The sequence below is a fragment of the Diorhabda sublineata genome, chromosome 11 (genome assembly GCF_026230105.1).
Source record: "Diorhabda sublineata isolate icDioSubl1.1 chromosome 11, icDioSubl1.1, whole genome shotgun sequence".
Classification (NCBI taxonomy): Eukaryota; Metazoa; Arthropoda; class Insecta; order Coleoptera; family Chrysomelidae; genus Diorhabda; species Diorhabda sublineata.
In genome coordinates, this window is record NC_079484.1 from 5,606,910 (window position 1) to 5,751,088 (window position 144,179).

The window sequence follows — 144,179 nt, forward strand, 5'->3', positions numbered from 1 at the left end:
AATGCGGTTTCTATATCTCTTTCTTCTATATCAGCTACTTCGTTAGTTGTGATTTCTGGAGTATCTGGTATGCTCTCTGTATCTTATTTTTTATACAATTCTTTAAGATATTGTTTCTTTTTTTATGTAATTTGAGCTAATATATTCATTTGGTTCTTTTCTCTGAGTTCTGATGAATCTCCACGTCTGTTTGTGGAGGTCATAAAGGTCATTTTCAATTTTTTAAAATGCTTCCCAATATTGTTCTTTTTTTTGCCTTACTAGTGTATTGATGTCATTTCTTACCCTCTTATAGTCATCGTAGTCTTCCGGCGTTTTTGTTGTCATGTGTTTTAGATAAACCTTTCTTATACGGATACATTGCTGCAGAACCATGGGGGTTTTATTGGGTCCGTATTTTTGTTGTTTTATGTTTCAGGTGCCAAGGGTTTCTGTTGCAGCTTCTATTATGTTCCCTTTTAGTTTTTTCCAGCTTTCATTCACTCCTTCTGCTCCGCATCATCAAACAGTTTATTAAATTAATGGATAAAGACGGAAACTACTGAAACACTATGGAAAAGAAAGAAGAAAATCCGATATTTTTCGACGCTCCCAAATTAGATTACTCACGAAAGATACCGAATTTAGACATTATATGATTTTGTTAGAACTAAAGAAGCTTGCACTGTTTCCGTTTCTGTTATGCAGAATCTTCTCGGAAACGAAAAATCTCAAAATTATATTGAATTTCCATTTCCAAATATATTGAAACTCCACTTCCCAAGAGTAAGGAAAGCTTATGCACCAGGAGCTATGCGACATGAAAAATCATTCAAATTAAGTTTTTAAGCATGAATTTTTCTTAATTAGTCAGCAAAAGCTAAACTTTCTTCGGCAACAAATCTACTTTGAACAAGTGCTAGGAATAAAATACTCAAATTATATCAATAAACAAAAACAACATTTATTGATGCTCATTCTTCACACATACATTTATTAACAGGTTTAATGAGTACAATATTATAAAGACGAAACTTCACTTAACTAACAGTCTTAATTTTAAAGTGGAGTGACATTTCAAACATTATTTTCATATATGATTTTCGTGCATTTTGAGTCCATTCAATCACAAATACTTTCAATTTTTTAAGTTAATGAGTGTTATTGAAACATTTCATAAATGCGAAGTATATAACTCATAAATTAATGAATAAACATAATTAAGATTTGCTACCAAGCCTGCGAAATCAGACTGATGGAATTATTGTGGTATACTTAGGCATAATGACATTGAAATATTACTGGTGACAATTTGCACCTCAAATAAAACTAGCAATGATAACGTTAAGGCTTAGCCATAAATCTAATCGATTATTATATAACGTGGAAAGTAAACGATAACGTAGAAAATATTTAATAATTTCTGTTCAAAAAAAAAAACACAGAAAGATACCAGAAGACAACGTGAACATAACAGGAAAAGAAATACCTGAAAGTCATCCTATACGGAGGACCAACGTTCAAGGATACAAGATGACTGGTAGTACTCATCTAAAGACGAATGATCCAAGCTGGAGGTGACCTTATCAGGATCACGATTATTCTCATCAAGCTGTATGTATCTACAGCGTATGAAATAAACTGTCAAGAATAATCACAAAAAACTCACAAGCCCTACAAAACATCGGTCTAAGGTAAGAGCTGAGCTCCCCTTGATGCAGCAGGATCCAGCAGATCTTAGTAAATTTGGGCTACCTCAATATTAAGATAACGGAATACACCAGGGAAGATTACGGAATCTAGAACCGAGGAAACATCGGAACTACGACAAGCAGTAAGGATACATATGAAGAAACAACAGAAAAAAGTACTACTAGAGGAACCGCTAATTCGTAAAAATTGATAGCTAGTGGTTCGTAACTTCCACAAGAAATTTGCGCTTTCAAGAATCAGCGAAAAGCATTTGGAGTTAAATCTATGGAACTACATGTGATAAAAACACGGAAAATAATTAATCGGACACTTTTACTAAATCCATTGAAATATAATAAGCAGCGAGCAGTCGTAGATTTGGTTAGGTTGGTAGGAAGATCTTCCCGGGTTTGGACTAGTATGAGGTCATCATAGGAATCCCTGAGTTTATGACATGAAGGACCCAGTTGTTCGGACTTATTTACAGTATATAATTTATTCAAGTATGTTTTCGGAATACACAAATCAATAAGCTTGAATAACTACTGGCGATAGTTATTGAAAGAAAATAGAAATATGGCATTTGATAAAAAACATTTAACTTGAGAACAAATTGGATATAAAGTAAGTAAAGTCGGAACGTTTTAAAAGATAAAATTGATTTGAGATGAAAGTTATTGAATTGTCTGCGGAAACTTGGAAAACTGCAAATAAAAATTACCTCGACATCGATCAACTGATTACTGGTATCGGAATAAAATTCTGTAGACAAGAATTATTATCAAGGCAATCAAAGGTGGGTGAGAATTTTTTATCTGTTAAATGAGTTTTCAAATCCAAAATTTCGTGTTTGGTGCTATTGAGACTGAAAAAGTTATAGTATATCTATATACAAAACTTTTCGTAAGTAAAAGTAATAAACTTTTAATTGGTATTTCAATAACCACATATCATAAAAAAATTAAGTGCTTATAAATTTTACAGAATTTGATTGAGTTTTCGTTCCATTTCTGTCGAAAACATATCAAAAAGTTTATTGAGATTGAGACTCAATGTTTATAATGAACAACTCATTTTAATAGTTGATAGATTTTACAAAAACAAAATCCAAGTAGAACCATAATGTACACTCTATTCGTAATCACAAATTTTCCACGTAGATATTAAAATTTCCGTATGATAGATGTAAGGTAATCTTGATATGTGTTTTTTATTTTCCACTAAAATGCATATTGGTTAAAATAGTATGCGCGGGTCGCTTTCTGCTGCAAAATTCTACAGGAGATCCTTTGTATCCGTTGTATCGAGTATCGTGTAGAGCTACTAATAATCGATGAATTTCCGATTTTGACGGGTAGCATACAAAGGGATTTTCAGGATCATATCTGTAACAAAGAAAATATCATATCAGAATTATTAAATTGAAACACGAGGATGGTCCCAGAAGTACCTGGCATGACCTAGAGATGGCGGTTGTTGCTTGATAAATACCACTGTATTGAAAAGAACACGATTTATACAGTATATATTTCAAGTTTAAAGATGATACGTTGTTTGGTATTTGTTTGACAGCCATCAATAGTGAACGTTTGAATTTGTAAACATGGAAAAAATTGGTCATAGTTATATGATACAATACTTTTATTAGGAATGCCTTAGCTCAACCAATATAAAAGCTGAACTAGATTCTACTCTGAGCGGGACTGCTCCTTCGTTATCGACAGTAAACTATTTGTTAGCAGTGTCTAAATGAGGCAGTACGACCTACGAATACCAGCATCGACTAAATAAGGTGAAGACTCCAGAAATGTTGAAGAAAATCCACAAAGCGGTACTGGATGATCGTCGACTGAAAGTGCGCGAGCTAGCAGACATAGTAAACATTTAAAAAAGTGCGGTACATCGCAAATTAATTGGGAATTTCGACACGAGAAAGCTGTACGCAAGATGGGTGCCGCGTTTGCTTACAATGGAACAAAAACACCATGTTTGGCGTTTTATAGAAATAAAGCCGTTTGACAACCATTGATGGAACGTGGGTCCATTATTTCATCCCAACATTCAAAAAAATGGATTGAAAAAGAAGAACCAGCTAAAAGGAGTTACGTTGAAAATACAGTGACCATCTTTGTATGATATTAGTAATGAATATACAGTGCACAGAATTCGAGAAAGTTTTATAGAAATAAACGGCTTAAAACTTTGTGTTATAAAATACAACTTGGAATGTCATGGCGAAAAATTGAAATAAAATTTATTTCATATATATTGATTCACATTACAGAAAATAGATGAAAAGTGCATTGATTTTTCATTTCATTTTGAATTGCCATTACATAAAAAAAACGTATCAGTAAAAATGTGAAATCATATAGGATATTATTAGAATATTTCGCTAAACCAAAATCTAGAGCAACAAAAAATAGAAGTTATATTATTTATAAGGTTCCTTGTTCTGTTGTAAGACATACATCTCAATATTTATAAAATAGATTATGAAGTCATCAACATAAAAACTTCATTTACATATGGAAAAATTATTTATTTAATAATAATCCAACTACAAAAAAATTTTCAAATTCAACTTTTGATGAAGAGAACTTATCGCAAATCTTCAAACCAAAGAAATATCATCATTTGAAACGATGAAAGCAGATTTGAAGTATGAGTAGTGTCAACTACATAGAATGTTTCAGAATGAATAGCTTTAGAAGACAATTGAGTATCTGGCTTTTATTATTATTTGGGGATACATTTGAGCTAGTGAAATGAGAACTTCTTGTACTTTGTTACATTTTACACAAGGTTTCATTTGTTATTTAATATCAAGTATACCTTGAAAAGAGATGTCTTAATTGAATTGAGTGGCAATGTGGGTAAAGTTTACACCATTTCGAGTTTTGTCTATGAGTTTATACAACTTTATAACTCTCAATTTTTTTGGGGCATTGTAAATGATAAGTTTCTTTTAATGTGGTACAAGAATCGAGATCTTTATGCCAGAATAAGATAGAAAATTAGCACTTTTGAACTAAAACGAGTAGGACCAAAAAAATTGTCTCTTCATTATTCTTGTACAGAATATATACAGAATGTTGACCAACCCTGTAGTAAATATTATATTATGAATTTTCTAACAACAAAATCCACTAAGAATTTATACGATTTTTGTTGAAACTATATGTTTACTGAGTCAGTATCTATAAATTCACTGCTTTAGAATGAAATAACTTGATGTATATCGCATCATATCCCTCGAGATAAACGATATATAAAATTTAGATACAAATTCAATATTTACCCCATATTTTCCCTTTTCCATGGATATTTTCTATAATATCTCATCCTCTTCGATGGGGTAGGCCCTATACCATCGCCGTCTTCTCCAATAATATCAGGTATATTGGTATTTTCGTTATATATTGGTTTCCTTGGACTTTCAATATATATAAAAGGGCTTTCACCACTGGGCCATGGGAGAATCAACAGTTTACTTAGAACTCGCATCGCTTCTTCTAATCTCTCATCCTCCATTTTCCTTGGCCTTATTGCGTATTGATATTCTAGAAATGAAAATATAATAATCAATGTAACTTACCAGACGATGAATTATAATCTATGTAAAAAAAAACAGAAATCAGTTAATAGATTATATTTTACATAAGGTTCCTTGCTCCGTTGTAGGACATACATCTCAATATTTATAAAATAGATTTTGTAGTCATCAGCATAAAAACTTCATTGACAAGTAATATGTAAAACTTATTCATTTAAAAATAATTTAACAACAGCATATTTTCAAGTTTAAAGACACATTTGATATTATTTTCAGCAACATTAAAAAAACTGTATTTAAGTAGATAAATAGTAGATAAAACGACGGTAAATATTAAGAGTACTAATTATTACAAAAATATTGAGTTTGACGTGTTTGACACTCACGACGCTTTGTTACCAAACAGCGTTGGCTCAAATAATAAATGTCATTTTCATACACTGGAACGAAAACAGAAAACAATTAATTATGAATCTGCTATCTTTAATTTAGGATACAGAAGAGAATATTTGTGCAATTATGTACGTAGTTCAAGAGTCAGATTTTGTTTACAATCCCACCAAAATACGTTTTATGGAGGTTTTCAGGAAAGGCTCAGTCTTTATATCCTTACACATTCAGATTTATCACCACGACTTTCTACTTCCATATCCATATTGGATATCAGTTTCTCCATCTTATTCTTTCTAACTTCGTCCCTACCTCATCTAACCATCTCGACATTCGTATTTCTTTTCTACTATGCTTCTAGTACCTTATCATTCTTATATCAGCGTCTGTACTAGCTCTCTACCACATAGTCTCCCTCTAGAAATTCGTCTATTTTCTTATTTATTTTTCTTTTGTAAACGTTTTTTTGTTGGTTTTACAATAGAACCCTAAATTCGCCCTATTTTCAACACGCTTGTATTAGCTTCACCTGAATGTGGGTTTGTTTTTTTGTAACTTGCCTTTAGACTAAGTGTAAGGAACTTATTGTTCAGTTCGACAGAGGATTCGAACCTCCGATCTTCTGAAAACTAGCCAACTACGAAAGTTTCGACGAGATGCAGGTATATAAGCAGGGAAGCCATTGTACGAAGGTGGTATCAATTGAATAAATATAGTTTAAAAAACCATGCTTTTGTAACGCATCAAACTAAAAAGTGAAAAGTAAGTATAAATTAAAAAAAAAACTAAAGCACATTGAACTGAAAATAGTTACAGCTGTAGTTTAATTGTTTCATTAAATAAACATAACGGAAAGACTTTATAACTATTTGGAAATTAATAAAGTAACAAAGATGTATTTTTTATCATTTGTTCACTTTTGAAAAGATAAACATAACATAGATTCATAGAGGGTTACCTACTCCGTTTCCTCTGAAAATTATTAAATAAATTAATGATTAATTATTATGAGAAGCAGTTTTCAAACTAAATATAATAAAGTGATCTGAAAAGTGTACTTTTTTTGATTAAAATTAAAATGTTTGTGTATTGTTTTGAAAATTATATTTGGTACTTCCCCTCATTTCATTTGGCAAATTTATCATTTTCTCAAATTTTAGTACTATTTCGTTTATGTAAGAAAATTTAGTAAACATAACTTATAATAATATTCAACGTGAATATCTAATTATTAACACCAAGTTGAATGTGTCCTCAATGTCGATAAAAGTTTTTTCTACGACCGTGCGTTTTAACCCACTTTCCGCCACGCTTTTTGGTTTTGAAAGTGTCACTTTCCCGCACTAATTATACAAATTTTGACCTTATTAGATAGTTTTTTACTTCTGAGATTATAACTATTGTTACTACAGGTAAATAAATATTTACGAAATAGCCCATCAAATAAAATTTAAACCTTTTCTAGCTTTTTGTAGCATTTTTAATTTTTTGAAAATATGAAATAATACAGATATTTTTTATATAACCATGCAAATGTTACTAAAACGTCAAAGTTGTTCAAAACGTCTTGGAAGTGACCGAATCTTCTTCTAAATTAAACTACATTAAACCGAATCCGATACAATAATATTAATGGATTCATCCGACGAAGAACTTCCCGAAGCCATTTTGAAGGCTGCAAATGAAACTAATTCCGAGCTGTTACCTGCCAAATGACTTAAAACCGTTGCCGTCATCGTCATTTTTATGCGACCTGCAACCCATGCCATCCTCATCGACATCAATTACCTTCCAGTTGAAACCAAATAACTCCACTGAACCGGCAATTCTTACTAGTCTACAGAATGCAACAAGTTGTGTTTTCAATATTAATATTTATTATAATTAGTAGTTTTTAGTTAAAGTTTTGTATATTATTATGTTTGTTGGAATAAAATAATTTTAGAAAAATGGGTTACTATACTTTTTGTATATACGGTCGTAGAAAATAATGTTCCTAACTCATGCGTAAAGTGTCTTTCCCGCACTTGTTAGGAAAATAACTATTTAATTTTTATATTCATTTGCTACATATCTCGACAGTAATTTTTGATAATCCTAATGAACGAGTTTAAACTTCTTTAGCATATCTACTTTTCAAAAAAATATTATTTATATGTTTGTATAATGAACTGGACCTCAATTGTGTGAAAATTAAAAAAATCATTAAAGAAATATGACCTAATTACGTATTCTCTGAAAATTCCATTCCAAATATCCATAAATTAATTAGTTTTGTTGAAGTAATATTGAAAATCATGCGTGTTCACTATTCAATTTTCGTGGAAAACACACAAATCGTTTGTTGTGTCCTCTTGTAAAAAGCTAACCTATGAAGATAATCTAGTTGGGATGCACTTTATACACGTGGAGGGTATTCACGACCTACTTCTGACTAATGCGTTGGAGTGATATTTCACGCATACTAATGTGGAGATCTCAGTAACGGTTAGCAGAATATTATGACATAATTTTTCTCCTTTCTAACACAAACATCCATTAATTTTCACTTGGGTATTCATCGTTTGTTGTTTTTTGAAAAAAATATGTTTAAAACAAAACAATAACTTCTATATTTGATGTGACAGATATCATTAATAAACGAAAATATTATTATCATGATATAAACTGATGATTTCTAGTTTCAACAAATATATTTATACAGGGCGTCCCACGATGAGTTAAAACTATCTGTATATGGCGATATACTTATAGTAAAATCATGAAAATTCTTACGTTTGGGTTTTCGGAGACAATCTTTATAATTAAAATATTTTCAAAAACCGTATTGTTGGGGATTCTTCAAATAGTACGCGAGTTTGGTCGTGGTCTATCTGGATAACAAAAAATTGAAACTTGTTAAATAAATATTTCGGGAACGACTAGTTGGAATGGGATTAGTAAATAGAATTTGATTTGATTTTTTTACAGACCTTGACAAGTTAAAGTAAAATACTTTTTTATTTCTTAGTGCTTGTATCAACGGGTTGAAATAAAATTTAGACCACACCTGCATTTCTAAAAATTTATATAAAACATTTAATATCTGGATAACGGTAAGGTTTAGGTATAGAAAATTACATGAATTTGCCTTATTTTTATCCCCTGAATGCATTAAAATAGAAAAAACCGGGTAGTTCTATTTAAAAAAATAAAGAAATTTGATATTTATGAAGTTAAACTTTGAACACTTTTTATACACACCATGTATGAAATGAAAAATTTTTCAACATAGAATCAAATACGTCTGACCTTGCTAAAAGCAACCGAATAGAAACCATTTTCATATCTTTAAGGGTATCCTCGTAAAAAAATAATTTATAAGGGCCTGCAATGGTGAAATTTTTTACAAAAAAATCAATAACTCAAGAGTATGCATTTTTCGAAAAAAGTTCTTAAACAAAAAATACAGTCGACTTCCAGTAGAGCCGGACAGATTATCAGATCGTATAGCAGGTGTTCACCGACAGCATATGTGGAAGTTTGATCCTGATTTGTATTTGCTTTAATATTGGGACTCGTGGGAGATGGTCTAGACTAGACATTTCCTATGCGTGTATTATAAACTAACTATATAAGGTGTAGCCTTTATCGACTGGAAAATAGCAAAACAGTCTGTACTATGTTGAATTATTGGACCGATTTGACTACAAATTGGAGGAAAACCGTTCTATTGAATAAAGAAAAATTTAATGTATTACCATGATAACGTACCGGATCAAATTCTTGTCTTCACCACGACCAAATTTGGTTACCAACCGTTGCCACGTTCGCTACATACCTGTCAACGTGTTATTACTTTCCGTTTTAAACTCGCAGAACAAAAATTTGGGAGGAGATCATAGTGGCCACGTTTCCAAAATTCTTGTTTTTCTTCCGAACGCTAAGTAACCCTTTTTTTTGTATGTCACAATTTCTTCATTAGAATGAAAGTTTTGTAATATTTTATTGTTTTCATCAGATTTTCATTCTCTGTGTGTCTGTTTTTCCACACTGAATAATTGTTTAAACGATGACATTCTATTTTCAAAACGACTAATTTTAACCTTATTTTGTTAGATTTTAGTGGGTATTCGAAAATTGGGACACTATGTAATGTATTAACAATTTTTAAAAATAAAATTCGTCGAATTCATAACTGGCAAATTTATATTTTTAACCAAACGGAAATTATATTTGGCGTAGTAAATCGACTAAATAATTTTCCAAATAGATTTTTACTCTTTATTAGAAGTTAACCTATTTTTGAAGCAAATTCCGATTATTATGTTTATGTGTGAGTGTGAGTAATCGAGTTACTTTTTATTTCATTCTATTCAATGAAAATGTAGTCGGATTTCTTCTGTCATAATATAATTATAAATGATTGTCTCCAGCTTTTCACACAAAAGTCTCACTTTAGATCGTATTATCTTCTTGAATCCAGATTCATCCTGTTGTGCCAACGATCACGTATCTATAAAAAAAACTATTTTTTCTATATATTTCATTGTAGTAAAGAGTTATACTTCTTCAATTTCTTTCTAAATTGTTTTGATAGTTTCCACTCGTTACGAAAATTAAATATATCTAGTTCTTCCAAATTTATAGCTAGTTTTTTGATGAATGGTCACATATTTATGTCAATTCTTCCTCAAGAATTTCCAGATATCTAGTACCAGGAATCTGTTCACAGCTACGGTTCATTATAGATCTGACTATTTAATAACTTTTGTCGTTCACAAAGCATGATTTCTTGTAGAATAAAGATTTTATCATTTGATATACTCTCCCTGGAATTCATTGCACTGGTTCAAGTATTCTAAATGCTTACACGACTCTTATTGTCTCTTTGTATCATAGATATGGTTCTACATGCATTTCTTGGTATATGAGAACAGCTAGAAATCAGAAGGAGACAACTAGCGATTAGGATTGATCTGGCAACAGTTCGTAATATTTTTTGAGATGTATAAGAGGATATAACCTCAATAAATATGTACAGTAATCGAAAGTCGTACAAATTCTTTTTTATCTTTTCTGAAACCCTCCAAATGCAACATCAACTTTGCAAAGATAATTGTAATTTAAGATACTGCGTAATAAAATACCAATAACTTATCTCTCTTCCTTGATAGATGATTTTGTATAATTATATCAGGTAATTTTACTAATTATTTTGATGTTGTTGCACTTTTTGACCGTCCTCCACGTGAATAATTTCAAAATTTTTATACTGTTATGAATTAAAAGTATATAATCCTTGTTTATTTTCAACAATCTTTCGTGAATATGTTTTGGTACTATATTTTCCAAAATTAATTATTTCTTATAAAAGTTATCCCAGTTTTCACATTTTACGATATAAAATAGAGCGCTGCATCGACTGCTGCATGTTTATATATACATATGTATTCAGGAAGACCGATAACTGAAAAGGATATCGACTGCTGCATGTTTATATAACTGAAAAGGATAATTCAGAGGACACAATCCGGTAGAAATAGATAACTAATAGTATCAAAGAATGGGGTGATAAAAATAACTTCATGGAGATGATAATAAATCAAATTTTTGGGACACTATCGCCTCAACAAACATCTAGAGACGCTAGACCTAGCAGGTAATGCGAGGTGAAGATTTTGTTGCACAGAGGACGAAACATCTATCTACATTCTCTAGAAGTGTGAACACTGAGTAACTCCGTAGTACTATACCTCTGAGTGCATGAAAGACGAAGGTCTTGGCAATTAAAACCATCCCACATTCCAGACAATTAACATTTAATTAATGAATCGTTACTAAGTTATGTATTTAGTAAGAAATTTTCGTGTTGCGATATAATTTAATTTGCATTTTCCTCCAAGATTTAAACGTCAAAACTTGTGTAACACTCTATTTTGGGATTCAAAATCTGAAATAAAATTAAATTTGTGTAATTTGGAAGCAATTATAGCAGTTTCAGTAAGGCGTTAGTGCTGACAACAGATACTTACATAATCAATATTCGTTAAAATTAAAAAAAATAATTATTTAAAACGGGTCTCATAATAATTTTCAAAAATACTGTGTAACTGAAACTAAGCTTGAAACAATGCTTTTAGTGCTCTACGGAAGCTTGCAAATATAGTTTTTGGCAAAGAAGTATCAATCTTGTTAACGTAAATGCTATCATAGAAGAAGCTGAAGTTTTTTTAGTGCAATTATACCTAATTTCTTTAATTTCCTATTTCTTAGACCTTTTAATATGTTTATGTTTCTAAATTTCCTTGATTATACGTGTCTTCTGTTTCAAAATTAGTTTGTTTATTAATTTTCGAAAGGCCGATAAAAATTTACGTTTATGAAATCATGAGTTATTCTGGCTTGAAATTTTCTGCATTTTTCCCCAGTTGACGTTAAAAAAAGGAAGATAATTTTAACTAATTCCCTTTATTGATTGAGTTATTAATTTTTATATTTACCGCTAAATTCGTTGAAATATGTCAAAAGTATATTTTCTTTGTTCGATTGAATAATGTTCTCACTGCAACACATATCTTAAAAATTTTTGTATACAATTTCATATTTGGTTTTGGATTTTCCGGAAATACATTCTGTACGGTAACATTAGCCATCGAAAGCTTCATTTCTCTTCTTCAGCTTCTCCTCGATCTTTCTTTCTGTTTCTCAGTTCGTGCTTCCTATATCTTCTGTATCAATCTTTATTTTTCCTATTTTCCATTATTTACCTTATCAGTTCTTGTTTTTTCTAGTTTTATCTTATGTATCTTCTAGTTTCATCTTATTATCATCGTCTTAGTATTTTTTATCAAGTTTTTCCATCTTTCTTTTGCCATTATAAAGTGTAGTTTCTTCGAAATTCAAAATTTGTGGTTAATATTACCGTCTTTTCAACATAAGGGAAGCGGAGTGTTAATTCAGAAATGCAGATCACTCAGAAATATTTTTGCTACCGGATGGAAACTAATGTTTCATCCTCTTTTATAATATGAAACATCCTCGTATAGCATCCACTCTAGTCAGTTTAAATCACTCCTCTTCTTCATTTTTGACATTTGTATATTTCTCCTTAAATGCATTTGTAGAACCTAATTTTTCATTGATGACAAGTATTTAGATTCATGATTGTTTATTAGTTATTTTGGGGCCACTTTCAACTCTTAACAATAGAATACAAATACAGAACAATTTGATCTCAAAATTAACTTGAAAAGTAAGAGATTGTCTTGGTAAGGACAATTGTACAAAATGATTTAATTTTTATTTTATGAAAAGTCTTTTCAACGTTTCTAGATGTTCAAAAATTTAATTTTCATCGGTTGCCAATCTTTATATATATATACTTCTACTGTACGTGTGTTTGTCACTGAATTCCTTACGGCTGGACCGATTTGGTCAAATTTTTTTGTATGCGTTTGGTTGGCGGTGCCCTGGATGTTTTAGATTCACAAATCAACCCGGCAGATGGTCTTGCAGTCGGTATTTAAGTTAATTATTCATACTGCAACTAAATGACTGGATGGACTTGAATGAATTTTGGTGTATGCATCCAAGTGGGAGTATGTATCATGCGTGGCTTCTTGAACGAGTTATTATAGCCGCAAGAAATATCGATGTTGACGCTATTAACTTCAAAACACAACAGTCATTGCCCGGCAATGATATATTGTTCAAATTGATGGATACTGCTACCGACCCTGAAGAAACAGTCAAAAATGCTGTAGCATTTTTGAATTGGCTGGATTATTCATAAAAAATTGTGCGAAATGTTATTGAACTATACCGATACCTTCAGACTCACCCGTTACATTCAGACGTCTGAAATTTCCAATTTGGCCTATTATACATGGCTTTAAAAAACCGTCAAGTTTATTCATTTACACTCTTCAGGAGTTGACTAGAAATATTGTTCATCAACTCGCATTAAGATAAAATTGAACAAACATTATTGACTAGCTTTTAGCCGCGGCTTCACTCGCATTGAAGCCATTAAATAAGTATCAAAGATAATTAAAATAGAAATGAATCAATATGTTAATTATATTTTATGGTTTGGCAATAACAATGATAAATAATTTAAAATTTTAATAATTAAAAAGATATGAATGCAGAGAATATTTTTGTGACTATATTATGAGTTTTTCCGTCGGGTGCAAATATATAATAAGGTATTAAAAAGGAAATAGAAATAAAACCTTCATAAGATCGTACGATCCAGCAAATAGTCTCATCGAAATTTATTTAGAATATTTCGTAAGTAAGAGTCAACGTAGACATAAATTCTTTCAACAAAATTAGTAACCACATTATAAAGAAAAGTAATTTCCTGTCTAAACTACCAAGAGAATGAGAGTTTTTTATTTCATTTCTTCTTTGTCGTTCTTGGAAAACGGTCTACTCCAACAATATTCTATTCCTCGTACGAAACATAAAACTGGGAACTATAATTTTTATACAACTACCAATTTGATTAAAGTGACTTATATGAAGAAAGTTTAACGTTGTCGATGAAGTTATAAATGTCATAGTATATAAATATTTATGTGTCAATAAATATTGTTACTACCATAACATATTTTCTGATAGTTTTCCTGCTTGAAAAATTATAAGAAAAACAATTTAAAAAGTCGTGGGACTCGTCGTGAGAGCATATCCCGCATTTTTTACCGATAGCAAACAATAAATATCAACAAAAATCTTAATTTATGTAACCAAAATTGCATGGAAAATAAAATAAAACAGATATCAATAATTCCATTCATTTAATAATTTCTTGACAATTCTGATAATTGGTTTGATTTGATGTTTATCCATGTCTTAAGGCCGATTCATAAACTTGACTCTCCGTTTGCCGTTTGGAAACTATGGAAAATACCGAATAGTTTTATTTATTAGGAGCAAAAATGTATTCACAAAATTGTTCAAACTATCTGACAGGCAAAGTAGACCTGATTTACAAAGTTTTCGATCATCTGCGAAGTTATAAGAGTCATTTTAAGAGTAAGTAAATAATGGTATACATATTTTCTTTATTATTTGAATCTGTATATACTGCAATTAGATCCGGAAGCACTGTTAGATGAAGATATTCCAAATATCGCTCAGCTGTTGAATTCCTGCGGAAGAAATGAAGACCAATAGATCTTCTCTTGACAATTCCTACTTGAATTTCGAGGTTTTGCGGGCACTATTGAGAAAATTTGGATTTTCACAATGCCACATGAAGATTTTACGAAATTCTAAAAGTCTGTCGGGATCATCTCCTGAGAGATAGTCATCAATTTCGTATGAGTTAAGTTTTTCTTTCATCAAAAACTTTACTACAAACCACTGATTAACATTTTGTTGTCAAGCAATTTCTGTTGTAGTTGCGTGAAGATTGACTTTTACTGACTAGAAAATATCTTACTTTGCATCGTCGCTCATCCCTGGTCTTCCAGATGTTGTAGCAGCCCTTACGTTTCGCGATTGGAAGTCTTCCAAATTGTGTTTCGTTAAATAAAGTAGATGCTCCTTCATGACTTCGAATTCTATCTCTGTAACCTACCATCATTGGAATTTCTTCCCTTTCTTTTCGGCTAAACGGACCATAGTGATGAAAATGGTATGACCCTAATCTAACTTTACTTTTTTGTTTCATAGATTTTATCTTATTAATTATCTCAGTTTTTTTGGTGACGTGTTTTGCATTTTTTTCAATATTGGATTTCAAAAACTACCAACTGCACAGTAAATCTGGTTTAAATAATAGGGAATCTAATTTTAAATTCATCTTGAATGCGGAAGAACGTGACGGTTTATCTTTTTGTTGATATAGATATCTTTTCGGATGAGACGTAATTCAATATTCGTTGCGGCATTAGCCGGGATAGTATTTGCTTTCTTCTTCAAGGAGAAGGAGAAAAAAATATCGGATCTGGAAATTATACTTTCTCCCCCCGTATAAATGGGTTTATATTACGACTACGTCTTGATTCACTTGACTAATGGTGCTTAATTATGGTTGGTGTTAGAAAGCGTCTACTGGAGAATGTTTAGCCACATGAATCAAATAGCTATAAGTATGGCGTGGTTTTCAGTTCGGATAGGAGACTCCAAACAAACGAGAGATAATAGTGGGCCGCTCTAAAGAGGTGCAATAACATAGAAACTGGTCAACGGGTTACGCCTCTCTTCTATTTTTAGAGCCATTAGCGATGTCTATATCTTCAAAAAGGTCTATAGATCTGACGGTCTCCTCAGAGTTAATGTTAACACATTCGACAGTGTTTTCGAATCATTAACATTCAAAAAAAATGCGGAATATACAACTTCTTAAATATTTTCATCATCTACAATCTAGTAACGAGAAAATATTTGATGAGAGATGGGCAAAATTTTTATATTATAAAACAATGCATAATCTAAATGATGGCTGCTACCTATTTTCGAGATAAAATCAGGGCGGTTTAACAGTAAAAAATATATTGGTCGCACCTCACGTATTAACGGCAACTACGGTTTAATTTTATTTCATATATTCATGTTGTAGGCGAAAAAATTCAGCATGTCTAACTAAAATTTTAAGCTTATGTTAGACGAGAATGTTGACGCATTTCCAGACATGCCCTATCGTTGGAATCCACTTGAATATTAATGTAGGTTGTTCAAATTTGATTGAACGTTCTTTAAAAAAAACTGTCAGTCCTTAGATGAACTCTTGGTGTTACTGACCATGCTTTGAATTCTAAACAACGTAATCATTTAGTTCATATGTCTGGAAAGTATTCAATTATACGTTGTCTTGAATATTGTGCAGATGTGAATTATACAAGACGTCTTAGCAATAACTAATTATGAATAAAATTAAATTTAAATTGTAATTTTCCACCTTTATCAACTCTTCCACTTTTAAATATTACTGGAACCATAGATTAATAGGAAAACTTCGAAGCCACCACACGAAATAATATGTTCTTAATATCTTGGAATGATTTCGAATTTTATTAGAAAAATTTCATAAAAACATTCAAAAAACAACAAGTAGTATTTATAAAACAATGTTTCTGCAAATATACAAAAAGATACATTCTTAGAGTAATAAAACATTTATTGAGGGACTGTCCTTGAGCTTTCACTTTATATATTATACAGCAGCAACAAAACATTGTACAGATTTAATATACGAGTTTATCAAACAATAAAAAAAAAAAGAAATTAACTGGAACTCAATCTTTCCAATAAAACAACAGACGTTCTTGAAAGTATACTACATACTTTATGTATTTTTTACAATATTTATATTTACTATGAGAAAAAATTGTTTATAATTGGAAAATATTGGTACAATTGAACTTTAAGAATATTTTGAATAATAGATGTTGTTGATTGTGAAGTTGGAGAAGTACTAGAGGTAGCTAAGATTTTAGAACAACTGGTTTTCACTAAAACAGTTTGATCTATACATTGATTATGCACCGTCGGACATGTTTTTGTAGCTATTCTTAATAGTATATACTACATGCGTCGAAAATTCAACTTTTGAACCGTGTAGTGTATACTACAAGGGCCAAAAGTTGTATTTTCGGCCTTGCGGGTCATGATACCTGAGGCGAAGAGTAAATGTTAAACTTTCGGCCCTGCTTTTAGGGACGAAAATATGTAATTTCATATATTTTGTATTATTTTTAAATATTTGTGGTGTTGATTCATACCAATCTGAATTAGTAACAACTTTTTGTATATTAACAATACATTATTATTATTTATAGATATAAAGTACATATTTACCTTCAATAGTATTCCGATCTAGATGATTTTCATCGTCATAGTTTTCAGGATATCTGTTAAAGAGGCTAAGACTGGCAGCTAATCTTGTATAGTATCCTAACGCCAACAAAATCACAAAAGGTATAGAGGTGTTTAGCCATCTCATCGTTTTTCAAAAGATTTCACTGCAAATAAAAAAAAATAATAGATAAAAAAACAAATAGCCAACAAAAAATTATAGGTACAAAATTCGCATCAATCGTATGTAATTAGCTCTGATCTCCAATATCTTAAGATTAAAGCTGGTTTGGGAATGCCTGGACAAATTAAATGGGCTGATAATGAAATAGCAGACAGATTTGCTAGAGTAGGGGCGGATAAAACCTTTAAAGGACCCAAACCCTTCTGTGGAATCGGCTATATGACATTCAACAAAACACTAGAGATAAGAATGCAGATTAGAAAACTATCATTTTCTTGCAGGAGTTGAAAGATACGAGGATGGTTCCAGAAGTACCTGTACTGACCTAGAGATGGCGGTAGTTGCTTGGAAAATTCCACTTTATTAGAAAGTACTCAATTCATACAACATATGTTTCCAGTGTGAAGACGCTCCGTTGTTTGGAAGCCATCAATAGCGAACGTTTTCAATGAATTTATAAACATGGAAAAAATTGGTCATCGTTATGAGATAAAAGACTTTTATTTGAAATTAGTCCAACCAATATACAAGCTGAACTAGATGGATGAGACTGTTTCTTCGTTATCAACAGTGAAATATTGGTTAGCAGTGTCTAAATGAGGCAGTACAACCTGTGAATACCAGCATAGCTGTGGTCGACCAAATGGGGTGACGACTCCAGAAAGAAAATCCATAAAACGGTGCTGCAGGACCTTCGACTGGAAGTGCGCGAGCTAGCAGACAAAATTTGGACATGAGAAAGCTATGTGCAAGATAGGTACCACGTTTGCAATCAATGGAGCAAAAACAGCGACGTGAAGATGTTTCCATCGAGTGATTGGCGATGTTGCACAGAAATAAATCCGTTTCATAATCATGGTTGAGACGTGGGACGTGGGTCCATCACTTCACACCCGAACTAAAAGAACAATCAAAACAATGGGCTGAAAAGGAAGAACTGATTCCTAAGAAGACAATGACGTTCCATCTGGTTCTTTAGGATGTGAATAAGATAATTTTCATTAACAGTGAGTATTATGCGAACTTATTGCAACGTTTGAGCCAATAAATCAAGCAGTAACGGCCAAAGAAAATGTTGTCAATGCACCAGGTCACACATGCATTATTACAACGGCCAAAATTAATGAATCAAAGTTTGAATTGGTACATCATGTACCCTATTCGCCAGATTCAGACCCCTCCGATTATTTTCTGTTTCCAGACTTGAAAAAATGGCTTGATGGTAAAAGATTTTCCAACAATGATGAGGTGATATCGTTAGTTAATAGATATTTTGAGGAGATTGGCGATTGTTATTATAAAAAGTTTATTCATACAATATAAAATCTATCAACTCAAATACGAACATTAAAAGGGATCTTAGGGGAGAATTGGCGTCCTCAAAAATACCTAAAGACGATAAGTTAAGTGGAGAATGCAATATGTAGATTTTGGTTCGTAGAAGCAATACATACATACAAGCTATCAGCTTTATTTTAGCAGCAACTACCACTCTATTAATTATCATCCTTTTTCTTCCCATCGAGATTCTTAATTCCAATATTTTCAGGATTCCGCTCGTTTTATTATTTGGAGAATCGAGTATATAAGAATCTTATTGTGGATTATTGTAATTATTAATTCTTTTTGAATAACAATAAAAGCTGAAGTATCTCAAGAAATTTAATTTACTGGGATATATTTCAGAATTATAAATTCATTTTGAATGTTTTCTTCGGAGGAGTCTTGTAAGAGACAAAACTAGAGGAAAAATGAAGAAATGATATTAACACTGAACAATTTTATCGAAATTATAATTTGGAATTTAATGTAATATTGAAACAGATTCGCGGTTATTAAATAATATTCAATTGTTGAAGATAATTATTTTAGAACCTTTGGAAGCCTTGTCTGAATTTTGTACTTCCTGGTTGTTGAAGTTTATGGAAAAAGTTTGTTAGCAATTGAATATATAAATGCTATTAATCAAAATTCGAACATGTGCGTGGGATGTACGCTGATATTGGGTAGGAGAATATTTGAAGCAATTGTAAATTTCATTTAAGAATAGGAGATTAACGAAGTAACTAAATTTACATTTTTATAGCAAATTAAAACTTTCACATATAACATATAAAATCTTGTTGGAATTTCGAGATTTATTTTAAAGTAGTTGATAAACGAACGTGTTCAAAATTGAATATAAATTTGATGGAAATATTATGTTACTTGACATAAATTCGTGCAAATTCAATGGACAAAAATTCAGATACCTGGGCGTAATGTTTCAGCAATAAGGGAAAAATAAAAATACCGAGCATACCAAACAAAAATAATAAAAAGCAAAATTATGACTAAATAAGCAAAGATGGGCATACAAAAAACAATGTATGTATCAAAATAATATTTATAACAAAAATGAAAAAAGGGAACTTAAGAATAAAGAACGGAAATTAATAATAAAAATTTTGTGTTCAGTGTAAATCGGAAAGTAGTTGAACTAATTCAGAGAAATTAATTTAGAGCATAATATAATGGAAAAAACTACTACTATGGAGGCGACCAAACAGGAATTTATAATATAGAAATAGTTAGTAGAGGTGGAAGAGCTACATAGAAGGAGAAAGCAAGAAATAGGAAGAAATTCTGACGAATTACGAAACAAGTAGAATGAAAAATCGATGATCAGATCCACCATATTGAATGAATGTGTCTAATGTATATAAGGGCATTGCAATTAGTCAATCTGCAACATCTGAAGTTAAGATATTATTCACATTGAAAAACGAGAAGAGAGTTTTTACGACAAAGTCTGGTAATTGAAATAAAATTTTCAAAGAAAAATGATTCATTGTGCAAAATCCTTGATTGACTTTGTTAGATTTTCTTAAAACGAGAAACAAAAGAGGATGCTTCTTTTTATTATATGTATTCAGGAAGCTGTATGAACATATAAAAATTAAGCATATTCGTATCCGATGCAGAATTGTAATATAGAGGTGGATATAAGTCGGCAGCACCCTGTGGTTTTTTTCTGTGGAGCCTTCTCAAGGACCGGACGAAATCGCAATTGAAGAAAAATTTGAAATTCTTCGCTGACATCTTGATATGCTTCGCAGGACCTGCCTCTTCGTTGACTTGACTTATGTTGACCTCTTTTCAGCAAGATAATTACAAGTTTGTATTTGGGATATTAATTCAGCAGATAACGAAATATGTACTTATAATTATTTATTACTTTATAATGATAATAAATGAGTTGACCATCCAAAAAATCCAATACACGACATGCACTTTCTCACTGTTTTTGCATTAACTATTCTCCATTTTTAGTATAAGTGAGTGTATCAATTTGAAGTTCACCTTTAGTCTCTGAAGACGATAACTTGGTAATCGAAACGCGCGTCAGACGGTGTAATCGTAAATATTAGTGTAGTGGTTGTGTAAACAGTGTATTCAGTATAAATCTCGCAAACGGTTCCAGAAATTCCAACTTAATTCGAAGTAACAATTATTGGGAATGCCTGCCATGGTAGAGGAATAATTGAAGATTAGCTTCGTTCTCATAGACAGTCAACGTTTTCCAAAATAATTCCACCTGCATGGTTGCTGGGTAGAATAAGTAGCTCAGTAGTCATGCTGCCAGTCCCAAGCCCGGATAAAGGAGGAGGGTTCCCAGGTTAGGTTAGCACCCTGCCTGAAGTCAAAAAAACTCATATGCTCATAGAACCGACAGCCTAACAAAAGATGACGATACACGCGAGAAAAGGACACAGAGATGGAAAATGTACTAAGATTTGCAGCATGAAACATCAGATCCCTCAGCACCAGAGAACAGGGGATAACAAAGGAACTAAATTATCACAACATCGACATTTGCGCCCTACAGGAAACTAAAAAGAAAGGTGAAGGCCAAAAACAATACGAAGAATACCTAATGATATTAGGGGTCGTATATGGGTCGAAAAATAGGAAAAGGCCAAGGAAGAAGTAGCCTTGCTGATAAAAATAATATTGCTAGCGAAAAGACTGTTAAGGCACTATATTCTAACAAAATATCAACATACTATCATCTATATAAAAGGAAAATGAAACTAACAACTACTGGTGTTGAAAATGTAAGCTTTACTCTAATACAAAGCTCTTCATTTTGATATTTTTCTGATTCATTTGTCTGAATGATGTCCATAGACTTAATAACTGGAACTCTAGCAGACCATGGGTCCAATCTTACCAATCCGATTATCAAATCTGCGCTATAATGAACATGACAACCATCATTTTAAAAAATAATTTGTCTGTCTCTCTCTAAAAATGTTATTTGAACAATGTTTAGCAGTATAGAAAATGTTTGACATAGGACATACCTTCCACAAACTAGGTTATATATTTTCTGCTTTCTTTTTTAACAAAATAGCTCCATTCGTAACGTATAAACAATATCCAAGATCTATTTTGGACAATTTGCTTTAGGAAATATCTTAATTACTTCTCTAAATCTTCACAAACAAAGACAGATCTTAATGGTATTATCAAAGTCGTAGTAATCTGTCTCAACAGCAATTGTATTTTATACTTCTGTATAAACAATATAAAGTCAATTCTGTTGTAGTCAGCATCTTGATAAGTTTGTATAGACTAAATTAAGCATTATAGCTTGAGGTAGATAGATACAACACATTTACAAAGGGTAGATATGATATGTAAAACGATATTTAAGGTTCCTTTGATAAACTCTCTCAACCAATTGGTTTATCTGAGTAAGTCTTTCCAAAAACGATTCAGGAGATTAATGCAGAACGTCCTAAATACTAATAGTCCAGTCAAATAGATCATAATTAAGAAGAAACTTGGCAATTTGGTTATCATATATTGTCTCAGAAGTTTCGTATCCGCAACTTGAGATATTTTAGATCAACATTCATGAAAATCCATTCTATTTAGAATATCAGAAGTTGAAGGCTGTAGAATGAATTTTTGGAACCGATAAGATTACCGCCTACTCTAGATGACTTTCAGTACAATACTCGAATGGATGTGATTCACAATATTGACGTAGTACTTTTCAGTTTGTGATCAAAGTAATTGGATTCAATGCTTCACCATATAGAAAGATATGAATTTCAATTATAGAGAATTCTATGGAGAACGGCATTACGAAGTAAGAAAATTATTCAAACCAACGTTGTGTCTCAATTGATGGTATTTAGAATATACTGTTAGATTATAGGAACAGGTGATATTATTTGATCATATAATCTTTCGAAGAGATTTTCGAAACGTCCTTTACTTGTGATTTTCTTCTGCAAAATTTAAATATGTATATAGGATAGATCCAAAAATCATATATTGAGGTGATATATAACAAAAAATAAAAAACTAACGTAACGCATTGAAAGTGGTAACTTCAGAATGGAACACCAAAGCACTTATTTGCGGAATCCTCGACAGACACTTTCAAATCTCTGTGGTTTTAAACAATCTATCACATACATAAGAAAACAAATAGAACAGAAGTATAAAAATATAATCAAACTAAAAGTAAGAGCGCAAATTTGAAGCCATAGAAACTTTACTATGACAATTTTAACATTTGGACTGCGAAGTAATCAAACACAAATTTAAATTTAAGTGAGTTTTTTTAAATAAAAATATATCTTGGATTATTAAGAATATTATTAAATGTCATCTAGAAATTGATACAAGTTATTCATAATTATGAATTTCTATGGGTTTGTAGACTTCATAAATGAAAAAATAATTGAGAAAATGGCAAAAATGTTAATATTAATATCATAATAATTGTAACTCCGATAATGGAATGTATGCATAAAATCAGTTTTTCTACACATCATTGCATATTTAATAGTTGCAGAATTTGTTATTTCAGTAAACATTTAGTACGCAAATATTCAACATTTCACGATCTTGAAACAATAATTGTTACCGTTATATCATGAACCTGATCACAAACTGTCTCTTGTTCATTTTCAATTTGATTGACTCGCTGAAATTCATCCTGGCTTACAAAACGAACCATGTGAAACATCCCTGAGCAACATCAAGTTAATTAGCGGAAGAGGGTTGTGAATGTTTGACCTGTTATTCAAAATAGAATCAAAGTTAAATGTGAAGTTTAAAAAAAATTGTCATATTTGCTAGAAAGTGCTGGATTTTAAGCACAAAACATCTCAGTCGATTACAAGTAGCAGCAAAATAGGAGAGAACAACCCATTAAGAAATATATCAAAAATATCAAAAAAAGATTAGATTTTTGATAAAGTAAGAATTTTCACATGGTCTATATTCTGACTGGTTTCGCTAAACCCCTTTTAGTACATATATTGATATATGTCATTCTAATCATAAGTCACGGGTATTGTGGAGAAACTTGTTATGGGAGATAGCTCACTTATTATTCATGATACGTTGCCAAATTGCATAAAATTACCAAAACTGCAATTTGGAGGATTGAGTAGCTTGGTATTATCAGTTCCATTATCATCGAATCATCCTTTGTTGATGGAGATTTGAATGGAACAAAGTATTTAGAATTGCTGAAAATTAGAGCATGAGAGAATGCAGTTAGAAATAACATTTGGTTTCAATAGAATAGTGAATCAAGACACGTACGCGCTGCTGTTCGAAATTATTCCAATAAACTATTGTGAAGTAGATGGATTGGGAGCTATAAAATAGTTTGATCAGCTAAAACCTACGAATTATCACTTTTAGACTGTGTTTTCTGAAGGTAACTATTTTGTTCAAAACAAAACTTGATAAGGAGTGTACCGAGAAACAGAATATTTAAAACAACTCGTCTAAGAACAAATAAGAAATTACGTTTAATAATGGATACTGTCGAAAAGAAGAACATAGTGGAATTCAATAATAGTTAAAACTCTATCAGCAGTTACTATAGTGGAAATTGATAGAAAAGAATTGTGAGAGACGTCCAATTATCCATAAATTCCATTTTTGTCCTCTTATTTTACCATCTTCTGCTCTATTAGAATTTTTTTACTTTCCATATACGCCTGTATCCAGCATTCAAACTCAATTTGAATTATTATCTGATCGAATATCAAAATTTCTTCGACTCAATCAATTTCTTCTTTTTCTGTTCAATCATTATGAGCATGCATATTTTATACCCATTAATAAATTTGATGATAAAATTGATGGTGTTGAATACAGGGAATTTCCTCAGAAAATATTTTGTTTCTACTATTTTTAAATTTTACTGTACAAATGACAGATGAAAAGCAACTTTTCTTAAAACGTTGGTAGAATATGATAGTTTAAAGCCAATAGTAGATCTGGAAATTTGATTTTTATAATAGCATCTCGATGTTATTGTCGTTAGTAGCAGTAAAACTAAATAAATAATGGTATAATGTGGAATAGCATTTTTTGCCATCTCCATTCCTTAAAGAGATATAAATCTGATATTTCCCTTATAAATTAATATTTAGAAATGTTACAAATATCAACTGACACTTAGAAACGTTTTATTAAAATATTCAGACTACTCACAAATCAGTAATAGATTCATTAGAGATCATGATGAGCTAAAAATCAGAAATCCCGTTAGCTGCGCCAATTTTCAGATTAAAATTGAATTAAAAGTTTCAAAAGCTTTCTTATAAGTTACAATAATTATCAATCATTCATTACATTTAAAAATGTATTTAAAATAATTTTTGTTATACTTATTCACTGCTTTTGTTATAATTATTGTATGATAGTATTATACTTACAACAAAATCTTTTGTTCTTGACAAACTTTCTAATCAAATCACAAGAGTAGCGTTGATTTATATCAAAACCACAAGCACTTACCGGAACTTCAAGTCAACGTTTCGAACTTGTAGAATTGTCCTCGTTTGACGCGAAGTTTTGCCGACAATCGGTTCCGTAGATTTTAACTCGCTTTTATATAGGTATCCTCGATGCGCGCCACTCATTCCAGATGTGGGAGTATTGTGCCACAAGTGGTTCCAGTAAATGAATAAACAGCAACAAGTTTAGTTTGAAGTTTCACATTATTAATGAAATTGCGTGTTTATCGTTGATTTATTTGATAATATTAGAAAATTTAATAATATTTTTACTGAGTAATATCGCGTAGACAAAAATCATTGATGAAATAAGTATACAGCGTGGTTAGAAACTAAACACAAACATTCATAAAACTGGTAGAAATAGTACATTGATATGTATATAGACAGACATTCGTCTGTAATAATTTGATCCCGACCTTTTTTGTTATTAATTTAATTGTTATGAAATTTGTATTCTTCTAATCTCTGGAGTAAATTCAATTGGATTGTCAGTAACAATTTTTTTTCAAATCATCATTTGTATCCTTGTCAGGTATTTTGTTTTGAAAATAAACAGAATGGACTCAAGGAGTCACTTGAAGAGAGAGAATTTTCGTTTTTTCATTTTTTTCATTCAACCAGGTGAAGATGATAATATTCAAGTATAGTTGAGTCAGTCATGGAACAGAGACTCACTACATCTATTAATAAAAAGTATATAAGGCGTGAATGAGAGAAAAAGTAATAATCAAGTGAATCATAGATAGTTTGTATAGATGTAGTAATTTAGAGAGGAGATCTGTTTCAAATAATAAATAAAAAGTGAGAAACTTTTATTCGACAAGACATTCATGTAAAGAAATTGTGCTTATGTCATTATTATTAAAGGAATATGGAGAATATTCAATGAAGTTTAGAAAATGTCCATAGTCCCTGAGGATTCGAAGATGAAAGCTGTGGTCTCGAAACTTCAGAAGAAGGGGAAACCACGATATGCAAAAATTATATAAGCATCACTTTATCAAACATTGTAAACCAAATCATACTAGAGGAAAAGCTAAAGACGTTAGTTGAGAGGGATTAAGAAAGGAGACAAGGTACAAGATCATCTATATATTTAAAAGAGGATGTCCTGACTGACTGACTGACTGATTCATTCACTCATCAACGCCCAGCCAAGGCTATTAAAGATAGAGACATATGTCAGGGCATTTGTACCGGTTTAGAGGTGCGCTAAGTAAGGATTTTGCAAAATTTCGATTTTAAATTGAGATATTGACTTTGTTTTTGCACTGAAACATTCTCCGTACAAATACTTAAAAACTAATTTCTGCGATTTTCAAAATTCGACTTGGAAAGGGTTCAAAGAATTTTTATTACGGAACCATATATTTAGCAATTCTTCTTAACGAAATGAGATATTAAAGCGATTACTTCTTAGAAATGGGTCCCGTGTGAATATCTAAAAACTAATTGCTCCTTTTTTGGAAATTTCTTTTTGATTTCTTTAAAAAGGGTTCAATTCATTTGATAGAGAATGCATGGAGTTTCGATCTATAGATTCTGAGTTACAAGTTGATAATGCTGTGCAATACCCATCAGAGTTCCTAAACACGCTCAATCCTCCAGGTTTCCCGGGAACTTATTCTAAAGGTTGGAATACTGATAATGTTGTTACGAAATCTCAATCCTCCTAAACTGTGCAACGGTACGAGACTACGTATGAACGCTCTTCAGAAAAACGTAATCGAGGCTACAATTATAACCGGATGTGCCAGAGGGAAATCAGTCTTTATACAACGCATATCCCTTATACCTTCAGACTACCCTTTTCAATTTAAAAGAATGCAATTCCCTATTAGAGTCTGTTTTGTTATGACAATAAATCACAAGGTCAATCTTTGAAAGTGGCAGGAATCGATTTGATCTTTTCCTTATAATTCATAATTGATTAATGGATTGAAGAAAACAGAAATATACATCATCTTCTTAAGCCTTCAAAAAATATCTAAATAGTAAAATTACATCTTCGAGTACTGTATACTAATAACATGTTTAAAAACTTCGATAGTTCGAAATGTACCCTCAGTTTTTATAATAAGTTAAATTTTTTTATCGTTTAAGCTGAAAGGGGTGGCAAGTTGTTTGAAATTAATGTTCTAGGTAAACATTGGTACCTTTATTCGAGTAGATATACGCAGCTTTCACTATTAAGTACTGGTTCAAATATTATTATTTTTTATTTTTTCCCAGAAAATTTCTTAATATTCTCTATATTTTCATAATAAAGTTCAATTGCCCCACTAAATCATGTTGATGAACTTTAATACCTGCTCTCATATTAATAATTATGTTTCAATTACTATTAATTTTTAGCAAACAATACTGAATCATTGGTAAAAACACAGCCAGAGATTCTAATAATTACGCTGACAAACAAATACCAAACAACGTGGTATCTTAAAAATCTTAAAACTTGAAATATACACTGTGTAAATTGTATACTTTTCAATACATAGTTATTTTTCTAGCAATTACCGCATCTCTAGGTCAGGCCAGGTACTTCTGGTAAAGTAAAGGCGGATTCACACCAACGGGCACAATCAGATAAGGTCACGGTCAGAGACAGTCACGTCAAGATCGCTGCCTTGGGATCTCAATGAGAGTGTTCTCACTGGCGGGCACGGTACGGGCGGTGCCTGTTGGTGTGAATCCGCCTTAACATCTAATCATCTTGGTGGTTAGTGTGTCAGTTGGTTCGCCAACTGTAAGTAATTCCCAACAAAAGATTTTTCACGTAACATGATTCTATAAATATTCTAACTATCTTTCTAACAATTACCCAATGAAGCACTTTTAGTATAAGCTCCAACGTGTTTCATATGAATCGTTTGTTAAGATTTATTCCCAGATGTTTCAGATTTTCTACTCAATATTTAGTTATTTGGAATAATACTATGAAGTAAAATTTCAGTTGGGATATTTGTGTCATTATACCTTCTTGGAATGATCTAATTCAGTTTCTATTTGTACTGCTGATTTTCTGGTTCGTTCTAATTTGGAATCTCAGAAATCGGTCTTCAAAGAAACGTTGATTATTATTTGTACTTGTTATATATTGAATATGGTAATAGATCGAATAATCGGTACTTCGATTATTTGCAAAATAATTTATTGTGAGAATCCCAATGGTTTATAAACAAATTTCCACGATAAAACACGAAAATAGAACAAATAATATCACATTTAGGGTAATGCAATGGAACATGTGAACTATCAATTTGTGAAAAGGTAATTATGCAAATATATAATTACCTACATGAGTGACGACGACGGGGCACAAAATGGTTGCTTACTTTCCACTTATCATCCAAACTTAATTAAGGATTGGTTATATTCCGAAATGTAATTGAAATATATTTCGCATTATGATCAATATTCTTTATTTTTGTTCACTGTTGTTGTAATTACATATTTTACAAACTTCGAATCATATTGTACAAAAATTAAGCTGGAAATTGAACAAAAACTATTATATTTCGATATTTGTATGGGGAAATAACACAAGGAAAAGTAGGAAAATGAGATAATACACTGCTTTTTTAATTTTCAATTATCCAAGTACACTTAGAACTAAATATCAATCCCTTCAAAGTAATTCTACTCCCTATAGAATTGCTAGAACTCTGATATCGGTCAGTTTTATAATGACCCAAAATTACGTTTTCCAATACTTCAATTTAGGAAAGTGTAAAAATCAGGAGAACTCGCATCAGATGAACAAGAACGTTGAGAAGCCTCAACCCTTTGTTGAAGGTGCTGTGTGACAAGGCGCATTACCAAATTTGAACATACAATAGTTCTTGATGTTTAGTCTCACGGAAATGACCTTAAACTGTTTCTTAATCATTTTAATAGTCAACCGACGAACTGAACTGAAAAATTTTCAAATTCTGTGAGCTTTTCATCATCTTTTACAGTCCAATGCCTTTCTTTGCGGGATTCTCCGTCTTTCTGAAACCACGAAATCACCTTATCATAATCATCATAATCATAAACTTCTCATTATTAACATTATTCTATTAGTTTGGCGTGTATGTATTCAGAATTTGCTGGTTCCATTCATAAGAGATGTTCAGATGACGAAAATACAATTATGAAGCGCGATTCCATCAACTTTTTTGAAGCTATCGACGAGAAAAGATTGAGTATCAAGGATCGATGACAATGAATTAATTTCATGAATTTGAATCAGAATGCAACGAAATATATGGATTCGATCCGATCAGAAACTTTCCGACAACTGATAGTAATTTACTAATGATACAGTATTTATCAAATTTATCGAGATTGAATACCCTTTTGGACCTTCTAAATATACCATACATAGCCATACAAAATCATTAGGTAAGATCTGTAAAAGTTAACCGAGATTCAAGCCAAATGTCGACTAGAGGTATGAAAACAGCTCTTTGCCTGCCAAAAGATGATTATTTTATTAGACGCATTGTTAATTCCGTTGACTAATGTATATATTTGAAACTTTCGTTGTTAGATAAAGGACAATAACTGGAACATGTCGCAAGGAGAGGTCCATTCGAGCGAAAAATCTTGTTGTGTTTTGGGGAGAACTATTGTGGTTTATTGTACTTCGAATACATAGGTTTAGGTAACCAGTTCTCTTACAAGTCAATAATTAACCACATACTGCGAAAATTATGCTGACTAGTTCGAAGAGTTTGGTGATACTGAACCTCAACTACATCCAGCATTCAGTCAAGATATTGCACCGTCTGATTACTATTTATCCAGAATTATGACAAAATTCTTGAGTGAGGAGAATTTTTGATGAGATGTCTAATAGCTTGCCAAAAGTTGGGTTGAAGATTGAGACTTTCTTTTTGGATTATTATTTAAAGAAAAAAGTGATCATTTGATCATATATATTTCGGAGACACTTACCATTTCAGCAGGGAGAATAAATCAGCAATTCAGTGCCACAGGATGTTGTTATTTACAAAAATGCATAGAATAATTGAAAATTATCATTCTGAGCTAGGCATCGATTGTCCACAAGATGTATGCTGTAGTTTATTTTTATTTTATTCAGGTTATCAACCGTTTGTTACCAGTCAAGCTCTACCAGTAGCTCAATGATAATGTTCCATAAGCGTAGAGCGCTTTACGACTCATGTTTCAATCTTTGAAAATTTGTAACAATGAATTTTGATTATTCTACGTTCTTAGAACAGTAATACTGTTTTTTGACCATGATATTGTAAATTCTGTAGAAATTTCAGACAGCTAAGAGCAAATCCGTTATTATGGTTATCTTTTGTAAAAGTGTTCGTCGATGATGTGATTTTATACTCTTAAATCGTTTTGTGTGCACATTGAACTTATCGATAATAAAGTTCGTAGACGTTCAATACACAAATTTGATTCATTATAGAGTGAACTCAATGTTTGTGTAGTATGGATTCTTATTTCACTTTTTATAAGAAATATATATGATAGATACGGGAGGGATTTTGTTGATATTTGGGAAAAATTAGAAAAAGCTGCTAATTTCATTCTTATAGTTTCACCGCCCGATCAAATTGATTACTTTTTGTATTAATTGAGCAGTATTCTCACTTAATTATATTCCTAGATTTTTGAGCTATGATTTTAGTGTTTTCCCAACAGTGGTTCTGTCTGCAGCATTTAATTTAACAAATGGTTATCATGGGTCTATTATCAAATTCCGATTTTGATGTCAATCACTACATCAGTGATTTCCAGGGGTCCACAGAAGACTCGACGAAGATCTACGTAGAGCGTGACAAAAAATGGGGGTCCACAATCGTAAGCTGTGGTCCATGAAAATTTATTTGGTTTCGATAGTGAAGAACTATCAATGTAGTGAAACCTTTGAAGATGAACAGTAGAGGTGAATCAATATTCAAAGTCCTGGAGAATTTTTTTAAGACAAAAATTATTCCAATCACAAATGTTTTTTTGGTGGTAACAGAAGGAGCTCCTGTCATGCTCGGGCGATATTTATATCTGTTTATAAGCCATATTAAGAGAATTATACCAGAAGTAAAAATTAACTGTATCACTGTATTCACTGACAACATCTGGGAGCGAAAAATTTGAGTGATAGATTGCATCAATCCAATTATTCATTAATGCAGTTAAGAAAATAAGAAACAATGCATTGAATATAAGATTATTTACACAATTGTGCGATGAAAATGACAAAGATACTGCTGTTACATACCGAAGTACGCTGGTTGTTGAAAGGTACATGTTTATCAAGATTTTTTTAACTTATTAACGTGGTTTTAGAGTTTCTGGAGGGTGAAGATACTGATTTAGAAGAAAACCTGATAAATTTTAAAGCAGATATCGAGGTTTTTACAGATTTGTTCAAAAATTTTAATGACCTCAATCAAATGATGTAATTTCAGCTTTTCTTGGTAAAATGAAATTTATGAAGTAACATATTGGTCAGCGCAAATTTTCAACTTCCAAACTTGTTGCAAGTAGAATTCCTTGATGAAGATATTCAGACATACGTGTTAAACATTTGATTGCTCTGCATGATGATTTTGAAATCAAATTTGAAGATATTCTGCTGGCTGCAGGTAGATCTGATCGCGCGTTTCCCTCGTCATATCTTGTCTAAACTTATTAACAAACTGAATATCACATAACGGGAGGATTGCCCTTATTCCTTAGTTCATATTATCATCAAAAAATTAACCCTATCAAGCGATAAATTCTAGTTTTTGAAAACTGTTAATTCGTCTTTGAATTTGAGCCATAACGCAAGTTTTCTTATATAAATCTAATCTTCACTTGGTAGTGATGTAACTGCAGGGATCCACAGGATCTAGCAAAATTTTGAAAATGATCTATGAAACAAAAAAATTTGGGAACCAATCTACTATACCATTATACCGTTATTGGTTATTGTGTCTGTAGTGATGTGAATAATTCACATAACGTGGAAAAAAACAGAAAACATAATAAAATTGATATTTTGAAAGCACTTTTAGATTTATATAAAAGTACTTACTTCCAAAATTAGTTCGAGCAATGTTTAACTGATATTCTATTGAGTTACATCCTGTAGGTCCTGTATTGTATTTGAAATGTAAACGAAAAAGGTATACGTGCAAGAGAAAAGGTTTTAATGAAATTTCGTAGAATAATTTATCACATCAACCATCTCGGTAATTGGAAAGTTAATAGCTTTACATTACTTCGCAACTGGAGACCCTGTTAGGAACTAATTAATTTTTATAGCCGTAATTATTTTTTTCATAATAACCCTTCCTTGTGTTAAAAGAGACAAACGTACTCAATATATTATGGTAGGTAATATATAAAATGAATATGTAATATTTTATTATGCGGTTCGCATTACTCGGCTTAGAGCCAGTATCATTTACCTATTCAGCGTACGTATCAAAATAATTAAGCTCAATTCAAGTCGACGGAGGTCTTTGGAATCCCAGTTTAGCGATGCTCCAGCACAACGCCGGTTGTTGACATAAGAACTACGACGATTTCCACATCTGTTAAATCTCAATTTTGTGATCCGCGTACTTGAAATATTTTGGGTATTGATAAGAACGAGCTTGTTGGCCTATTTGTTTGTTGCACAATTCATTACACTGGTTTAGATAGTTAGTATTAGCTAATACACAACACGCATATGTTATATAATATCTGATATTTGTCGACACTATATGGATTTGTTGGATTGAATTATTCATCACAAACTTCTTGTAGTTGTTAGTGTTGATAACTTGATCCTGGATATCCTTATGAAGATTTCGGTTTCTGGAAAGAGAGTTCTACCTCAAAGCCATTTTTTGAACCTTCTTTGTCAATCTTATTGAAGAAAAGATTGTATTTTAGTTATTGGATAAGAAGAGAGAAGATTATTTGGAAGATTCGATACAGTGTTAAAGTTGAAGATAATCCACTGTTAGCATTTAACAAAATTAGACCATCCATAAGGGTCTATAAAAGAAGTTAGTGATTACGGATCACGGAAGTATTAGCGACCGTTTTTGGATCGTTTTACGAATAACATTGATTGATCAACTTTTTGGTATGTTACGAAAAATATCGGTAGATTTCATATAGACAATTGCTAATCATACGAACACATTATTTACCATATCAGTCTCATTTCCACTACGAATTAATTTTAAAAATTGAAGAAATACATATGTTGTCAAAAGTGCCAAAAAGATTCCAAATTGTGAGTGCCACTTGTGAATTTCTATTTCCTAGTCAGCTTGAGTGAAAATATATTTTATTTGCTTAGATCTCCAATGCGGTTTGCGATCTTGATAATAAATTAATTGTCCTCGAATACCTATATGTACACTTTTATTGAGACTCCAAGAACTAGTCTTCGGGAATCAGCCCGTTCTGGGGATTATTTCTGACTACAGGATCATTTACATGCAATTTTTGTGGTCAAAACAACTTTGAAACAAAAAAAATAACAAACTAACTCACAAAACAAACTTCTAAGCTTAAATTAAAACTAAATAAAAAACAATATCTCTCCATATTCTAATATTTTTTAAAGGTAAATTATTCTTGTCCATATTAGCAGTAATATCATTAGGTTAGGTTAGGTTAACAGGGTGATCTCCACTTTTCAGCCGAGATCCACTCGGAGGCCTTAGGCCCATTGTGATGCCTTTGCTGACTTTTCAATCAGCACCATTTCACTACCCTTCCCTATCTCTTCCGTTGCCAGGCCCTTGCTCCCTTCTCCGGTTTGCAATGAAGTGATTCAGGTCCGCTGTTTCTTCTAGACATTCCAATGTTTCACTCCCCATGCATTGTAGTCGTTTCGACGCCAATGCTGTGCAGTGACACATTAGGTGTTCTATTACCTCTTCCTCTTCAATGCATTCTGCACAGAGATCGTTGGTTCTGATACCCATTTTCCTAAGTCTAGAGCCTACTGTGCAGTGACCAGTAATCACTGCTACGACCCTTCGGATCGAGGCTTTCCCATAGCCTAGCAGTTCTGTTGTCTTCTTCTTCTGTAACACCGGCCACAAGGAGCGTGAGATAACACAGTCATCTCTATTACTCCATCTCTTGCCAAGCTCTCCCTCTAATGTTCTATCTATCGCGTCTCTCAGCAATTTGATCGGTGGTAGTGGCAAGCCCACCGCTTTGTCCCCGCTCCTGGTCGTTCCTAATTTGGCTAGTTTGTCTGCCAATTGTTTCCCTTCTACATTGCTGTGTCCAGGTATCCAGCAAAGTCTAACCTTTCGGTCACGAATCCATGACAGGGCTTTGTTACAGCTCACCACTGACCTAGATCTCACTGTCGTAGACGATAGTAATATCAGAATCGCTTGGCTATTCGTGTAGATTGTGATGTCACGCACCGCTTCATCTCTGCATCGGATTAGATCCGCGGCTCGTTCTATTGCCCGCAGCTCGGCCTGCAGTATGTTGCAGCCATTTCTAAGCCTCAAGGATTCCCTTATTCCCAGAACTTCAGAGTATATTCCCGTCCTTCGTCCTTTACGGACCCGTCCGTAAGATCCCGTCGTAAGATCGAGTTACTTACTGTTCCTGGGTTCTCTTCCCAGTCTTCTCTCGTTGGTATGAGGATGTTCAAGTCTATATCAAAAGTCAGTTTGGCGGTAGTGTAGTCGGTGCATTGTTCCAACACACCTTTGTCTACTGTATCCGCCATATTCTCTATCTCCCTTAGTATCCTGGTGTGCCCATAGTTGGATTGTTTCCACAGCCCAGTTTCCCTCAGTCTGAGGGCACTTTTAGCTGCTAATCCTTTTATGTGCAGATCCAGTGGTTTCAGATTCAGCAGTACATCCTGTGCGGCCTGGGTTGTGCTTCTTTGTGCTCCCGTTATGCCTATGGCTGCTAGCCTTTGCACCTTGGCAAGTTTTTCCGCTAGTAATATCATTTTTGGTATTAGAAATATTTGCCTTCATATTATGAGATATATTGAACTTCATAAAAATAGTCCTGGATGAAATCCGTCACTTTACAGTATTTCTACTATTTCACTCTTCTTACCGAACGTTTTCATCTCGCGATTGTCAAATTCTGCTTTCAGTTCCGTCATTTTCGAGTCGCCTAGTCTATTAGTCATTTCTACCCAACCATTTATTTTTATAACCTAACACTTGATACCAATGTAATGTTCGTTTTGTATATTATCATTCTTTCCAGAATCGTCGATTTTCAGGAAATCACTAGCTTCACGTAAACAAACAAATTCTTCTTAGAAAATTCTCCTTTCACAATAGTCAGAAAAGCAAGTTGATTTTCCCAAACAAAAAATACCCGTTGCATCCACCAAACTTTAGATCGATTAATATATTAGAATAGAACCGGCTTCACGGTCTATATTAGTGTACGAGTTCGTAACAATATATTCTTCCAGGTGGAAGGGATAACATTATAAGTGCTAAAATACTATTTATCGATTATTCATAAGGCTGATTATTCTATTACAATAAAGACATTTAGCTGTATAATAATATTTGCTTGCGATCCTAAATGCTAAATACTAAAGTGCTTTTGTAGGTATTGTCCGTTTCCACTAAGGACAGGTCTATGCTATGACGGTTGTAAAGAAAGCTAAATTTGTTATAATATTGCTTCTTATATTTTTCGTGGCATTTTACTATGTTTTTGGTTTTTACTGTTAATTTCATTTTGTTTATCTAATCATTTTCAACTTCTCTGAATGTATTCAATATTATTAATAGTTTTCCTTCACTATATCGTCGTACAATTCCGTCCCATTCAAACCAATCGTGAGCATGGAAAACAAGTTTAACTGAAGTTCGTGCAGCTTTGCGAGAAACTCAATCACTGGATGGCCACGCACTTGGCATTATGGACGTTGAAGTGACAGTTGCTGCTGCTTATAATTCGAAAAATTCGAAAATTTCCAAAGAAGAGACCTCAATACTCAAATAAGTTACACATTTAATAGGAGCAAACTGAGGGGAGTCGATTAGTGCAGTCACACGCTTCGTGTTTGAACTTCGTTTCATTTCGAGTGTTTTGACTCGAGATCAAAATTCGATTATGATAAGAATTTTAACTTAGGATCGATCTTGTCAAACCACGCTGAAGCATCGTACTTCGCCATGAAAATAGAGTAGAATATGAAAAAAATGTCTTTCCATGAAGATACATCCAAAAAAAGTTTTGAAACATAATTTGCTTTTTCGAAATTCTGAATTATAAAGTGAGGTAGTACCAGATCAGAACTAAGAGTACTTTCACTAACGCAAACAATAGTAAAGAGCACCGGTTTATGAAGGGGTTAAAAAGGGTTATATTTTTACTCAAATTAGACAATTGTTTGTAGGATCATGTGTTATAATAATTACTCAAAACTAACTGAATATCCTTTTTAATGCATTATTTAAAATTAATTTTCACAAGAAATAGCCTTTAAATCGAATATATCAACCACATCTGCCTCCTCCTCCTCCTCCTCCTCCGTAATTACCGCCGGAGCTCCTTAAACAAATAGTGTCTATTAATTACAGACATTTCTGTTAATCATCTCATTTCAATATAGGAATATATCTCATTATCATTATGCAACTAAAAAGAGCCAAACTAATTCATTAGATATGACACGTAAAACTACTGGAAGTAAGAATTGTCAAATACAAAAGTGGAGTTGGTATCTTTCATCATGGACATTTTTATGATATGTATTAATGTCAAACTTAAGAAAAAATAAACTCTTTTTTTGAAGAAAATAGTTTAGTTTTATCACGAAAACACACCTGCCCATTCGTACGCTATAGGCAACCGATTTAGATCCCTTCGATTACTTTCTATTACCAATATAAAAAAAGTGACCTAGTGGAAAGTGATTTAAGAAAAATGAGAAGGTAAAGATGAAGATAAACGCGTGGTTTGCATAACTTCCTAAATATGAATTTTTGAACAACTTTATTTCACAATAAAGTAACTTTATCATTGAATAGTCAGTTTCTCATCGTAGATTAAGAAATTTCAAGCAATCACAATAAATTCTAAAATATGAAATTATGATCAAATATCTGAGAATAACGAATTCATAATCTTACTTTTTGGTAAAGCTAGCTTCGTAATCCACATGTCTTTTTTCAATTATGTGACGTATCGGATTTTGAATTGATTTCACATTTTCCGTCGAAGATCCCTCCGCTGTATCTTGCCCACCTGTGAAAAATTGCATTTTAAATATACACTACCAGTCAAAAGTTTTTGCCGACCCTATAATTTGGCAATTTTGGCGTTATTTATAACAATTTGGAAAAATCGTCTTCTTTTCCTTATCTCAGTTCCAAAAACCTCAAATTTTGATTCCATAAAACTCTTATAATGTTCTTTAGCCCTCTGCAACATCTTAATTTTATTTTGACGTCTCCTTTTCATTGTAGAAGTATTCAAAGGCAGATCATTAGATTCATTGATCTGAGATGCAATCTCTGGGCCCGTGAGTCGTCGATCACGTTTTTCAGGATAATGCAAAGATGTGAAGTGGGAGGAGGACTCTCCTTTCTAACACAACAGCTCAATTAGGTTGAAACATGTATTCCTTCAAATTCTCTTTGCAACGCTTCAAGGAATTTATATCATATCTCCATTCAAACTTTCTCCGAAAAATCCCTAAATCATCACCGATCCTCCGCCGGGTTTTATAGTCGGAACTAAACATGGATCTAGCAAATTTCATATTCTTTACCCAATGCAATCTCTTAATTTCATTTTAATGTCTTAAAAGAGGTTGCTTCAAACTTTTCCAAAAAGGCTAGTTTTTCTCAATATCCTTTCCACTGCAGGAGTATTCAAAGACAGATTCCTTGATTCATTGATCTAAGCTGCTATCTCTGGGCACCTGAATCGTTGGTCACGTTTTTCAGGATATTTCAAAGATGTGAAGTGGGAGAAGGACCAACACAACAGCTCAATTAGGTTGAAACAGGTATTCCTTCAAATTATCTTTGAAACGCTTCAAGGAATTTATATAATATCTCCATTCAAACTTTCTCCGAAAAATCCCTAAATCATCACCGAACCTCCGCCGGGTTTTATAGTCCGAACTAAACATGGATCTAGCAAATTTCATATTCTTTACCCAATGCAATCTCTTAATTTCATTTTAATGTCTTAAAAGAGGTTGCTTCACTGATACCTTTCCAAAAAAGTTAGTTTCTTTCAATATCCTTTCCACTGCATGAGTACTTGAAGACAGACATTTTCTAGTCCACCCTGAACATTTTCTAGCTCTTGGTGGATAAATTTTTTTTTACATTGTAGTCCACGGTACGTCTAGATATTTTTAATGTTATGAATACTTTTACCTGGATTATAAAGACTTGCGACTGATGCACGAGTTTCAAATGATAGTTTCTTGGTTTCAACCATTTTAAAACTTTTTGAGAATAAAAACAATTCTTATATGCACAACTCAAAAAAATATTTTGAACTCAAAGTATAAATCACATTACGTTTTTGCGTTTTACAGGGATAAATAGGACTAAACCACAATCATAAACACAGAAATCATTCACAGCTGGAAAATAATAAGTAAATCAGTCGATACTTACAAGTTTTAGCTTGTCACACTCATCGACAAAATATGAACATGGCTCGTATAAGATAAATAAATAACGGACACTATTATTTCGCTTAACAGTATGAAAAGAAAATTGTTGAAGCGGATTTATTATCTTGAAATTTATTGAATTGATTATGGAGTGGGCACAAACTTTTGACGGATAATATATGAATTCAAAATATAAAAAATCGTAGTTAATATAAACGTAACAACACTGATAATATTTTATAGTGTCTTTATTTTGAAATAAGAAAGTTATATTGTCCACTGTTACATAGGAATTTTTTGTTATGAGAAATTTAACACTCACCCTCAATTGTTGTCACCAACACAGCGTAAAACAATATAGCAAACAGAATTTGTAGAATCTTCATGTTTGAACAATGAGATTCATAGAATCTTTCCATTTTATATATTCGAGTTAATTAATCAATTATTGTCATGGTTATACATTGTTATTAAGATATTTTCATGCAATAAATCGGAAGCGAATCATTCAAATTCACATTTTCTCTGAAACGATTAGGTATTATATAATTTTGATTACTTGTATTTTGCGTCAATTTGTCTTACTTTAATTTGTTTGTGGAAATTGAGATTATTTTTGTATCTAAAGTATTATTAAAATATTTTCAAAGAATTTTAAAATCATTTACATATTGTTGAATGTTATTATTATAATTATAACTATAATCGTTCTTTTTGTTTCGTATAATTTAAAATACAAACCTAATATTGTGTGATACAGAAAATTCGGAACAAGGAAAGAGAAAATCAATTTTAGTTTTATTATGTTCCGGCACCAACGTCCTGAGGGATGTTAATCAGTGTCATCGACCTTCTATACTCTGGTAAAATGATCATTAATCTTAATAAATGCCATCCTAAAGAAAATTATCGAAAACTAAAAATTGTTATGGCATCAAATTACTGAAATTAGATTTTTTTTTTAAATTGGACATATTGTTTTTCTACGGATGTTATAAAACTTCTCTCATCGGTTCCATACTTTCAAAATGGAAAATTCCATATGCAGAATATAATGAGAAATAATTTCCATCATTTTTCCAAACAATAATTGTTTAGAACAACATTATTCTCACAGGTATTTTTGGGAAAGAATCGACTCCAGTATTAAGCGATTTTTGGTAATATTCTGTTGTAGGTTGGTGTCCCTGAATGACAGTTTCATTTTGACAACTGACTTTACTTGACGGTGCAGACATATATGCGTCTGTCTCACTTATTATATGTTCAGTCTATTGCACATGTCGTAAATGGATTATGCGTAAACAAAATTCATTACATGTATGTAAAGTAACCTTTTCTCGTCGAATATGAATATTGAGTCGAAAAAAGGTCTTTATACACAAATTATAATCTTTTATCTTTTGCTTTAAACAGAGTTGGCATCGTGGTAAAAGATATTACGAAATATTTGAATAAGGAATTATATGTAGGTAGTTGTTTCTGACAAATTAAGATAATCCAATGCTGCTGAAAATCTTATCAATAACTCAATTGGTAACAAAATATCAAAAAGAGTAATAGGATACAGCAATGTACGGCATACGGGAATGTGACATAGTTTTCCCTGAATTAATTTTTTGGCGATCGGGAAAATTATGTTCTATGTATAATACGTGTTTCCCTTCTTCCATGTATTAAATAATAGCAATAATTATGATATTTCCTCAGATATACTTTACCGAATTGACTATTTCAATGAAGTTAATATTTGGTAATTAGAGTGGTCAATACATAGGTGACAACCTAATTTATAAAATGTGCCACATGTTGAATTTACAAATTATTGGTAACTGCTGGAAAGGTAATCCATTATGTCAATAAATAGGGTGTTTCAAAAAAGATTATCCCATTTTTAGGATAGATAGAAAACTGATAATATTTAAGGTTTGCTCAGTAAAAACATTTCGTAACGTCATTCAAAATAAAGAGCGTTAAAGAAAACAAAATATACACATTTTTTTCCGCAACTACTGGTAATATAGTATTAAATCTTTATATGAACATTTTTTGGAAGATAATACATCCAATGAATTTGTTTTTATGTCCGAATCTCATAGATGGCTCTAGTTACACGGTTCGTACCAAGTAGTATTGAATATAACTTTCAAAATATTAGATTTATCAAGCAAAATTTCAAATGAACTTGAACAGCATTTAATTCTACACCATACTTTTGATAAAACTCGGCACTGTGTACTGTTTTCGGAAAATTTTGAAAATTAAAAAGTAATAACCGATGCTGGTATTAAGTAATGATAAAGTTATTAGTTATTATTATTATTAATTAGTAAGCATTATGTGAATTGAAAATTTTTTGTCGCGTAAACTAGACCCCATCGTAGTTGCGGGAAAATCGTGAAAAATGTGTTGATATTTTTTTCCTTTAACGCCCTTTATACAGTGTGTACAATTACCTCCTAACCAACCTAATTTTTCAAAGCAGTTTTGTCAATAAATTTGAATTTTGTGCGTGCAAGAGTAAAGTATATAATTATTATGCATTCATTACGTATGTAAATAGCAAAATTGTTCAAAAACAGTAATAAATAGAAAGGTTATCATATATTTTTAACAGGTAAGAGGGATAAATTGTATCCAGCCAGAATAATTAGAACGGAATGATTAGTAAATAATCACAAAACCTGAATTTTCGAAATAAATGGCTGCAATTGCATATTTGAATATAACTTTTAATTCAAAACAACATTTTTCTGAATTGTGAAAAGTATCTTCCACAAAATTCAAATTTTTCTTATAAACCTCGTATACTACTTTAAAAAATTGATATATGATGGCTGCATTTCAACTTTTGGGCCATGCAGATCTTTTATCAGGAACAACTTTTTTCATAAAACCACTAATAACAAAGTTATGGTTCCAACTTAAGTAGACACACTGTAATACATCACTTATATATGAACAAATTTTGAAATCGACTTAGATTCAATATATTCCTCTATAAAGAAGTGCCAGTTTCCAAATAATCCGAAATGCAGTGCTTAGAACATCGTTGATGCACCCTGGTAGTGATCTCTATCGGATCCTGACGATAGGACAGTATAAGGTAGGTAACAACTGAATTTGCCCTGAGTCAAAAATATCAAAATATGTAAATATCGAGGCAATTCTGCTCCCAGACAACACCAACCTAAAGAGAAGCTTCAAGAGAACGATAGTTTCTTATTTAGTTATTTAATTCCATAGTGTAAAAGCAGGATAAAGTTTTAGGTATTTGTGTTAATTTTATATTGTGATACAATGGATCCTTGTTCAGCTAAATGATAAGGAAATCTGGAAAAAGTATTATTTATGTTTGTTAAGTAATATTTTCTCCTCGGGAATTCATAACAACCTAAATACTTCTTGGTATTGTTATGGTAGTTATATTGCCTGAATCAACGCAATAAGCTCAACCAAATTGTTTCCAGTGTATCTTATGGATAATAGATGCTCAGGAATGGAAGAGAATCAATTCTTATTGACAATACCGATTTCTTAATATTCATTCACGATCTTAGCACGGTGGAGATATGTTCTTTATACATTCTTCTCCACAATACGTGGACTATTCCTATTATCATTCAATAAAATTGTTATACAATGAATGACCAATACCAATACAATAGAAATGAGGGTCGAATAATTATGTCATTAATTTCATTATCCCTGTCCTTCAATTCTTCGCGTGAATATTTACTCTTTCAAATAATTTCCATGAATATCAATGATTGAATATATTTGTAAGCAAACAGAAAACTGAACATAATCTTTTCTGAACCATTGTTTGATTATTTTGACGGGGTTAGTGAGGAAAGACGAAAGATATCACGTGTGGTGACAAAGTATACGTGGTTTTTATCCAGTATCATCTGATTTTCTGCTCAACTTTTCATTTCGAATATCTATACATAGGCCTCATTCACTTACATTCCTCATTTTCTACTATTTTTAATTTTTCTACATTCAAGAGAAACGTTGACCACGTCAAAGTTCAATATTTACTAATGCTGAAATGCTGGTAAGGACGTTATGCCTTAGAAATTGGGCGCTATATGCCCCGCAGTATAAAAATGATAATAATAATTGTAGTAAAGAAGGAACCAAACCAACAATGTACCCAATGTGTCCCAGAAGTATCAACGTAATCTCCTTCTGGCTCTATACACACTTTCCAGCGATTTTCACTTTCTTCCTATCCAAATGCTTGATTTCTTCGCTGAAACGTTGCAATAAGTTAGCATAATACTCGCCGTTCTTAGTTTTTCCTTTTTCAAGATAGTCAATGAAAGTTATTCCACACGCATCCCAAAAAAGCGACACGATGACCTTGCCTCAAGATGAAACGATCTTTGCTTTCTTTGGAGCCGGTTCTCCCTTTTCAGTCCATTGTTTTCATTGTTCTTTAGTCTCGGATGTGAAGTGATGACAAACAATATGGAATATGTATCGTATAAAAGACTATTAAATTAAGCAATATCCTGGTCAGAATACCCTTCTCACCTCTTTAGACGACTCATTTCCTAAAAACGCGAAAAATTATCTAGGATTTTTTATTTTTCTCACAGACAATCAGATGGATTTCTGTAATGTTTTGCCATTATTACAAACATTTTTTCCTACAACATTTATTGTGATAAATAGGTGTGCTTCTTGATTCAATGTCAACAAATTATCTTTCATCCCATCATAATTGATTTCGCCCACTGTTTATTGCTCTATAGCTAATGTTGCTTGCCCAGATAATCTCTCTTGATGCATATTTGATTGAAAACCTTTTTTTCCTTAGAAAAATTTCCTGGAATATTCATTTTTCGTCTAATTTTCATACCTTGCTTGCAATTGTGTGTACTCCGATAATTATTTGTCAAAAACATTGTTTTTGGGTAGTATCTCTTCTCTGGACATTCCTTGGCGTCTCTCTTCAACTGTCTGCCATTGAACCCACATTTCACATACTTTATTGTTCAAACAAACTTCACAGCTCACAACTAACTATTGACTGTGAACCGGAAATTCTACTAAAAGTACTTACTAGATGATTATAGAAAAAATATTTCGAATTATGAATAATACCCTATAAACGTTAATATTTTCTCAATATTATTCGATTCAGCAACGGGTCCACTAAGGAATTCCAATGGATCAATTTTTTGTGTTATGTTGTTGTTTATCTATACTTTCAAATGATTCATTTATTCTGAAAATTAGATATTGTAATGCAAACCTGGACAAATCTCTTATCTCTTTTTGTAAAGATAAGACTTTCACTGTTTGATGGCTGGTATTAGACTTACTTTCATCAGGCTACAAAGAAAATCAGTATATACCCCACAGGCAGAAGTTTTCGAGCTAATTAGTAGTGTAATATACTATTAAACGTGGTTTTGGTATTTTCAGTTGCTTCGTCTCAATAAAAACCTCTGATTCGTATTTTCAGATTTATTGATTGCTGAAAAATGTTGCTCTACCCCAAAATAGCGATTAATTTTTGAATTCTTGAATTCTTCATAGTTTTGACATACATTAATATCGATTGCTATACTTTACATTATTTTGCTCACAGTATAAATCTGAAATTAATCATTTTGTCAAATTATTTTTATATATTTTTCTCTAAATTTTTTGCACCACCTTTAGTTTGGTGCTCATTTTTGGGGTGGCACCCGTATGCTTCATAAGCCTTGTACGCTCGATTACTAGAGGCCTTCTAAAGATACCCCTACGTATTAAATGTTTGTTTATTCTTATTATTAAAAAAAAATAGTTAATAGAAAGCAAAAGCACCGCCAGAAGCCGTAGAGCTGAAAGTGAGAGCTTGTTTTTGTCAAAATCCATTTATATAAGTTAATTATCTCATCAGTATTTTACATTGGTTAAGTCCATTTCTTTTTTTTTGGTTCATTAAATATTATTTTCAACATTTTATGATTTTCAAGTTACTATATTTGTTTCTTTTGCTTTGACTTCTTTTCCACTAACTAGTCAAATAACCATTGAAAACTTATGCCATTTGTTTCGACAGTTTCAAGATAGAAAAGCAAAAGACCGTGGTAAAAGCTTTACTAAGATCTATAATTAAGCAAAGATAGGAATTTTCTGTTATAGCTACTAACTAATTTTGAAAATTTTACTAATGGACGCGGTTTATGTTATGATTTCAATAGGATATGATATCAAATAGATTTATAATATTTGACCTAATCGACAAATTCTATTTCGTTTGGTGTAATTTATTAAAAATAATATATAGTCTAGTTATCATCAATTTATTAATTGGAAATAATAACAATACATGTCATAGTTCATCTAACAATATTAATTCTTAAATGATAAGAGTAGGAAATATTCATCTAGTTGATAATGTTGACAGGTTGTCTTGTTCGTCATCTATCCTTGATACCTCTTCCGGTTTCAAAGATCCTGTTATTTCTTCAGCCAATTCGTAAATTTCTTCCACGCTCTATGAATTAAAACAAATAGTTACTTTGTCTTCATGATAATTGTTTGATTGAGATCATTTGAAATACCAGAGCGAAATTTGCAAGGTTAAAACAAGTTTCAATTATATTTTCCCCCATCATTCTTTAAACATATATACTGCGTGGACCAAATAATAACAAGAATAATTGAGACGATATGTCAAAATAGGACAGTTATACAGACAACTTTCTATGATACTTTAAATAGAAGAAAATTTCATTTTGTACAATTGCTGAAGTCGTTTTGCTCTTTTCCTAAACGTTTTATATCATAACATAGAATTTCACTTATATCGTAAATATCTATTCTAGTATATTTTATATTATTTGTATTATTTCATCTTGAAATTATTTCCCTTTTTGTATTAATAATACTGCTTTGAAATGATAACTATCACCCTTACTTACTCCTACGTGATACATTTTACCTAACAATTTTATTAATAAAATGAATCGTTGCATATACAAAAAATTGTTAAATGAAAATAGATTTATATAAGAGAAGGTTGAAAAAATCGATTTTCAAAAAATTTCACGTGAAACCTTCAAATATTAATTTCGTAAAACATAAAGTGCAATGTTTCCTCAGGTATCCGACAACGAACGATATTGCCAATAGATATTTCGAACTGATTTATAAATGTCATTCACACGAGAGCAAAGCTTGAACAATCACTTTCCAAGATTTATTTATTTTTATCAGCGTCGAAAGGTCACCGTGTATTGGCTAAAATTGTCCGATTCGAAAGAATTATGGCTAATAATTCCATCCGAACAAGCAAATACCTACACAATATTATTTAAAATTGAACAATTCTTTATAATGTTTGTTTTAAGAGACAAAAATAGAAATTATTGTAATACGATACATCGAAATAATGTAAAGATCATAGATAAAGTAAAAGAATCGCTAGGTATTTTCGAATAACAAATTATAGTGATAATAAAACGATCAAAATCCCAAGTCAGAACAGAAATCCATCTGAGTAATCCTCCCGACAACAATAGCAAGCAATCTAGCTTATACCTATACTTTTCATCATCTTTCTTCACTTCACTATGAAGCAAACGGAGCAGAGAGAGACAATCTTATTACAAATCAACAAAAAGTCACTCTTTAAGTGACAATATTGAGTTTATGATAAGTATAATGACAAAGTTTCAGAAAGAGATCAAAGAAGAAGAAAAAAGAGGACAGCTAACCCACTACAATGCATTTTGGATCTTTCAGAATATCCATAACGCCACGTGGACTACCAAGTCGCGTAGTAGCTGTTTTCAAATAGTCTACGCAACACAATGACTTTGATCACAAATATATTTAATTTTTGAAAACACATTGAATACGAGGTCGAGAAGACCAACAAATAGTCAGCGTAACTCCGGACACTGATGCCTTTGGGGGTCCTGGGTATTGCAAACGTAAAGTATTGTGTTAGGTGATACACATCATCCTCCTGTATGCGTGGCCAGTCTGACGAGAAGCCATAATGGCGGAAGTACATAAAGAATGACAACTTGCGACACAAAAAAGAGGTTTGTTAATGGTTACCGCGGCCTATAGAACCGTATCGGCTGAGGCAGTCCACGTGATGCAGGATTTCTTCCCATAGATCTTATGGTAGTTGAGAGATGTTTTCTATATAAAATAGGAGGCAGACTGGCCGGCAACAGAAGGATAGCAAGAGAAAGAACGTGGACTAAAACACTAAGCACATAACTACCTCTTACTACATTACGTAGGTTCTCACAGGGCATGGATAGTTTGGTTCCTTCACGAAAAAAATCCACACAACAACTGATGTTCTATGCGCTACATGCGATCAATGGAATGAACCGATTCATATCCTGTACGAATGTGTACGCAGGAGTGAGGAACGACTGTGCTTGAAGACAAAATAGAGAAATGTCTCTGAGATTATAGATCCTATCGTATATAGCAAGAAAATCTGGAAAGCGGTAACGAAATTTATTACCGACGTAATGATTAAAGAAGAAAAAGAGAATTGAGATGCTTATGGTTAAATGGATAGAAGAATAAGAGAAAGTGGGAGATACGCCGTTGATATGACAATTTATTGTTTGAGGAGGGTGGTTTAGTGACGTGAAAATCCCACCCGATCTCGCAGATTTGCACTGCCCGCTGCGAGGAAGGCGTAAGTTCCTCCCTACCTCTCGGGCAAAAAAAAAGATTAGATTAGGATAGCCTAAGTTAGCTAATATTTAATTCCAATTTTAATTCATATAAGTCGTGTAATGACTTTCTCACAATAGCTACAAAGGATTCTGGCAAATATTAAACGCTCAGAAAGCGTTGTGGCTCTTTTATAACGCCCACGACGCGACGTGGTGTTCCACGTAAAGTTGGTGGCGTACTGAGAGATCTACAAAGCGAAGTGGCTGTTCGAAACGGTTATATATTAATCAATAATAAAAATGAATATGTATAAAGATGTCATTTAACCAATATCAGTGAAACATAGGATTTTTCGGAAACTATCATCATGATCTGAATATTCGGAAGCCAACCAGGATTATGTTCATTGTTGTTCGGAAACTGACGGAAAGTTAATCGTGTCGTAGCTATATGATAAGAGCAGTGGGTAAATGTGAACAGCTGACGGATTGTTTTGTTCTCTTATATTTTCATAAACTTTGAAAATTATTAATTTCCCTTGAATAGTTGTCTATTATTAGTTCTCATGAGCATCGCAATTGATGGTTATTGAAAGATTATTAAGGCTTGAAGTTTTTACTCGTTTTAGCATTTCAACATGATAATAGCTCAATAGCTCAATGGTATAATGGGGTAAAATTCATATATTCAAATTGACACCCCAATCACTAAGCTTATTCGGAAACAATAATCGTAATAATCTTCCTACTTACCTCACATTCCAATAGCCTTCTTACTAATGGATTAATATAGATAATTTTATCATATTCTTCTTGTGGCATGCTATATTTCTCTTCATGTTCTTCGGAATAGTTCAGGAACCTATCTGCAGAAAGGCATAATCTTTCTTCTGGGCCTCTAAAAACGTGACCTTTCTGTATGGTTAATCCTGATTCCGGATCAGGTGTATCATCCCAATACAAGAATGTGGGAATCTTCACTTTTGGTATTTTGATCTGAAAATTTCACAAAACACTAGATTCCTATTTGATCACTAGAAATGATACTGATCATTTAAGAAGCTCGTTTAAAAGGAATGTCAAAGATTCTTTCTATGGCTTTTGGGGTTTTATTAAAGTTGAATGTATGTATGAACAAAAAATCTCGAAGCTTTCATTGTTAATGATATTTTATACGATGGCGATATATTAACTATATCAATAATGCGTTCAAATACATATACAGTGGATTCAAACGTTGACCAGCATGTGCTACAATGATCTGATACAGTACGTTAAAGCAAGTGAAGATCGTCTACTAATATAAATTTAACAATTCATGAAAAAACTGTGCCACAATTTGAAAAATCAGAAGGAAAATTTAATAATTTGCTTAATCACGCATCATATTCTATAGATATGGCTTCCAGATTCCCTCAGAACCAAAATATACATCAATTGAAGGGAGCATTGCTGAGAAAGACGTCTATTTGGTAATTGTTCCATATTTGTATAACTTTTGTGAATGTAAAGTAGACTAGATTCTTGATATTATGACTATGTCTACAACGTTGTCAAAAATATAAAAAATAATGAGATTATAGTCCTCATACAAAGTGATTTTTATATATTTATCTACTTTTATTCATAGACTTACCTTCGCTCTTCTTTCGGCTATTAGTTTGTTACAAATAGCATCTATCAACATAACAGGATGATCGGCCATTTCGGGAGGAGCTTGACTTAATGGAATAGTGCCGTTTAATACAAGATTCTTCACCCGTTCCAATTCTTCAGCCTAAAAGTAATTCGTAATATATTTTGATGTACTACAAAATATGAAACAAATAAATAGATAGAAATAAATAAATAGAAAGTATCCACCTCTCTAGTTTTAATCCGTTTATCCATTTTTTCGGCATAGTCTTCCAATATTCTTATTTGCAGCCGTGTCATATAATCCCTGTCTGTCAGACTACATACGTTAGTACCCATTAGTTTTTCTAGCCTCAGCCGTATTAAGGGATGGAAAAATCTGTTAAAACGAAACAATTAAGCTGCATATCATATACACTCTGGTAATAACGTTAAATAACGTATAGAAGCCAATCAAACAGTTTTTGCTACTTAGAAATATATTTTCTTATACAGAAAACGCTACTAACATTGATCATTTTTTCAAGAAAACACACAAGTAGTGTATTTTTTTTGTTATTACAATATTATCGTGAAGGTCAATAAGCAAGTTTTATAACCTAACTGGAATAATGTGGAAATTCTTAAATCCTACTTAGTATACGAGGTCTGGCTATTAAATAACGAGCCCGCGCGCCTAGAGAACGCCCTAGACGGTTGTTTTTGAGTGGTGTAGGCGCTTAAGTGCTTCAACTCCGGAAACAGTGACCAAAATCAACCAAATTTTGAGTGCAGAACATCGAATGAACATCCGAATGATTTCCGAGGCTGTAAACGCCGATAACGAAAAGATTAGAAAAATTTTACACGAGGAATTATACATGATAAAAGTCTGCAAAGTTGGTGCCAAAAAATCTGACTTATGACCAAAAGCTCTAACGTCAACGGGTCTGCTGAGATTGCCTTGAAAGGTTAGAAAGTTTAGAAAAAGATCTGATCGCGATTTGAGTCGATATAAGCGGTAAAGCAAAAAACGGCTGAGCTCCTAAAGGCACTTACCAAAGAAGACTCCCAGCACTACTTCGTTCAATGGAAAAAACGTATGGAAAGTTGTGTGGTGAGGGTAGGGGAGTATATTGAAGGGGAGCATTCGTATGTAGAATAATTTTTATAATAAAACCCTTTTTCGTAACCAGTCTCGTTATTTAATAACCAGACCTCGTATAACTAAATCAAAAGGCTTGAGCCTCACTAAATTGGCATTGTCGAGGGTTGGTTAACCTCAACATTCTCATATTGTAGTATCCGTGTTCATGTCAGCTAGCGAATTTAGCTATAGTCTGGACAACAGTTTATGTACATGAAACAATATTATTTATTATTTTCCAAATGCAAAGCTTAGTGACTGAATTGTAGTTGTAGCGTTGAAAAAATACTTCATGCATAAAAGTTTCTGTTCTTAGTAGTTTATCATTGTTCAAGAAGTGTTTACCACTGCAGGGACTTCTTTAAATTTAAATTTGAGGGCACATTTACTGAAAATTGCCTTCTACTCTGTTTTAATAATAATATTTAAGTCCGGTAATGCTGCCTACTGGTTTAATGTTTGCTATGTACTTATGTACTAATTATTATCTATTACTATAAGCTATAATTTTGTTACTCATTGTGGTTTTCTTAAATTTTTTTTTATTTGTATCTTTATTTAGTTATTTCCACGTTGGTTTTTCAGTTTTTACAAGCTTTTGTCTTTGTTTACAAATTATAACAGTTTTTTGACAATAAAACAGTTCTCTTTCGCATTGCATAGTTTACACCTGTGTTTCTCAACCTATTTTGTGCTATACCTCACTAAATATACATAATTTTCTATATTGAAAGACTATAAAACACATTCAGTACACTGCCATTACAAAATAATATATTTTATAACCTGACGAAATTTTTCGGAAAATTATGCTTAAAGTAAATATAATACTACATTCTCACCAATTGAAACTGTACAACCTATATATTTATTTAATCAATAAGCCTTTACATCACTTTTTACTACAGAAGTTGCGATGGGCCATTCGGGTTGTTAGCGAGATTCTAAATAGTTCGGGATTCCCCGCGGAGCCCTTCATCTACCGGAGGGAAGTTTACTTGACGAAACCAAATACCCAGCTGGTCTCGTCAAGCCAAATAATACCTAATAATTAAATTTGCATTTGAATGGTCTGAAACGAAACGGAGTTAAACTCGTGTCGAGTTCTATTTTCTATATAGATTTGGGGTCTCGAATTCACTGCGATCCGAAGGATCTATTGTGTCCCCTTTTTGCTGCGAAACTGAAAATCCCATACCTTTTAAAAAGTCTAGAATGTGGGGTGGCCTCAATTGCCAGAGAGTAGTGTAAGCTGTAGTGCTCTGGAGTTCCTTAATGTTTCATACTTCGAAAGAATGTGGGTTGAAGTTCCGTCTTCTGTGCAACAAAATCTGTAAGGTCTTGAGTCTTCAGGCCACAGTACTCCGGTAGAACTTCTGTTAGTATTCGTAGATTGTTCTTACTTAGGTTGATATATTCAGCAGATCTACTTTGGTTATAGTTTCCAAAGGCTGCTTCAGCCTGAGTAGGTTGTCCCAATATTTGGTTTTGTTCATATCTACCTTATCTTCCAGTGATTCTTCTGCTCCGCTTTAGCTAGCTTATCAGCTATTTTCATTCCCTCCACTCCTTTATGTCCCGGAATCCATAGTAAAAGTTTTTTTCTTTTTTCTTTCTAGATCGTTTAATTTTTCTAAGCAATCCCAAACGAGTTTAGATTCTATGATATTGGAGATTAGAGCTTTAATGGCTGCTTAACTATCCTACAGAATGATGATCTTGACTCTGATTGAGTTTTCTCTCTAGATTGAAATGGACACATTTTTTAATTTCATAGATTTCTGCTTGAAAAATGCTTGGTGCGCTGCCCAGGCTCTCAGAGTGCGGTTCTGGGCCCGTAAACTCCTATTCCAGTCCCGTCTGCTCTTTTTGATCCATCCATATACATTTCTATTCATTTTTTGTATCGTATTTTGATCCCTTACAGTTTATTATTGAGGTGAAGTTTTTCTCAAAGCTAAAATTTTTCGATGCAACATTCTGAGTCCCAGGGCTGTTCATCTTCTTTTTCCCTTAACCCTCAAATTACCTCGCAGTGGGAGCGTGGGCTTCGCGTTGGTAAACGACTCAAACAATAAAAAAAAATCTTCATATTCATTACACTCTTTATTAAAACATTAACTACCACCATCAACTTCAGTTACGTAAACTGCTACTTTTCTTATTCAACATAGGACTAGTAGTAATCCTTGAAAATAATTTTTCAAAAATTGATTTTTTTTCATATATTCCCATTTTTGCATTGCAATTATTAAAATAGATTTAGGAATTAAAAGAATCAATTTTGATTCTTCTGAAACAATTTAAATTATATTCTGGACTTGTAGAAAAATCGAAAACTATTTGAGACCAATAAAAGCCTTATTCTGAATTTTAAATGTATCTATTGATTTCCGAATCACGTGACGATTATTAGAACAAGTTGTATACAAACTCCTGTGGATATCACGAAACTTATATCGACTTTTTTTTCTGGATCAAGGAGAAGCGCCTGGTGTGACAAGTTTAAATGTAAATAGAGCGGTTGGATTTGGCGTCAGGCGAATTTCATTTATTGAAAATGATATTATCATAGTACACTTTCGACCTATATAATTCAAAATTGATCTTATAAATTGATGAACACCTCAAAAGCGAATTTGAGGTTACTGAATTGTTAATGGAAGTTTCTTTGAAGCGTCCTAAATAAATTTATCAAGAATTTCGTGAAATTATCTACAGTAGCAGAATTTTCAAATCAAAGCTGTACAATTTTTAATTTTACATCTTATACATAGAAAATTATAAATAGTAATATCATTGGTTTTTATTATTTATAACCAATTTATAAAAATTTGAAAATTATATTTTTAACCACCGGGTTTGATGAACAAACTTTTTTAATCAATTGTTGTTTTTACAAATTTGTGAAAAAATTCCTCTGAAATTTAATAAAGTAAAATTGAAACATCCACCACTCTGATTTGATTTTCGAACTTTTACCGTTTTTCCAATTTCCACTTCAGTTAATTCTAATATTGGTACTTCTCATTTAAATATAAAGTAGATTACTTTAGAATGACATAGTTATACAGTAAAATTCATATATTCCCTCCAATATGTCCCAGTTTAGAGATACTAAGACATCGTTAATTTCTTGAATAGCAATTTTTTATGTGGCAAGTAAATTACATAACAGCTGAATATCATTTTTTAATTTTTTCTTACCAACTACGTGATGATACAAAGTGACAAAAGTATGAAAAATGAGTAAAGAAATGATGAATTCAATTATTTAAATCAAGCAATTGCTTTAACTGCCATAGAAATCCTCTAGAATAAATAGTAGGTATTTCATTTACTGTCTTTACTTGGAGCTATTGGTCGTTAATTATTTTTTTCAAATTCCCTTTACCACTATATTTTTTTTATCTAAAATAGAAGGGAGAAAAACTTTCATTTCCAACATAAATTCCTTCTTATACTTAACCGAGCGAGTTTCAAATTTTTTAACAATCAAATAACTCAAATTATCTTCAATAAATATTATTTAGTACATTTGGTAACGAGTTAGCTAATCAAGTTACCTAATACTAGCCAGTTACCGTTTTCATTTTTTCAAATTACCATACATATCGCAATAAAATGTGCCCTTGAACTTATTTTCGAAAAAAAAAACGGTTTTTTTGTGTTTTAGCACGTTTCTTATTTTTCCCAAGTGCCTTGTAATAATTGTGACGTCTACATAGGGCAGACATCTCAGTATTTATAAAATAGACTAAAAGGTCATCAATACGTTAAGAACAATAAAACTGTATTAACGAACCACGAAATATCAAAAAATCATAGATTCAATTATAGAGATTTGAAAATTTTTGGATCGAAATCTAATACAAGAAAAAGAAATCGTTCACATTCATAAGAACGAAAAAGACCTAAGAAATTTAAGTAAAACTTATAGCTCTATTTTGTAAATTCTAATACAACTAAAAATAATTTAATTGATGACTATATACTTTTTAGATGAAACACTAAGTAAAAAATAAATTTCTATTTTATTTTAATATTCATGATGTATAAATAATAAAATTTTTAGTGTCATATTTTCATAAAGACTAAATGTAGTCGAAACGTCAAAATTTTTATTTATCTTATTTAAAGAATTTGAGAATTAATTTTATAACAGAAGAGACCTAAAACCAAGACGATTTAAAAACATAAATATATATAAAATGTCTAAAAAATTAAATATATTTATGACTTTTCCTCGATTTTTTTTGAGAGTTTTTCACCTGAATTAGAATTGATTCAATTATATCAAAATGAATAGAACAAATATAATATTCTAAGTTACTAAGAATTGGGATGATGTAAAAAATCATTTTTCAAATGTAAATGGTGTAAAATATCATTTGTATTGGTTAGTATATTGTTAACTAACTTTTTTGTTTATCAGGGTGTTTAGTTTCTATGTCTCAATTGCATGAAACACATTCTCTTAAACTTTAGCGGAAATTAGTCACCGTATCAAAATATCGGAAAAATATTTAATGCCAATGTTTTGACTCATGTCCAGGTGGATATGGCAATGTTACTGTGGCTTAAGTTTTAGCGCGGCTGTAGATAACCCCTTAATGGACCTCTACTACAAGACATGCAAAATTTCATGAATGTTCCATGAATTGAATAAAGCATTTTAGAGTGAAACATTATAGTCAGTGGTAAAATTTCTGGCGAGTCGCAATTCACAGGTGGTAAAATTTTTAATGTTTCACAAATTAACCCCGGAATAGATGTTGAATTTAACTGTGATGGAGGCACAATAATAAAAACTTCTCGTAATCCAAAAATATCAACGTTCCAATATTTTAAAAATCTATTTACCGGGGAATATATGAGGGCAATCGAAGAGCGTGGATTATTGCTGGTATTCTAAACAAAGGAATACGCGCACGGAATCGAGAACTTACAAAAAATAACAAAAAAAATTTACTGTTAGTTGACAATTGTCCTCCACACCCCCATACTAAAGATTGAGAAACATAACCCTGGTATTTCAGCCCCCAAACACGATAGAAGTATTGCCATTGAAATCTAGAATGTATCGTAACTTGAAACTCAGATTTTCTTAACAAAAAAAAACGACGTACCGTTGAGAATATAGGCGAGAGCTAACGATAAAAATCAGTTACCCATAACAAACGAAGACTTAACAATACGCGTGTTAAGATGTCACCAGAGTGAAGAATTGTTCGATAAAAATATTTTGGAAAATATCATGGCCAACGACGGTGATGGTTACTAGCCAAAGAAGATTCATTCAGCCTTAAGTGTGACTGATGCTCTGAAAGCTGCTTAATGTTTTTGTTCAACTTAACTTTAATGATGATCACTGTTGTACGAAGTCTTTATCCGTTAGAAACACAATTTTCGTGTATTGTAGTTTTATCTCTTTGTTTAACAGTGCATCATGTTTATGATTTGAGATGTTTAAGAACCATGAAATTAAAGGAAATGTGAGTTCTATAAGTAAAAAACCTGCAATTGGTTATCCAAGAATCAATACACACCATTATCCAATTTAATTTTAATTCCAGTTGGCGAGGAATAAGAGTTTGAACTTTGACAGTTACCCACAATTTCAATAACGTTTCCATATAAAAAACAGTGTTGATTTTTAATAAAATCAACTATAACTTGTTTTATTTAAATTGGAACATCCTATATACACTATCATTGTACGTGAAAAATTGCTGTTGGTAATATTATTCGATAAAATTTATTTCGAATTATCTAAATCTATGGAATGCATGAATTTATCTAAAAATGAATGATAGAGCCGTGAAAAAGATGTGCGAAGCTTTTTGAATATGTGGAATTTATTTTAAGATACCTGGAACAACACCGTTCTCTGATTTTTAAAATATTTTCTTTCGCCGTCGACTAATACCTTGGAATGGTGGATAATTCGGTAGAAATTGCGCGTGCGGTCGACAAGACGCTTTTCCGGAAAATGACAAAGTCCCACACAACTACACAAATCACCGCGGTGGCACATTAAGGGTGGGAACACATTTGGAGTTCCGAGAAACCACCACGTGTTTTAATCAGATCTAGATGACAATAGGCCAATAGATGAACTTAGAGTGAAGGTAATATTAGGTTCGGTGAGACAAATTTGCGTAATATATTCATAGAATCTACTATACAATCCCATGTTCACCTAATCCCCATAACAATTTTTTGTTACTAGAATCAACTACTAACTGATGAAGCGATATATGTAAAAATATAGGAAAGGGAAAGCTGATTTATACAACAGTAGCAATGAAATGATAGTTGAGTTTCGCGTGATTGATACTTTCGTATATGGTTCAAATTTTCCCATAACTTTGAAATTTTGTTTGTATAATTGAACGTCAAAACTACTCTTAAAATCCCGGATAATTTTTCACAACAACAATGAAAATTATATCTAATTACGAAGTGTTTACGTGAAACAGGAATGTCTTTACCTATCCACAAAGCAATTTGTGAGTCAAATATATTTTATTGAGATTGGTAATTGAACTCTCTCTTAAAACATATCCAAGTACAAGAACAAGATTTTTCTCCACTATTTACGAAGTAGTTCTAATAAATTAACATCCTGAACGTTCAGTGACGTAAATTGAAATCTAAACAGTGTAAAATTTTACCAGATGACGAAGCTTAATAATTGTTAATGTCTAAGAAGTCACTATTACGTCAAATAGTGCTTATTCATGAGAATACACTTTCAAAACTATACCAGCTATTGATAATTTAATGAGCAAACTAAATCATTACAACTACCATTTGTTGTTTTATTCCAATGAACCCACTAATTAATGAGATAGTCCCATTCCGTACTAAATGTCTCACAGTTATTTCCAAAAATGTATTGGAAAGCATCAGTTGGATCTGTAGATATTGCAGTAAATGTTTCCAGCGATGAATTCCACATTCTTTAACAAGCTCTGTGATATTTTTCATACCTATCAAGTAAAGCTAATCATCATTCGTAAATTAAAGGAATATGTATATTGTTAAAAATCGCCATTTTTTTTAATCGATAGATTTGACGTCTGAAATAACTTTCAATTTTGTAAAAATACTTTCAACAAACAACTTTAAGTTGAGGAAAGGACTTTTCATATTTTTAGTTGAAATATTTTTAAAAATTACAGTGCTACTAAAATCGTCGTTATAGTCATTAAAAAATCATGAAATTCAATTTACCGCACTGCCAATGATACACCTTCTTTTGAGAGTTGATATATTTTTATTTAAGCATACATAACCTCACGTAATTAAATAGAAAACAATCGATGAAAGGATTAATTTCGCAGTATTTTTTAACTTTGTTCTCCATTTTCTATACATTCGAGTATAAAATGGGTTACTCTGAATTTGGTCTAGCATTTTCCAAAAAATAATCAGTTTTTTTATGCTCAAATTCGTAGACGATTTATAGTAACTTCTTATAGTTTTTTTATAGGAAATCTGACGCTGTTACTCAAATAGAAATTTTTTACAAGAATTTATCTTGTATACCATATAAAACTAACATTCTCTGATCTTTTTATCTCGGTTTACAACGTTCTCAGGTATTCTCTTGCCTGACATTCTTTGTACATGACCATACCAGATTAGTTTATAAGTTTTGATGTCATTGATTAATGTATGTCTGACCTTCATTACCTCTCTTATTGTGTCACTTCTTATCCTGTTCCTCCTGGATTTGTTGTTATCACCATTTTTTCCATAGATTGTCTGACCCGCTATATTTAATTCCCATATATTATAATTCTGCTATATTCGTTGTTTGTTGGCTTTTGATCTTGTTTGATACTTTATCAAGGATATACCTGTTTTGAACTGTATATTTCTCTCACATGTTTCTGAGCAGCTTTTATCTATTTGTTCTATCGTTTCTCATAACTTGCTAAGTCGTTCACTGTCATATGCCCTCTGCAGATCCACATATAATGAATGAATTTGTTCTCCTAATGCAGTTTTTTTATGATCACTTGTATAATTAAGGGAAGGTGGTATGCTGTGGATCTACTGGCTCTGAAACCAGCCTATTTTCCGCCTCATGGTCCTTATAATCTTTTTTTATAGTGGCTGACAGTTTTTCTTCCTTAGCTCATTTTTCCTCTGGACTATTTACTTTTTACTATAGCTTGAGCTTCTAATATTTTCTCATGATCAACTAATTTTGAAGTTCAAGGTTATTAGTTGTGAATATTGAATTATGAATGGAATTTGTACCAATAAAACATTTTTATTCAATTATAGCCCACCAAAACATACCCATATTTCGTCTTCGAATAAGTTTCTTGCTCCTAAGAATTGATTAAATTCAATTTGTATAGAGAACGTGGTTAAAACGCCCTGTATTGTTTTTGAAAGTTTATTTGCCTATTTGTATATTCACGATTTCGCATTTTATTCTCTATCATCTGGTTATTGACATCTCCCAAAGTCACCCCTATTTTATTAGGTAACATGTTAATAAAGGTGTCTAAATTCTCTCAACCAATCTTGAAAGTTATTTTTTGTCATTGCCTTCAGCGCAATCCGTGCATTAGCCTCAACTATTTCTATGGTATTGAGCCGGAGTCCTTTGAGCGGCATTTTTAATGTATTCGAAAACTAGAGAAGCTGTATGATATGATGGTTTCTCAAATATTGCTTCAAAAAGTTTAATGAATATGCAGGTATATTGTCTTGGTGACATTCACCGCTCGTTCAAAACTGTGGCTGGTTTATCTCTGATTACGACATGGAATATTTACTTCCTTCAACATAGTATTCTTTGGTACATCTTAGAGTGGACAACATCTTCATAATAGAAGGAAACTTTGTATAATTTGGTTCCTTTTTCATCCTAATGATCAGATTTTTGTTTCTGAATAATAATCATCACCAATAAGAATCTGGTCAATGAAAGTAGACTCGATACTTCTGAAATGAACTTCAAATACATATTCGGGGGAAATCGAACGAATAAGACACACAAATACAAACATATTTTGTAATAAGATTCACGTCGAAAATATTTTGTATTCTGGACTAAATTCGCTGTAAATTCAGTTTCCATGAGATTTCGGGGATAGACCTGGTAAAATCCTTCAACAAATATGTATTCATAGTATTGTGCTGTAAATACCGACTATAATGATAATTTTGTGTGGGCGTAATTGTTTTTGTGCTTTAGTTCACGAAAACTGGAAATTATGATTTCGAAACCCATCACGCCTACTAAATAAGGCACGATTCGAATTTTAAGAAGTCAGTTATATATCTAGAAGGACCATACTATGCTATGATATTAACAAATTCATACTGAATTGATCAAAAATTGTTTATATGTTTGTTATTATTATTTTAGGATACTTTCAATCTATCCAAGTTAATATATTAGTACATATGGCCATTTCTTTTCGACAGAAGGCTTCTAAGATACAAAGAGTTAATGGAAATATGAAAATTCCTTCAATATTTGTCTGCTGATAATTTTGATAGATTTGAACAGTTTCCTAAATGAAAATTGACGTACAGTACTAAACTATGAACAACACTCACTTAATTTACTGGAATGATAGGTTATTTCATTCAAGAACATTGGTATGGTATGAATTTATTGTAAAAAATGATTGGTAGGATTATCTCCAAATCCTAGTAAGTTCCTGATAACAATATTTGTTGGATGGATTGGTAGTTGTGGTTTTAGGGAAATCGCCCAACATTCCTTTGGTTAAGAATCGTAAGACTGGTTGTATTGAAGTAAAAATTTCAAGCATTTGTTGTAACCTGCTTTATTTTATTTTTTAGTGTTGTTAATTTTCTATTTACTCAAATATCACACTTCAATAACTATAATATAAATATCTAAAGATTTGTCTTCATTTGTAATGTGTTTCTACTTCTGTACTCTTGGTAGCAATACAATATATGAGAGAGATTTTTTTAAAAATTTATTATGAAAGAGCATGAAACTCCACAAGAAAAATAAAATATAGAGCAGGGAAAAAGCTTCAAATATCTTGGTATGATACTAGCACAAGAAGAAATACTAAAAGAAGAGATGAATGAGAAAACTGGAGCCATTGGAAGAGAGAACACGGAGAGAATAAAACAAAATTCGAAGAAATAAGGAAAACAATAAGAGAAAATCTCAAATCGAAATCAATTCAAAATAAAATCAAGGAAGGATAATTAAGATGGTTCGGCCATGTCATGAGAAAATAAGGATTAATAAGGGAGATATATAAATCACAAAAAGACAAAAAGAAGATGGTAGGGGAGAAACGAGGAATAAGATGACAGTAAATAAACCAAAAAAACGTAGGTAAGGAAAGGATAGAAAGAGTTGTTGAAAAGGAAGATCATATAATGACTCAACTCCAATAAGCCTCGCATCTGTAAAAATAGGAAGGCGTCGGGATTAAAAAAATGAGTATTAAATTACACAATGAAGCACTAGAAAATGTAAAAAGAGAAGAAATTGATGCGTTGGAATATATTTTTATCATGAAAATGAAACTGTTTCCATAAAAAATTACTAAATATGAAATACAAGCCGTGAAAAAATGATCGAAATTACCATACCAACAAAATCGTTGAGATATTTACACATGAGCCAAACTTGAATAACATTTTGATGAAATTGAAATTGTAAATAGCCAATTACTGCTGCCAAAAACAAAAGGACAAAGATACGCATCGATATAAAATAACAAAAATAAGATGTTTTGATGAATATATAATTGAATGTCTACCAATTTTGATGAGTGCGACGCTATTTGAAATATTTATTTAATACTCCGCAGGGCGTCTTGCACAAATAAACTCATTTATGTTTTAAACGCATAGAGGTTTTTTTCTAAAATATTTATTTTTAAAAATCGATCCGATTCTGAGAATTACATCCCCATAATTTATTTATAAATATAATTATTCGTCCAGTTTTGCAGACGTATGTTTGTTCAAACAACTGTAGTTTCCCCTGTAGGCCTACTCGACTAACTGTCTTAATAATTTTAGGATGATTTAAGGAAAGAAAATTATTGCTTTGATATTATAATAAGATTCCTAATCTTGAAAGTCTTCTACAACAGTCATGTCTTCTTCGATTTCTTCTCCTTCCTCTTTCTCTTGCCCGATGTTCATTATTCATTTATGTCTTCATTAAAATCACAGGAATCTTCCCTTATTGTACTCAACTGTAAATTGGAGCAAGACCGACCTTGGCTCTTGGTACACCGCTTAGTACACGACTTTTTTCCAGCCACATTTGGCACTACACCCTTTTTTGCGATTGCAAAAAATAGTGTTGAGGAGATTTCCTGGAGCAGTAAAGTTTTAATCGGTTCCAGAGTATTATCTATCAATTTCCAACCCCAGTATACTGGGTTCAGTTGATTTTCTAACCATGTTTGAACTTGATTTTGAACTTGTTAGTATACATACAAGTGTTGAATAGCAGATGCCGATGTTGGAGGAAGACATGATAGTTGTACTTGTTTTTTGTTTCACGTATTTTTTACAAAAGTTAAGTATCAGTATTTACCGATGCATGTAATTTTTTTGGAGCTCCAAAATCCGCAAGAAGAAAGCGAAAACCTTCCATAATTATTGTTTGAGGTGTGGAATCAATTTACACAACCACTACACCAACACTCACGATTACACTATCCGACGCGCGTTTCGATAACCATGTTATCGTCTTCAGAGACTGAAGGTAAACTTGTACTCTTAGAATCACGATATCCCAGGAATGGAAAAAAAACACGGGAACCATTTTTGTCGGAAATAAGATTTTTTGTACTACCGTTTTCGAGAAAACCCCCAACACCTCAAAATATGACATTCGACCCCGAATATGTCTAAATTGACCGGACTATAAGTTTTAATTATTATATGGGAATATGAATTATATCAATTTTATATATCTCATACTGGGAAATGGTTAAATTTCTGGAATTCTATGGATTACTTGCAACGTTGCGAACCTTAACTAGCATATATACAGAGAAATAGGTCAGTTGCCATGACATTTAGTGTTCCAAGGATTCAAATCTAAAATAGCAGCTCATCAGTAAACAGCATTTGAAATTGTCCTTCTAGAAGGATGACCACTGTTGTAATTTTATTATAGAATAATTAAATGATAAAAAAAATATCCTTTATTTCATGACGTGCTTCTGAATCTAGTAATTACTCTATATAATTCAGGGATATTGTGAATGAATGAATTATACAAGTGAATGTCAGCTCCTCATAACAATAAACCACAATTTTCAATGGTGTAAAATAGGTTCATAATCTGGATAATGTACTACAGGGTTTTCCTGGGCTTGATGCAAAAAATTCTGGTGGATGACCTTAAAATAATGTTGTGACATAAAAAAACTTTCGTACACAACCCCTCATATCTGATTTATAGAGATTCATAATTACGAAATCAGAGCTAAATTATACATTCGAATATAACTAATTCTTTTTGGATGATTAGGTATGTCCATTTAGTGTATTTGACGGAAAGCCCAATGGTTAACAATCCGTAACTATTATACGGACAACCTGTAGAATACAAAGATAGCTTTTCAATGGATTTTTTTAACAAAGAGGTATTCTTTGTTTAACTCAATAAAAGTTATGGTTGAGGAGATATGTAGATGTTTAGACCGTTGTACAAAGGAAACCATTCGCTATAAAGGGACATTCTGACAAAAATTATCATAAATTGTACTTATTCATCGTAAATACTTACAGGAGAGATTGAAACATAATCAATCGTTTCTAATTAGACTGCATACTGTCGAACATCGTGTGACTTACATAAGGAAAAAATTAAATTGTAAACAAATTTACTTGGTTAGCCTATAACTTATCAAATAAAACAAAACAAAAAAAACTATAATAAATGTTGGGCGCCTAACACTCCTACATATTTCCGCACTCTACGGACGATATTTCTTTGAAATTGGAAGAGCATTCGAAGATTCAGCTTTATAGTGACACAATGGAAGTTTATTCTATCGATCATTTCGTTTCTCGTGTTTACGGATGTTGCATATCCCCAAAAAAATGAATCTTTTGTATTTAATTCAGAGCAATGTGGTGGCCATGTGACGTATTGGAGAAAATATTATTAAAATAATTTCTTCTATCATTTAGGAAGTTAGAAGTGACTCCAAATTCTGAGTATTCTGTATTCTATAATTATAATTTATGATAATTTTCTTCAGAATGTCTCTTTATGACGAATGGTTTCTTTGGTATATACAATGATCTCAAAATCGAGTTAAAAATGCATTTTGTCATCTTCAGATTGAACTGAAAAGTTACGGATCGTCAATAATTGTACAGATTGTCCCTGTAAAAGTTACGGATTGTTAACCTTTGGGCGTGGACATACATAATCATCCATTGAAAATTAATCATATTGGAATGTACAATTTAGAAAATATAAGTTCTGATTTAGCAACTTCAAACGCCTATAACTCAGAAATAACTCAGAAACGAGTTGTCGTTGTCAATATTTTAACCTAAAAATTGATCGATTTTCTACGAGCTACGATGATCTGGGACTCGAAATAGGGGTAGTTATTTGAAAAATATTAACATACAAAGCACGTTTTGAGTTTGAAGACTCAACGTTGTTGAGAATTTGTTTACCAGCAATTAATAATGTAAAGTTTTCAGAAAATTTGTGTGAAAAGTGAAAATCATAGATATGTGATGCAATATTTTTATTTGGAGGCTTAACCAATAAAAAACTGAAAGGCAATACTGAGTTATTTTCAACTAAAAGTACGTTGTTGTTTTCTAAAAAGTGTGCTTTATAACTTGGATATTAGAGGGCTGTACGAAAGATGATTATCACATCGTTATGTTTTGAGTGTTAAAAATAATTTGTCAGTAACCAACAGAGAGAGAGAGAGCGATATAGAGTTTGTTGGGTTGTAAGTAAATGATATGGACATAGTTCGTATGGGGTGGAGAAGTTTGTCTATGATATAAGAAAATTTTTATCTGTTTAGAGCTACTGTGAACTGAAAAGGAACGAGAAGAGCAAAAAAAGAAAAAGAAAGACGCTCGGTGAAACAAATGCTTTTTAAAAAGTGTAATAGATCTTTTTTTTGTTTATGTAAGCCGGTAGAGGGCTGCGTCTATTTGGCTAGTGAACCGGTTCAACAGATTACAAGAAAACCGCAACAGCGACGATCGATTGAGTGAAATATCCTAATGGCTAATTTTCAAGAAGGTCTTTGTAAGCCGTTCTTAGTAGCTGCCTGGGGGTTAGGGGAGTTTCTTCTTGGGCTTTGAGGGAAAGGGGCGTTTAAGGCCCATTTCGCACCAAGCCAGTCCATTCCATTCGCGTCTAGTCAAGTTTTGTCCAGTGAAGCCACGTCAAAATTTGCTTTCGCAATGAATATGTTGCTTGTTGAGTCTGAGTCGGTCAATGTTGTGAAGAAATCGTGACAAGATGGATGCTCTTCTGCAAGCCATAATTTTACTCTGATTATACAGAAGAAGGAAGATGAAGAAAAGATGAAATTTCTGTTGGGTTCATCCCATACTTTTAAGAAGACCAGTGTTCGGTTCTTTCAATCACATCTCTCCGGACCTACTCCCCAAAAAAATTTAATGGCTATTTTCGCATGAGCCCAGATTTGTTTCTTCGAGTAAGAAATTTGATTGCTGAACTTATTCGAAAAGAAAATACCAACTACAGAACTGCAATTTCACCGGAGGAAAGACTAGCTGTTTGCATTAGGTAAGAAAATCATTTCCTATAATACCTACCTCTTTCTCTTGCACTAATGCAATTAGATTTACACATTCTCTTTGTTTTAATGGTAAATTAATATTTCCAATTCAAAAGCGTCCAACTTCCGACTGGACGCGAATGGACTAGACTGGATTGGTGCGAAATGGGCCTAATAGCGACCCAAGAAGTATTTTGGCAAAGGAGTTATTTGATTCAATGGTGCGAATTACATATCGGGTTTGTAGTTAATTACGACGGCTCGGAATGCACTTAACTATTTATTTAACGTCCTCAAATGATACCAAAATTGTTTATTTTTTTGAACAGTGTGAAATTACTCATTTGGTTTATTGCAATATTTACCTGTTCCTTTTCCATTTTTAAAAAAAACGTGATTTCAAAATTACGCGAGTTAAATTTTAAAAGTAAAGATTTAGTTTTAAAAACATTCACTCGATGACTACAACAATAGGTGATAGAATGAAGACTAACTATATCAATGAATAACAAATATTAGATAAATGGTAAAATGCTGAATACAGTAAAGTGTAACAGAATGAAAGTTATTTTATTAACAGGATGTTTCTACCTATGTTAGATGATAATGTTAGAAAATTATGTTTCACCATGAGAAAATAAGTTGTATGGACTACACTGTCATCACTTTATTATATTGAATTTTGTAATTGTCTCTATATGTTTAATTCTTCACTATATACTCGAATTACTATAGATTATTATGAGGGTTGATATTAGTGCCAAATTGTTCGGAAATAATATTGTCGTTTACAGAAAGATTCAACATCTTTAACATGTTTTGAAATACATTCACTGTTTTCGTGATAAAAATTCATAATTTTCTCAACAAAATAATTATTTATTATTATTAAACTGCCCTTAACAATATTTTCAACTTATCCGTTACACCACTTAGACCTAATTTTATCGTGCTATGATTATGGCACCTAATTATTGTACGTGGGATTTCACCTTGACACGACTATTTACGCAGTACATTCTATGGATTTATAATATTTACATCCGATATTTGCGCACTAAAAATTAAATATTACGTAGTGGTGTTAACATTTCTTCGGAAGGAAAATTCCACTTTCACACCTAGTGAATACATTAATAGTTATTTTTATTGACAATGTTGAAATGCCATGATCTATAGGTTATAAATGAAAAGTGAACGTAAAATCTAGTACAACCTTTTTTTTTAATTAGTTCCTTGATCTGTTATAATAAATATTTTGTATCTTAAAGATCGAGTCGCATCGTCAACCTCACGTCAAAAAACTTTATAGTCTATTTCAAATGTCGATTCTCTAATACGCAAGAGTCGTCATAAAACTCGAAGATCCTTTGAGGAAAATAGTTTGATGTGACCGTACGTGCCTTTAAGGCTCAAATTATCAGGAAAGATCGACTATTTCTGTTCATTTGTTTGTAGCATCAAAATTAAGATGGATGATGTATGTCTAAGCCTCTTATTCAAAACACGAGCAATCTTTACAATTTTTTTCCTCACGTGGACGTTAAATTTGTTTCCATAACTCTCTAAATGATTTATTGTATTAATCAAACTAAATATACTTTTACAATTTTGATGAAATGCCATATGACCTTATACTAACTATATCAAGAATAGAGATAAATCGAAAATCTCAATGGAAAAGTTACCCAAACTTAACTGAAGATTTCATTTTAATAAATGTTATGTAGGCAGAATGAACAACGTATTAAATGTCTTGTTTTCAAATAGTAATAACATCATATATTCATATTTTCTACTAGCTGGCTCCAGCTTGGGCTTTCAATTTAATTGTTTGAACGATAGAGAAATTGGAAAAAAAAATGATAACGGCATTTACTTAAGATAAATAATATTAGAATCTTTATGCCATCATCGAAGCGGAAGTGCTGGAAGAATGATTTGGGGGTATTCTGCTATCTATGCGTCATCCATCAGCAGCATCATCATTTGTCCTTTTTACGTCATATGATCTATTATTTCATGTGTTTCCCACGCTCATAATACTCTATGATGCCTTTTGTGTAAAGTCCATCATCAACCATCAAGGTTTCTGCTAACTATGGGTAATCTGTCAGCTGCGTCATCTGTCACGGGTCACTTATGTCATCTGTCACCAGTTATTTTGTGTGTTCTATGTTCTACAATGCCATCTATCACAAACTTGCCATTTGTTTATGATCCAAAACATTCATCATTTTACCATCATAGCAGCAGTCTTCTACTAACTTAACGCGATTTGTCACATGTTACGTACGACTCCAACGTGCCTTTTGTGTATTATTCATCATCAACCACCCTTCATTGTACCATCATAACATTAGTCTGTGCTTCATCGGTCAGCAGCGTCATCTCTCATATGTAACGTGTGTCATTTGTCACCAGCTATCAAGTGTGTAATATTTTCTATCATCTCATTTGACTACAACGTGCATCATAAGTTTTTTTGGTATCTTGGTATCAACCAGCCATCATTGTACGACTATAAATCCCATCAATAATAATCCGTCTCAAGAGCGCCAAACATCTTGTATTCTGTACTAAAATTCATTTAATTGCCAAGTGAAAAACACCCTGTATATTACATTTTGTGGAATTATATTACAGTGGAAGGTAACAAGTTATAGTGAAATATTTCAGCTCTGATCGATGCTCATCCAAATTGGATGCATGATGTAATAAAATAGAAATACAATTTCCATGCATACAAGTTCAATTTCTGTAGTTAATCTATCAATTTGTTGTATTTTTGAGTATATTTATGTAATATATTTCACGATATTTTGTACTGTACTACATAAACGGTGAATATAGCTGCCGCGAAGCTAAGACAAGAGGGTGGTAGTCACGACGCCGTCGATGTCGCCTTAGGGCGCCGGATGCTTTTGTATCGTCGAAAAACCAGTGTAGATACCGTACCTGCCGGCGCAAGGATCAAACTTGACAGCCCAGGTTTTTTTTTTATTATGAATTATGAGTGATTGAAGTGAATATAGTCGTTGGTTGCGGCATAGTTTGATAATATCTCTATCCCATAATTGAGTATGAATCATCAATTATTTAGATTTTAATGATTCTAAATATTTTAGATATAGAAAATAGTAAAGTATAGGACTTGTATTTGAGTTGTGTGTGTTGTTTCGGGATTGATGTAACCTGTAATTATATTCAAATTGTATGAATAAGAAATTATGATCTGTAACTTAGATCTATCATAAATTAAGATTGTAATCGTCAGCTTCAATTAATAAGAAGTCAAGGGGTAATAAGGGAAGAGGAAACATGTTTTTATTCATTCACTCATTAACAATACAAATTTTATTTTCAATATTAGCTTACGTGTACAGAAGTATATGAATGAAAATGAAAAAATGACAAAAGATGAATTTTTTAATTAAATAAAAAAATCATAAAGGCATTTTGAAGTAGGTAAAATTAGATAAGATAGTAACGTGAAAATATTTTGATATTTTAAATAATAAAAATTGTTTACAATGTTACCTTAGTGACTTCTATTTTTTTAAATAATAAGAAAATAATCAAAGAAGCTAATTTTCAGTAAAATTGTCAAATATAACATTTCATATTTTAATATAATTTTGCTTTTTATTTAAAACCGAAAACAGTATGAGGAAAAATATTTTTAAGACATACTTCCGTGAAGTTATTATAACGGTACTCGATTAGATATTCTTGACTCGGCTCCTTCGTCGCCCCGTCCATAAACATCTACCTCGTACCGTCCCAAATTACTTCCCGGACTTATAACGTAAATAATTATTACTTTAGCTTTAGAACTTTCGTTATTTTGATCTCTCTTGGATGTCTTGGCAATCCTTCTTGAAATTCCAGCAGTTTTCAGTCGTCATATTTTCATTTTATCTACCTTGGTACAGTTTTTGAATTTTTTCTATGGTTTAGTAGAACCATTCATCTAATTCTTCACTGTAATCCCCAAAATTTTGATAATAGCATAACATTTATTCTATTAGGTTTTTATAGTCGGGATCTATATTATTGCTCAGAAAAAAAACTTTCTCAAAGCTCATCCAAGCTCGTTATTCTTTCCGATTCATACTTTTTTCAAAATTTACGTCGGATTTGTGAACCCACGAAAATTGATTTTTTCTGAGGCAACTCAACACTCAAGTGGTCACAAATTGCTTTATTAATACGAGCTTTATGTGCACTGGTGGTAGCTCAAAGTCAATCAACGGTTCACGCAGGATGTTTGTCACGCCAGGTATAACATTTTGTCGTTTAGGCCACAATTTTTGATTCCAGTGTATGTCACGAGCTCTACTGCCCCACTCACATGAGTAGCACGTATAACCCAGCTGTTGACCTAGCAGCAGGCGTCGAAATACAGAAAAACGTGTAACATGTCGACGTCGTCCAGAAAAATATCCTAATTTCACACATACACGTGTAAGTTAATCATACGCGGGAGAAATACAACGAAATGCATTTTTGAAATCAGTGTAAAAAACTGCTTAATGGAGATCTATTTTCATATCGTCATAGATTTTGAAGAGCGTTGTGTAATATATCCATGTGAAAAACACAAAACAAATTATTTTCATAAATATTCACCTCAATTTCGAAAAAAAATGGAATGCTTTGCAAATAATCCATATCCTCATAATACTTGCATTCAACCATATGAAAATTGTTGAAATATCCTTTATCTATTAAAGGTATGCGAAAAGAATAAACTATGATATTTTCTTTTTCATATTCTGCGGAAATACCGTGAGAAATTTACGAACATTTTCAGTTGAATATCAGTAAGAACGCTTGCTTTAAATTCTAAGGGTATGTATCATGTAAATCATCGTGATATTGCATTAATTAAATGGAAAAACGATTGTAGTTTGCTCTCAAAAGTTCAATATCAGTAAATACTTTTAAAAACCCAACAACATCAACAGCGTAATGTATACTATGTTGAATAACCTCCAGTTCACATACATTGTATTAGTATTGGTTAAGGTCTAAAATAAACATTCTGAAATACTGAGTATTCCGTTCTTAAGAAACTACTTAAAAAATGCATCCTATATCACCCCTATAACTGCCAATTTTTTTATTGAGATTCTCCATTGAAATAAATGACTTTATATAGAAAAACAACAATGATATATGTCAAGGGATGATATATCTTTGTAAATCGAAATGTCTCAGAATGGCTCTTATGATATATAACACTTGAATTAAGGAAAACTTTGAGCTCTAAATGGAAATAGTCACAAGTAATAATTATCTAATGGGGGAGTTCAAATTACAACACATAATTAAGCCTTAAAATCATGGAACAAAAATTATTTGATTAGTTTACCCTTTCTGTTTACCAACCCAGAAAACCTACTTGAAAATTGGCCCTATCTTTAGTATTCATACCCCATAAAAAAATAAAATGGGGTTCGAGGTCTTTCCGTCCGTCGCAAATCAGAAACTACCCCTACGAATCATACAATATGAATAATAACAGTATCAATTGGGTGTCTACTAAATGTGTTTTTGTTATTTTCCATTTTGGGCGACCTGATTTTGCATAGAAAGATTTAAAATACGGAAATTTTTCCAACTTTTTTAATAAAATTCATTATTATATTTATTTTGAGATTATTTGTATGTTTCTGAATTCATAGGACAACATTCAGGAGTTGATTTCCCACCCATTTTCCGATATATCACCCTTAAAAGTGGTGACTAAAATCGAGTTTTTGTTTCTTAAATTTCAGTAGAGGTAGAAAATTTTTTGTGTACTTTCAAAGGGTTTTTTCTATATTTCTGTTATATTATACGTGGACAAAATTTGTAACCCTTATTTGTTTTCATATCAAAACTCTTTTTTAAGATAGAATTTTATGAAATAAAATCATAACTCAAAGTCCTTGTTTTATTCAACATTAAAACTTCACCTTGTAAAAGTTTTGGAATGAAATAAAGTGAAGATTGCTAATTTCACCCCCGTTAAATGTAACGAGAATATTGAAAAACAATCCGTGGTTAGTCTTTCGCAAGTCCTAAATTGAATAATTTCAAGATTTTAGCATTACTAAATTTTAAGAAAAAAAAATGAAAATTAAATTATAGTCACCAATTTTAAGGGTGATATCTCGGAAAGGGATGTGCTGTGGAAACTCTAATTTCAAATGCCATATGAATTTTCTCACGTGAATGTAGAAAAATCATGTATAATTCGAATTGATGTGTACCATTAACCAATACCATGAATTTGGTAGTTATAATTTTTGCCTTCGCCAAATTTTGATATATTGTAGAACACCTTCACCATATTCGCATCCGCCACAATAAAAAATAATATTAAAGGCCGCTTTACATGATGCAATACAACGTGCAATGCAATGCAATGCAAGATGCAATATTTCTCGATCAAAAGCATGCGTATATCAAGTTCAGCTGATTGCTGAGTAGAAGTAAAAAGTTTCCCAACCTCAAACTTTATTTAATCTTTTGTGGGCAGCTCGAAAATTAAAATATCAAAACTAGATGAAATAAACAAGAAAAAAGTGGTCAGTGCGTCACTGGCAATAATTATATCTACCGCTACCTTCATTTTTGTAGTCCGACGGACAGTTTAGTTGGAGAATTGGATGAAGAAACATATAAAATATTCCTAAGCAACACAAACCGTAATATAAGCAGATTATAAGCTTATTTCTTTCTAAAATTGCAGCTTGTAGGCAATAAAAATGGCACCAAACCGATAAAGTGCGACAAAAAATCAGCTGAACTTCATCTACGCATGCTTTTGATCAAGAAATATTGCGTCTTGTATTGCTTTGCACGTTGTATTGCATCATGTCAAGCAACCTTTGTTTAGGAATTTTTTATCATTCATTCTAAAACTAATTTTTCTATGTTTTCTCATCCAATTCTGTAGCTAAACTGTCCATAGGACTCCAAAAATAGAGGTAGCAGCTGAAGTAATTATTGCAGTGATGCTTTGGTTACCTTGTTTTGTTATTTTCATTTTCAAAGTCACAAAAAATTTTGATTAGTGGCAACCATGATGCAAGGGCAAGCAACATGCAATATTCGTCTATGTAATATTTTGATCTTGCAATATCTTGCATGTTATCTTGCATCATGTCAAGCGGCCTAGATATATGAATTAGGAATTTATTATCATAACAAATTTATTTTCCTTTAGATTAAGCACGCGAACAGTTTGGAGAAATTTTCAGTTTTTCTAAATACTATTTAAATCAACCCTCGATTGTATCGAGATACTGTTGATTGAAGTTCCGGAATTTTCAATATAGTGTTCGTGGGCTCATGCCTCTATATCGAATTTTTTCGAAAGAGTTAACGTTAAATTAATGGTCATTCTGCCCTCAATACACGAACACTGAAGATTTTACTTGGGAAATTACATGGTTTAAGCTTGTTTCGTTAAGTATCTATCATCTTCAGAGATTAAAACTAAACGTCTACCATAGTCACAATTTAAATGAAATTATTCTTTGGAGCATTGAAAGATAAAAAGATGGAAGATTTTGATATTTTTCACTGACAGTTACAGAACAGGGAGGGACCAGATTTTCACATTGTATAATTCCAATTTGGCATTCCGAGATTCATCATAAATATATACAACAACCGAAATAATGGAATTTAAAAGTATATTCCCTGGAAATTCCTTATAAATTTATTGAGATAAATTGATTGATTCGATCAAAATGAATGCATCATATCAACTTCATATTTCTCTTACTAATTTTTGGAATAATTGGAATTTGGAATAAAAATAATTGACTCTCGACATCTATCTCAATCAGAATCAAACACAATGTGGAAAAAACACGTTTCCATTACATATCTCATTATACATAAATATTACATACTTGCAATCTACCTTCGGGTACTTCAAACTTTTCCTGAATTTCATGATTTCTTCGTCTAAATTGAAACTCCTAACACTAACATCGGATGTTTTTCTTTTCCACGCCGTATTTTCCTCAATATCATTATTCGATACATTCGAAATCCGTCTCGGCATAACTTTATCCACCCAGTCCTGGATATCCTCCACAGGTATCTTCAGCCAGTCCTTTCCAACCAACACTTTCATTGTATTCCAAAAATCATTTTCTGTCATAATAATTAACGTTTGATTTTATAGATCAATTCTAATAAAATGATGTCGTGCACTAGAAGTGTTTCAACTATTGAAATCTCATAAACTGATATTATAGTGAGGTGTTGAGAGTAGACGTAAAGCTGATATTTTGTATTGCGATCAACATTCGAGAGAGGGGCGGCAACTCCAGTTATAAATTCTACGAGACCAAATGGTATATAGTGGCTGGAAAAACGTTTATTTCGTGGAAGAAATAGCAAAAAAAGATTTTATATACAGAAGATAATTTGAAATAAATCGAAGTCACTTACAAATTCATAAATATTGATGTACATTTATTCATACTCCATAGATTTTGAAAAATTTACTCAATAAGTAGAGAAGATATATGTGGCGTGAGTAGGAATAACGATAGCAATTATAAAAATAATGGACAAAAGCCTAATAAAAGCAAATACTGAAGAAGAGAGAGAGTTTTAAAGATTAGTGTTAAACACTGAAGAATAGAGAAATTTTTAGAGAAGATTGGTTTTAAACACTTACGAATAAAGAGATTTTTAGAGCAGATTGGTTTTAAACACTGAAGAATTGATAGATTTTTAGAGCAGATTGGTTTTAAACACTAAAGGATTGAGAGATTTTTAAAGCAGATTGGTTTTAAACAGTGAAGAATTGAGAGATTTTTAGAGCAGATTGGTTTTAAACACTGAAGAATTGAGAGATTTTTAGAGAAGATTGGTTTTAGACACTGAAGAATTGAGAGATTTTTAGAGCAGATTGGTTTTAAAAACTGAAGGATTGAGAGATTTTTAAAGCAGATTGGTTTTAAACACTGAAGAATTGAGACATTTTTAGAGAAGATTGGTTTTAAACACTGAAGAATTGAGAGATTTTTAGAGAAGATTGGTTTTAAACACTGAAGAATTGAGAGATTTTTAGAGAAGATTGGTTTTAAACACTGAAGAATTAAGAGATTTTTATAGAAGATTGATGATAAACACTGACGAATATATGGATTTTGGGAGTAGATTGGTGTTTAACAGTGAAGAATAGTGAGATTTCGAGAAGATGGGTATTAAACACTGAAAAATAGAGAGATTTTTAGAGAAGATTGGTTTTAGACACTGAAGAATTGAGAGATTTTTAGAGAAGATTGGTTTTAGACACTGAAGAATTGAGAGATTTTTAGAGCAGATTGGTTTTAAAAACTGAAGGATTGAGAGATTTTTAAAGCAGATTGGTTTTAAACACTGAAGAATTGAGACATTTTTAGAGAAGATTGGTTTTAAACACTGAAGAATTGAGAGATTTTTAGAGAAGATTGGTTTTAAACACTGAAGAATTGAGAGATTTTTAGAGAAGATTGGTTTTAAACACTGAAGAATTAAGAGATTTTTATAGAAGATTGATGATAAACACTGACGAATATATGGATTTTGGGAGTAGATTGGTGTTTAACAGTGAAGAATAGTGAGATTTCGAGAAGATGGGTATTAAACACTGAAAAATAGAGAGATTTTTAGAGAAGATTGGTTTTAGACACTGAAGAATTGAGAGGTTTTTAGAGCAAATTGGTGTTAAACACTGAAGAATTGAGAGATTTTTATAGAAGATTGATGATAAACCCTGACGAATAGAGAGATTTTGAGAGTAGATTGGTGTTAAACAGTGGAGAATAGAGAGATTTATAGAGCAGATTGGTTTTAAGCACTGAAAACTTGAGAGATTTTGGGAGAAGATTGGTGTTAATCAAGGATGCCCACTAATTTTCTCAATAGTAATAGATAAAACAATAAAGAAAGAAAAGATTTAGTTGAAAAAATTCTATATAGAGGAGAATAGAACAAATATATCTATATAGCGGAATTGATATAAGCAGATGATTTGGTATTATTAGTAGAATCGGAAGATTTACTACATAACCTCGAAATATTGAATACGTAAATAAATAGAATCAAATATGAAATGAATGAATGAAATTGCAGACAAATAAAACAGAAAGTATGATGATGGCGAGAAAAGATGGAGAATATAATATTCAAATATGAAGAAAACAAAACAAAGAAAGATGAACGTCTGGTTGTAATAATAGTGAGACTGAAGTGAAGCATAAGTACAACATGTCAAAGAAGCAGCAACGACAAAATGGATAAAATTAGGAAAAATAAAAAATAGAAAGGCTTGGAGAAAAAATAATTTGTCACTACTTCCAATCAAACAGTAATACACCCAACTTGGACTTGATTGATTTTCCTTATTCTTATACAACTTGTCCAATTTCACTTTATCTATGAGATGCACGAATAAAGAAAACCATACAATAAGTTAACGTCATCTTAGAATGGTATGTAAGATCTACGATTAAGACAGATAAAAATAAAAGATACGAAAAGAATGCAACAGACAAAGCAAAAGCATTAAGACTTTCAAATGCAGTTCTAATAAGAAACTGGAAACATCAGAAAACTCAACAAGAACAATGAAAGATTTTGTGAATTGAAAGAAAAACAATCAACATACTTGCTATATGCAAGGCATGACTCGACGACTAGGATTATACTGGATAGAAGCGGAAATTAAAATAAATTTAGCAAATATGCTGACATATATTGAAGGATTAGGATAAAATATCCACTAGCTGGAATGAGAAACCTCTTAAACTAAGTGGAGAAGTAGTGAAGATATATTTTTCACCCCATACATACATACATACTGTATCAGAAATTTCACAATATATTCAGCATATGTTCTGAGTTTGAATATGCCACATTTCTTAGTATTTGTTTTGCAGCCATCAATAGTGAGGGGTTTCACCGAATTTGTGAACATGGAAAAGATTGGTCATTGTTATGTGATGCAATACTTTTTATGGAAAGGCCTTATCACAACCAATATGAAAGCTGAACTAGCTTCTACTCAAGGTGTTGCTCACATATCCGTTACTGCAATGGCCAAAATTAATGAATTAAAGTTTGAATTGCTACCTCATACAAAACGTCTTTTGTTGTCTATTGTATATTGCGATATCTTCTTCACCATAGTGCAACATTGCGTCCATACTTTTGGTTGGCTCCTCGAAGTGCAGAGTAATTAGAAAAGCTATCGATATAGGAAAACGTCCAAATTATTCATCAGAAGGGACAATAGCCTGAAATTACCAACTTGGGAATATCTTCTTTATACATCGAAGACTAACTCCACATATTGGTTACCATTACAAATTTCTCGGTGTAATTTCAAGAAAAAATCAGATTGAATCAATCAAAAATGGTAATGAATATACTGTTCACACTACCAGTACCCCAACACCAACACATAACCTAGTTATCGTCTTCAGAGACTGAAAACTCTGCAATTTTAATTTATTCAATGGACGTATTGAAACAGAGTTTTTTAAAAATTCATTTTAATATGATGGCAGTATAATTAGTAGACCCTATTCGATAATACCTGCATATTATACATCTGTGGGAAATTACTGGAACAAAAACGTGTCGATTGAATTAGAACGAAACAAGTAGAATGTCTAAGTTTTGTGCTTAAGTAAGATGTAGCTTCGGATAGTTATATTTCAACAATTTCTGTTTAAGGTTAAAAGAAGATTAATTTAGAACTTCATACTTTCAAAAAAATAGAGTAGTAGTTGAGGTCTCGTAGAAACCAAATGCATATAGAAGTGCCTGGAAATGCGTTGCAACATATATTTGCTAGTAAATAATTGAGATGTCATAGAATTATTTCTTGGTATATGATACAAATGCTTCAAAAGAACAAACGTATCACATTATAGAAAACTATGACCAGCTTTGATTTTTATTAATTTTTAGCACAACTCAGTAAACCAGATAATATTTTTATTATTTATTTCAGTGCATTATTTTTGATTTATTAGAATATCTCTATCTTACACGTCCAATATTTTTGGGCCTCTCTATAACAAAGACCAATGAACCCATTTGGGTTATATTCCACCTTTTGCAGGCGACTACTTCATCCAAAAATGCATTTCAATAGTCAGGGACAGGTAGATCGATATCATAGCAGCCGTCATAGTGATTAATTGCAATTATAACTAATTTCCATTTCGTTGGTGATATCTAGTTTCAAGAACACGAAAATTGTGTATTGTACAAGTGATTGATAGAATCAGAAAGTTGTTAGGGACTGGAACTGATTTGCCAATTATTTTCCTTTCATTTCTTGATTCTATCGATTCTACAATTAGGTGGAAATTTGTCTATACCGAAAATTGGTAATGAATTTTCATATTCTAATAAATTGTCATATTTTTATGAAGACCGAAATAGGTCGAAACGGCAATTTTCACCTGTTTTTATGGAAGAGTCGAATGTCTAGTAACTCTAACTAATCAAAAAATCATTTGTTCATAGATTGAACTCCATACAAATTGCGATAGGTACATCTATTTACAGGAATTTTGAGTACTTTTCACTGAAACCTTTCTAAAATTGCTGTGTTTGAGTTAGATACATTACCCGATAGCTGAGCAGTGTAATTCCAGATGGGTTTCAGTATAACTATGAAAAGAAGCAGCTTGTTGGGATCTTGAAACAGTACAGTTTTAAGATCCCAAGTACAGAATTCAGGCGCAATTGCTTCCTCTAGGTTAGTATGTGTGATCTCCAGGTTAGTTGTCGATCCAAATTAATTCCAAGATATTTTGCTCTTTGTTTTTGTTACCGAAGGTGCTAGTTTAAAACCACACTTGGATAGGTTCCTCTAGATTACATAAACAGATTTTATTTAATTCATTTCAATTCTTGAAGCTTTTAGCAATAAGAAACTAGCGTTCAGGTTTGTTTGCAAGGTTTCGAAAATAATAGCAAGGTCCTTCAAAACCATTTAACTCCATAAAAAAATAATAGAATACTTGGAGCGTTTTCATTATTTCCCTGAATAATTTTTGGATATTTATCTATCGAGAACAAGTTAGATTTTGCGGAATCAATATGTATAGGGGTTGTTTCAGAATAATTACGGCATTGGGAACCACTTTTGATTCCATAAAAAAATAGAAAGCATGCTTGAAGCTTCCTCATTACTTCCCTGAATGTTTCTGAGACATTTATCTATCGAGTAAAAATTAGATTTTCCAGAATCAATATGTATAGGGGTTGTTTCAGAATAATTACGGCATTGGGAACCACTTTTGATTCCATAAAAAAATAGAAAGCATGCTTGAAGCTTCCTCATTACTTCCCTGAATGATTCTGACACATTTATTTATCGAGAAAAAGTTAGATTTTGCAGAATAAATATATACAGGGGCTGTTTCAGGATAATTAGGGCATTGGGAACCACTTTTGATTCCATAAAAAAATAGAAAGCATGCTTGAAGCTTCCTCATTACTTCCCTGAATGATTCTGACACATTTATCTATCGAGAAAAAATTAGATATTGCAGAATAAATATATACAGGGGCTGTTTCAGGATAATTAGGGCATTCGGAACCACTTTTGATTCCATAAAAAAATAGAAAGCATGCTTGAAGCTTCCTCATTACTTCCCTGAATGATTCTGAGACATTTATTTATCGAGAAAAAGTTAGATTTTGCAGAATAAATATATACAGGGGCTGTTTCAGGATAATTAGGGCATTGGGAACCACTTTTGATTCCATAAAAAAATAGAAAGCATGCTTGAAGCTTCCTCATTACTTCCCTGAATGATTCTGAGACATTTATCTATCGAGAAAAAATTAGATTTTGCAGAATCAATATTTATAGGGGCTGTTTCAGGATAATTAGGGCATTCGGAACCACTTTTGATTCCATAAAAAAATAGAAAGCATGCTTGAAGCTTCCTCATTACTTCCCTGAATGATTCTGAGACATTTATCTATCGAGAAAAAATTAGATATTGCAGAATAAATATATACAGGGGCTGTTTCAGGATAATTAGGGCATTCGGAACCACTTTTGATTCCATAAAAAAATAGAAAGCATGCTTGAAGCTTCCTCATTACTTCCCTGAATGATTCTGAGACATTTATTTATCGAGAAAAAGTTAGATTTTGCAGAATAAATATATACAGGGGCTGTTTCAGGATAATTAGGGCATTGGGAACCACTTTTGATTCCATAAAAAAATAGAAAGCATGCTTGAAGCTTCCTCATTACTTCCCTGAATGATTCTGAGACATTTATCTATCGAGAAAAAATTAGATTTTGCAGAATCAATATTTATAGGGGTTGTTTCAGAATAATTACGGCATTGGGAACCACTTTTGATTCCATAAAAAAATAGAAAGCATGCTTGAAGCTTTCTCATTACTTCCCTGAATGATTCTGAGACATTTATTTATCGAGAAAAAGTTAGATTTTGCAGAATAAATATATACAGGGGCTGTTTCAGGATAATTACGGCATTGGGAACCACTTTTGATTCCATAAAAAAATAGAAAGCATGCTTGAGGCTTCCTCATTATTTCCCTGAATGATTCTGAGACATTTATCTATCGAGAAAAAATTAGATTTTGCAGAATCAATATGTACAGGGGTTGTTTCAGGATAATTAGGGCATTGGGATACACTTTTGATTCCATAAAAAATAAAAAGCATGCTTGAAGCTTCCTCATTATTTTCCTGAATGATTCTGAGACATTTATTTATCGAGAACAATTAGATCTTGCAGAATTAATATGTACATGGTTTGTTTCAGGATAATTAGGCCATTCAAAACACTTAATTCAAAAAAAATTGATGGCATGCTCGAAGTTTACTAATTCCCTGATTCGTCCCTTGAATAATTCTCGGATATCTCTTTATTATTATTTTTTATTAAAATAGATGTTCCTGAATCTCATATACAGGTAATAATTATTCTGGAACAACCCTTTGATTCTGAGAAATCTAATTTTTTTCTAAATGTCTGATGATGATTTAGGGTCATTGAGCTTCTAGTACGCCTTCTATTTTTTCACCAATAAAGATTCTCTAAGTACTAAAGTGGTCACAAAGATTGAAACAAAATCTGTAATCAAGATTCAATACATACAATTTTTAGGGTAGTTTAGTAACAAATTATGGCCAGAGCCTTTTCCTGGGTGGAACGAAGAATATTCTTCGACAATATACATTTTCCAGTACTATAATCTGAAAATTCTTAATCATTTCTACTTGCTAGTAATTGTGTGTTTGAGAAGTTCTATTTTAAGAATTTTGTTCGGAAGATTTTTCCAAATTTTGTATAGCTAGACCCCGTGATATCTAAAGAGGCAGCCGTACAGTATTTTTTATCTTCATAAGATTTGTATACTTTTCCTGCTACAAATTATTCTATAGGGACATGTTGCACTCTAAATCCAAATTGATGGTTATGAATTAGTCGGCTGGTTTTGAGAATCAGTGCTTTTTTCTCTATCAATAATTTTTCTAGTTTCTGTGACATAACAGGTAATATACTAATTGATCTATAAACCTTCAGTAGGTTAGGGATCAGTATGATGAGGACTACCTTAATAAACTGTCTTCGTTACTGGATTGTAAAATTGTGTTAGACACATCAATCCCTTTATTTGATAGTTGGCAGAATTTTGGCTCTAATTAGGTCATATCTATGAGTTTTTTAGATTTGACTGTAATTATTTCTAGGGAAAGCTTCAGTTGAAATGGAAATTCCAGAAAATATTTAATTTCGGCTTCAATGTTTGAATTATCCTGTAAGGGTTTGGGTTAAGGGAGTTTATTGGCTTTTTTCTTACTTTTTGATCTTTGATTTCCATGAGCATGTATTTGAGAATTTATCAGTTCCAGTCTATTTAGTTTTTTAGTTGATTTTCAAAATTTATAGTCAGTTGCTTTCGAGTTCCCATTTTTATCATAGTAGGTTTTCAATTGCTAGATTTAAATTTGTCTTGTCAGCGAAAGTTTGTATTATATGCCAGATTTTCATTAATTTACATTTGTTCTAACTTTTTTCTTTAACTATCGATAATAGTATAGTTACCTTGGTGATTTTATTTTTAGTTTGAGTTATGCCTGGATTGATTCCAGAGAATCTTACCAATTCCTATACATTTTTTGCTTCTAAGTAACATTTAAGGAACTACTTAAATCTAAATAGTTTATTTGATAGTCAGTAAGGTTTACTACAAACATACAATCCTGACGTCGGTATAACTGTTATCCCAACACAAAACCCACTAAATCTACTCTATCTACTAGAATCTTCAAGTAATTTTTGTATAGTTTTGAAATTCAATATCCAATAGTTAATATCCACTTTATAACAAAAAGCTAATATAAGTCACGGTTGATCAAACTGTTAGAGATAATCATTCAAAATGTATTATAATGCGTTGATTTATTGGATCGCAATATTAATCCGAAGTTGTGTTACATCTAAAGACAGATAACCAACAATAGTTTTGTTTAATATTACAGGAATCCTTTGAAGAAACTTGTGTAATTTACGCAAGTTACACAATAGAGATCACGTATTTTGCATAGTGTACGTCCACATTACACGTCAATCACTTCTGTGTTATTTGAAGTTGTATTAAGCAACTGATATATTACCATTTAGGCCCCGAGACACTACGGGTGAACACGACAATCTTAATCGAATTGCGCGTACAAAATTGCTAGTGTATAGGCTAATCACGACGATGTTAACCGACGTTCTTCATCTCCGCCATGACCTGAGATTTTACCAGTACAGGCTAACGTGTTCGTGTAAATCCGTCGTGAAAAAACATAGTCGTTCTGCAAAATGGCCGATACAAGAATGTGGAATAAAGATTTTACTATTGAATTTTTGGAGTTATATAAATCGTTGCCAAGTTTATGAAAAATAAAATCTTCAGAATATTCCGACAGAATAAAGCGTCCTAATCCTTGAGCTGATATTGCTGTTGAAAATTTTAGACCTTCATAATTTCTCCCAGTAGCAAGATATCGTAATGTTGAGTCATGACAGGATATGGACTACCGAATATGCAAATCTTGTTTTTGTATTAAAGGTGTGACACGGTTTAACAATTCTAAATAAGTATCTTCATCCATTCTTAAATAATTACACCAGTCACTTTATTCTAGTTTGAACTCTTTTAATAAATTAACATGGGAAAATTCGTTTCTTTTTAAATAACCAATCTCATGCCCATTTCGAACGTTTTCTACGTGATTTCTTTTTTAAAACAAAAACCAACGCCACTGCAATTATGTCTTTGCGGTTCATCGTGAAACACACAACTGCAGATGTTCTTTTCCGACAGTGTATGTGTTTAAAACCGGCAATTTTGCATATATAGAATTTTATATGTTCGGGTAAGATTGTTGCGTTTACCCGTAGTGTATGGGGGCCTTTAGTGAATAATGTGAAGTGAAATTATTCCATAATAAGCTTTTCTCATATTCATTACCGGTCAAAGGTCCGCATAACATATAACAAATAAAAACAATATCATCGATTTTAATATTTATATTTGCCTAGATAAGAAACTACAGACATTTCGACAAATAATCGTCTCATTCAATTCATTTTTGGAAGTAGGACACTGCTTTATGACAATTTGAGCAACAATTCAATCGGGTTGAGTCAGGGCGACTGTGACTGTCAAATTAGCACTTTCAGTACATTCTTCCAAATTCTCTTTGCAAAGGTTCGAGGAATTTTTGCCTTTTATAATCGTATTTACATGGATCTAGTAATTTTTATGTTTTTCGCCCTTCTAAAAAGGCCATCTTTTCTCAGTCTCATTTCCACTGTAGAAATACTCGAAGACTCTAGATGCATTGATCTGAGTTGCTATTTTTGGGACCGTGAGGCGTCGATTACGTTTACTGATCTATACAATACGTTTATCTTCAGCGGTTGTGGTTTTTCGAGCCGCCATGAACGTTTTCTACCGCCAAAGCTACTGGTTGATGGATATTTTTTCACGTTGTAGTCCACGATACGTCGAAGTATTTTCATTTCAGTTCTTAATTTGCAAGAAAGAAAGCAATTCGTATACAAACTTCACAAAAAGATATCTTGGTCCAAATAGTACAAATCACAGCACATTTTTTTATCCCATAGGGCTAACTTTTACTAAACTACATTAACACCAAAGAAATAATTCACGGTTAAAGAAGCAAGTTTCAACTTTTAACTAAATAAACAAGAAGTGTATTAATCCGAAATGAATGGATTGGTAAAAACTTTTGACCGGCAGTGTAAATATAATACCAGTTAGAGACTAAATGCTGCAAGTATATACTTGTATACATCGAACTTATGTGTTAAAAATAATATGTATAATGTATAGCAAAACTTACGCATATTGGATAGGAGGTTTTTCCCACCAGGTGAACACCTTGTTGCCAATATTTGACTCTTTAATAGACGCCATGGTTATAAAGAACTCACAATTTCACGAAAAACGAGAATTTGATCAACAAAAATTTTATTTCGTCTTGATTACTGTGACAGCTATCAAAGAACTGACATATTAGTGTTTAGATTATACATTGCTTGAAACTCTAGAGAAAAAAATGAATTTTATGATCATCAAAATATGGATTCATGTTATTTGACATATTAAAACTACTAAATTGAGCATACGGTTTTGTTTGAAAGGTATTAACATAATAAAACTTTGTCATCACTATCTTGGGAAGGTTCTGATTTTTTTAACCTGATTGTCATAAATCGAACACACATTCTAATTGTTTGAAGAACAAGGTATTAATGTATCAAAAATGATATAGTAGTTTCTAATATCTCTATTTGATCTGCTACAGACTTTTAAGCACTTCAAATATTTACTTACAACTTACTTTGAGCATAGTGTTTACAAAAAAGGGGGTGCTTAACACATTCTCAACCATTTTGTCCTTCTAACAATGTTGTGGACGAACTTTGATTTATTATTAAAATTTGCTATAATTATAGATATATACGAAGAATAATTTCTGCTTTATCAACATAACAGTATAAGTAACATTAAATAGCATGTTCCAACTGATGACTTCACTTTCCGAAGCAATATCTTCAGTGCATCTATCGCAATCAAGTGGTTATCATCGAATCGATATATTTTGAGCAGCTTTTGTGATTATATAGGAATGAACCAAAGTTTGGAACTGTAGAGAAGTTGTACTACTTTTTGCTTTATTAAATATTGTTGCACAAGGTAATATGAGTGCTTTGGCTGATCGTCAAAGTGAAGCAGACAATTACCGTTGTTCAAAGCACGGAGTTTTCTTCTGGCTGCAATATCTACAATTTTCTCCGTAGTATTCTCTAATAATACTACATATTCGTAAAGAACAACATGTTAATTAGAGAAAACAACAAAATTTTCTTCAATTTGCTCTTAATTTGACATGTTTATATTGGACTTGTTGATGCCTCCTCTATGAAGAATGCTGTTCCATCTCTGGAGCGTAGCCGTAAACCCATGATTTGTCAACAATGACCTAAATAGTTTATTTTCCACGAAAATGATTAGAAATAAGCAGAAGCATGAAATTAAATGAAACCAACTGAATTTTTATTGATTAAAGAATTCTTACAAAGTAGTTTTTTCACTTGAAATTCAAACTTCTTTTATATTTCTTTTATGCTCATCTTTCGAATCTGCTTGATGGTTTTGTTTGGCTGTAAGAAATCTAATGTTATTTCAAACACGTGCCTTCATTTCGCAACTTACGTAAATTCATGTTATTTTGAATAAAATTTTCCCATTTTTCTCTGTCATTCGTTTTAGCTGGACCCCAATTTCTATCTTTTAGTGACGATTTTATTCTCTGTAAGAACAAATTATACAATTTCAAGATCTTACAATTGGATTCAGTGTTTTTAAAATAATTCTAATACGTTTTTCATTAGATGATTAAATACCCAATCGTATTCACATTCTATTGCCATTTGGCAGAATCTCAAATATTTACTCTCGGTAAAAAATTCTTCAAGTAATATTTTCTTTACCTATATTGTGTATAGTACGAATCAAATAAGAAGAACACACAGCGTAATTATGGTGTCATCACCCTCTGACAAATTCTCGCTGCCTTTCTTTCTGCTACTTTCTTCCTTGGACCCCGTATTCACCGAAAATTTAAAATGATCTAGGGTGTCATCAAAGAGATTCCCTTTTTTTATTAGTTCATTATCGAATTTTTGTCTATGTCTACAAATACTAGACTATTCCTGTGCCGTCACATCCGCAAATTTTTGTCTAGCAAGCGCCTCTGCATTTGCCAAGCTAAATGTTGTGTTGTCCGCCGCTAACCAGTTTTTTACTAACGACCAAACTTTTTCTATGAGGTTAAGCTTGGTACGTGAATAATTAAGTATGCTTATTATCTGAATCCATTTTTATCAGGAGAAATAAGATCATGTTTTCTTTTCTTGGCCTCGAGAGTTTTCTTCGGTGATTTAAATGACGTACTTGGCCCACTCCATTCAACTTTTTGAGCTTCCTTACTAGTTTTTTGAAAAGTAGATTGAGACACACCTGTAGCAAGACGTGCCTGTGTTTTTCTTATTTGATTTGTACTTTAATATCAAAGTAAAGTGGAAATTACTTGGAATTTGAATGAGTATATCTCCGGCTAGAAATAATTGGGCTTGAATTACTATATCAAAATGGAAAGTGATGAAAATAGCACAAATAATGAAAAAAGAGCAAGGAAAGAAACAGGATATAATAGGAACAAATTTAAAGAAGCAAATAAAAAGAGATGAAAAGAGATTGAGGAAGTCAAAGATGTGAAAAGAGAATGAGAAAGTCAACGATATGGAAAGAGAATGAGGAAGTCAAAGATGTGAAAAGAGAATGAGGAAGTCAAAGATGTGAAAAGAGAATGAGGAAGTCAAAGATGTGAAAAAAGAATGAGGAAGTCAATGATGTGAAAAGAGAATGAGGAAGTCAACGATATGAAAAGAGAATGAGGAAGTCAAAGATGTGAAAAGAGAATGAGGAAGTCAAAGATGTGAAAAGAGAATGAGGAAGTCAAAGGTGTGAAAAGAGAATTAGGAAGTCAAAGATGTGAAAAAAGAATGAGGAAGTCAATGATGTGAAAAGAGAATGAGGAAGTCAACGATGTGAAAAGAGAATGAGGAAGTCAAAGATGTGAAAAAAGAATGAGGAAGTCAATGATGTGAAAAGAGAATGAGGAAGTCAACGATGTGAAAAGAGAATGAGGAAGTCAAATATGTGAAAAGAGAATGAGGAAGTCAAATATGTGAAAAGAGAATGAGGAAGTCAAATATGTGAAAAGAGAATGAGGAAGTCAAAGATGTGAAAAGAGAATGAGGAAGTCAAAGATGTGAAAAGAGAATGAGGAAGTCAAATATGTGAAAAGAGAATGAGGAAGTCAAAGATGTGAAAAGAGAATGAGGAAGTCAAAAATGTAAAACAAGAATGAGGAAGTCAAAGATGTGAATAGAGAATGAGGAAGTCAAAGAGAATCTTCAAATTGTGACTCGATTAGAAGTAAAAGATAAAGATAGAATATTGAGCAACATAATAATTGACGGTATAGAAATAGAAAAAATATATAAAGATTTAAGAACATTCAATCAAGAATCACGTAGAAGAAGAAAAAGCAGCAAAAATTAAATTAGGAAAACACTACTTAAATATACATAGTTAAAACAAATAGTATAAGATAAGATAAGAACAAGAGGATAAGGTGATGGAGAATAAAAGCCCAAAGGGATTTATCAACAGTGATTTAACAAATATGAAATGAAGTAGTAGATTATATGAAAGAAGGCACAGGAAGAGGTACAAATAAAGAAGAGGTAAAGAAGGATAGAGATAGATGGAATACTGAATGAATTGGAAGAAGGAAAAAAAACTGAAATTTACAATAATATTTTTGGATAAATATTATATTAGTTATATGGGAAACTAAATGGTAGAACTCAAGAAATTAAATTGGATATTGAGGAATAGAAGTAAAATATAAGTATTTATGCATAGTAATAGATTGAACATTGATAACTATAAGAAAAAAAAATAATTTTAGTACAGAAGAGAATGGAATTAATGGTAAAAGACTAGTGGTGAACTACGAGAAAACGACGAAGGAGATTCGTGATGTTTGATTTCAAAAGTCACACTGTTGTATTTTTAAATATACGTACCTCAGATAAAGTTCCCTTTTCCAGAAAAGTTAGCTTATATATCATATAGATTGGAATACATATCATTGATGAAACACTGGATAACCACCCTACAACAACAATCCAATCTGGATACGCACTTTTCTGGTACATTATTCTTGTGTTGAAAACGATAACCATCATAAAAATAAACTGAAAATTAAGAATCGATGAAATATAAAATTGTATCATTAGTGAATGTTTTGAAAATTGAATTTTTGATTTTTATCTCGTATAATTAGGTAGATAGATCGAAGCGGCAGATTTACAAGGGGCTGCAACAATTAGGTCAAAATAGGCAAATTGTGGCACCACAAGAAGATATCTATAGAACTGGCATGTCCTGTCTTGAACTAACATTTTTCACCCTATTCTAATAACTAAATCTATCTTTTTTTATCTTGTCATTAGAAAATGTATTGATTGTTGATCCAGGGAGATAAATTGAAATCAACAATAACAAAACACTTAAAAAAAATGTTACGTATATGATATTTGAAATATTCACATTGTAAAAAAAGTTATTTGAGATTTTCTTGGCCATTTTGAAGATAGAATCTTACCAATAGGAGTAATGGTGTTGTAATCTTCCATGAGATGATCCAAAAATTGGGCAATTTTTCATCTATCATGAATTCGATATCTCTTTTAAATTTTCCAACACCATAAATCCATCCCACCATAAAAACTTCTACTAGGCAAATCAAAACAACTGATATAGATGCTGCGTACCAATCGAATAGTTGTAACCAATACATTCCACCCTGAAGATATGAAAACACGTTTCATGTACAAACAAATGGTAACCAAAGCAATTAGTTTGCACTTAACATTAATCTTTGTTACAATATGACTAATATTATACAATAATTTGAGTTGAATTCGTTCAAGTAGTTGTTAAAACAAAAAGTTGTGAAGTGTAAATATGCTACATATCTCGCAATTTGTATTTTTCCAATTTTGAACAAATTCGTGTTTTTCGAATGAAGTTTTGAGAAAGGGAAACGTCATAGGAAAATTTTAGATAGCAACTACATTCAGTAGTTCCTGAAGAATCTACAATTGTTTGATTATTATAATTTATTAAAGTTAACAAACCCTTGTTTTATATACGATGCAAAAAGAAAAGTAAGTGTGCCGATTAAGCTTTTATTTTTTGATAAAAAAATATCGATGAGGCAAAGAACTAGCTTGAAAAGTACTAGGTAACTCAACTGCTATTGAGTATACGCAGGGTTTGAACTTGCATGTACAAACATCGATGTAGTTTAACGATCAATGCGTCCAAAAGAGTGAGTTACAGTATAAAACATTAAGAAATCGTGATGGATAAGATCAAAATGAAATTAAGAGAGGTTGGTCTCTATATTTTGAGATAGACTTACATTATTGTATAGATAGAAGAAGAAACCTTTACGTGGAAAAGAAAGATTTGTATAGATGTCTTTTTAGAAAGGAACAACAAAAATGTCATGAAAGAAATATCCTCGAAATGTGGAAGTCATTAATGACAATGAAGCACGGTTTATTGACAAAGAACAATCGATCAAAATCACAAAGAAGGGTCATTGAAGGAATCTGCTTTAGCCTATTAATTGTGACAAATTTAAAATGACTCTAGTCTAGTAAATAGGAAGATGGAAGTATGGTCTGAAAAATACGGGGAATACGAAGAAACTTTTGCATAGACAAATTAAGTTTGATTATATAGAAAACTGTGTACAAATGAAGAGAAAATATACATTGTACAAAAATATACGACTGTTAAAGTCAATTTTTACATAAGAATTTCGTAGGCACTTGTTATTGTGTACCTTCTTCATAGAAAGTTGCCGCCTGTGTATTCAATAGTGCACATGATTTTATCAAGTTGTCAAGATTTGATTAGGCTTAACTTTCTTTTGGAACGAAATGTGCTTTCATTACATTGATTTAGCTTCTGGGCTGTCGTAAAGGCCCCCTAGATTCATTTCCAGTGACTATCCTCTAAAAAAAACATCACCATCCTTATTGTATTGTATCAAAAACTGAAGTGCACTTCCCATCTGTTGTAATGTGCAGTAACCATTTTAAGTATCCATCATCAACAAAAATTCCCATAGCAAGCCAACTTGCTGTAAATTCACAGTTTTGCTTCAAAGCTTCAAGCTTTGTTCTTCATTGCAACATTGTTCTTGTTCTTCATTGTGTGATAACGATCCTTATTATATTTTCTGATCCATCAACCTCGCACATTTGCCGATAAATTTCACTCAATTCAACTTTCTTTGCATTTAGAAAACGAATCATGGATTTGATTACACAAGCGGCATTTTCAACTAAGTCCGACATCACAAAGAACACGTTGGTAGCAGCTATCTGAATATGGTACACATTTTTTCTTCTTGAGTAACTGCTGTATATGCTCGAAGCTGCGACCTAAACGCTGCCGCGGATTAAAATAGAATCGGAGCTTACATTATGAATATACGTAGTATATAAAATTATGTTCATAATTATTAACATAATAGTTTTGAGTACTCACGTTCGTGGTATATATCGTCGACAGACACATCGTGAGAAGTAATATGCTTATAGTTACTAATGTTTGTCTTTTTCTTAAATGAGGAAATTCGTCCATCAAAGCTGCAATGACCGTTTCGAGCTGTACAAACTGAAAATTTCACAAGTTTCAATTCAAGTTGGATGAAAACTTACGTCAAAGTCATTATAATACAGAAATCAGTTGCGATATACGAAATACAGATATTAACCAACAAGACTAAGTATCTTTAAGCCAGGAAAAATCGCAAGAGTTACTTATAATTCCTCGGTATTGCTGTGTTGTGTAAGAATACTTTAAGGGTATCCAGAAAGGCTGATAAAACATCTAAAACTGATTTACAATATCGATAATCGAATTCCATCTGACCGGCGATTAAGTATTCCTGCAATTACCGAAACTACAGGAGTTAATAGAGAATTCGTACGGACAAGTCATTGTCTCTGTTTTGGTCTGTCAAGAGGTTTCCAGCGAACTTCAGCATCTAAGTGTAAGAGTATCCACCTTTTTCACCGGATTTTGCTTCGTACGATTTATATCTGGTTCTTGTTGTGAATCTTCATTGGATGGAACAAGGTTTGAATTTATTGAAGCTGTGAAAGAGACAGTAGAGTATCCTCAATGTGTCAAATAATTGAAAATTCTCATGGATCATTGTGGGAACGTGCAAGAGGTATATCTTGAAAGTGATAGTAGATAAAAAATTTTCCTTCCTTGAATTCTTTAAGAATGTTGGAAATTTTGCAATCTTTATCTTTCATAACACACTTGGTCTTTCGAAAAATATTCTCCTGGTACAAATAGCTTTCCTATCTTAATTTCGTTGAAGAAACATCATCAGTATTTCGAAAACACGAAGTTATGGATTGCAAATATCACCAATTACTTTCTCATTTAAATAATTCTCAAAATGTATCATAGACTCTTGATAATTTCATGGTTTCCTTAATATGAACAAACTTAATTTCGACATTTTTTAACATATTCCTATATTATGAAGATCAAAATACATCTAGAAACGTGAAATCCAAATATCAAGCTTAATACTCATGAAATATAACTCACAATAAGATATTCTGATATGTAACTATTAGAGAAATGCTTTATTGTCAAAAAATCGTTACAATTTATAGGCAAAAGCTTGTAAAAACTAAAAAACAAACCTAAAACTAACTCAATAAAGATACAAATAAAATTATATGGTAATTGACTTTGTTATTATTATTTTCTTCTACTGTTATTATTTTTATTTGTAGTAATTTTCTCTCTGCGCGGTAGCTCTGGATTCTCCCTATTTATAGAAATATAATATTCAATGATAATCTTACCAAACTATCTAATCCTAGAAGAAATAACATGAAAAAGAATAGAATAGCCCATAATTGCGGCCATGGTAATAAGGTGATGGCCTCTGGATAGGTGATGAACGCTAGTCCGGGTCCACCAGTAGCGACAGAAGGAAGAGGTTCGCCTGTTTCGTGTGACATGAAACCCAAAACTGAAAACACTACAAATCCAGCAAATATACTAGTTCCCGAATTTGCGAGCGGAACAATTATGGCATCTCTGAAACAGTGAATTATTTTGGAACTTATTGTAAAATACATTCAATTTTTTTAAGTGAGCAAAAAATATAATTTGCGATATTTACAATTATTTCTGTAACTGCTACTACTTTCAAAAATAAATTAGGCCACACATTTTCATATCATTATATTAATCTGTCACTCCAACATACACTCACACACTTCTTCTTAAAGATAATAATAAAGCAAAGAAGTTGACGCGTCTAACGTACGATTTTCATCAAATTATTAGAGGTGTTGGGATCGAAACGACCTCAATCTATTCTCAAACTTTCAATGTATTAGATCCTTTAATTTATCGAGATTATGAAGCCGCAAAACTCGATTAGAATGCCAGGTGGAATGTAGAACTGGTACTTCTTTCAATTGAAGGCTCAAAGCTCAAAAATCGACACCTGTTGTACATCATAAGATAGTAGTATAGTGGTCATTGCAATCAGAATATGAATGAACTAGCATATTATCTTTTGGAATCAAATAAAAAAACTGTAATATGCTTGTTCTCTATATTTTAACTTATATGAAATGAAATCTGTTTTGTGCTCTGTCGTCACTTGGTTGAAGTTATTCAGATCCCTTCCCAACTCCATATTTATTTAGTCTATTTTTCATTCATGTGGAGTCCATAAAATAATAATTATTACATATGAAAATAGTTCTAGACATGAACAAACATGTCGAGAATGATGGAAAGAACACATCAAGATGAAAAGGAAAGAATATATGACATTAGGCCTCTGTGGTAAGCAAGAAACAGCAGCCCCCACAGGGATCTACACACGAAAGCAAACGAGACAAGAAATTTTGTAAGGAAGTATGGAGAACGGATTCACAACCATGAAAATATCCAAACAATCCACCTCTTGGACCAACGGGAGATGATGATAAGATTTAAAAGAGTCAGACGGTTTGAACTGGTTTAGTGATGGAAAAGTAACTCTCATTGAGTTTTGTCTAATGTAATGTTGCTCTTCAATCTCCTTTCCTAATTATTTGGAACTGATTAAAAGAATCTAATATAATTGATGGTCTTGTTTATCAATTAATAATAACTTTTATTACGGACTTAAGTAATCAGTTTTGATATTTGCCGATACCTACTCACAATCTTCCATTATTCTTAAAGTTGTTATAACTTGCTATATTCACGATTCCTCCCCATCCTGGTCCCAATGAGAAAAATATTTGAATCGCAGCATCAGCCCACACCTTCAAAACAATCGCATATTTTGAATGTACTATAATAAGTCTAAAGGCTTTAAATTGTATACTAACCTTAACGTTACCTAACTCTTTCCATTCTGGAACTATGTAGTATTTAATACCATCCCAAGCACCTGGTAGAGTTATTCCTCTCACAAATAGAATACTAAGGATGATAAATGGAAATGTTGCAGTAAAATATACAACTTTTCCCACTGATTTTATACCTCTTATTAAACAAATATACATTATAACCCATGAAATGATATTAGCGATGAATAAAGGCCATACAATTCCACCTACAACGTCTACTTCGTCAGATATTTGTAGAATTTTGTGACTGAAAAGTAGAAACTTGTTGATAACTCATGGAAAATTAGCAATAAAATGAATTTGAGTGATAATAATTATTAGAAAATGTTTTGAAATATAAAAGAGACCAGAAAGATCTTCGGTAAGAAATTTTTTCGCATCAAAATCGTTTCGAAACTATTGTGAAGGCTCAGAAGTACCCCCTTGAAAAATAACAAATCCCGTTTGTTTAATACAGCTGAATATTTTAGTAATCGATTATACTCACTGGAAAAATTCATCAGCTGGAGTTTTTATTCCTGATTTAACTATTGAAGATTTTAGTAACGATGTATTCGAATTATAGTGCTTTACCTGAAAAATTTAATGAGAGAATTAATGGGTTATTATAGTAAGAATAAATGGAATCATATGTAACAAATAATTGGTTTTTATATTTCGTGTACGAGACCATAAGACCCATACTAATTTTTTTTAATCATTGCTTCCGAAGTTAATTTGATCGAAAAATCGAAAAATATCTTTTTCATCTTTAATTTTTTCAAAAACTGTTATTCTAGGATTAATCTTTGTCAAAAAATGGATAAATTTCTTCAAAAACTGATGGTTTTGTTCATACCTGGTTTAATAAATGGCTTTCATAGAATTTTTGAGGAAAAAAATGGATTTTTGGTTCTATCTAGTTAAAAAATTATTTATTATTACTTTATTATTTGAAAAAATTGTTGCTCTTCTGGATATAAAGTGGTAACAAATTTTCATTCTTGAACTAATCTAGTCCAAACGACTTTACTTAGTCTCATTTCCTTATAAAATGGACTCTATAGTTCAATTTTGTCAAATTATATTTTTAATAAAATATATATTTATATTTAATTTGGTTGAAAAATTAGTTTTCGGATACAAATGAAAGATAACTTGAATTAAGCATTTTTCCTAATTAGCTTTTATATGAACAGCTTGTACAAAAAGTGGCTTTAATAAGACAAAGTTGATGTAAAATGGATTTTATGAGTTTAATCTGGTAATAGTTTTTCTGTTACTAAGCTGGTCAAAATTGAGCTTATCAAGTTTCTTTTAGTTGAGAATTGACTTTTCTGATATTAATTGCATCAAACAATACATTTTCTAAGTAGAAAAAGCTACTTAAAAATTACTTTTCCAAGTAAAATTTGACGAAAAATGAATTTTTCAAACTTGCTTTGGTGAGAAAATTGTTTTATGGAATTAATTTGGTTAAAAAATGTCTTATTTGATGAAAACTTTTTTTAGTCTAAGTTTTGTTGAAAAATTACATTTCCAAACTTTTTGTCATTCAATTATATTCTTGACTTTTATGAGATTATTGATCCAAATATGGATCAGCTTAGTTAAAAAATTATTTTCCTGTTTCAATTTGGTCAAAAAATTGATTTTATCAAAAATTGTCAAAAAATAACTTTAATTTGCTTCAAAATTGTTTTAGACTCGTCAAAAAGATATTTCGAAGTCTCATTCATTTAAAAAATAGCCTTTTTATGTTAAATTTGATTGACATATCGCTTTTCTGAATCGAATTGGGTTGAAAAACAACTTAATTTAATAAATTACTCCTAGATATCTTTTCTATGAGAATTTTATCTGAAAATTACTTGAATAGTTTATAAATAGTTTTTCTCAGTTCAAACTGGTTAAAAAATAGTTTTTTGTGACTAAATTGATCAGTAATTGCTTTCATAAGTCTAATTTGACGGAAAACTCTTTTTGAGTTTAATTTGGTTAAAATCTGTTTGTTCCGGAATTAATTCATTGAAAAATTGCTTCTTTATGAAGAAACTTGCCAAAAATTGCTTTTCTATTTCTAGTTATTGAAAAAATGACTTTTTCAAGTTAAATCCAGTTGACAAATTACTTCCCTCAAATTAGTTTGGTCAAAAATTTGGTTTTTCTGTCCAATTTAGCAAAAATGGTATCATTTTTTGCAAGTTTTCTATATGAATAATTTTGTCAAAAAATTACTGTTTTAAAACAAATGTAGTAACAAAATGGCTTTTATATGACAATTACTCACAAAAATTTATTTCTCGAGTCAAATTTTGTTAACATATCACTTTCTAAACAACAAATTAATCCAAAATTGCTTTTCTTAGACTAATTTAATGAATGGCTTCTCTGACTCCAATTTTGTCAGAAAATAGCTCTATATATGGGCAAATAATAGCTGTTTGGGGGCCAATTTGTTAAAAAATAACTTTTCTAGATTCATTTTTAATGTCTTTTTAAACAATAATTTGATTAAAAAATAACTAATATAACACTAACTTGATAAGAGCTAAATATTGATTTGAAACCGCACAATAAAGACATATCATAAAACAAAGTTTTTACTATACCTGAAGGTTAATATTTTCTTACTAAACCGATATATTTGATGAATCAAAATAATTTGTTCATAATACTTGTTTAAATGTAAATTTATACAAACGTGAATTTCCTTTATTGGATTTCTTACTTCTGAATGAATCAAAGTTCAACATTGATACTTCTAACAAACTCTTATTATTCATTCCATTATATACCTCAAATATTAGTACATACTTCAGAACAATTATTAGTATTCCATGGATTGTTGCAGTCCAACCAGGGTAGCTTCGAATTGAAACAGTGTACCAAAAAAATGAGAGGATAAGCACATATAGTATTGAAATACGTACAAACAATCAAATTTACAACTATCATAGCGTAACCGGCACCTACAAATGAAAAATATAACATTTTCAGGTTAATTTTTTATTAAAAAAACTGACAATCTGGTAACCGAAGAAAATGGTAGGGACACTTAGCTGCAATAACGATCATACAAACACTACACAATTGAAAGTGTTTCATAATACATCTTTATGTACCTGTGATGTGAATCGAATTTATTTGTATATGAAATTACCTTTGAATAGCGGGCATATATTGAACACTTTGGTGCATCCAACACTTCCAAACTGTCCCAGAGAGGCCTCTAGGAAAAATAGTGGTATACCGCAAAGAAATAACATCAACAAATATGGTACCAAAAATGCTCCTAAAAATAAAATCCTACGATTCAATGAGACAATAAGATGATAAAATTAGTCTCATTATGCATCAACTTTCAAAAGAATCATATTTTTTTAATACGCTTATATTAGCTTTATCTGTACATAAGTTTGTGAGCTTGTTTGTTTGTTCGATAGAGGACTCGAACCTCCGATCATCGTGCTGAAAACCAAGCACTTCGACAACCTTTCCAACTACACCGTTGTGGCTCAATACAAGTTTCGACGGGATGTGTGTATAGAAACAGCGATACCATTATACGAGGGTGATATCAATTAAATAAATATTGTTTTAAAAAAATAAAAAAAACACATGCTTCGGTACATCAAGCTAAAAAGCAATTGTTAAAATAAGCTATAAATAATAATTAATGAAATCCAGCACCCAGTAGTTTTCTTTCATTATTATTTTAAGCTTACTTTTTATTTTGATGTGCTTTAAAAGCCTGTTTTCTAATTTTCCTAAACTACATTTATTTCCGTTTAAATGTTTTACGATACATATTCAGGAAATTATTGTAACCTAAGATCTGCCTGTTTTACCTTAGGTTTTTTGTCAAAAAAAAGAAATTTAATCATCTGAATTTCCCAAAATAATCCCTTCAGTATTCAATATCTTATTAAACCTCAAGGGTAGCTTTGAATTTCATGGTATATCTTAAGAGAAAATGATAGAAGCTTATTGAGTTTCTATATATACTTACAATAATCTTCTGCATTGTTTTGGGTAAAATTGAAATAATTTTTACATAATAATCCACCTGGAGGTAATCGAAGATCCAGAAATCATTACTCAGCATGGTTTCTTAGTATTGAGTTCCTTGGTTCCTTATATTGATATTATGAAAGTTTTGATATCGTGACTATAACCAGAAACTCATGTTTTTCTAATTTTTCGTGAAAATCTGGTTTTTTAAGTAGTAAGTAGCAATTTCTCCACTAGACGGAATTTTCAACCTATATCTCATAAATCTAAAACTTATCGTCGGCAAATCATGAAAATCTCCCTGGCTATTATATTTCCATCGATTGTTAAGATATTGGAGTGTGCAAGACGGTTATCTTCATTAACATAATACACACTTACGAGAGCCAAATGTCATGATCGGCGTATCAAAGTCCATTTTAGCAAAGAATCCTTCCATTTCTGAGCCAAATTAATCAAAAACATCGATACCTCAGTCCTATCTAGATGTATAAGTGCAAAATATATTTTGGTCATCTTCATCATCAATATACAATGTTAAAAAGCTGCTGAGCTTATAGAACTCAAAAGAATTGATGAGTGATTGTTAAGATATTGGAGTGTGCAAGACGGTTATCTTCATTAACATAATACGCACTTACGAGAGCCAAATGTCATGATCGGCGTATCAAAGTCCATTTTAGCAAAGAATCCTTCCATTTCTACGCCAAATTAATCAAAAACATCGATACCTCAGTCCTATCTAGATGTATAAGTGCAAAATATATTTTGGTCATCTTCATCATCAACATACAATGTTAAAAAGCTGCTGAGCTTATAGAACTCAAAAGAATTGATGAGTGATGATATCACAAAGAAATTGGACTAATTGACTATGAATCTCTTTGACAAAACATTTCTTCGGAGACTTCAGAGCGATAGACCAAAAGATCATGCTGTTATTCACATGGAATTGAAAGATCGACTTCATGAACATCCCAATTTAATTGGGACAATTGCATCAAGATTAAATTTTCAGTGGGAACTGGTAATTTAAAAAAACAATGAATTAAAATCAATAATCAAGATGATGGTTTTGTTTGATTGTAAGGACATGGGGGACACAACTGTGATTTACAAGAGATACGTTTGGAAAAATTCTTCTGGTTAGTCTTAGTCACAAGATTTAGCACTAATGGACTTCTGAACTTTTCGAAATTGAAACATGTACTAAAAGAGAAACAATTTGTAACGTAGAGCAGATGTTGACGTCTTACCCCATTTTCGTGAGGATTTCCATTTTATTGTCATCAAAATAAATATAATTTATCAATAATTCTACTGATGAAATATAAACAAATAATGGGCTTACCTCCACCATTTCTATAGCATAAATATGGAAATCTCCAAATATTCCCAATTCCAATTGCGTATCCTAAAAGTGACAAAATGAATTCGGTTTTGTTTCTCCATTGTCCTCTTTCCTCGAATTTTGTTTCGGTAGAATTCTCAGTTTCATCTATAAGTTCGTTCTTCATTTTCAAAAAATTTTTTAAAACAAATTCATATCTGGAATAGTCATTAATATCTCAATCTCATGATATCCAAGGTCCGAAGGTATGGATAAAGAATACATATGAAGAATTGGAGGTTGTAATGGATATCCATATACATATTGAGGTGAAGAAAATAGCGGAATATTAGAAAGAAAATACGAATTCTTATCCACACATTATTCTTTGATCAATCATTGTTGATTTACAAAGAGAATTGGTTAAAACATAGATAATAGCAGTAGTTTGAAAAATAATTGGTTTTTTCACAGTTAGTCGTATTTTTATAATACATACTTTTCACGCTCTAATTTCCTGGAGACTTTTTCTTCCCTCCATATTTGCACCAATCACTACTATGATCTGTTTATATTTGCGAAAGGACGTGTTCATACTACACTTTGTTTAATGCCCCAAATAGAATAAGATGAGTAATTGGAAGTAATAAAAACTAATCTAAAAATAGGATAAGTGATCTTAAACGTTTCCTATTTATCTTTCGAATAATACATATGAGAAGCTAACAAACTTGAAGAACATTGGTATGACGAGTTTATAATATGTTTTGTATGTTAAGGTCATATAATGGAATCAAAAAATATCCAAAGAAAAAAACAATAAATTCGTTTCAAATAAATTCAAACTTAGAATATTTCTTTTTCCACTATTCCCTAAGGTTTTGATGGAAATAGACCCAAAAAAGTAATCCATATACGAGGATGGTCCAAGAAGCACCTGGCCCAACAAAGGAAACACAAAAATGGAAAAAAATATATTTATTTTTCAACGTAATCTCCTTTTTTTTAGTTCGATAACAAGATATTCAAAATTGTTTTTCCTTTTTTAAGATGATTAATGGAAATTATCTCATGCAGATCCTAAAAAAAACGACGCCATGAACTTGCCTGCAGATGGAACGGTCTTTGCTTTCTTTGGAGCTGGAGCGATGGACCCACGTTCCATCCATGGTTATGAACGCAAAAATTCGGCTTTATTTCTGTATAGATAGTGTACTTTCTGATACAATGGTATTTTTCATACAACTAACTCCATCTGTAGATCAAGGCAGATACTTCTAGAAACATCCTGGTATAAGATTAAACTCGCTTATAAAGTATATAAAGCGTTTGCGAGCCATATTATCTACAATGTATTGTCTCAAAATGACAAGATGTAGTTTCGTATTTGTCATTAACATTTGTTGCATATCAAATACCTTTTCCTCGTAGCCATTATTAAATTTCGCTGTTTTCGACTACTTAATTAATCGACTTTCCTCCAGAAATCCCCTATTGAGCTACTTTAATCTATTGTTTCTGGTTGATAACTTCGCTGACTAATTTCATGTTTCATTCGTTACACTTTAGCTTCAGATTACACTTAATTAAAAGACGTGAATCTAGACTCTTCTGTAAATTGTAAAACTACCCTCAGGAGCAGCAAAAATCAAAGTTGTTACTGATCCTACTTTAATTTCTCACACATGAAATATTCACTGTTGAAATTAATATTTCTACCGCGGAACAAAACGAGAGATGGGCATTGGGTTTTTAACTTACCTGGAAATTGTTTTATTTATTTGGGATCTAGCTTATGTTGAAATATTTTAATATGTAACTGGAAAAGCAAATCTAAATAAAAATTGATAAATTGAATATTATATCGCCCTCTAGTGATTGTATACTGAATTATAAATATCGCTGGATGTCAGAGAACAGATACCTGCTTATTTGAAAAATTGAAATGCCCAGTATTTTCCGATTTATCTTGAATAATTTGAATCAGAAAATGTTACATGATTGATAACACTAATTAGTACTAATCCATCTTTTTTTCCAAATCTGTTACACATAAATATTATATGTAAACAAAAAACAATTAACTGCCATCTAGTAGATAGTAACCATACTATATGAAATAGCATTGTATCAATTTTAAAGTAGGAATTTTCATTGACTAAAAGCTTTCTTCGGAAACTTTCAAATTAGTCTAGAATTTGATTCGTATTGACTAGTCGTCGACAGATAGAGCAGCTAAATGATTAATTGAATTAAATGAGAAAATCTCTAATTTTGAGAGACGGATTCATAGAAAATACAATGTTTGTTTATAAATTTCTAAAAGGAAGTATCTATGTCAACATCTATCAATTCGACTATATTTTTTTAAGATATATTTCATATTACAATCGAATAGGTCCTTTGGTGGATATTTTTCTCACTCACAAAAAGTTATAATGAAATATTGGGTTAATCCATAGAGTTAATATTAGAGAGAAAGATATGAGGGCTTCTGCAAGTTGATCCGAACCAAGGGCTCTTCCACAAAGAATAGGACGGTCTATTTAACCAAATGTATCCAGCCTGTCTCAAATTACACGACCCTCACTTTATATTAAAATGTGAACAAACAACATGTAAACTTCACTTTATAAGGTAAATGGAATGCAGCTTCATAAATTTGAAAAAAAATGAGAAAAGTACCTAAAAAGCGTAATGGAAAATATGAACATTATTCTTGTCAATATAACCAAGATAAAAGTTTTTATATGATGAATTTTTGACGACACTTAATTGGGTTATTGGAGGTCAACTAAAGACTGCCCTATTCTTTGTGGAAAAGCCCTTTGTCACGAACTACAAATACAGAAAGAAAGGTATACCACAAGAGACAGTCCTTGAGGTAGACCGTCCTGTTCTTTGTGGAAGGGTCTTTGCATACAATTCTCTATCTATCTTTATCTTTCTTACTATTCTGATTGGATCGCTATGACTTCGCAGTTTCGATTGGTCGAAACGTCAAAGAGAGATTAACAGATGCTCTTCCTTTCTTTCTCAATATTACAGCTTCCTCTGTCTTCAATATTAATTCTACAGTTAATAGACATGTTGATGGCCAACCTTGGTGGGTCAACAGTGAGCAAGGTAATTCTGTATGGCGCGTAGTTGTGGTCCGAAGACTTGTAAATACTAAAGTATCAAAAAAGACTAGCCCAGGTGCAGAGAAGAGTCGGAGCCAACTTTAATGATGATTGCTTTTTATAAGAGGGAAATATTCCTGAGAAAGGCAGAGTAATCGCTGTGAGTATAGCATAGGAAAAAAGGACTGGTAAGATAGAAAAGTAGCAAAATTCTTGTGAGCAAGATCAAAGAGGAAAGTGGACGAAGCGATTGATACCACGTGCTCTAACTTGGGTAGAAAGACAACATAGCGAAGTTTGGTATTATTTCATACAATTTCTGCCTGACTATTGGTATTTTGACCAATATACATACACGACAGGCAAGAGAGATTTGCCCCAATGTCCCTACAGCAATGAAGTGCTGGATAATGTTCTGCGCGCTACTGGAATCTAGTTTCCTAGTATATTAAAGGAGTTCTGCGTACTAAAAATACTGACCTAGACGAGATAGGGACTCTAAGCCGAAGTAATCAGTTAAACAGTCCAAGGATGGTATTTGCAAGAAGAGGTGTAAGTTTTAGCTGGATTTTATGAACTATTGAGTCCAATACTTTGTAAATGCAAAGACTGATATCAGCATGTCATATTAAGAAAGTTAACAATTAAGAACGTGTGATAATTTTGTATATCACTGTGAAATTAATACTCATTTTAGAAGAAGTTTGTAGGTACAAGGGTGTGGAATTTATTTAAATGAACGATGTGCGTGGTGGCAATAAGTGTGGACTATATAAAAAATAATTTTGACTCGTATTCAGTTTCTTAAAACTTCTGTGTCATTTCCTACTGTTATTCTTTTAATTTTGTTAATATCTTCGGTGAACACTAATTCAAAATATTCACTGTGTTATTAAAGAGTGTAAAATCGACGATAACAAAAATATAAAAACTATTTCGACGATCTAACACGAACTCTATGAATATTTGATATTGGTCTCTTTCCGAACACTTAATGATAGGCTGTGACAAACAGAAATAAAAATGTAATAAAGGCGTTTTGCAGGTGATTTTCTCTGGGAAATCAACGGCTGGTTGCTAATAGCTTCCATTCATCAATAAATATTTAACGTCGATTGCTATGTCTACAATTTTAAAAGATTTGTAATAAGACCTTCTACATGATAATTTTATTGTACCGAGTGTGATTCAAGAAAAGTGAAACGTTAATACTTCATTCATTCAAAACACTAACTATAATTAGTATAACCATGTTTTTCATCTTACAATAATATTTATTAAACTGAAATAGTAATTTAAAATGTGAGTGTAGAAAGTAAAAGATTAAAAAATCGAATTTGGAATAACATTAATCTTTAAAATGCACTCAAATATCCAATCACAAGGTTGGTGTTAGAGGCAAATGTTACCAACGCTTTGGTTACTAACAAATGCTTGTTTACAAATAATTTTTATTTTTTGTTCGTCCCTGCTTGATAAATGTCTTGATTTGATTGTACTTGTGGATATTGTATGTGCAAAAGAGCAACTTTGAAACTCCTACCTAAAATATTGCGCATTTGCTAGCCTGGTGTAAATTAGAAAATGTTGGAAGAAGTTTTTTCCTTCTTAATATTGCACGATTTATTTGTGAAACCAATTTAATTAATACTAATTTTGAAGTTGAAGTTCAGCTGATTGTTTCGTGCAAGATCTCGCACTTTATCGGTTTGGTGCCATTTTTATTGCGGGCAAGCTGCAATTCTAGGGAGAAATCTACTTACTTTCCTCAAGTTCAAACCGGTCACAAAATATTTAATCAAATTTTAGATAAGATATTTGTTTAATTCACTTATTGAATTTTTGTTAGTGGCAACTATGATGCAATGGCATCTATGCAATATTTTGACCTTGAAAGAAATTGCTTGCAATTTGTTGCACTATGTCAAGCGGCCTTAAAACGTTTTTAGACGAAAGTTCACTCATAGAGTGGTTTTTGTGGTACTTATTGTTCATTAATAATTTGTATGACTCTTACATACAATAAAAATATGATTCTCTCGCATAATTGGCGTAAATGGCTGTGTTATAATAAAATTTTAATCTTTCACGCCTTTTTCGTTCTTTTCTGTGTCTAGCTAGTAGTGTCACAGGTCAAAAACGATTCCCGTGCGCGGTATAAGAACGGACTTGCTATCAGCTCGACCACTACAGTCCTTCTGAATTATTAAAATCAACTACATAAAAATTGAGAAGTTCATTTTCAAGAAACCATCAAGTCGGGCCTTACCGGACTTTTACATTATTAAGAGATGTCGAGGGACGGCGATGCGATGTGTGTAAGCCATAGGGAAAAATTACTTCCAGTAAAAGTTTAACATTTGCCATTCACGGAAAGCTTCTCCGTCTTCTCTTGGGCCATCGGTGAAATAATAAACGACAACGTAAAGTCGTGTCGCATGCTCACTTTTTTGATACTGGACGACATTTCATGATGGTAATTTGAATAAACAATGTGTAAGTGATGACTGGTAGCGAAAATTATTGATGATATTTTATGAATTCAGGAGTCGAATTTATTATTTACTAACTATACATACCCACTTTACAGATTTCTTACTAACATATATTCATTTTTCTATATTTGAGGCTATAAATCTTTAAAGAAGGAAGAAAGCAGTTCTATGAGAATAGAAACTGGTATAATGTTGGTATGATGCTCCACAAGAACTCAAGTTCCACGACAAAATTCCTGAGCAATGGATTTTAAAAAGTGAATTTTGAACTACGGGTTTTTCGTTAGACAAAGACATTCTAGAAACTTCAGAATATTCTTCAAGCAATCATCGAAGGATTGGAAAGCTAAAAAATATACAACTATGAGTTACTCGTTACACAGAGACAGTAATTACAAATCATTAATAGAGAGCAGCTCAAAAATGTGCTGAAAGTTTTTGACAAAAGGCATTTGGCATTCTGATATGTCTTTACAATGCTTATATAAATAAACACAATTTTGCTATTTATAAGTTTTTTTCGTCATTCTCAGAGCAAATTTGGAGATGACAGCATATAACATCAGCGATGTATTACCGGAAATTTTCTATTTCAACCAAGGATAATTAATTCAACATAATTTAGTTTTTGCTATATAAGCTCAACCAATAAAACTAATGTAAATAATCATAATACATTTGGGCATAAAAAAATTCATCTACACATATATACCTTGTAATAAAATAATAGGTATATATTCAGTAACGGACTATTCAATTAGATTAATTAATAATTAAAAATAATAATTGGTTCCAAATCAATGAAAAACGATGTGGAATTTGGTATTGATGAATTTTAAATTTTTAATGATCATTTTTTAATTAGTCAAACAAAACAGTGTATTTTAATTGAAATTTTAGCTTTTATATAACAGACTCTGCGTAAAATATTGAGCACCAGTCATTCAATGAAATGGAAAAAACTACATTTACGTTTATAAATGCCCTTTCTACGTATGACCTTTTTAAAATATTCACAGTATTTATATTATTGAAATTAATTTCATTATATCTACCTCGCTATTTTTATTCCACAAAAATCCCTACATAATGGACGTTAAACTTCCACATTTCTATACAAAAAATGAATTTGAAGAGGATTATGAATATTAATTGTGCCAAGGTAATATTGAATGGAATAAGTTATAGTCTGTTAGCCTATTTACCGATCAATAATTCAGTAAATATGTACTAGACTATTATTCCACGGATCAACACTCAAAGTGGCGCAGCTAGTAGGATTCTTGTAAGAAATCCGCATTAGGTAATGCGTACAATTCTTTGATAAAAATCTGCTAGCACACCAGTTTCAGTGGAATGTAACTCCACCTATTTAACTTGTTCAAAGCTCAAACACATTTCACTGAAGAGACAAAACCAGACTCATAGAGCAGTGCTTGAACACGGATTATTATCAGATAAGTTTCCAATTTAAGGAAGAGAAAAAGGCCATGGAATATATAAGAAAATTGAATAGCAACAGGAATGTTTTCATTGGCCAAAATTTCATTGCGCTTATGAACGATAACGTGACGCAAATTTAACTAATCCCCTATCAATAAACAGTATAAATGAGCAATTCTGTTAATATTTGTTCCTATTTTATCTTAAAATGCTTTAAACTATCTAAGTATCTGGAATTTGGCTGAATACTCTGTTTGTGGGCGTGCTGAAGTTTTGCAAAAGTTTTTGTTGCACTGGGCTCAAGCTTAGAGCTAAATCTTATGACAAAAACAGGGACTATGCACAACCTACTCATTGCCTATTCCCTTTGACATAAAAATGATATGAATAACATAATTCGTACGTCATCAAATAGATGATTATACTAAGAAATTCGCATCTGCAAAATGAAATAATCGTAGGGCGCCTCTTTCCAAATGACCATTACAAATTTTGCAACCTTTTTTTACTCACTGTACTTTATATCAATAAAAAGGCATCAATAATTCATCCCTGGTATGCTTGTAGCACGAATATATGATATTTTATCAATTTGATTCCCTTCATCCATGAAATGGTTATCACAAATAACAAAATGCAATTTTGAACGTGTTCATTATTAAATCATCATAGTTGTGTGTGATCATCGCACCTAAATCATTTTTTTTGTTCAACTAAATAGATACCTAGTTGCTCATTTTAATAATAAAACAGAATACACCAGCAGCACGAAAAATAAAGAGTATGCAACTAATTGATAACCAGTCAAAATAAACCATCGTGGGATATATTTCCTTGATAATGAATGGATGAAAAACACGCACCTTGTAATGCTCTATACAGGGGCGTACGTGTGAGATAAAATCAGTAATGAATCCTGTACCCAATTACGTATTTATCATATATATAAAAGAAGTGATTCACTTTGCTAGCTGTAGATTTTTCATGGTGATTTGCATGAAATAGCAGATTATGCATCAGTTAATGTGAGTAATTACGATTGATATAACAGAAAAATTTGAGTTTATTCAATTATTAGTTATTTGGAAAGGGAAAACAATCAAATCACCAGGACACATGTCTCCTAGTTAAAAAAAGGATGAATAGTACACACAATTTGTTAAAAAATAAGTAAAAGCATATTTGGATAAATACTTGAACACATCGATTTTTATTTTAAATGCGTATTTAAAAAACTGTATACAGGATATTTTATTTGTAATGCAACCCAATGCATATTATTAATTTTTGGAATTATGTAAGATTTTTTATAACTTTTATAGTTATACTGATTATTTCTCAATGTAAAAAAAATGTCAGGAAATGTTTGAAGTGCTCGCTTCGAACGTTTTGGCAACATACTAATCAGATATAGAAATATCTTTTAACTTTACTCAACATCTTAGGAATGGCTATTCTAATCGCACGGGTGATTCGTCTTTTTTGGTTAAGTTGACATGTTCATACTTTTCATATGTCCTCACAAAATGAAGTCTAATTGCGTTAGATTAGGAGCTCGTGCTGATCAATTTAATGATTCGCCGATTTGGAGGTGGTGATTTTTTTCAGGTTTCGTCGTATCTGATGATTGAGTACTGCTTCATCTTTCTGGAATCATATTCACAGGAGCTTGTGGGTGTTGCTGGATCCGGATATAATTTGCTCAAAGTTGGCACGGCATTATTTCGGAGAAGTTCTTGATATTTATCCCCATTTAAGTTTCTATCAATTAAAAGAGATCTAGGATATCATCTGCAATAATTCTTTTCCAAACAATAACTTTTACAAGATATTGCGTATATTCTTTTCTCATCTAGTGAGGATGTGTAAATGTACTCTAATCAGAAAACAAAACATCTTCTAATTGGATCACATTGTTATCGATTATCGCTATCGTTTGTTCTCAAAAATACTGCAATGTTTTTCTTCTTTATTTATACTGCTGGGGTGAATTTATAAACATTGTCTTTTACACACTTAATTTATTCAAACACTAATACTTGACTCAACTAATTTATATAATAATTAATTATTCACTTTGACTTAACTAACTCATCACTTTTTGTTCAATTACTTTTCTAATTTATTTAGATTCCCTGGTCACTTTTCTATTTTGTTCTGTTCACTTCGACTATTTATTATAAACTAAACTTAACTCTGTTGAACATGCTCGATATATATAGCAGAACTGACAGAAACAAAGTAAACAAACAAACACAAATATAAAAGACCTTCCTCGAAATTAGTTAGAAAAACGAATTTCGAATAAAAACTATATTAAACGTGCCCTGACCTCGCCAAATTTTAGAATTCCATTATAACCGGACAGGACCGGCTTGTTCGTAACAATACGATCCTCTATTGAAATCGTCTTCCATGAGCTACTGAGTTAGGATTAATATTCGGAAAATTGATGTATGGCTAACGTTGGACAGTGGGGCTGCTGTTTGACTAGAAGTTGGTGGGTTTTCTTGAAGTTCAAGCCTAATATCCAATCTCGTATCATCACTTACTGTATTCGCTGTTACTTTTTTCGTCTGTCCCACTTGACCAAGCTCGTGAATCCGCTAATCGTTCATGGAAATGTGGTATTTGTAAATTTTTGGTGAAATAAGCAAATAACTTCCATTTGTGATCATTTTTCTGATATTATCACAGGCAGTCAACTAAATTCAAATGACAATAGCACTAACACTTATCTCTATACTGTCAGACATGTGAACATAAAAGTTGCTAGAGCCATGAGTGGTTTTAAACAAAAATAATATCAAATCTATAATATAATAGGGGGTTGCTTTTAAAATAAGTAAGTTGATATTGGATACTGTCACCGGCCACATTAAACAATACAAATCGACATGTCCAAGCAGTTTTCCAACACGCCTTCATTAATTTATTAACGAAATTTCTGACCGTAGTAAATTGATTTCAAATGTTTTAATTTATTTTATTCCACCTTTCAAATCCGATTCCAATGATTTTAATTTCTTATTTTCACCCTACTTCTTTATACATTACTCTAATAATCTTTTTGTTCATTTGCTTTTCTCTAGTTTCTAGATAGAGGTACGTCAATTTATAACTGATGTCAATCCTTTTCTGCAGCCACTGCAAAGCACAGTCTGGCTTTATTAACTTTATTCTTTCCATAAACCATTTCAAATGTTTTAACTTATTTCTGATTCCAATTTCGTATCAATGTTCCTAGTTTACTCTCTATTTTATCATATTTTACTTTAACACACAATCTTTCTGTTTGTTTTTTTTTAATCTCTAGATAGGGGTCGTAAGTCACTCTGTAACTTATGACAATCCCTTTCTGCAGCCACTGCCCTGTCCGTGTAGCACATGCAATGCACAGTATGGCTTCATTAACTTGTTATTTATTGGTTATTTATTTAATGATTCTCCACTATTATTGGATTCTGATTTATTAACAATATAATTTCACCGAACGAGGCTTTAACCCGTTCGTTTGATTAGAACATGTACGTATAGTCGAAACCGAATTACATGAAGCATCGAATTACAATATACAGTGAACTAATGAAAACTTTTACGCGATTAATTCGAATTAAAATGATCCAGCCTCGAAACTGCTTTAATTCTCTTATAATTTCTTCCAGGAGGATTTTAAACAGAATTGAGCACAGGCGGCTTCTTTATCTAATAAGTGGTATCTTTCTGTTCAAACTAATGACCGCTGTTACATTCTCGATATTGACATCTTCCTTTATTATTAATATATTCAGTGAATACTTCTGTTGTAATTGGTTTATGACCACAATTAATCCCAATCGAATACCTGGTTAAAAACAAATATCGGGTCTATCAAAGTCTGTTCCCGAATCTTTGCTGTACATAACGAATTTCATTTGCCTCAAAATTAAGTCCCACACATATGATATATATTAGATGCTGAATAGGCTCAATATCAAGCCTCAAAAGTATGTAGTTGTGCAAAAAAAGAAGAAGATTAAGCAAGTTTTCCAAGTTTGAAAGCGATTTGAGGTATTTCATTCACACACAAACCAACAACGAAACTAAGTATTGTGTATATAGTGTAAAATTATATCAATATAAGTTAAAGAAGAAGAGTAGACTCAGTATTTTGAAAATTTATTAACAGAAGAAGACAGTGAGCTTAAAGATGATGATATACGTACAGAAGAAGAATGTAACGACATAATTAATAAATTGAAGCATAACAAAGGGTCAGGATCAATGAGAATAAGAAATAATGCCGTATGAATGATTAATTATCCTAATAATAATAGTAAATCCCAAAGTTGATACGATTAGTGAAAAGGATGATGATAAATTCTATGGGAAGAATAACTAAAAAAAGAAAACCCATCTAAGGGATTTGAAGCAAATGCTGGATTGAGACGGGATGAATGGACTAACAACTATATCGTTAACATTGCAGTGGATGATTTAACAGGAGACAATTATAATGTAATGCTTATCTTATTTATTTATACGATTTCTTTTTGAGGGGTGAATTAATAGACACTGTCTCTTACGTTTTCAATTTATTTACACACTATACAATACACTTAACTTATAATATAATTCACTTATCACTATCACTTAACCAATTCAAATAATTTATTTAAATTCTTGAATTACTTCCTATTTCTGTCTGTTCATTACTAACTCAACTAAATTGGAATACACACTCAGTAGTTCTAGAAAATAAACAAACAAATAAATAAATTGATTTTCCTAGAAATTATTCAAAGGGAACAATGTAAATAAACGGCCTGCTATAATAAAAACTAATATCAAACGTATTCCGTGTACTTCCAATGTACTTCAGAAGTGCCGCGCTTACACCGAATTTTAGAACTCCATCACAATCGGACAGGACCGGTTCTAGGATCCATATAGCGTACTTGTTTGTAACAATCAGATAGATAGGTGAAACAGGATAGATAGGAAACCAGGAACAATAAAGGACCTCAGCTTTGAAGTAGCTCACCCTCAAGATAAAGCATTCATAAACGATATAGCAGAAAATGATAATGTAGAGTAGGGGAATACACCGAGCAACCGACGAGTCTATCGTTTTGAGACAAATATAGACAAAGAATAGATATATGGAAGAAGAACTATTAGGAAATTTCGTAAACTAGTATCGAATATTTTCGAATTATTAAGAAATTATTTTGGAATTAAAGATATAACACACATAATTTAAATAAAAATGTTTGAAGAGATACACAAAAAAATAGGAAAACGACAGGGGATAAGCAACATTTCAGGATAGAAACTGAACGATGGAGGAAAAATAAAATTATACAGGAATCGAATAGTTTTGGTTTATAATATAAACTTTGTATAACTGAAAGAAGATGTAGGACTGAAATAATTTTAGAACAATAAATGACTCTTCAAACACGTATAAATAAATTGTAAATTTGAACGAAAAATTCCTGGAATATTTCACTAGAAATCATAAAAAAGTGGGAACAACATGAGATTTCATTCTCGGGTCATATAAACATGTTTTGATTTACAGCTCGAGGCTGCCATTATTAATTATCATTCTGCGAGAATAGAGGGAGTTAGTGCGTAAATATAAACTTTTATCTCGTTTTGTCAGACGCCAGTTCATCGCCATGGCATCCCAAAACCCGGATATGACGTAAAATGAAATGTGTGCAACTTTTTTACGAAGGCTAATTTTTAGTTGGCCTGTTGACATTTGATATTATAACGGTGCTTATTGTGCCGGGCGTTCGAGTTTTTTTAATTATTATTTATATAAGCTGATGCCCGATGCAGATTTTTTCGCCTATTAAAGGGATGCGTATGTGTATGTCTGTAATTTGGAGTGGCAGTGCCTGAATATACAGCGATATATCAAGCATTTTTTGTGTCGAGTATAACAGGATTTCTAATTTCTAAAACGAAAGTCGTAATTCTGTTTGCTACTATTACTAAATATGTGTTGAGTTTTAATATACGACCGTCAATAAATTTATAACAATATCACGTCAATTAAGAAGAAAGATTCGAGGATGGTCCCAAAAATACTTAGTCTGACCTAGAGATGGCGATATTTGCTTTAAAAATACCTCTATATTAGACAGTACACAAGTTTCAAGCTTAAACACGCCAAGTTGCTTAGTATTTGTTTGGCAGTCATCAATAGTGAACGTTTTCAGTGAATTTGTAAACATGGAAAAATTAGGTAATAATAATAATAATTTTATACAATACTTTTATTTGAAAGGCAGAAGTTCAACCAATATAAAAGCTGAACTAGATTCTACTCTAGGTGAGACAGCTTCTTCGTTATTATCAACAGTAAAATATTGGGTAGTAGAGTTTAAGCGAGGCCGTACGACTTGCGAAGACTAGCATCGCAGTGGTTGACCAAATGAGGTGACGACACCAGAAATATAATAGTATAATAAAGAACAATTAAAATCATGAACTGAAAAGAGAGAACCGGCTCCAAAGGAGGCAAAGACCGTTCCATCTGCAGGCGCCGGATTTCTGGGATGCGGGTGGGATATGAAGTATAAGAAATCAAGCAAAAACGGCCGCATTTGACTAAAAAGAAAGTGTTGTTTCATCAAGACAATCCACCAGCTGACACAATCGTTATTGCAATTCGTTATTATTGCAAAATTAATGAATTCAAATTTGAATTGCTACCTCATGTATCCTATTCGCCAGATTTAGCTCCCTCGGACTACTTTATGATCCCAGACTTGAAAAAATGGCTCGGTGGTCAAAGATTTTCTAACAATGAAGAAGTGATGCCGGTAGTTAAGGGCTATTTTGAGTAGCTTGATTATTCTTATTATAAAAAGGATATCGAACTTATTGAACATCGCAGGAAAAAATGTATGGAGCTAAAAAGAGATTACGTTGAAAAATAAATAAATAAAAATTTTTTTCCAAAATTTCTAGAGGAAAGTAATAGATTGATTCCAAAATTTCTACCTATAAGGCCCGTTGAGCTGAAAATAATGTGAAGGGAGGAATTACAAAAATCGATCTCAAAAGTGCTTCCAATAAGACCTTCTCACACTTTGGTGATCGCTTTTGCTAAAAATCATTTTTTTTCCTTCGAAATGGTCGACTACCCTCCGTATTCTCCAGATCTGGCATCCAAAGAATTTTCCTTGTCTTCTTACATCAAAGATATACTTGAGAGGGAGAGATCTTAATCAGATGAGGATGTTATTGCATACATAAAAACCTTTAAACAATATTTGAAGAGGCAAAAAAGTTGAAAGTGTCACTGGAATATGTGTATAGACTTAAAATGTTAAAAAATGGAAATGATATGCAAAAAATTTCTTCTTTGTTAAGTCAGAAACTTTTTATACAACTCTCGTAGTAATGTGATAATTATTGACAAAAATAACTATAATACATCCGTGTTTTTAGGAAAAATATCAAACACAACATGATAGAAACTATTTTTTTGTTTTGTTAATTCACTTGGCTAACGCCTTGTTGATATAATTCACATTAGTGTAGAATTTGTTACTTTTTTCTCTCGCTCTTTAGTACACTTAATTTCGCTCTGTTTTTTGGGGGGAATTGAAAGAATTATGGCCATCGATAATAACAAATAAAGAAACACAAAGCACTCAAAATGTATACAGCATTAGGTCAGAATATGATTGAAAATGTTATAAAATGTTTCCTATTTCATATGTAAGATTGTGTTTCAAATATTATATCATATTCTATGAAGTTACTATCCATTTCACCATTGTAACTATGTAGGTACATAAAATATTTTTAGAATTCAGTTCGCGTCATTGATGAAACACCATTAATTGACACAGTATTTCACCTAGGGGTTGACTCTCAACCAATTACTACCCATTACTATAAAAACATAGAAACTCAATTACGACCCGGCCCCTCACACTTCTACACAAGCTTCCGAACCCTTCACATCCCGTCTTATTCGCAAAATGGGGTCCATGTCGCTGCCATCTCTAAACAGGAATTTCGTTTCAAAACCATTCTGATATATTTACGAAAGTCTATGTATCGTGAGTCAGAAATTTGGAAACATGTTAATACAGTATGTTTATCTAAACTCGGCATGGATTCTGGAAAGAAATTTTATTCTATAAAATAGTTAATGAAGAATATTTTTTCGATGAAAAATGCTAGATTCTCACTTGCCACTTTCTGCCTTGTAAAATGTCAATACACTTGAAACTTTTAGAAGTAAATAAGCCTTATAGTTATGTTAATTGATTATAGAAACACAATAGTAACTCCTGTTGCATATTTATTTAAAAAACTGCAAGAAAATTTGTCGATTCCCTAGTTTTATCGATTTCACTTTTCATAGACAGTCCTTTTTATCTCTGATTTGATCTATCTACTCATTCCTTCCTTTAGTGTTCCCCTTTATTTCCGATTTATATATTATTTCCTCCCTTTCTTCTGATTCCAGGCATGTGACCTATATCTATAGATAGATGATTTCATTAATTCATGTCATTATCCATACCAGGATCCTGAGGTAGGATATAATTTCGACTGGATTTTTTCACCCATGATCAGATATACTCAGAATTTTGTACACCTGTGACGAATTAATGATAACACAAACTTAATAATTTCACCCCATGGTATTTAACAAGATTATAATGATATAGATTTCCTCCTGCAGACATGGAACGTCTTCATAAAATTTTCTAAGCTTTTCAACCTCTATACGGATTTTCATTTTTTCAGAAACTAGTAGCAACAGTTTGAACCAATCGTTGTCTACTTCTGAGTATATACTTTAGGTTTTTTTTAAGAGTTTCCAACTGGAGACAAGTGAGGTACCATCGGACAAGTTTATCATTTAAAATAGTATTAAATTTCATAACTAGAAAATATTGCTAGAAATATTTGTTAAAATTTTTCTAAATTAAACAATTCCAGGTCTTACAAAACAATAAAAGGAAGCCCTAAAGGACATGATACTTCCATCCAAATTAACACAACTGATAGAAATGACCGTGAATAACTCAAATTCAAAAGTAAGTACGCAATAGAAAAATTTATAATTAATTAAGGAATGAGGCAAGTCCATGAACTATCATCAACATTATTTGTTTTTTTTCTCGATTTTGTAACAAAGAATATAAACCCGAAGAAGACAATAACAAATAGAGTGGGTGAGTAATAGCCTACGATAGTTAAAAATTCGATAAGAGAAATTTGGGAGGATTAATGAAAGAAGACAAAAAAATGGGTGTAAAAATCGTTAATAACAAGACGAAGTATAAGAAAGAAAAAAAAAGACTCAGAAGTGATAATAATGAACAATGGAGATAAAACAAAAGAAGATAAAGCGTCAAATAGAACACTTAGTGAATATAGACTTATGTTAAGAAGGAAAAAGAATACAAGGAACACAACTTCAAACTATTTTTAATAAAATTCACATTCGCGCGAATGCCTTGAAAATAATAGTGGTATCACATATTGGAATAAGATAGAAGACTTATCAACAAGTTGTCTAGTTTTAATCTTCTATCAATACAAAGATGGTTCCTGAAGTACCTGGCCAGACCTACAGATAGCGATAGTTGCTGGAAAAATACCACTGTATTAGAAAGTATACAATCTATACTGCATTGTTTGGCAGCCATCAATAGTTAACGTTTTCAGTGAATTTGTAAATATGGAGAAAATTGTTAATCGTTATTTTATACAATACTTTTATTTGAAAGGCAGTAGCCCAACCAATATAAAAGCTGAACTAAATTCTATTCTAGGTGAGACTGCTTCTTTCTTATCAACAGTAAAATATTGGGTAGCAGACTTTAAACGAGGCCGTACAACCTGCGGAGACCAGCATCGCAATGGCCGACCAAATGAGGTGGCGACTCCATAAAATCCACAAAGCGGTACTGGATGATTATCGACTGAAAGTGCGCGAGCAGATACAGTAGGCATTAAAAAAGTGCAGGACCTCGTATATTAACTGCAAATTTGGACATGAGAAAACTGTGCGCAAGATGGTTGCTGTGTTTGTACACAAAAACATCGTCGTGAAGATTTTTCCATCGAGTGTTTGGCAATGTTCCACAGAAAAAGAAAAAAAATCAACAGCGAGGGTTGTTTCATTAAGACAATTAATGAATTAAAGTTTGAATAGCTACCTCCTGAACCCTATTAGCCAGATTTAGCAAAAAATCTACAAAGCGGTATTGGATGATCGTCGACTGAAAGTGTCAAAGCTAGTAGAATTTTCCAACAATGAAGAGGTGATGTAGGCAGTTAATGGTTGAATGTGCTTGACGATTCTTATGATAAAAAGGTTATCGAACTTATTTAACATCGTTGGGAAAAGTGTATGGAGCTAAAAGAAGATTTTGTTGAAAAATAAGTATAATTTTGCCCAAAATTGTGTTTTCTTTGTTTAGAAATATATAAAACATGCTAATATGCCAAACTATAAAACAGGGAAATATATATTTTGAGGCATATTTTAAAAAATGACGATTTCATATTTATAACATGTACCAAGAGTGAAAAAATATTAAAATTAACAATGATATGTAATCAAGAAGTTTTACGATGTGTCATGCTTCCGAATATACATAAAAAAAGCAAAAAATTGTCTCTGAAAATAACTCGGCAACGTAGTGTCCAATTTGTGACTATAGCTCCATAATTCAAACTGATATATTTCCTCCGTCATTATTCATCATTTCTCAATTAGCTTAATTAGTTATTGCCATTTCTCTGCGGATGTAACACGTATTCGTAATTTGGAAGGTCTGGCTAGAACTCCAGGATAGCAACTCGTAAAACCTGTCGTAAATTTAGTAATGGACGCGTCGAATTTGGATTAATACATTGCAGAAGTTTTTACAATTTTTTTTTCAATCATTTGGAAACTTGGATGTGTATGAACTAACTAACCGTTATCTTGGAACAGATTTTACAATATGTTACGTTACAATAAAACTAAAATATTAGTTGGGTGTATTTGCAACAAATTTCCAATAGAAAAATCTTCGTTTTGAGGTATATATTATGCACGTACACTTTTTATGTTGTCAATCATATGAACCAAAAAAATGTACCAGTTTTTATTCTTCTTCACTATAAAGTCTCGTTAATATTCTCTTAATATCTCTTTCATTTGATAATATATGAAAAACTGTCTTAAGTAGGTAGCATTGAAGCTACCTTCCAGAACAAGTTTAAATTAATTATTAGGTATGCCAATGAAGTAAATTCCATTTGGTTTTATGAAAACAACATGTATATATTCAGAAAATATATTTATTGTACAAAAATCTAGCATTGAAAAACTAATTTTTCACGTAGCTTTCGAAACTTGATAGTCGGTTTTTCGTATGTTTTCTTTATAGAAGGTTACTGCATGTGTTTTCAACTGTTTAGAAACATGTTCTTTCAGCTTGTTTTGTCAAGTTCGCAGAGTGAATTCGGGCATTACCTTGGAAAAAAATGACACCTTTTGACAATAGGTTTCGGAGCTTTTTCTGTATTGCTCCGTAACTGCGATCGCCAAGCTACTGCAGTCATAAATATACACGAAACTTACATTGTGCCTAAACCTCGTTTATTCAACAGCCCTTTGATAGTTATCCGTCACTTTTACTGAAAATTGCACCCTCAAAATACTAATTCTGTGTCTCATTCTATTTGAAATAGCATTACATGTCCTTGATATTTTATAATATGATAATCAATCTCTTTATCTTGAGAATGTATTAGATTTTTTAGGTTTGTAATCAACTGATTCTCATTTTAAAAATAATAAAGTTGCTCTCAGTTTAGAATAACTGGACCATAGTGTAGAGAACTTGATTTTTTAAAAACTTTCTTCAAAATAATGTGATAGCACGCGTTCTGTAAAGCTCTGAATATTATTCTGGTTACGCCATTTCATAAAAGTTTTATATTCTTTTAGATAGTTTGAGATTTTTCCCAACAAATTCAATGTTGCCACATTTTCTAAGATTTCTTCAGGTATACACATTTCAAACTCGAAATCTTCTCTTTCCAAACAAATCTGTTCATGTTCTCCTTTGTCAAAATCAAAGGTGACTTCCTATTTTGTTTTCAATAAAGGTTTGTACTGATTCGATTCGGAAAATATTGAAGTCATTATCTGGTTCTTTCACCAATTTATATCCATTTATAGAGTAAAAAACGATTGCTCGACGATATCCTGTAGAGAATATTTAAATAATTACTTGTGCTCCTGGACGATTGCACTAAAAGTGAGTGACACATATAAATTGCTGTAAGTTCGAACAGACGGCTTATAAGCTACTTTGTGTTGACACACGTTGGAAGGCAAAATAAAGGATGCCGGAAACGAAGGGATGGTGAGAAGAAGCAGGATGGGCTTAGCCTGGCAAGGCTAGCCCTCGATCAAACCATTATAATCTAGTAAAAGATTATTGGACTGGACTGGAACTAAACGTAATAAAACGGAATTAGTTAATGAGTCAAACAAAATTATAGTAAATCAGCAAGAATAACTTGAAGCATAGTGCAAGTACAGACAGGCAGGATGCGGATGAGCTGGAGAGCCCAGAAATAATCATGTCAGAACTTAAAAATGCACTACGTCTGAACAAAAATGGGAAAGCTACTGGTCCATATCATCTCCACATAGAATTGATAAAAGTTCTTGATGAATATCTTACATTACTGCTCAGAATTTTACACAAAATATACGAGACAGGTAATGTTCCCAAAGAATGGCTTATTTCGACTTTTATCACCCTACCCAAAAAGTCAAATGCGGCTTCGGAACACGTGAGGCCCTTTTTGCAGTATAAGTCTTGATACAGAAATGTCTAGATCATTAGACAACTGTAATAGCTTGCTTCAAAGATTACGAAAGGGCTTTTGACAATGTGAAGCATGATATCATGATAAACTTATTAAACAAACTGGGATTCAATAGTAGAGACATGAATATAATTAAACAACTGTATTGGAATTAAGTAGCTCAGATGAAATGCGATAATCGTCTCTGGGGAAAAATCAAAATTATGAAAGAAGGGTTGACAGACAGGGTTGCGCTCTTTCCCCGCTCCTGTTTAATATATATTCAGAGGAAATTTTCCAGGAGGCTCTGGAAGACATTGAAATTGGAATTAAAATTATTAGGAAAATTTTAAACAATATTAGGTATGCACACACCATTTAAGATATTCAACAGCTATTAAACAGAGTAAATACTGTCAGTGAAAATTACGAACTTAAAATGAACTACAGTAAAACGAAATCCATGGTAATATCGAAAATTAGTATTAATAATGTGTCGCTGTTAATTAATAACCAACCCATAGAGAGAGTACACCGTTTTAAGTATTTGGGAAGCTGGCTGAATGACGAGTGGGACCCAGATGAGGAAATTAAGACAAGAATAGAGATAACCAGTCGCTTCTCACAAGTAATGAAGACACGCTGTAGAATAACACAATGCTAATACTTCCCTATTTTATGGTGTTGAGAGCTGGACTTTGAAGGTCTCCAGCGAGCTTTTGAAATGTGGATCCTTGGACGGATCGGATGACCAACGACGAGGTGCTAAGATGGATGAACAGAGAACGAGAACTATTAACCATTGTAAAGAGAAGGAAAGCTTCCTACTTTGACCACATTTTAAGAAATGAAAAATATGCCTTGCTACAGCTTGTCATGGGCGCGGCCTGGGTAGAAAAAGTTCAAAAACCTTCGAGATTGGTTCCATGTACGTGATGCCGTAAATCTAATACGCATGACGGAAGATCGTGAGGAATTTCGAAGGATGATTTCCAACCTTCATTGGAATGAAGCAGGCACTGGAAGAAAAAGAAATAGATTATTCTTGATTCAATCGAAATCTCTCACAGGAAACGTTTATACATGTAAAAGAACATTTTTAATCTAGAACTTTTCTTATTTCACATGGTACAAGGCTATATCGATGCAGTCTTTTCAGAAAATTTTGAATTGAGTAATTAAAAAAAAACATTTTTAGATGTTGAAAAATCTCCATATCGCAAACAGCTATTACATATTTAATAGAATAAGAGAAAAGAAAATTATTGCAGATGTTTAGGCGTGTCCATTCAGTGCTGCATTTGTCTACGGTGGTATATGGAAATAAATAATCGAAAATATCCTCATGTTTATGAATACCTCAAACAACATATTACGAAAATTGAGGATTGTGTTGTGATATTGGAAGTTTCTTTCTCTGGAAGTATCTAATAAACTGATTATTTTCACTTCTCCATATCTTTTTTAAAAAATCTTTTTTTATTTAGATGTTACTAGAAAATATTATGAGCCGAGCCTGTTAAAAAGGAGTGACAGGGAGAACGGAAGGGCAAAGGGGTCGTTAACGATGAGAAGTACTCTCTGGCCTAGAGAACTGGAGTTTGATTAATGGTCGCCTTTCTCAAACAAAACTGACCAAACGGGAGAGCAAGTTTATTCATTTGCAACGAATTTGCGGCTTTGTTTACCGGAAATAATGACGCAGGAAATAAATAGTCAACATATCTCTCAAAAATGAAAGGGTAGTTGAAAGATATACAGAAATAACTTTTCGTAGTAATCTAATTAACGTACAGGATATATTGAATCTACCACAACACTTCTGAATATAATAGAGAATTATGATTAACTTATTAAACTGTTTTCTAAGGAATTATACTCGAAAAAAATATTAGGTATGGATGCAGGATTTCTTTCATGTTGATGTTTGGGTAGTATCTTGTAGTTATATCTAGTATGTTGGGACTAGTATTCAGCAAAGCTGTGTACATCAACTCCAAGGTTATACGATGGTTGTTTGATGAGATGTGCTGAGTTTTTACCTCCAATGATTCCTTTGTGAGATATTCTAATGTTTTGATAGTATCTTTTATTTACTGTTTAACTTCTTGTGGAGAATGTAGAGCGAATTTTTGAGCAAAAACTTTGTACATGACCTTTAATTCATATCAATTTCAACACGATCACTACCTGTGCCCAATATAGTCCCTAGTATTCAAAACTACGAAAGATGATTTGTATGGTGTCTTCTGTCCATGAAAACATCATCTATGTGGTCACGATCATTCAAAGATCAATACAATAGCTATGTCAGATGCAGCCAACAAGAGATATTTCTGCCGATGAATTTTCGAGGTTTTCAGCACTAATCGAAAAGTGAAGTTTGGAATGCTACTAATTTATTTACAACAGTTATAACTAATATCACTCGTTGTCTATATTTTTTCCGCCGCATTTGTGTTGAATTTCTATTGAATGTACAAAATTTGACCACTTTTCTGCAAAACAAAAAGCTCTAATATTCGCAATGGGTTCGCGAATTTGAGAGATTAAACTTTACCTCCGAAATTTCCGAACATATTTAATAAATGGACTTAAGCTGGTAGAATTCCAGCCCTACTTAGACGTGGGTATTTATTTTCTCCGTTTTTCTACTTTTTTTTGAACTGAATAAGATCTGAGGTGAGTAAATAGCAACTTAATGCCGGCATTTTTTTATATTCAAAGCTAATTTGGCATGCTATTAATGAAATTAGACCTTCAAAGTTGTCCAGAAAATTACTTTATATTTAAAAAATCGAAAATCGTGGGAAAAAACTAATTTTTCAAGTAATTATTTACTCAAACTACTTCCAAAGCCTGCAAAAAATTGTCTCCGTATAGGAAAAGACGCATTTCAACGTCTGCTTCAAATCGAGTTCTACTAGTTCTTTACTAAATCGTTATTAGTGAGTACTTTATCTACGATTCTATCATTATATGAGTTTTATCTGGAAACAGTCGCCCCTGTCCCTAATCTGATCCGAAGAAGTGTTCGAATTATCACAGACAAAAAGGAGAGTGAAAAAAGGTATGTTAGGTTTCTCGATGCACAGGAAAGGACTGAATTAGCTTTTCTTAAAATAATTATCATTGTTAAGAATTTGCTAAATGCCGAATCAATCTTAGAACAATTCGTATTCATAAGTTATTGACTTGACGTCATTTTTCATCCTAATTGTTCTGTTTATATCCTGTTCTTGAATAGTTTACAGAACATCAATTTAGAAACAATACAATATATCATCATTTCCCTTCATTATTATCATTATCGTCGCCTGCTAAATCTATTTGAGGTCTCAAAGACACCATTCGAAAGAAAAAGAGACGCCTTATCGTTTGAGAAAAATGGTTACTTCGAATCAGGACTGACAATATATAAAAATTGAGAGATTCAAACTTTCCTGCCTAATCCTGCGTCACTGCCCAAGACTTTGTTGCTGTTACTTACTTCTTCCAATAATTAACGGCTTTTGTGTTCAAATAATTCGTGATAATTATTTTATTTTGTGAAATTCATCGATAATTAAGTAAAAAATGTTTCATAAATCTAAAAATTCGTTACCCTGGGAGTTAGCAGACGTTCTTAAAGCTACTCTCAACATTTTTGGGACTTGGCTGGTTTTTTTATAATATCTACTTGACTAGTTAGTTGATTTCAAGTAAAAGAAGAATAAAAGCTCTGCTTTATTTACAAAATAGATCAACTACTTGTTTATTTTATGTCCTAAGAGACAATTGAAAATATTATGTTTTCCGTTTCCTTTAAAAACACATTGAAGCAAAACTTTTTCCTTCACATTAGAATTCCTAGATAAGTTAATTCTTAACACTAGAGAAACTAGCGTTGAAATGAGGTTATGTACGTCTTCAAATTTTAAGAAGAAGAAAATATTTTGTATCATCTCTAGAATGTTTACGACGTACATTAAGAGAAATCAAATATACAAAGTTTATTCGTAAAGAAACTTTAATTTCCATTATTTTCCGAAACTGCGCTGCGATTGCACTTCCATGAAGGTACTTTGTATAAAACGAAACGGCGTTAGAAGTTTTGTCCATAGAAGATAATCTATAGACGCACACTTAGTCCTCAAGCGAATCATAGTACATAGAAAAATTATGAGGACAATTCTGTAGAATAGAATAAGCATTTTACTAATTAATTTTTCCTCGAGATCACTCAAAAGAAACTGCGCTACGTAATATAGTAAAAGAACTGAGGAAGGCGCTCACAAGAAGTGATTTCATTCAGTGGTGTCAGTTATAACGTGAATGTGATTAGAGGTTTATTCATCTAAGATATGACAAATGTCTAAAAAATCACAGGAACAATGATATTATTTAGTATTTCGACGATAGATTTGTTTCTATACAAAAATAGAACTCTCATATCATTTGTAAATTATTCTAATACCGAGCCTAACATAACCTAACCTAACCTAACCTAACCGAATTTATGAATTTTCTACTGTCTGGTGTATTGAGTACATTGAATTTATTCTTTTTTATCCAAATGGAAAAAGAGTTGACTATAAATGATTAGACAAACTTAGTTTTAATCTTAATTACTCCTTTAAAAATGATTTCTTTCCGTTTTTTTTTTAATATTATCACAATGTAAAACTTTCGGTATCTTGAACGTCGAAAACATCCTACAATGCAACTGAAATAGTTTCATTTTAGCTTTATTGAAGATCCATCCCTGTCGATTCTCGAGAAAATAAGACGCACTAGTTCTTTGCAAACCAATGGAAATCTAGCTTGTGAGCCAGTGGTGAAAAAGAAAATTTCTACTTCTTTTTTAACAAAATGGTCATTATTAAACGCTTTGTTCAGCAAAAAACCAACTTAAAGCCAATAGCTGCCGAAAATCTTCTGTTATATAAGACCGGCAACCCGCAAAACGAGAGAAAAGACACAAGATGTCACCGAGATAACAAATGGACTAACTTCCGGATTGCTTGTGGGCGGAGTCGGGAACTGATTGAATCTAAAAAGGAATTGAACCAGATTGGACTATTTCCATTTTATTGCTAGTTTTTTTTTGGTTTCAATGTTTTCATTCCTTTGTTGGTGGAATTATTTGATTACATTTATTTTTGCTGTGTTGGTTGATTTGGCAATTTTACAGCTAGAATAGGGAGTCTTTTTGTTGTACTGAAATTTTCATACAATTGTTCACAAAATTTGCTAACTGTATTCTATTCTAACCTTTTCATTGATGAATATAGTGTAGTATAACAAAATGTTTAAAATTTTTATTTGTTGACACGAGTTATCTCAATCTTATTAACATAAGTTAATTGGCGCAGTCAGTAGGATATTCAGGAGTTTGTGTATCGAACGTAGACTCTTCCTGAAACCATTAACCGTATATCAGGCATACAAAATAATTAGAAGTTTTCCTTAAATAGACAAGAAGATGCTTCTAGCAGGTAATTACTACTTTTTTCTTATTTTAACATATATGTGGATTTAATCGTTCGATATGTCGTTCTTTAATACTTTATTATGGCTATTTAAGAGTAGTATTACTTGCGAAATAAAAAAATTCGATAAGTTTTAATGAGTTTCATGTCGTCATTCAACATAATACCTTGAAGCTACCCTACGGAATTTGATCATCTCAATTATAACATTTTTCTGCCTAATTGCAACGGATTTCCATGTTTATTTTCAAATATAGTAGATTGTTGAGTTTCTACGTACCCAATGGATACATATAACCATTTTAATATGGAAAATACATATTTCTATGAAAGCTTTCTATTCCCTAGGTAGCTTCATATATCATTTTACAAAGATGACCAATACATCCTTTGCCTGATATGTATATTTGAGATATCTACTGGTTATGTCCTTTAAGCTGGCCAAGAATATCTTTGTATCCGGTCTAGTAGAGACATAAACAACCATTCGAAAGGAAATGACCTGCGTGTAATATCAAAAGAACGCGAAACATTTGTGAAATTCCCAGAGGCTAGTCGTTATTTTCTACACTAAAACAGAAATCTTTTTATTATAAAAAACTCATTGAGTTTTCTTTCGAGCAGAAATACATACATTTAAATACAAGATTTAAAAAAGTGGAAATGGTACTTAGTTTTCGGTCTATTGGCTTTTTATGTTCAGATCTGTAGCCAAAATCAAGTGTCATGAAAAATCTAATCAGTACGATTTACTTTAATTTCTAACATAGAGCTCTAGTGGAGAAGATAGAAGTTATGAATATATTGGTCAAAGTAAAAGACTGAGAGAATGAAAAGTGCAGTCCATGTGTTCTTGGCCCCATATAGTAAATAGGGTGCACGCGTCAGTCTTAACAAGGTTAACATAAAATTCTAACTTGCGCTTCGATCCATTTTGATTCGAACAACCACTGAGTCAAGTTGTATCAAAAAATGTCTCAGATTGAGTTTCGTGCTTCAATAAAACTATTGACTAAAGAAGGATTAACACCTACACAAATAAAAAATAGAATAAATGCGGTTTTCGGTGACTTGCGACCATAACTAATGGTCTGAGTTGGGGACAAGAATCACAGCGGGAGCCCTGTGAAAGTGCTTGTTGTAAGTGCTTTAAAGCAAAAGAAATTAAAGCACAGACCAGCAACTTGAATATTTGAATGTGATAAAATTGGCAGCGCAGTTTTAAAGTAGTTTCGTGTAAAATGTTGCGAGCGATTTTTAGAGCTTTGCTACGGGGACCAAAACAATTTCTTGGTTCTCTTCCGAGGAATTGTAACGATTGATGAAGCTATAGTCTTTTGCTACGATCCAACATCCAAAAGAGATTCCATAGAATGGAGGGTCCGTGCTAAAGAAAGCAAAGTTCACGATAAGCACCAAAAAGTGAGGGATACAATATTTAGGAACTGGGAGGATATACTTTTGATTAAGCAATCAACCGCGAACGAGGCATATTACTTTTACTTACTGAGACAGTCGGGACAGAAAAGAAATAAGATGTGCGCTTGCTCCATGACAATGCTTCAGTCCACACTGCTTCGCTTTCCAAGGTTACTTTACATGAATGCGGCTTTATAAAGATTGACCATCCACCATATAGAATTGATCTGGCCCCGTCTAACTATTTTTTGTTTCCCAATGCTGAAATCCGAGCTAAGAGGTAAAAGATTCAACGTATTTTAATAGTGAAACAGAAGCTTTATTTAGACATTTTGAAAAGTGTGTGGAAATAAAAGGAAAATATGTTTAAAAATAATATCAAATAATTATTTTATTCATGACATTTCACTCTATATTGGGCTAAGAAATCATTGTATATTTCTCCTCAAAAAATAGTTCATATAAATTATCACGTAGTTGGTTCACCTCACTGCACATCAACTAGATTACTTTGTACTTTGAAGCATTGTTATTTGACTCAACTTTATACATAACTTAAAGTTTAAAAAGATAAGCTCTACCTAACCCAAAAATTAGCTGCGACTTGATAAGTTATTTGCCTATTGATTTTTGACCAGAACGAATAGGGATTGCAACATGTAAGGATTCGAGCAATTTTAAGGTTAGGAGGTAGAAAAATTTTCAATTCATTTCGAATAGGCTGCAGTTATATAAGAGTCTATATTTCTCTTCCTTTTTGTAGTATGAGAACTAATAGAGTCGTTCCGTTAGGTAAATAATTCTATTTCTGCAAATTTAAGCACTGAATCCTGCTAACTTTGGCGCGATGATATTTAAATATTCTACACTGTTAAAAAAGTTGTTAACTGAACTGTTTGTTATTACGATACATTTGAAATGAACTAAAACATCACCATAAGATTATTTTTGCAATTCACAGTAAGTGGCGTTGGTTGAGCGAACTTGTAGTACGTTTCACAAGAGATATTTGAGGTCATATAAAGATAGTTTTGGTCTTGTTAAAAGTTATAAAAGTTTTGAGTTGCTGAAGATGTGTGATAGAAAAGGTTATGAGATATTTACTGAGTTGGAATTTCTGGAACCGTTGGTGATATTGACCCTATCACTACCCCAACACTCACACTATTTGACCGTTTCAGTTTACCTTCCGTCCCTGAAGACGTTTACTGGTTATCGAAACGCGCGTCAGGCAGTGTGAATGTGAGTTTTGGTGTAAACAGTGAATTCAATATGAGATATCAAAAAACTGTGGAAAAATTTGAGCTTCTCACGGCGAAGTGTACATCCGGGGTAGGAAATTTTGTTGTGAAATATTTACTTTACACACTTTACACAGAAAAACCCTCATACAGAAGTTTTTGAAATCGATGATTAAAAAATAAAGATTCAATAACATAATTACCCAAGGTTTTCAATACTGGGTACAAAGTGTTTACAGCTGATCCATTACTCATATAAAATTTAGAATTTGGGATGGCTGTATCTGCCACAGATTTTCGTCTTCTATTTCATACGCTACCAGGTGTAGTGACCTGTAGTGTCTCACACCTCGAGAGAATGTGGATAGAGGTTTTGTCTTATGCGCAACAGATCTGCACGCTGCATTATTCTAGTCTGGCGTCTTCAGGTCTTCATTGAGGAGACAGGGCACCGATAGGACCTCAATTAGTATTTCTCTGGTTATAGTATGTCCCAGCATCTGTAGGTTGTCCCAGTACAGTGAAGATAAAGTAGATAAAAAAATAAAGTCAGACTCGCTTCACTATTGACAAATTCCAGAAACTTATTATTATATTTAACAGTGTAAGTGCTGGAAGGGCAATTCGTATAAATTTCTGATGCATATTTTGTTTGCTTTGCTTAATAGAATCTCTTATTGCCAATTATTTGCTCCGATACGTCCAAAGGGAACAAGACAAAAATGCCTTTGCAGGCAGCATTTACCAGCACCGTTTTGAATCTGCTCTAATTATATGCTTTGTGAATAATTCTCGCAGTTACGGAAATATACGTATCCTGCAGATAAATGTCGGTTAAATAGTAAGTAATTTGATTAAAAGCTAACTAAAAAAATGTATGCTGCAGCTTTTGTACAACTTTTATTTCAAACATTTTTGAGTTCGCAAATTAAGACGTCTAATTGGCATCTTTTATAAAAAAATGGAAATAATAAATTGAATATTTGATTCAGATCTATTTCGTAAGAATAGCAAACAATGATCCTTCTCTTTTGTGATTCTCTAAGATACTGTCAATTCAATATAAATACAGCATGTCGCATATGTCAACACGAATGGGAATATGTCAAATCTGACATAGTCATTATAAAGTTTGACAATTTTAATGGTGATTTTAGTTACAACATGTTGTCATACGAGTGGTCGAATAAAGGAATTAAATCACGAACATTTTCGTGGGATGATTTCCGACGTGGAGTAAACCAACAACCGATCTATTCGCTTCGACTTTTGGTGATGTAGCACCATCTTCAGCAACCGTATTTCGCTGGTTTTCCGATTTCAACTGAACATATCGCCAATGTTCCATTACAGCAAAGGAGAACGGTTAATTCTGAATGATAAACCAGCAGTTGTTTGCCAGAATTATTCGAAAAAATGAAGAAAACCAATCCCAGAAAACGAGTTTTTAATACCACAATAAAGCGAGATCTCACATACCAATTCAAACAAAAACTTTTTTGAAGAATCGTTATGGGCCATCCGTACAGTCCTTTTTTGGCTATCAATGATTTCTTCTTTCTTTCCTACACCTTAAGAAGCGCTTGATACGTTCAAATCATAGTTTTGAAGGTACCTCAATTGAAATGGGAAAATGCTTCGACAATTGGTTCAAACACATGAAAAGTATATTGATCTTAATGAAGATTATATCGAAAAACAACAAATCCATACTCAATTATGAATATTTGTTTTTATTTGTTTATCATAAAACTTAACAACCTTCTAATTTTGTCATTTTTAAATCTATAGATTCTTACACAGGAAACTGAACTTGAAAACACTCATATTTTTGATTTTTTATCATTTTCGTCTATTTATTTCAGTGAAGAATTTAAAAGAATTATATTTATAACTCTATGTAAAAATTCAAAGTATCAATTATAGAAATGAATAATAATTAATTAAATTTGATTTATATCGATGATGCCCGCACCCGTTTTCTGTCAATTTCGTTTCTATTGTTACAATGAAGATGTATTCTATCATCTTCTAGTACGATTTCCACAAATGAATAATTCAATACGAATCTCCCGCAATTTTCCGAAAACTTGAATGTGGTTCAGCTTAACAAACGCCAATAAGTTAAAAATATCTCCTCTGATCCCGACCTTTCGTTTTCTATTCCTTCTCTAAAAGAATTTCGCTTAAAAATTTATCATCTTGAGGGTTTTGGTCATAACTGTGTTAATCACAATAGTCAAACAAATTTCATTTCATGTAATTACTTCATTAATATATGTCATCCTCCATTTTGGATGTATGGATATGTTCTCCCCAACGAAAACCGCTTATAGCTATATAAAATTAATATTCTGTAACAGACAGACCGAACGACTTGCCTATATTAATTAATTAAAATACCCATTCAAAATTTTATTAGGCAAGTAAGCTGATGTTAATAACTGAATTATTCACCAATTGTTCCGAATTTATAACATGTGGCTGATGTTGTAATATTATCACGAATTGATTGCGAAATCACTTCCTAAAGGTCGCTTGAAACGGGATAAAATAATAAGCAATGCGACGCTAGATGTGAGGACACGATGATCTGAATGTTCAGAAACTAATATTAATCATGTTCCCAATTAATCGAAGGCATATATGATCTTTTCTAGCTTTGTAGATCAGTTCGTGAATGCGATCAACTGACGGGTTGTTTAATTCGTCGGAGTAATGAAAAAAAAGTTCTTGCAGTTCATGCTTTTAATTTCTACTAAAAATTTAACGCGACGTTAGGAAATTGTGATCAAAATCGCGTTCTGGGCTAGGATACGTAATCAATTGATAAGTGATCTCACTCAGGATTATAGTTTCCGAAAAACTTATGATGCATCTTTCATTTGAGTCATAGCTGATGGATTCAAGCTTTTATTGCACTTGTTAGACTCATATTTCTCCGATTGCTCAGTTCGCAAAATGATCAAACTAACTCCCCAGGTATGCAACTTGAATTCGGCTTGACACGTTTTAATAAATTGATATAAATAGGCATGGATTTGTAATCAGACAGTTTTCCTTCAGTTAGTACTTTAAGCAATAATTAAAGATATTCTTCAATCCAATACGAATGAAGAGGAACTAATACTTCGTCTGCCTAGTCAGTCTTATTGTAATATTCAAGGTTTTTCAACTCAAAGGTTGTGATTTATATACTTTTGTAGGCTTTTCGAAATAAAAATGACTGAATATTTCACAATTCTTCTTCTTAATATGATCAAATAGAAACTATTACTTCGTTATAATTAGTTAAAAGCTCCGCTATTGAATAAAGTTGAAATTGCCATGTAGAATGTCATAATATTGAAGAAAAGTTGTGATATGTGGCGGTATATTTGAAGAATTAATGAAGTATAATCAGCTTTGTCATCTATTAATTGAATCATTCTTGAAGATTCACGTGAAAAATTACATTTTTTATCATTGTATTTGGAATAATTTATTGTTTTAAAGCATTTTGTACTAAATTTTCCACAATTGATTACCTATTTATAGTATACTACTTTTTATAACTTGTTAAACATATTTATAATTTTTTTTCTATTCAATTACCGTAACGTGATTCATCAAAATAGTGAAATTGCATCTCTATAAAGCATCTAAGCCAGGGATGGGGAAACTACGGCCCGCGGGCCATCTCCGGCCCGCAAAGCGTTGAAACCCGGCCCGCGACCAGCAAACAAAAGTTAAGTACAATTTTCTTTTTATCAGAACGTCGTCGAACGCACTACCCATTTGATGCAACTATTTTTGAACACCAGCATATTGGAAGTCTTTATCTTAATACCCAAATATAGTTTCCCACGCCCAGAAAATAATGGCTATGTTTGGTACAAGCTATTTGTGCGGACAAACGTTTTCAATAATGAAAAAATTGTCTTCATAATAGGCTTTCAGTTCCTTTTTCATTGTTAAACATTTCAGTATCACAAATGGAGCCGGCTTATGATAAAGTCATGCAGAAACAAAAACAGTTCCTTATGTCACTTGTTCCCACAAAGACCAGTCCCACAATTAGTATTTCAGAAAAATTATGGCAATATTTTTATTTTAGTAAATAATGTAATGCCTCAACTTTACCCCCATATATTTCCCGATCGCTGATCTAAGCTAAACCTGTAAAATAGGGCTTCGATGTCGTGACTTAACCTCACTTTTATCATAATAACTGCCAATGAATTTTGAATGAAAAAATATATCCAATCCGATGCTAAGGAACTTTACTTTTGATAGGTCTCATATTATAGAATTTACCCTAAAGTAATGCTTAAAATCGGGTTTCAATTAATAAGATAGCAAATCAGCGAGAATACCAATCGACAGATAATAAATAGAGATTTACTCACTTCGAATTTTATCCAGTTAACAAAAACTAACTCAAAGAGCTCTCTTCCACAAAGAGCTCCAAATACCATCAAATATCTTATGGCTCTAGTGAATCGAAAATTTGTTGTTTTGGTTGTGTACCTCACAGGAAAATAGTAAAAATTAAAATGATTCTTGTGATAGATTTCCAACTGTATGTATTTCATAAAATTAATTAAATACGGTTATTAATTACACAAAGTTACTTCCATTCATATATTGATAACAAATTCCAGTTTCGTATTTCAATTTTCCAATTTCTTCAACCTCAAATATATAGTTTGTTTCATCTTAGTAACAAAAGTTAGTTCATCGAATACCAATGGTAACTCTGTATTAGGACTAACGAACACTTGGTAATCTTCTAAAATCGATGCTAGACCTAATATAACTTGAATAAAACCATATCGGGAACCTGCAAAAAATTAATGAAAATGATTATAACGAATTCTTATTATGCCTTTTTTTGTTACAATTCGAGTATTTGATAAAAGCCTCGACATTTTACAAAAAACCGGCAAAACGTGATCCTGAGAGCTTTCTTGCTTTATGATTAGATAATTGTAGGCAATTTGACAAAATGTCGGCATAACAAGAGTGGGAGACAACGTATCTAATTTTTTCTTGTTTTTTATTTTTTAGTTACCATTAGAACTAAGGAATAGACCTATAAATACCTATACAGTTTCTTGGTCCTGCTCCAAACATAAGGTAACCTTCATGTCTTTCATTTTTATCAGCAAATCTATCGGGATCCCATTTTGAAGGATCTGGGTAATAATCGGCATCGTGATGATATCCCAGAACTGGTATTATTACTGACATGCCTTTTTTGATGGTGATATCAGAGTTTTTGAACGTATAGTCCTTAACACATATTCTGCCAATAGTCGCCAACGTAGGATATTTTCTTCCAGTTTCTACGGTATAATTAATTTGAATTTAGGTCTTCAAATTGTAATGTATCAATTGCTGAAATCAGGAAATTAAATATAATGGATAATAATGTTAAAACAGGTATATAATGGATGGAATACAACTTATCACATTTTCTAATTTAGTATATGATGGTTCCGGATAATCACCATCATTCTTTTTCATATTTTAACAGCAGAAAATCACTTATTTTCATAATAATATACACCTAACTTTTCATTGATTTTGTTAACTACTTCTCATTGTGAAAAATAAGGTTCAATTAGCACAAGAAATTATTTTGTTTTTTCACCTAACTCACAGTTTACGCTCATAGTAGTCCAATCCTCAAAAAAAATGACAATTATTAACGAAACTTTTTTACTTTTAATCCCTCTCAACAGTTGCTTGTCTTTGCAGTCTACGTAGTTTGATCTACGAAGAAATCTTGAAGCAGTCCAAACCCAATATACTTTTTGTCTTTATTGAACCGATAAAAAATAAAAAGAGAATCTCATGGAAAGATGTCCATTTTTCAAAATTTTCAGCAAAGGATTATGTTTTGGTTTATAACAATCGAATGACGAAGAGACTTCTAAACTAAGTTTTGAGCTATAGTTTTCATCTATAATATCGATACTTCTTATCAGATATCTATGAGAAAAGATCCACTATTATTTCTTATTCAGTTTGTTACAAGTATTTTCGTTTTTTTAAAAAACCTTTGATTATTATTCTAGTACATCTTAATGAAAACGAAAACTTGTTATTAATCACATTCCTAGCATAAGTACCAAAACTCACCATCGAAAACTTGACGTAAATAAGTCAATTCATTCACAGCTTCGAAAGTTAGCTTTCCATTGTATTTATTAGTAACTTGAATAATTTCCTCCCTCACTTTATCCTGCACATCTTGATGTAAAGCAAGTTCGAGCAATATGGAGGATGCAGTCCCGGATGAAGTTTCGTATGCAGCCAAGTAAAAAAATAGAATCTACATAAAGTAATAAATACTTTCAGTCATTAGTTTCAAATTAGAATCACGTGTAGATAAATTGTCGGCAAATGAGTATTTTTCAAAATTTAAGAGACAAAAATATTGAATTGTGGTGTTTTACCTCTGATATCATTTCATCTAATGTCAAATCCATTCCGGATTGCTTCATTTCAACAACCATTTGTATCAAATCATTTTTATTAACTTCATTCTTTTCTCTGAATTTCAAAATTTCTCTTATGAAATTTGCGTAAAATTTCTGAATATGAGAATCTATGTTAGATATTTTCAAATTTGCTGCCCAATTCGGATAACAAATTGTTAGAAATAGACGTATTCGATGTATAATGGAAAGTTCGGAAAAAAATTCTTTTCCAGTTTTTCGAATACTGCCATCAGACTGGTCAAAACTGTTTGCAGCAACTCCAAGAAAAACTGTCCCTAGAACCAAATGCCAAGAAAAACAAGTTCAGATTTGTAAGTATAGAAATAAGAATAGTTTTCGAACTATCAGAGTTATATTCAAGTTATATTCAAGGTTTAATAATAATTCTGTGAAGAATTATATGAGATTAGAAGCAAGAAGATTGATACAATTGACAAATGAAGTGATAGTGAACAATTATGTTCAAATCTTGAGGTGACAGAATTCGATTTAATTGGCAAGTTAGTCACAAAAAGATTCATAGCAATCAGAAGACATCATTGTGAAGTTTGAGACAAATAAAACTCCATCGTGAATTTTGACTAATCTACTGTACATAGTATAGAGAATTTGTAAATAACTTACAAACATCTTCAAATGGGGGAAATTATTTGCAATGGAGGCTGAGAGATTGAGTTCAATAACCACATTCTCAGGAAATGTGAATATTCAATTTACTCTTTAGTACTTTTGGTCCTTCTTTTACATTCACGATTTCAGGGATTTTGTGTGTCTTGCTAGAGGGATGATATAATTTAAATAAGGTTATAAATTGTACTTCTCAGCAATAAGTGGGACGTGGTTTGACATATTTTTGAATTTTGTATACTAGGATGGTCCCACAAGTACTTGGCCTGACTTAGAGATGGCGATAGCTGCTTAAAAAATACCACTGTAGTAAGAAGTACACAAGTTTCAAGTTTGAAGACTCCACGTTACTTAGTATTTGTTTGCAGCCATCAATAGTGAACGTTTTCAGAAATACTTTTATTTGGAAGACCTTAACTTAACCAATATGAAAGCTGAACTAGATTCTACTCTAGGTGACTGCTCCTTCGTTATCAACAGTTGGGTAGCAGAATTCAAACCAGGTCGTACGACCTGCGAAGACCAGCATCGCAATGGTCGACCAAATGAGGTGACGACTCCAGAAATGTTGAAGAAAATCCACAAAGCGGTACTGGATGATTATCGACTGAAAGTGCGCGAGTAGACACAGTAGGCATTTCAAAATGTGCAGGACCTCGCATATTAACTGCAAATTTGGACATGAGAAAACTGTGCGCAAGATGGTTTTCTGTGTTTGTACACAAAAACATCGTCGTGAAGATTTTTCCATCGAGTGTTTGGCAATATTCCACAGAAAAAGAAAAAAAATCAACAGCGAGGGTTGTTTCATTAAAACAATTAATGAATTAAAGTTTGAATAGCTTTGCACCCTATTAGCCAGATTTAGCACCCTCGGATTAATTTCCGCTCGCAGACTTGAAAAATAACTGGTTAGTCAAAGGTGTCCCAATAATAAAGAGGTGATGTCGGCAGTTAATGGCTATTTTGAGGAGCTTGACGACTCCTATTGTATCAAACGTATTGAACATCGCTGAAAAAAGTGTCTGAAGCTAAAAAGAGATTACGTTGAGAAATAAATATACTTCTGGGACCATCCTCGTAAGGTTAAATGATCAGGGGCTTTCATATTGTCACCATTAATGATTAAGACTTCACTCTCTACCAGTTGATCTCTTTAACAACTCTAGAAATACATTGAGGAGTTAAATATCGTTTTTTATTCCACATTTCATGATCTAGAGATTCCAGAACAGATTACGTACCAATTGCATCCGTTGTATAACAAGATAATACATCGTATATATTTAAATCTACGTCACCTTTGCTAAAAGGTTTCAATGTTTGTTTCAAATTCTCGGTACATTGTTCTATCACACTAAAGTATTGTTTAAGTTTTGCTGTAGTGAACAACACTGAAAATTTCTCCTGAAAATAATTAGTCAAAATGAGTCAAACATAATTCTAAAACATTAGGATTATATTGTTAATGTAAACCTATGAAGAAAACATTTTTAATAGCAGCCTTTTTGGAGTTGGATTAAGCACAAGCACAAAATTCGGCATAATTATTTATAGCTACAAAAAATTTATTTTTCGGTATATTACAATCGACCAAATCTGACTTAACTAAGATATGCACTAAACTTGAAATAACAGAGGAAACATATTTCTAAATGATTATATAAAATCTTGAGCTCCGCCTAGAGTTATGATACCAATAATGCACTTAATATTGACAGTAAATTTTAGATCATTGCAATCAAACTACCTAATCGGTTTCGCTTCGATAGACACTTTTTCCTCCAGTTTTTCATTACTTTCATTTATTTTTTTCCCTACGTTATATGCGTTACTATTGAAACTCTAATATTTCTGTGTCACTAACTCAATTTGATCTGGTACATCAAATCTATTTTTGTTCATAAACATTTTCACCTCTTTTTATATTCTTTATAATTATGATATTAATAATAATTTTCAGTATTTCCGAAACTTGCGATATGAACAATGGGTTTGAAAAAGATGTCGGGTTTATATTTTAAACTGATTAGGCACGCCGTAACATAAATTCTTCAATTTACGCCACGTATCTGGCCCTCATAATACCGCTGATATAAATTTTTAAACGTGGAATATCTTTACTAAGCCCTCATTTCTTTTTGCAACGCGGCAATTGCTTATTTACGTCACCAGCGCCGATCAAGTTTCGCCAAGCTGCAGCAGCATCCGAACCACTTAGTTTATAAATATTGTATTGTACCAAAATGTACCAACACAAGTAAAAAAATGGTGTGATGCAATAAAAAAACAGTAAAAGGATTACTGTTGTATGAAGTACAAGTAATCGGCTTTGTCATGAAGATCATTTTGATGCAAATTTTTTTGAATAGCATTTTCAAAACTTACAATAGAGGGTAGCTTATTTTTGTGCAATAATGTAGTAGTTTTAAGGTGATACTCCATAGGGTATCTAGCCTGAATATTGTTGAAGGAACAAAGGGTCACCACCAGTTTTTCAGAATTAATAATTTTTGAAATTCATGCTTAACATGGAAAAAGATTTATCCCTAGAGTATTTTTTCTAAGTATAATCTTAAAATTGGTCTGATTTTTATGACGAAATCATTAAAATGTGGTACGGACATATATTTTTAAGAAAACTTTTATAAAAGTACATTTTTTGTTTGAGTTGGCTGTCACTTTTTGCTAGTTATGAAGCTTAACTAAATTTAATTAATAAAATCTAGAGGTTTTAACTTTTAAGAAATAATAGTATTTCCCTATCTCATTTGTTTATGAAAATCGAAGACTTTTTTTAACCACAAATCCAACAAAATCGAAGTCAAATTTGCTCCAAATCAAATGTCATATATTTGTTCTGATTTTTACAGCTGGTAACTTAAAATTAAGAGATTCCGTGTATATGAAATCTTGTTTTTACCCAAAGAATATCTCATTGTATCAATCTGTCTGTTAATGTGGTTCATGCCGTAAATTTTAACAGTCGTAAAATCTCGATTATTGGCCAAAGAACTAGCATTGCAAGAAAATCTGTTTGGAGCAAGTTGTGTATAGAACCAAGAGAGTCACTCTAGCCAGTACCATTTTGTCAAACGCGGCCGCTATTCTTAAAGCAGGGTCCACACTATGCCGCGGTAGGCCGGGCGGGTTGACCCGGGTGGGCTAAGCCGGGCGGGTACGTTCGTACGTACGTCCTCAACGAAAACGAAGCCGACTGGGTTATTTCTACCTACATTATAGTTTCAACACCAAGATTGGTGACTTCGTTGAAGAGTACTTCTTAGAAGTTTTTTTTAAAGTGCCCTTAAAGTATTAGTTAGTTAGACGTCGCTATGTCAGCCATGGCTGTGGTGAAAGTCTATTAACACTAAAACTTGTTCGTCATCCACTCCATCACTTAAAATAAGCAATAAAAGACCCTACTCAAACAAACTGAGTCGAAAATAAAATAATTCGCCTAGTTCGGTCGGAGGTTTAATTGTAATTGAAGCCGCTCGGGGCCGCTCGGTACGTCCCCACTCTATATTTTTGTTCGGCTCGGCTCGGCTTCCTTGATCTGTAACTACTTGATACGGGTTGGGATCGGACGGCACGGGCTGGCATTTTCTAACCCGGCAAAGCCGCCTGGGTCTGCCCTCCCGGCCTACCCCGGAATGGTGTGGTCCCTGCTTAATTTAAAATTAAGTTTGTTTTTATTTTCGTTAAAAAATATTTCTTTTTCGTATTTTCCAAAAATTAAGAAACTAAAAAATCTATGAATAAAAAGTTTATAAATGAATCTATTATAATAATTTTCAATTTGAAAAAAATCCATGATTTTGAGTCAAACTTAATAAATTGGGATATCCTAGGCAAGTCAGTCAATACTTCAAGAGGTGATAATTTTTTCAATTCACCTCAAATTTGATAATGACTAACTTAAACTCACCCTTGCAGCTCTCCATTCGTTGCCTCTTTTACTGATAATGTTAGCAGTTATACGATCTTTTTCATTACAATAAAGATTTCGATCTACAAAATATTGAAAATCTTTTACCAAGATATCTTTGGCGTAGTTAGGATCCATAATCACCAAATGAGGATCCAGGCCTATATAAACTCCTAGAAAAAGTGATGTTATGAAAGTTTCATCATTCATTTGACAAATAGTTTATATTGGTGACTGTGACTAACAATCATTCATTACGCATACGTGTCAAAACTTTTTATCTCGATACTGGTAATGGTTTAGTAGCATTGATATACAACTCAGCAGAGTGGTACAAAACTCAAATCTCAGTGCGCTTTCCAATGAAGAAGCTATTTCGAAAAAATGGCTCCAATATTTTCAGATTCGAAAATTCCAGCAACAAATAGCATCGGTCTAAATGGCGACATTATTGATGAGGAAAATTCGAGTTCAAGTTTTGTACCTGGCGACTCAAGAAGTGGAGCTGCCAAAGGGAAACGGAATAAAAAAAAACAAACTTTTCGATTGGAAGTTGAGTTGTACATGGTAGAAATTTAGGGTGAAAGATAATCTATATATAAAAAGGAGAGAAATTCTACAGAAATGTAAGAATAAGGCTGCATTTCAAAGAAATATCTGACTTCAAATCATAAAAGATTACCCCAAAATTAAAAACGACCAAAAATATGAAATATTTCAAAGGTTTTTGCTTTAGACTGGAAATAGAGAAAAGTTTTTATTTGTACTATGATAAAATAACAACTGTTAGAGAAAATAAAACGACAAGAGCCGTAACTAGACGTACCAGTTCTTCACGCCATCAATTAGAAATGAATAACGATCTGAAATCTGTATGCAAGAAAATGATTTTATTATTGAAGAATGGACTGTCTCTAACAGGGTGAAAAACGGATACTTTTCAGGTAGTCACTTGAAAGGTTCTTCTAACATAAAACACACCACGCCACTGCAGTTCCTCCATAGCAAAACGCGCTTACAAACGTCTTCCACTCGAACTCGAAAGAGTAAAAAAGAAGTCGCAGCATTGTTACCTTTACAAAAGTTATTCTACCTGAAAAGAGGAAGTTGACAATTGACGTCTTTCATCCCAGAAAAGGTTCCATGTGATCTTTGTTGTGCAAGAGTAGAGAAACAGACAATGTGAAGGCCATTGGCAACATATGTCAGTGGTTACCCAGTTTTTATCTTTTAAACTCATTTTGTACCGAACTTAGCATGAAAATTGAAAACTTTTTTCTTCCAATAAATGTTTGCCAAAAATATCTGACAAACATTATATAGTTTTTTTGTGCTTTCTCTAAAGTTGCACTTTCAGACTTACAAGGCTTCGATTTTACGAAGACGCAACTTCATTCTACGACTGATATCTAACATACAAATTCACATTAATTGATTAAAATATGTCTTAAAGTGAGTAAAAAACTACAAATATATCAGAAACCCGACATTTTGCATCATACACTATTCTATTATGTTGTTTGTTTCTGCTTGATTTTATATCATTAGATTCAGAAGTTAAAACTCACCTCCAAATTTACATCCCATTTTTTTAAACGCGTCATAGTATCTTTTTGTGACAGCTCCAAGTGCTATTCCTTTAGGTAGCGATTTAACATAATTACCAAAAGGAAAAGTCGGTGTCAGTTGTGGTATTCCTCTAGTCTTCCAAAAACTGTATTTATATTTTATATAAAAGAATAGAATTGCAATCAAAGTAGTTATTGATATTATAAAATCGTATGAAAAACTACTTGTAATTATCATGTTGACTGAAAAACAAAATACGATTATGCATCCTTCAACCATGCATCATCAAAACTTAAGTATATTTAGATAAACCTGTCGTAAATATATTTCTTATTTTTAAAATTTTGTCTTAACTGTCTAATTATATCCTTCAAACAAGACAGTTTGTTAAATAGACCTTGCTGTTGATATTTATGACGACTGGAGTTCCGAAAATGGGAACCCACCGATTGGCTTCGAATATTTGCCAGATTTCAGCCTTAAAAAATTGAATACATTTCTGCTTTTTATCAGCGGCTGGAGAATCTTATTAAGTGGGTTTTTGTTCCAAATTCTTTCGAAAGTTAAACATTCAATCCAACGCCTATCCAACACGTTTATGCCATTTTGATAGAATCTGTGATTCACTTCTAGAATCGATCTAATAATGAACAAAGATGATTAAGCTGGTTAGCTCAGATAGCCACCATGTGTAGTGGAAAAATACTTCTCATTTTGTATAAACAGTACCAAACAGCACCCTAAACCTTGTTATTATTCCATTATGAGAAGACTTGAAATTTGAAAATAAGCTTTTTCCAGATATGCAGATGACATCATGGTATTTGCTGACAAAGACTTACAGAGCCTGCAATATGGCCTGTATATCGATGTCAAAAAGATAAAACTGATGATTATAAGTGAAAATAAGATCACTGGAAGTCATCTCTATACCAAAAAAGGTGCTATGTACACGCTGTTCTGTTTTAAAGAGTTGAGCCCTAGACCTTGACGAATACTTAAGATCTCCTGAACCTTCCGGGTAACAAACGAAATTCCCAGAAGAATAAAAAGGAACGAAAAGTAATTATAACTATAAAAACTCATATGCTACAGTACTTTATCCATAGAATGCGAAACGAATCAAGATATGTATCTTGCAAGGCAAAATATTTGGTAAAAAATGTCCAGAAAAAAGACGAACAGTATAGGTTAAATATCTGAAAACTTCAATTTCTCTTAGCTCTTCCAATTTCCATGATGATCGCTAGTGGCGGTTTTTCATCAGGATTTCTATATGTTTAACTTTTACTTTAAATATCTCTGCATTTTTGGAAACGCACTGAGTAAGTAATCTCTTTATAGTCCACTATCTTTTTAGTAACGCATTATTCAATTTTAAACCTATTTGGTTTGTATTTCTAAGCTATGAAATATTGTTTATAATATTATTTGAAGGAAGGATTATTATAAAAAGAACATGCAATCGTTAGACTAGATATTTTAATAGAAATATCGGAATTAAGTGAATGAAATGTAAACTGATGATAACTCAGATCTATTTGAATAGACCAAACTTAATTTGCTTTCGACTGAATTTCCTCAAAGCAAACCGGTGAGCTGTCATAAATATCTTCAAAGATAAGAAAAAATATATAAAACACCAATGAAAATATTCTCCAAGCTCTTTATTAGTTCCCAAAATGGGTCCTTCGGCCGGCCCTATCCAACTACTATGGAGTTTTAAATTTTTTTATAAATGGCGGACCCGCATTTGATGTTTCCTTTTAGAAGTTTTTATTATAGCAGGTGGTTTATTTACAGTATTTCTTCCAAATAATTTCTAGGAGAGTCTATTTATTTATTTCTTTTGTTTCTTTTTGTTCTCGAACTTGTGGTATATAAAAAGTTTGTGTAAACGCAGCTAGTAACTCTTAAATGAATCGTCGTAGTAAATAGAACGAATTACTAAAGTGATATTTATACGTGAATTATTATAAATAGTGTATAGTGTGTGAATAAATTCAGAACGTATTTATTCTTATAAACCATCGATAAAGGACAGTAATTACTGTACTTTATAATTATGATAGATAAATCTCACTTACATTGATTTGTGTTCACGAATAATTGGTTTTGAATGAATAAGACCCACACTGTAGGACACTAGATATCGCGTATCTTTGAGAATTCGAAAACTCGCAATCTTTTAAACATTGTCGTTCAATAATATAATCAGTCTATTAGTTAATATGAGAGTACGAGTAAATAATAATAATTTGACATTCATTATCTGTTGATAACCTTCACAATTATCCATATTTACAATTTAATAAGCATAGTTCTCATTAATAATTAGTTCTTATTAGTTTTTTTATATATTCATGTTAAATCTATTTTGAATTGCCTTTTTCCCAGGTATATAATATTTTAGAGGAAAAGGGTTTTTTCTGGGAAACCTTCATGGAAGAATTTTTTAGAATAAAATGCTGTTAACTATCTACAGATTTATAGATAGACTTTTTCATACGAGTAACTAATCTTTCTGTCAGATATTTATGAACTTTGGATAGATGATATAAGAAACATGGTGGAAACTAAAAATTCAATCAAAATGTTGTTAACGCGGAAATATTGAATGCAAAAACCTTTCTCTTTCAAGATATTATAATATTGATTTCAATTTGATTTTGGAAATAAAGTTTTTTACATCTGTTAAACATATTTTGGTATTTCCTAAAGTAAAGAAAAAAGGTTTTCGAGCTCCAGCTCACACAACCAGGTATAAGTTTATGTATAGAATTGATAATAAATTCCAAAAATGTATTAATGTTAAGAAGTAGGTAGTTTAGTTCTCTCCGATCATTAACGTTGTAAAGACATATCCCCGAAACTCTAAGTGAAATAAAATACACCGTTACCTTATCCATAATCCCAACAATTAACCTGTACTACCATGTAATAACCTACGATCTCATGATATTAAGAATTATACAGGGTGCGTTCAGGTCCTTGGGGATGCCTAAATGACTTGAAAATAATACTGTAACATGAAAAAAAATTACATACGACGATAGTATGTAGTACAAATATTTATTTATTCATTCATTTGTTCTCCAAGAAATGATTGATTGTGTTCTAATACCTGCTGTAAATATTTTCAATAAATAATTATAATTTATAATAATTCTCTTCAGAATGTCTCTTTATAGCGAACAATTTCCTTGGCATTTACAACGATCTAAAAATCTACATATCTCCTAAAATAGAAATTTTATCGAGTTAAACAAAGAGTACTTTTTTGTTAAAAAATCGATTGAAAAATTCATTTCTGCTTTCGTTAGATTCGTTAGGTTGCCTCTATAAAAGTTACGTATTGTCAACCATTGGGCATGAGTCGCCCCTGACTTTCAGATAGTATAGGATAATAATTTGTTGCATCACAACACACAAAATAGACATGCGTAATCATCTATCAATCATAATTAATAATGTTTAATCGTATAATTTAGAAAATATACTTGAATATACCTCACAGCGTTATTTTCATGTTATCTACTCACGCCCGAATTTTTTATATCAAGCTCCGGAGCACCCCGTATAAATACGTTCATATTTACGCTTATCTTTGAACTTCGTTTCAACGAATAACTTATAACAGTTAAAAAAATGTACGAGGTTAATCTACAATTTCACTTTTTATAAGAAAATTCCCTCTTTGAGAACAGTATATTAATCTCATACATCATTAATGTTAAAAATTATTGAGCGTGATTACTGATAAAATTGTAACTATTAGTTAACATATTTCAGTAGACCAGGAGTCAAAAGAATAGTCAATTATTAGCACACATATTCTGCGGTAGTATACATCAGTTAATAGTCAATTGGTTCTAGCGATTAATGACATCTTTATATATCACATGCCGATCCTACCCTGACATTATTTTGTACACTACAACTGGTACTATCTCTTTATTTATCTTCTATTGTCATTCTTTTCATATAATTCTTATTTATTGTCATTTGGTATTCTTCTGAAACTTGTTTCAACATTGCAGAGTTTGCTGTAGGTGTTTTTCTTTGGTTACTACAAGCACTACATCAATACTAAATGCTATTTCCGATGTGTACGCTACCGGTTAAAAGTTTTTACTCACTCTATAGTTTGCGTGATACACGACAAATATAAACATTAGGATAGATTTTAACATTTATATTTTAAAGAATATATTTAGATAAGAATATAACCCTCCTCTGCTTATATTATTTTGGTTCCATTTGTTTTTCAGGATGTGAAGGGGAGTAGGACACTTCTTCCTGATTTTCTTGACCAATTCGTCCTACAACTCCGCCGTGCTTCACATCCGTACTTTCTACACACAAATACTCTTCTCTTAGACCCAAAAACGTCAATTTTTGACCCATCGCTCCATAAAACTCTTTCCCACTCTTCTTGCGTACAATTTTTAGATTCTTTAGCCGACTACAACCTCTTGATTTCATTTTGATGTTAATTTTCTCAATCTTCTTTTAACTGTAGAAGTACTCAAAGGTAAATACCGAAATTCATTGATTTGAGCTGCTATCTTTAGTATCGTGAGTTGTTGGTCACAGTTGTTGATCAATGCAATACGTTTATCTTCAGCTGATGTGGTTCTTCGAAACCGCCTTGAACGTTTTTTATCCTGATGGGACTAAACTACAATTATAAACACCGAGAAATATTTCAGAGTGAAATAATAATAAACAATAATAATCTTATTACCGATAACATATAAACATGCGCTCGTATGAAGTAAACAAATAACGGAAACTATTATTTTTGGTTTGTAAGACTTTGTTTCAACCTCATCTTGAAAATTTGAAAAAGAAATTTGTTGTAGTGTATTATGGGCAAAACCTTTACACCGGTGGATATACTGGGTTCGATTTATGAAATCTTGTAATTTTCTAATGTTTCTAATTTCATCTATTCGTTTGGTTTTAGCAACATTAATATTTGATCTAATTTTGAAAACCCTTTTACATTATCTCTCCTATGTAGAGATCAAATGATCAGTTTCAGATATTATGATTCATCAATTTTCCTATATATATATAATAACATAAATTTAATTTGTATCATGTTTCAACGAGTTCATTAGTATATTTCCATTTATTAGTTTCCTAAAAGTTTCAGTTTATGTTACTGTTAATATTTCAATTATTAACCATCTAAACATTCTGAGGCTAATCTCTTATTTACACAGTCGAAACGTTTGAAGGATTTGTCTAATATTTATTTCACTTTATACGTATATATATACACCTCA

At 32.0% G+C, this 144,179-nt stretch overlaps 5 protein-coding genes across 9 annotated transcripts; all 5 read right to left on the reverse strand.

Moving 5' to 3' along the window:
* Positions 1–918: 918 nt before the first annotated feature.
* On the reverse strand, positions 919–25,478 carry LOC130450144 (uncharacterized). The gene is made up of 4 exons (XM_056788346.1): positions 25,328–25,478; positions 17,408–17,571; positions 4,973–5,234; positions 919–3,056 (listed from the first exon to the last, which is right to left on the reverse strand). The coding sequence occupies exons 2-4, from the start codon at positions 17,550–17,552 to the stop codon at positions 2,882–2,884; spliced, it is 582 nt and encodes a 193-aa protein (XP_056644324.1). The 5' UTR covers positions 17,553–17,571; positions 25,328–25,478; the 3' UTR covers positions 919–2,881.
* An 8,656-nt stretch (positions 25,479–34,134) lies between these two features.
* Positions 34,135–35,354, reverse strand: LOC130450428 (uncharacterized). Its single transcript, XM_056788800.1, has 2 exons — positions 34,995–35,354; positions 34,135–34,866 (listed from the first exon to the last, which is right to left on the reverse strand). Exons 1-2 carry the CDS (start codon positions 35,352–35,354, stop codon positions 34,135–34,137), a joined length of 1,092 nt encoding a protein of 363 aa, XP_056644778.1.
* Positions 35,355–45,405: 10,051 nt separating this feature from the next.
* LOC130450429 (uncharacterized) lies at positions 45,406–73,385 on the reverse strand. The gene is made up of 5 exons (XM_056788802.1): positions 73,132–73,385; positions 49,538–49,688; positions 49,311–49,451; positions 48,428–48,670; positions 45,406–45,519 (listed from the first exon to the last, which is right to left on the reverse strand). The coding sequence occupies exons 1-5, from the start codon at positions 73,383–73,385 to the stop codon at positions 45,406–45,408; spliced, it is 903 nt and encodes a 300-aa protein (XP_056644780.1).
* Positions 73,386–84,734: 11,349 nt separating this feature from the next.
* Positions 84,735–98,862, reverse strand: LOC130450230 (sodium- and chloride-dependent glycine transporter 1-like). 2 transcript variants are annotated; one of them, XM_056788505.1, is made up of 13 exons: positions 98,736–98,862; positions 98,258–98,454; positions 96,056–96,187; positions 95,710–95,864; positions 93,401–93,486; positions 92,893–93,160; positions 92,723–92,826; positions 91,360–91,597; positions 90,014–90,142; positions 88,053–88,253; positions 87,472–87,642; positions 85,028–85,124; positions 84,738–84,975 (listed from the first exon to the last, which is right to left on the reverse strand). In XM_056788505.1, exons 2-13 carry the CDS (start codon positions 98,421–98,423, stop codon positions 84,914–84,916), a joined length of 1,809 nt encoding a protein of 602 aa, XP_056644483.1. In that variant the 5' UTR covers positions 98,424–98,454; positions 98,736–98,862; the 3' UTR covers positions 84,738–84,913. The 2 variants fall into 2 exon arrangements, with proteins under 2 accessions (XP_056644484.1, XP_056644483.1); XM_056788506.1 differs by lacking the exon at positions 90,014–90,142 and having other exon boundaries at positions 84,735–84,975.
* Positions 98,863–130,809: 31,947 nt separating this feature from the next.
* On the reverse strand, positions 130,810–141,133 carry LOC130450249 (probable cytochrome P450 6a13). 4 transcript variants are annotated; one of them, XM_056788542.1, is made up of 8 exons: positions 140,973–141,133; positions 138,885–139,127; positions 137,317–137,489; positions 134,630–134,792; positions 132,714–133,033; positions 132,397–132,589; positions 131,355–131,597; positions 130,810–131,092 (listed from the first exon to the last, which is right to left on the reverse strand). In XM_056788542.1, the coding sequence occupies exons 2-8, from the start codon at positions 139,120–139,122 to the stop codon at positions 130,923–130,925; spliced, it is 1,500 nt and encodes a 499-aa protein (XP_056644520.1). In that variant the 5' UTR covers positions 139,123–139,127; positions 140,973–141,133; the 3' UTR covers positions 130,810–130,922. The 4 variants fall into 4 exon arrangements, with proteins under 4 accessions (XP_056644520.1, XP_056644519.1, XP_056644518.1 ...); XM_056788541.1 differs by having other exon boundaries at positions 130,813–131,092; positions 138,885–139,030; positions 140,973–141,113; XM_056788540.1 differs by having other exon boundaries at positions 130,827–131,092; positions 138,885–141,075.
* Positions 141,134–144,179: the final 3,046 nt, after the last annotated feature.

Excerpts from the sequence above, each read along its gene's own strand:
- LOC130450144 (XM_056788346.1), bottom strand. The coding sequence starts at position 17,552 with ATGAGATGGCTAAACACCTCTATACCTTTTGTGATTTTGTTGGCGTTA. Across the intron at positions 5,235-17,407 it reads AGATCGGAATACTATTGAAG|AATATCAATACGCAATAAGG; the intron begins GTAAATATGTAC and ends TTTCATTTCTAG. Across the intron at positions 3,057-4,972 it reads TGGAAAAGGGAAAATATGGG|ATATGATCCTGAAAATCCCT; the intron begins GTAAATATTGAA and ends TCTTTGTTACAG.
- LOC130450428 (XM_056788800.1), bottom strand. The coding sequence starts at position 35,354 with ATGATATTACTAGCGGAAAAACTTGCCAAGGTGCAAAGGCTAGCAGCC. Across the intron at positions 34,867-34,994 it reads GGGAAGAGAACCCAGGAACA|GCCGAGCTGCGGGCAATAGA; the intron begins GTAAGTAACTCG and ends AACATACTGCAG.
- LOC130450429 (XM_056788802.1), bottom strand. The coding sequence starts at position 73,385 with ATGACAGAAAATGATTTTTGGAATACAATGAAAGTGTTGGTTGGAAAG. Across the intron at positions 49,452-49,537 it reads AACGGATTAAAACTAGAGAG|GCTGAAGAATTGGAACGGGT; the intron begins GTGGATACTTTC and ends AATTACTTTTAG. Across the intron at positions 45,520-48,427 it reads GAAGGCTATTGGAATGTGAG|AGCGTGGAAGAAATTTACGA; the intron begins GTAAGTAGGAAG and ends TTTAATTCATAG.
- LOC130450230 (XM_056788505.1), bottom strand. The coding sequence starts at position 98,423 with ATGAAGAACGAACTTATAGATGAAACTGAGAATTCTACCGAAACAAAA. Across the intron at positions 93,487-95,709 it reads ATACTAATAATTGTTCTGAA|GTAAAGCACTATAATTCGAA; the intron begins GTATGTACTAAT and ends TAAATTTTTCAG. Across the intron at positions 92,827-92,892 it reads AAGAGTTAGGTAACGTTAAG|GTGTGGGCTGATGCTGCGAT; the intron begins GTTAGTATACAA and ends ATTGTTTTGAAG.
- LOC130450249 (XM_056788540.1), bottom strand. The coding sequence starts at position 139,164 with ATGGTTGAAGGATGCATAATCGTATTTTGTTTTTCAGTCAACATGATA. Across the intron at positions 133,034-134,629 it reads TTATACAACGGATGCAATTG|GGACAGTTTTTCTTGGAGTT; the intron begins GTACGTAATCTG and ends ATTTGGTTCTAG. Across the intron at positions 131,598-132,396 it reads TTTACGTCAAGTTTTCGATG|AAACTGGAAGAAAATATCCT; the intron begins GTGAGTTTTGGT and ends ATTATACCGTAG.